The sequence below is a fragment of the Zingiber officinale genome, chromosome 3B (assembly GCF_018446385.1).
Source record: "Zingiber officinale cultivar Zhangliang chromosome 3B, Zo_v1.1, whole genome shotgun sequence".
Taxonomy (NCBI): Eukaryota; Viridiplantae; Streptophyta; class Magnoliopsida; order Zingiberales; family Zingiberaceae; genus Zingiber; species Zingiber officinale.
The window spans coordinates 132324891-132466979 of NC_055991.1; the positions used below are offsets into that span (position 1 = coordinate 132324891).

Sequence of the window (142089 nt, forward strand, 5' to 3'; positions counted from 1 at the left end):
AGGTCGACCCGACGCCTACTGTTCCCTCTACGGGGAACGCGTCCTCACCTACTCCACTCAGGAGATTTACCTGTTGCCAGTCGATCCTCCAGATCGACTGGACTTTTGCTCAGCACTCGATGCTTCCGGACTTTCTGCTGGACATCCGCTTCCCGGCTAGTCCAGACTTTTACCTGGTTCGCGACACTAGGACTTTCCACCTAGGGTTACCACCCCCTAGGACTTTTGCCTGAAGCCATCAACCTGCCAAGACTTTCCGCATAGGGTTACCACCCCCTATGACCTAGGGTTACCACCCCCTAGGGTTTTTCTCTTTGCCTAACCGCAGCTAGGACTTTCCTGAAATACTCATTCAACCATGTTAGATTACAACAACCCTTAACTTTGAATCCTTTGCCATTATCAAAACTCAGATTCGATCGTCGGATGCTTTCCGCACCAACAGTTACCAAGTATAAAATCTTGATCAAGCATTAATTTGGACTTTCTGAACAAAAACAAAGCATTAAAAGTTAATCAACCTCATACTTCTTATACAAATTATCATAAAATTTAAAATATAATTAACTTGGTCAAATTTATAAATAGTCAGGCAAAATTATTTTTAAACTTATAAAATAAATAGTTTTTTCAAATACTTATTTGTTTTTAAAAATACATGTTTGTATGGAAATGCAATATTTATATTAAAATACATTTAAACTTTTCTTAATTAATATTATTCACAGAGATTTTATTATTATCACTGTTTTAATTCAGTAGAATAATAACTAAATAATAAGGCCGGTTTTGGCTAACAAAAGCAATTCCAAATTAGTTGATTACTTGAGGTTCCATTATTCTTAAATATTAATAGTAGATAATGCACCAATAACATTAACTTTAGAAATAAAGATACTGATTAATTAATAATTTAATTAATACATTCAAATTTAATAGTTAATCACTAAGCAACAACATTTATTTTTAACCAGGAACTAGCAAATAAATACTTTAAAATGTTCGAACTATTGGTTTGCTTCCATCTTTCCTAGCAAGTATCAACACTAAAATCTATAGATTTAATATTTTTAATTTTCATTCATTAAAATAATTTGGGTGGCACCAAATGTTGCCTAACTCCTAGGTCTTCCATGTGACACATCCAATTAATTTCAATTTTTTTTTCTTTAAATCAAAATTTTAATTGCAACAATACCACACTCATGTGATGAATGCTCATTCGGGATGAGTATAATCATATTGATGAATGCAACTTTGCCCATGTGACAATGGCGTAGCGGCATTACACTTTCTCAAGAAAATTTCCATAAATTAGCGTAAACTAGATATCTGAGATATGTCAATTAAAATAATAATTAAAAATAGAATGGATGTTAAAGATAAAATTGTTAAAAAATATATATATATGCTACATTAACGATTTCGTTGTACCGATTCCAAATACTATACGGCCACTATTTACGCTACGCCCTTAGGACAACAAATTTGTTTAAACAATTGGTAAGTTATGCTTTACTTAATTATTTGGTAAGTTAACTAATACTAGAAATTAACATATCAATTTCTAAAACTTCAATTTTTTTTTTCAAAAATGATTAGTTGATTTCCTAATCTTGTTATTAAATTACAGATGAATAAAAACAAAAACTAATTAGAATCACAGCGTTAATGGGTCAATTTAATTAATCATACTTAAGCTACTAATCTCCCACAGCCACAGACAAAGAGCACCTTTATTGAGGATACAAATCCGGATCACGGACCCCCACCTCCAAAGTGGACGGTCGAGATTGAGCGTCCATGAAATTCATTATCTTACAAAAACATAAGCCCGCGTTGCAATTGGTAAATCTCCACTGGGCCGCTCTTGATTTTGCAATCGCGTGGCGGGTATAACGGTTGGTGAAATGTTAAATGATGAGGCGATATAGGAAGATCCATCTGGTGTGGGGTCAACTGTCAAGGTAGAGTTCAAAGTCAAGATGGTCAACATCAGGACGTCAAAGAGTCAAACGAAGGACGATTGTAATGGCCAGTCAAGATAGTCAGTGTCCAACCGTCGAGAGACAAATCCGAGCGGACCATCCTTCCAGCTCAGAATAATGGGATAAAATAATCGAACGCTCAATGTGGAGTAACATGACGCCAAAGAGACCGGAAAACTTGTCCGAATGGAGAGGTCATGCTACTACACGGTCAGAAGGGCAGCTGAGGCTGACAAAATAGAGAAGTTATAGTTGAGCAGCTACCTCGCTCGACCAAACAGCGGGACCTAACCATCGACGGAGAGGAGGAGTCCTGGTCGAGTGGCTACCCCGCTCGGCCAAGCAGTGGGACCATTGTCGTATTCTCGATATCTTTTTAGGAGATAGTGCCACTGACACGAGGTATGGTCGATAGACGGATCGTACGACAAAAACTTCTAATGTCTTGTCAGAGATATGCATGTCTTGTTAAGATATGATGTCAAAGGTACTTTCCTAACATGTCTCTTCATAGGACATATTGGAGAACGTGTCCATGCCCGAAGAGTGTGCACGTCACTCATCAGTGCTCTATATAAAAAGGGTCCATCATCAGTGGAGGTACATGTTATTTACTGTTTGTGCTAGAGTTATAGTTGCTCCACTTTCTTCCACTATTCAGGTGATTGACTTGAACATCAGAGGATCAATATCGAAGATCTCTTCCCTAATTCGATACTAACGTTATTTATTTTACAGAACGGAATAAGATCTAAAGTTGATGAGTGAAACCGTCACATCCCAGCTTTAGACTTTTCTACTTTCGAATAGGATCATTAAAAATGAAAATTCATGTTTTTTTTATCACGCTATCGAGAGCCGTCCGATATAACGCAGCATACGGCCGGTGAAATCCCCCCCAAAACAGGCGACGAGGCGCAAGCCACGTGGCGGACTGAAGGAACCGATCGCCGCCGACAGCGTAATCTACGGGTCTCCAAACCCATGGATTAGATATAAAATCGAATTTCCATTAATACCGCTAACTTTTATTAAAATATACGTAATACCATATTAATCACCTCGTATTATAGTGATCTTTAGGGGTACTTTCGTGCCTAGAAAACGACAAGTAGGTCAGCGAGTTTAGTACAGGGAGACATGTGGAGTTAATAAATGATTATATCCAACCGACAATTGTAAATTATGTTTTGAAATTGGTTGATCCATGAGATCCTGGCCGTCCGTTTCTTGGACCCCAGCGCTATGATTAATACACGCAACAGTCGACGGCCTGGATGAGTCAAAATAAAAAAGACCTATTTCAACGCACCCACCACATGGCCTGCCATGTAGGGCAAGTAGGCCCGTTCGTTGACCTAATGGAAGTGCAGGTAAGAAGATGGTAGTAAGTGTTGACGTCAATAACAATTGTAGTATTGAAGTGAAGAGACAAGATGGGAGTTTAATTTTGTTTGATAATGTTTAGTGTACAATTTGATTCCATTAGCACTGTTAATCACTGGAGATTAGTTATTAATTATATATCAGAGTGAGAGAGGACATGGGGAATGAATGGCTGATGGAATCTCTCTCGCTTTGTGCTTACTCTTCTCTCGATCGCTCGATTCTCGCTTCCTTCTCGCAAGGAGCGCCCTTTGTTTTTTTTAACTAGCTCGTTCCTCGAAATCCTTTTCCTAACGAGGGAGGTGGAGGAGATGAGATCTCGATCTTGTCATGTAATGCGCGACTTCATCTGAATCGACTGCATGCTCCGGCGCTGGTGATGGTGATTGGGACATTTTGTTTTTTTTTTTAGGTGGGTCTGTGATTGACAAGCCGGAAAATTATCTGTATACTTGGGGATTTTGAGCTTGGCGTTCTTTCCGTTGATGCTGGGAGGACCCGAGCTCCTGCTCTCCGGGTTTCTCATACTGAAAAAAAATGTCTTTTTGATTTTGGATCTGTAATTGTACCTTATAGGTTTTCAACTTATATGATATAAATGTTAAAAAACGAAAACTTGGTGGAAGTTAGTTTTTGAGGGATTTGGATTTTAGTTTGCGATGAGAGTTTTGATTTTGTTGTATTTATTGTTACTTTCTATTTCCTGGATACAGTTGATTCATGTTTTCGGTGAGAGTGATGGACGCGGCTGAGTTGGAAGGGCGCATGTTCATAGCTGGTGATCCAAAGGTATTGTCGTCAAGAAGAAAGATTTGCTTGAGAAGACGTTTTGATGTTTAGAATGATTGGAATATGAAACTAATTAGTCGTCTTTTTTTGTATGAACAGGTACATGGGGATATGTTTAGAGTGCTCCATGCATTTATTAGTAAGGTAATGGAGATATTTCCCTTTATAGAAGCTGCAAGACCCAGAAGTAAGTCTGGCATACAGGCACTATGCTCTTTGCATGTTGCTCTTGACAAAGCCAAAAGTCTTCTTCAGCATTGCTCTGAGTGTAGTAAGCTTTACTTGGTAATTTTCTTTTCCACAATTTTTCCTTGAATCTATTGAATTCAATCTCACTGAATGTCATCAGCATAAATTGTTTGTAAACTCCTAATTACTAGCAAAAAATTGCTTAGTTTGTCTCGGGAATGAAATATTATTACTTAATTATGTTGTAAAATTAACACTCCTTGAAGATTTTTCAAAGATCTCTGATTCCTTTCATTTACCCATCAATTTAAGCAGCATAAAAATTGGTTCAATTTGCATACCTATAATAGGTTGCATATTTGGAACTCTCATCCTTTCATTCTACTTACCTATTTTATTCTAATCAATTACTTTTACATGATAAATGAATGTTCTTCTGCAATCCTTCGCTTTGTTCATGCTCTTTTTATGGTTGCTCAAAATGAGCTTTTTTTGCCAGCCATAAAATTACTTTCTATAAAATTGAAACAGAATTGCCATCTTGAACATCTCTCTGGAAATGCATTATCTTCATGGAGTTACTACATATTGGATGTGCATTATCAGATTAATCAGCTAGATGCTGCTTTATGACACTGTTTATTGTTTTAGCACATTTGTGTTGATTCCATAGGCAATTACTGGAGAATCAATTATAGTAAAGTTTGAAAAGGCCAAATGTGCACTTGGAGAAAGTCTTAGACGAGTTGAAGAAATTGTGCCAGAGCCTATTAATTGCCAGGTATGCTCCTACCATGTTTGCATGTAAATATTTGAAGTCTGTTAGCATTGCCAAAATATTTAAATCATATATTATTTCTATAGCTACATACATAAGTGCTCTTTCATCATGTTTCCTACAAGGAAGTCGAAGTATCATGAAGACTGCAGAGAAGTGGAGGAGGGGAAAGAAATATTGAGGGAAAGAAGGAAATTGATCCCTCATCTATTTTCCTTAAAGGGATGGAAATTATGATCCATTTCCCTTTATTGTTTTCGTTGGAAAGAAAAAAGGATTCAGACTTTGTGAAATTAATTTTTCTTAAAATCATTTTAAAAAATAAAATAAAATGAAGAAAAAAATAATTTTGAAAATTTCCTTATTAGAAACATTCTACCCAATAGGTCATAGGTGCTTTCAATCTAGGCAGACATTTACAGATGGCCCCTAGTTGTTTCTTTTCCTCCTCCATTACCATGAGAAGCAATGGAGGAAATTTTGATCCCAACCTTACACCCATTATTCTCCCTCTTTCCTTTCCTCATCTTCTTAACACTTAGTAGCCGTATTCTATATGTGAAAATGTCATCTTACTCAGGATATTCCTTGCTTCCTATTGCAAAAAGAAAGCTAATCTGGTCAAGAGAGTTTACATTCAAATTGTAGAGATCCAATTTGAAAACAATCCTGAACTCTGGATTTTAAATATGAAGCCTCTGAAGTTTGACGTCGTTTATGCAACTCTTTACTGAAAATATGCAATTCAGTTTGAGCTAGGGATTCTGAAGAAATTAATTCATCATACACTAGAGATTATTTGTATGCTTAAAATAATTTTCAGTTCAATTTTAAATATTATTCTAAATTAGTTGGAGAATACTTAAGATTGCTTCCATCACCTTTTGAATTCTTATGGGTGCTCTATTCTCTCGCCTTTGTTTCCTCTATGCTCACCTAGTCAAGGGCGGAGCCAAGTTCATGGCTACCCGGGCTGTAGCCCGGGTAGCCAACGATGGCAAGAACGAAAATTACAAGATAAGAAAGGGAAAAAATGAGAAAAATTAGGGATTAGCCTGGGGCGGCGATGTCGGCGTCTGCGGCTAGCCCGGGGCGACGACGTCGCCGTCAGCGGCAAATTTAGAATGACGACGTTGGCGATCTTTGTGTCAACGCTTGTGACCCATATCTTGAGATCAGCCCAGGTAATTGACCCGGGCTGGCTCCGCCATTGCACCTAGTGTTATATGATATGCCCCATTTTCAATTGCTAGCATTTCTCTTGTCTCTTTCTTGTTGTCCCATTTTATTGTCGGTCTTAATGTAATACATACAGATCCATTAATACTAGAACTCACAGCCCATTTCGCCGTGGTACAAAAATATACATGTCCATATCTACAAACACATAAAGTAATATAAAATACTGTCGAAGTGTTGTATTTGATACTTTTGACTGCTATAAATTATTGTAGTTTTTTTACCATTTACCTATCATAGGTTAGGATTGTTGGATCGTGAAGAACGTTAGAGGGGGGCAGGTGAATAGCGATCGGTAAAAATCGAGAATTAAATCGAGTACGTAGCGGAAAGATAACAATGAAAACAATGCTAACAAACCAAGTTTTATTTGGTTCGGAGCCTTCGTCGACTCATACTCCAAGGCCCGCACTCGTCGAGTGCTTTTGTTGGGCAATCCATTAACAATTTGCAAATCTTTACAAGAGGAATACAATAAATGTATAATTTAAATGCAAAAATAAACAAGTATACCAACAACTTCTTAGAGATCTGGAAGGCTGTGCTGTCAATTGTTGGAGTCGCATCACTCTGTTGTTGGAGTTGTGTTGCTCGGTCGTCGGAGCAACGTCACTCGACCGTCGGAGTTGTGTTGTGTGCTCCTGGTGGAAGGTTGCTTATATAGGCAGTTCCAAGCACCTGGACCGTTATGTTGGCCAACCAATCAGCATGCTCCAAGCTAGCGAGCAGATAAGCCTTGGGCATTCCAGGCGCTCGGACCAGTTCTGGCGCTCGGACCTGACTTTTTTAGCAACTCATTTTCCTGCAAGAAAAAGTTAGTCCGAGACAATAAAAATTTTATTACCCTGCAAAACAAAGTTAGCATAATATAACAAATAGAGTAGTAATTAGATTCTGTCTCCTCGAGACCGGAATCTAGTCAAGATCTCAACTTAGATTTCCGAAATGGATCTAAGTTGGATCGACGCCTACTATTCCCTCAAACAGGGAACGCGTCCTCACCAAGTCACTCTCCTCCAGTGACTTACCTTAACTTACCGCTTTGCCAGACATCCGGTCAGCCCGTTGACCTGTCTGGACTTCGTGCCAGCTATCTGGTCGGCCCGTTGACCTAGCTGGACTTCGTGCCAGATATTCAGTCAGTCCGTCGACCTATCTGGACTTCGTACCAGCTATCCGGTCAGTCCGTCGACCTAGCTGGATTTCTTGCTAGATATCCGGTCAACCCGTCGATCTATCTGGACTTCTCCTGCACACTTAGTTACATCGTTAGATCATAACAAACCTAACTTAACTTACTTTGTCATTCATCAAAACCTGAGTTCGACTGTTAGTGCAACCTGCACCAACAAGGATTATTCCGTTGAGCATTAGAAAATTGATATCAGTCCAACACACACAAAATTAGACAACTATTCAATTTATGCATTTTACTTGTCTATGATAATTTTCCCCCAAAGGTTCTATTTTTCCCTTTCTCATGTCAGATCATAGAAATCATTGGTGGGTTGGAAGAAGCTGTGTTTGAGCTTGATCAGTCAGAGAAGCTGGCTGGTGATGAAATCATATCATTGCTTCAGAAAGACAGTAAACTGAAGAGCAATTCAAGCAATAGCAAAGAGCTTGAGGTTTTCCACCAAGCTGCTTTAAGGCTCGGGATTACTTCTTCTCGAGCAGCACTGACTGAAAGGAGATCTCTGAAGAAACTCATGGAGAGAGCTCGTGCTCAGGATGACAAACGGAAGGAATCTATTGTATCTTACTTGTATCACCTCATGAGAAAGTACTCAAATATTTTCAGAAGTGAGTATGCTGATGATACTGACTCTCAGGAATCAACTCCACGCTCCCCTCCCATATTGGGGTTTGAAGAGGTGTCTAGTCCACATCGGATCAGCTACACATTTGATAGGAACAGTCAGATGTTTGATAGACATCTATCTAAGTTACGCTCTTTCAACTTCAAACAAAATGGAAGGTCTGGAAATATGCCAATCCCTCCTGAAGAATTCATATGCCCCATTTCCTTGCAGCTCATGTTTGATCCTGTCATTATTTCATCTGGACAGACCTATGAGCGTATTTGCATTGAGAAATGGTTCAATGATGGCCATAGTACCTGTCCGAAAACGCAGCAGCAGCTATCTCATTTATGTTTAACTCCAAACTACTGTGTTAAAGGTTTGATTGCGAGTTGGTGTGAGCAGAATGGATTTCCCATTCCTAATGCCCCCCCTGAGTCCTTGGATTTCAACTATTGGAGATTGAGTCTCTCTCAATGTGAAGCCATGGATTCAAGTTCCTTTCTTGGCATAAATTCTTGTAAATCGAAAAGTATTAGTGTTTCTGATTGTGATGGCAGTAGCATCCCAGAGGAGACCAAGGAGAATGATTCTGAAATTTTAAACTACTATCAGGACTGTGGAGCAGATGAGCTTGGCAAATGCCGAAGTGCACTAGCTTCACTCGGTGAGGTTAAAAATGCACAGAAGCAATTCAGAGTAGTGGAACAGATAAGGTATTTGCTGAAGGAGGATGAAGAAGCTAGGATCTTCATGGGTGCTAATGGAGCTGCGGAGTTGCTCATTCAGTTTCTCAGAACGTCCATATACAATGGTGATCAAAAGGCTCAAGAAGCTGGTGCCATGGCCCTTTTCAACCTTGCAGTCAACAACAATAGGTACAAAAGTCTAATGCTTTTTTTCCTACTATTCTATTTATTGGCGCTTCCATACGAATATTGCTGATTAGTTTCAAGCACTTACATTGCTCCTCTTCTATTAGGAACAAGGAAATGCTCATAGAAGCTGGCTTGATACCCTTGCTAGTGGAAATGATCTCAAATTCTGGAACGTACGAATGTGTAGCGGCACTCTACCTCAACCTTTCATGTCTTAACGAGGCCAAGCCCCTTATTTGCTCAAGTAAAGCTGTTCCATTCCTCATTCAGCTTTTACAAGATTACGAAAATGCTGGGAGCACCTGCAAGTATGATGCACTCTATGCGCTGTATAATCTTTCCACTCATCCACCCAACATCACCATCCTCATATCATCAGGCATCATCACCAGCCTCCTTCCGCTCCTCGGATTGCCTTCTGCACCTGAAGGCATAATGTGGACCGAGAAGGCTCTTGCAGTCTTGATAAATTTAGCATCGAGCCAGGCAGGAAGGAGAGAAATTATTTCCGATCCAGGAATCTTTTCCAGTCTTGCTGGAGTCTTGGACTTTGGTGAGCCCTTCGAGCAAGAGCAGGTTGTGTCGTGCCTGTTGATCCTGTGCAGTGGTAACGAGAAATGCAGTCAAATGGTCTTGCAAGAAGGGGTGATACCCTCCCTAGTTTCGATATCGGTGAATGGGACAGCAAAAGGTAGAGAGAAGGCTGAGAGGTTATTGAAACTCTTCAGAGACCAGCGGCAGCAAGAGCCACCTACCCTCAAGCAGCAACATCAGCCGACGATAGATGGCAACAGTGGAATTCAAGCGGCCATTGAAACCAAGAAATTCTGTAAATCAAGATCAAAGAAGCTTGGAAGGACACTGAGTTCTATCTGGAAGAAGAAGAAGAGTTTTTCGATATATCAATGCTAGTGTCATTGGTCAGTCCCAATCATGTAAATTTATGTCAGGCATTTTCTTTGTTTTATTTGTTGAAATTTCTAATCTTTTCAATCAAGGGGAGTTGGCATTTTCCCTTTGCCTCCCTGAATGGAAAAGATGTACAGACTCTCTGTTAGTGTGTATCAGCTTTCTCAGCTGTCTTCTGTTAGCAGTTGAAAAAGAAAAAGAAATAATTGTAATTTCAAATGGAAAAAAACAAAGCAGTAGACGCAGATTAAAATATAATTACAGGTGAATTAAAATGCGGCTAAATATGTGTTTTCTATCATGCTATAGTTTGTCCTTCTATATTTATTTTAAAAACAACCCTTAATCTTTTTGACCTCAAGTCAAAATGTAAACAAAAGTAACGATCAAAATAACCTTGAAAAAGAATTTCAAAGAATAAGGAAAATAAATTCTAATTTAAAGGTTGAAAATTTACGTGTGGATCTAAACCCTAATTCTTAACGTCGAAAAAAATGATAATGATCAAAATAATCTATTACTTTTGATATTGTCCGAAAGTTGAGAAAAGGTTAGCTGGTAACATAGTTCTGGTGTTGATTGGAAGAAGACTCCGCACTGTCATACAAAATTAGGAGCGTTAGTGTCGGGCTAGAGAAGAGGTCTCAGGCATTGACCTTCTGACGCTCAAGTCAGTCTTCGGTTCGAGAGGAAAGAATAGTAGTAGTGAACAGTAACAAAGAGCATGTAGAATAACGAAGTATTACATACCTCCGCATGTAGATGAAGACTTCTTTTTATAGTGCTAGCGTCTGTGCACGCATCCTGAAACATATGCACGTTTTCCAAAAACTTCTTAGGAAAAGACAAGTCAAAAAATATCTGTGATACTTTTCTTTAAGCGAGCACTCAAATATCTGATGTGACAGGTTGGAAGTTTATAAAGGACGATTTACCTGCAGGACATTCTCTATTGTCGGTGTCATAAATTTCCAAAAGAATACGATAAGACGTGTATGTCGGTTTCACTGTAGGTCGATCGGGGACCACTCAGCCGGGACATCATCAGCTCGGTTGTGCTGAATGGAGCTATCGACCTATTTTTCACTTGGCCTTACTTTTATTGGAGAGGCGTATTGCGTCCAATTATACCTAAGATCCAATCGACCAGGGTTGTGGACCAGATAACTTAGTATTTGGCTCTTAACCTTAACTACAAGTGTGAAGGACGACCGCTCGGACAGTCTGGTCTGCCCTTCACGTCCGACCGGCTCTTAGGGCTCGTTCGACCAACTTTGCTTGATCCGTATTCTACGGTCTCATAGTCCATCCAACCCTATGATTTTGACTATTTGACTTTGACCTTCACATCAATCAGTCTTCACTGCTTTGACATCCATTAGATGTTAGTGGTTTTGGATTTATGTGGTATATTAAGATGTTTGAACGCTAACCTCGTAGTCACAATAGCCTATAAACTTTTTTCCTAGATTTTATAATATCTTTAATATACGTATTAGCGTAATTTTACTACCCTAATACTTTACTTCTACTTTATTGTATGTCACATTTGATGACGAGAAGGAGATTTTTAGTGATAAATTTTGTTCTATCTTAATTTGATTTTGATTTATCAATTTAAATTTTTGTTTTTTTTTGAGTTTAGTGAGAGTGGTGGAATGAATTTTTAGATAGTTATCTTTTTCAAACTTGTTATTTTTCTGTTGTTTAGGTTAAGTTGATGTATAAGTTTTATGAAAATTTAGGTCAAATGGCCCTTAGATTTTATAAGGATTCTCTTATTTATTACTATTTTTTTTAATCTTGACTTTTGGTCAAAAGAATTAAGTATTATTTTTTAAATATAGAGGGTAAACTGTAATTGGATAGAAAATACAGACGCTTAAAGTTATTTAGCCTTAAAAGGAAGGAAATGCAAGTCTTATTAAATAATCTCTCTTAATTGTTGTAGAATGATATGCCTCATGCTTAAAATGTCAACCATTATATAAAACTCGAGGGGCGTTTATGTAAAATGTCTAAAAATAAAAGGCATTGAGAATAAAACAGAAAAAAAAAAACAAACTGCTTCACGATGTGTCTTCAGTCTTCCGTCCCTTTCTAAAAACATAAAAAAGAAAAGCCGACGCTTAGATAACGGCGGCAGCACTGCAACAGCGGGCGAATTCTTCTGGCGGCTGAGGCGACACCCCTGATCTCTCCTTCTCCTCTACCTCGGTAATCACTCCTCCCTCTTTTTTCTTTCGATAAGGAAACCGCACGCTAGAGCCATCTCGAGCTATTGCTGATCAGTCCAGGAAGGAAGGGCTGACGCTAAAGTTTTTTACTTTCCTGATTCTTGGCGGTTTTGGGGATTTTTTGTGGCTGATCCATCTGTAGTTGATTAAAAGAAGTTTTTTTTTTCGGCCTATCCTGTTTTTTTTTCCCCCTCGATGAGATGCCAATGAATCACAGTAAACTTCTGTGATTCATTGTTATTTGATATGATCAGATTAAAACTCTCTGATGGAGATATCGTCTTGGATTGGGCCTGACCTCCCGACTCACATGCCAAAGGATGAAGCCTCACGTTCTGAAGATCGACAGGATTGGGGGTTTTCGAGGAGTTGCATTTGATGATTGTGTTAGTCATTGAAGAAGCGTAAGTAGTATGAAATGAGGTGTTTAGTTCTCTTGGTTTGTCTTTCTATTGCTTGGATGGGTTTGTTCCCTCTTTGTATGTAGAGTATCTGGAAGAGGTGACCGCAATGTTTATCCAGGTTATCTTCTGCTTCCTGCATGTTACATATCGATCAAGTTATACATGGGAAACGGGGAGTGGGTATGCTCCAATTGAGTGGACTCATGTAGGGATATTAAGTAACATTAACTGAGAGAGTAGTCTTTGGACAAGGCAGCTTCTAAGTTGACAGTGAGACATTCACGAGGTATTAGTTAGGAACGACTAGAGGCTCATCGAGGCTATTTTAGGAGTGAGAGGGATAACTAGCATAACTTGTCTAGAATTAGGAGGGTTGCTTGAGCCAATTTATAAGGTAGAATCAGGTATGTCCAATAGGGTTTCCATGCAAGAGTTACCTTGGACCATGGGCTGAAGGATGAACCCTCATGCTATAGAGACCTGCAATAATTAACACCAAAGGTTGGAGCTCTAAAGGAGGTACATGATCTCACAATATTTTACTCAGTATAATAAGGAGAAGTAAAACCCTCTTTGTACTTGGAGACAATTGGAGGAGGTTACAACCTTTATATAAGTTGTTTGCTGCCTTCCCATCTATTGTGTATCAAGACAATTTCATCTCTATGGACGAACATTCCACTTCTTAATGACTGACGATGCTTGGTAAGTTATCTGCAGGAAACGATGGGAATTGGTTGGTGGCCTCAGTTGGTGAATTTGACTTGGAGCTGCTATGCAGCCATCACCTGGAGTATAATCCTTGGCTGAAGTAGATGCTAGGTGGGTGGTGTGCCATCCTTGGCAGAATCAGTTGATCTTTCAATAGTTGTCAGTGCTCTTCTTAGTTGGGCCTGAGGCTTTGAACGAGATTTATCCAGTTATCAGGCTACAATATGTGGGTATGCTCCTAGGTACACCTTTTTGAGGATGCACACAAATCTACCCAGATTAATATTCCTATTAGGCATCATGAGAGAGTGCCAGTCACTTTTCTAACCTATTCTTTTGCATCCTAGGAGGGCTCACAATATCTGCAACCAATGGTAGGACAGACCCAACTTAAATTCATTTTACAAAGAGAAAACACCAAAATGACATGATACAAACTGATTTCAGTAAACAGGTAACTGAACTCAATTATATAATTATTTAAAAACTGCACTAATCTTTTATGTTATAGAAAACAGTATTTTAGAAAGTTTAAATGTATATAATGTAAAATTATTTTTTAAAATGTCTAATTAGTTATATGTTTTTATACACAATGTCTTGTTGAAGTGAATGACACAACCCATTTATGACGTGATTGTTAGGATACAACATGATTTGAGAAATTGAACTGAGGTAAAAGAGCTATTTTACTTCATAGATACTTCTTTCGTCTATGGATGATTGATAAGATGAATTTTGATTTCTTATGTTACTGATTTGGGTTTTCCTACTTCAAGCTCATAGTCATTTTGTTGTTTATATTGAAATTTATGCATAATTTAACTTATTTTCCATCTTGTTTTTACTCATAAGTCATAACTCTTGTCTCCAGCATCTATCCACTGTGGTCTGGAAGGCATTGATGCTCCATGTCAACTGGGATTTCAGCTAGCTGGATCAACACTACTTTAGATGGTCGAAGAGGACCTGATCATTCACTCTTCAGGTGTGTTATTAATTCAAGAATGACTATTATATTAAATTTCAATACATAGCATCAATGCAGATTGAAGCCTCAAAATTTGGAGCAGGGATCAGCGGACCAGGCCCTGGTCCACTGCACTGATTGGAGGGATTCAATGGTCCCCACCTGCTAAACAGGTGGGGACCATTGAATCCCTCCAATCACTGCCCCTGGCCCAAGGGCAGACCAGGGCAGGCGGGACCAGAGGATCCCGCCTGCAAAATTTGTCATAGGCATCTGTGTGCTCCACCACTTGAGCTGGCAGGCTATAACTTCTGTTATTAATCAATTTATTTGTGTACAAAAATGTAAAACACAATGAAAACATTATCACTGTTAAGATTGGATGTTGCAGTGCAATCACAGTGGGAAATAAATGCAGCGATCAGAAAAATGGTTTCCTTTGCCTAGTTGAGTAACTGTCCTTAAATTCTTGTTCTCTCTCACTTTTGACGGGGTGCCTTGCTTTATCGAGACTGCCTTTTTTTTCTTTTAAAAGCTTTAGAGATGTGCTTGCCTTTCTCTCTGAACAAATGGGTGAGCCATGTTAAAAACTTTGGACTAGGGATAATTTACAGAATTTTCAAAGTGTTGCAGGTCCAACATAGTGCCTCATCAAATTAAAGTGATATCAACTACCCCACAGAATTGAAATAAAATAACACAGCATGAAGTTTTCTTTTTTAAAATAATCATATCTTATTTATTTAATTCTTATATATCTATATATATTTTTATCTCAGATGCAGGAGGGCCTACTTCACATTCATGCAATCTTATTGGTTGCAAACAGCAAATGAGTTATCTGTTTCGAGAGTTCAGGTTGCTGCAAATTACTCAGACTCAGTACCTGATTCATCTAATCATAACAGAAATCATGGATATCACCCGCTTGAAGAACTGAAAGAATGTGAGAAGAACAAAAACAAGAACATGAAGCTTGCAGATGCTGAAATAGCTAGAACAGTAGTTGAGGTACTAGTAGAGTTTAGGTGGAAAATCAGCATTGCGGACATGCTAGGTTTTACCTTTTTCTCTATAACGTGCATTTCTAATAGTGAATATTGATGCAAAAACGTGATAACGCTCATGCCAAACACCCCTCATCGCCGGCCCCACGGTGAGATGAAGGGAGGTAAATCAAGCACTGAGCGGATCCCTAAGTGGGAGGGTTACTTGCCGCAGCCGCGACTCGAAACCCTTGCCCATTGATGCGAGTCTACCACTTGGGTACCAATTCAGCTACGCCCCGGGGGCAATTTCTAATAGTGAATATGTGTGCATGGTAGGTGGAGTGTTCTCTATTACCATAGTATCATATTGTCTGTGCTGATTCTTGTTCTGCTTTTAGCACATTAGCACATTAGCACTTATAGTAAGATGTTTAATACTGGGAAAGTACAATTGTGAAGTTTCTTTTTGTGCCAATGCTTTAGTGTGCTGATCTGTCTATTTATGTTGGAAAATGTTTATGACTTCCAAGTTGTAACAATTTCTCTTCTTTTTAGGCTAATAGCAAGGCTTTGGTAATATTTCCTGGAGGGATACATAATGAACCCCATCGTCATGCTTCATGGGCAGAATTTCACTATGTCATTGATGACTATGGAGGTTGGGTTCTTGATTAACATCCTTCTTTGCTGGCACACCATGTTGATTAACATCTTACTTTTATTTGATTCAGATATATTTTTTGAGTTATTCAATGATGAAAATATTTTGCAAGATCCAAATGCAAGCAGTCCTGTGGTAGGCAATTTTTCTAGCACTAATAGAACATGGTTTCATAATTGTATTTGGAAGGGAAGTGCTACAATTTACCCAGTTGAATTATGTTTGCAGATAGTTCTGATAGGTTATGATTCCCCTATATATGGAGAAAAGAATGCAATTTTTGACACCCTTGAAATGGATGAAGAAGAGGGTATTGGTTTGCCCGAGTTCAAGGAGGTTTGTGCAGTCAAAATAAGCAGCTGCAATATAGCTGACTATACTTTATTACCAACTCTGAAGAACTAAAGCTACTGTAGTCTCATTTCTTTGCATCTATTACAGATTGATGATACAGAAGTAACTGATACTCTTATAAGTTGGGGCATGCCAGATACTCTGCGTTACACTCATCCTCTATATTTTGCGAAATGTCTAACAAAGGTATAAATGGACGAACTAATTCATAATTGGAATTCATTTTTCAGGCATTGCATACCTGGTTTCTGACCATTTGCTCACTTAGACATGTCTTTTTCATGTTGCTTTTTCCCTTTATTTATGGATCATTCGAGAGGCATTGTTCACTAATCTCTGACAGCAGTATTTAATAGACAAACCACATAGGTAATCTTGTGCCATATACCACTTTTTCTCCTCGCCCTTTTGTAATAGAGTAGCTCATATCATAGATTGGCAAAATCTGTAGAAACTAGAATTGGAATGACCTTCAATGGGTTTACCAATTGTTTCATTGAAGAAGTTCCTTGAGCCAATATCTAATTTTATTGGATGAATTATGTACTGATATGCCCTGTGAACAGATGGTAATACTGTGATTACATGTGTAATGTGTTCCAATGGTTCTCTTGGCAAGGTGAAGTAGGTTAGTTGACTTGGTCAAATGTTTAGTTAGCATGATCTTAGAAAACCTTTGTCAACTTGATGCTCTCAATGGGAGTAGATTTATCACGTTGCTTTGGATGAGAAATTTGTTCATGAATATGATCTAGGATAAACTCAATAAATTTTTTTACATGCTTTATGTACAGGTCGTCCAGACAAAATTTCAGAAGGTGGATTTACCATCAAATGGGCTTCAAATTTTTGGTTGTCTAAGACCTGCTTTAATAGATGAAGAATCTTATTTGAGGGGGTTATTTTACCATAATGAAGACAACTATATTTCAGATTGTCGAGGTAATTCATTCAAAGTCTTTCTTTCAACTATCTACTAGCTGTATGAACTGATCAGCTATTATATATGTGTAGATGGGGGGTTGCTGAATTTTAACACCAAACATGTTGGTAGGACAATTAGCTCAACATTTTATAAGCTGGAGATCATGACAATGGATTTAAGTTCTGTATATGGTGACCAGGCAAGTTCTGCTTTCTGTGATAAGTGGGATGAAAAAGTAATGATATTGGTGTTTTTATTAAGAGACATCTATTACATAGCATCTATAGGACTAAACATAATTCTAAAACAAAAGGGAGTAAACCTATTACACAACTCTACACCCCCTTTAGCTGGAGGATAGAAACTATATATGCCCAACTTGTAACAAAAACTAGAATTCCAAAAACATAAACTGACCAAGACATGATCATGATGAAAACATGAAAACAATCTAATTCAAATCAGCATGTTGATAGATCCACACATTGATAGAGAGAGGATGAGGTGAGATCTGAACAAAGCCAACCGCAAAGAATGAAGAGGGGATCAGCAACTGCTCAATAATCAACACAATGGAAGTTGTGCAGCTGAAGATGCAAGCAGGAAACTGCTTAGCTGAAGATGCAAGTAAGAAGAAAACTGTGAGGAGGTTGTTTGCTACACAACTGAAATACATAGAGAAGGACTAGGAGGTTTCATAAAGACTCCTAAGAGACAAAAGACTAAAGAAGCTGCATGGTGCATGGAAAGCTGTGAGCTCTGGATGAATAAATGGAGGGTTTGCATCCTAGCTCAATCAGAATAACTGGCATTGGGAAACTTGGATATCTTGTTGCCTCTTACATAGTATATATAGGACTAGCTTATTACATAGTATATATAGGACTACATAACTTCTAAAAACATTTATTGAGACTAAGCCCACTACACAATTCCTAATAACTCTAATAAGTCAACACTGGTTTAACAACTATGATCACTCAGAAATCTGGTAAATGAATCTTCCTTCCATCTTTTTCTTGATTATCTTTTCAAGTCCAGTATTCTTAAACAACATTGCTCTTCGATTCTTGCAGTCAATAATTAATCTGCAAGATTTTCAAGATGCAGAACCTGATCAGCTTGCAAATTCTGCGTCAGCAATTATGGAGCGGATTAATGAATATGGAGCACAGAGCAGTGTTGCTCTGAAAGCTCTCTGTCGCAGGAGGAAAGGGCTTAATGTTGAGGTGAGAACACACTTTGCAGGTTCTATTCTGGTTCTCCATTTGTTAAATGGTTTGTGTCACAGATCTCCTTTTCTGATTATTGTGAGAGACATCCTTGACTTTGGCAGATTGGAGTTTATAGTTATTGGTTACTTTTCTTAGATTACTTTTATGAGGGGTGCTATAAGTCTGTTGGATTGCTGTCTAACTTGTAAAGCAGCTTCTGAGAGAGAATAGGTCTAAAGTTGCTGAGAGCATACGGTGCTTAACTATAATTCGTTGGAGTTGTCTTTGCGTGCTATCGCTTGAATCCATTTATCAATTATCATGTCATCCTGACACATTATAGAGATGGGTTTTGAATCTTCTTTTATGTTTAAATTTGTGCACTGTTTTGAGTTATTGTTCTGGATGAATTTGAATCTCTCTTGACTCACCTTTTGTTAACTCAGGTAGCAAATCTCATCGGTGTAGATAGTCTTGGCATAGATGTCAGAGTATATTGTGGGATGGAAGCTCGCACTCTTCGTTTTCCATTTAGTGCTAGAGTAAGCATTTTCACTTAGGGAACCTATTTATTTATCTTAACATTGCTGTTTCCATGTATGCTTCTGCAAGTTAAGTTAAATTTACTAATCGCATTAGCCATACGATTTCTTAACTACTTTATACAATATCCTGAATGATCTTCCTTTTGCTTCTGTAATTGAATTTGTGTAAATTTATCAATGTTTTGGTATTTTTACTATGAGCGTTTATTTCATGTCAGAGATAGTTTGCATAGATGCACACAACTATGCATCGTTTTGTAGCATTCTTCCGTGAAGTGACTTAAGCATCTAAATTGATTTTCTTTGACCTGGGATAATGTCATAAATTAATTCATGTACGAAGAGTCTCCATTCAATTCCATGTTAGCAACAGTGTGGAGGAATAATTCCTCTCACAAGGCTAGTCATTATGGAGACTTGGATTTCTTACTCCCACCCCAATTTAGCACAAGATGCTCTCTTAGTTTGCTTTAAATAATCCTGCTTTACTACCTTATGTTTTCAATTTTGTGCCGTTAATCAACACAGGCAATTTCTGAAAGTGCTGCTGAAAGGAAGATCAAGAAAATGCTTTTCCCACAGTATCACAGGAAAAACCTAAGAACTGCCACAGATGAGCTTAGGGAACTGTAAAGTCGAAATGCCTTCTCTTTCATGAGCAGCAGCCTTCATCTTGAACAAGTTAATCTTTTTTTCATGTGAAAGGTCCTGTACAAGGAGCAGACGAGCAGTGCCCATTTGTTGCTTTGAAGTTGAATTTTGAAATGGAAGCATATGACGAAGACATCCATGGGCGCGTAGAACGGATTTACTGAAATAATCAGATCATTACCAACTTGACATTTGTGCGATCTTGTAATAAATAAAGTTAGTAGCACACATGCTGTCAATTGAGGGAGTAAGCACAACTGTTATCACATTGTCTGCAATTAAATTTTTTTATTTTTATGTTAATTATTATTTTTTTCCTTCTGTAATTTGATGAGCTCCAAGAGTTCGTATGAAGTCATGGAATCGATTGTCTTATTTTTGTTCGTGGCCCAATAATGCCTTTTTCTTTTGGTTAGAGATTAATGTCTCTGATTATTAATCCTTTCAAAGATGGACGTTAAAGTAGAGAATTTAATAGACCACATAATTGATTTAGTTCCACTCCCATGTACACTATATCAACCAAATGTATCTGAACAACAAAATAAAATAAAATAAAATCAGAACATTAATCAGGAGATTCCTGTTGCTCCATTATTCTTCATCTCTTGTGTAGGCTAAATCCACACGAGTTGCATCAAGTAAACCATCTGTGTTTGGGGTGACCTACTAAGTATAAAAAATTCAATCTGTTTGTGGTTAATCAATTGAAGTGGTTACCTACTATTTGTCATTGGATTATATATATTCATCACGTTTTTCGCTCATAGATAGTTGGCACATTGCTTCAACTTGATCTTAGTTTTACATCTGTTTTTTAGAATGATTTTGTACAAAAGTATTATTACTATTTTGATGTTACATCGCAACTGAACGCAATTTGGTGGTTCTTCTTCCTTGTCTGCCTACTGCTCTGTGGCAAAAATGACCATATAACCACATCACCTTTATGTCTAATATCTCAGTCGAAGCTTGCTTTCAGGCTAAATTTTAGCTAAAAAAAAGAAAGAAAAAGAAGAAAAGCTCATGCAGGACAATAATAGCCCAAAAGCCATCCTTCTTCAAGAACAAATTGTGAAAGGCAAATCTAACACAGGTATGAAAAATACACCAAACAGAACAAACATTTGTATTAAGTATTCCAAACACCAGTTTGAATTCATCCAAAAGAACATGTATGCTTTTTTTTTTTTTTGCTGATCACCTCCAAATGATCCACTTCAAGGTTGCCTCATATACAAAACTGTCCCTGGCCCGATGTCGTCGGAGTCGTCGATCTGTGGGTTGTCTTCCAAGATAAAGATGTTATTGCACTTCACGCTGATGGTTTGCAGTGTATCGCCTTCCTCGGCCACATAGTACTCATCGCAAGGCTGCTGCTGCTGCTCCTCCCTCGGTCGCCTTCCTTGGCCGTAGACGAAGAAGGCAACTTGCAAGATGAGAAGAAGAGAGACCAACCTCAGTGCTACCGTCTTCATTGCCTCGGTGGTTACGTCTTTCGACCAATGGCGTGAGAGGTTTTATATGCGATGATAAGGTTGGGCAGGTGAGCAGTTGACGACTCGTTCAAATGTCTAGCTCACAAGAGTTGACATGGCTTAGGAAAGTCACCGATAGATTGAGGGGAAAGGTAACTGCAGTCCTTTATATTCTAGAAGGAAAGTCCAAGGCAGCAATGAGTTTTGCTGGTTGATCACGCTTCTAATTGTAATTTTCTCTTCTTTTCTTTGCATTATTGTGGTCGCAATTACCAGAATCAAACCAAACAAGACCAATTAAAATGACTGGTACTAATTGTAAAGTCGATCTTCGTGTTAGATTCGACTGCAGGGGACACATTAATTATGTATTTGTAAACTTCTGTAATTTGCTATAATCATGATTAGGAAGTTGGACGAATCGCATGGAGCAGTTCCAAACGAACACATTGACATGCTCCCTCCAACAACTCACCTTCATTAGAGGATGGACCTTGACATTCATTATCATAGGAACTCCAAAAGTTACAGTTTGATTTCCAAGTCTTCGGCGCTGCTAATCATGGAGTGGATGACTTCCCCCCTATTCACCCACTGGAAAAATTTGAAAGTGTTGTTGGAAAAACTTGAATGGAAATATGATGCGTGAGTTTCAGTCCCACAAAAAAAATGAAGTCTTTCGGTTGATTTAGAACAAAGAGGGTGAGAATCCAGGGTCCGGATGACATCAATCCGAGGGGTCTTTTTGTGAACCCCATTATTTGTAACATTAGTCAGATAACTTATTGGCCAACATACAAAATAAGGAAGGTTACCAGCTTACCTACACGCCATGTGGCAAACTTACCTGTTCGCCACGTGGCAAACTTACAAGCAAGCCACAACACGTGACAAGCTTGCAAGCAAGCCACAGCTTGCATGCAAGCCACAACGTGGCTTGCTGGCATGTTGGCAAGCATGCAAGCCACGTTGTGGCTTGCTAGCAAGTGGCTTGCTAGCAAGCATGCAAGTCACAACATGGCATGCTGGCAAGCATGCAAGCCACAACATGACTTACTTTGCTCGTTGTGCTTGAAAGCAGAACAAAGGCTGAGGTCTATATAAGACCAGTGAGAGGATTGAAGCAGATTAAAAAAGAGAATAACTCAAGTGATCTTTGAGTGAGAAAACTTAAGTGAGCTTTGTGTGAGAAGAGCACAAGTGAGCACGTGCTTCTCTTCCTCCTTGATTCCCCATGTTTCCTTCCCTTATGTTGTGCACTTCTTTTGCTGAACAGAAATAGTGATAGTTTTCGGATCTAGTTCAGATCGTCACGACAACCAGTGCTCGATTGTGCTCGTGATCTTGTCGTTTTATCCTGGGAAACAGACGTCCACCTAATCCTCTGAGCACCGCGGAGGGGCCGAAACTGTTTTAAGGAGACAGGGCTTTGCTGGACTCGGCATCCACTCTAAGTTCGTGTTGCAGCTCTCGACATTTTGTCAGCAACTCTCAGCAGCAACGTGGCGCCGCTCAACAATACACGGTGTCCGCAACTCATTTAATCGGCGCGTGGCTCAGCTCGCTAGAGTCGACAGTTTGAGATTATCTGCTCAAACCTACTTGATTGTAAGTTCTTGTGACTCTGGTACACACTCAGAAGCGTGAAAAAGTGCGTCTGAGACGATCACACAGATTGTAACGGGTTTACTCCAACAAAACTTAAAACAGATTCGTTCTGTTACCATGGCGGCAGAAAATGTTGAGATGCAACAGGCTCAACATGTGCCGGCCTTCTCCACCCCAATTGGGAATGTGTCAATCAATCATGGGGAAAAGCCAGAAAAATTCACAGGAGTGAATTTCAAGCTGTGACAGCAGAAGATGTTCTTCTACTTAACCACGCTAGGTTTGGCACGTATCTTGACCGAGGAAACTCCCAAGGTTGTTAAGGGTGTAGATGAGGTGAACACTCTCCTTCTGATCGACAAATGGAACGATTCTGAGTTCTTCTGTCGAAACTACATCCTTAACAATCTTGCCGACTCACTCTATCTTGTGTATTGTGAGATAAAAACGACAAAGGAACTGTGAGAATCTCTGGACAAGAAATATAAATCGGAGGATGCTGGGGCCAAAAAGTTTATTGTTGATCGTTTCCTGGACTATAAGATGAGTGACTCGAAGTCTGTAATCAGTCAAGTCCAGGAGCTTCAAGTACTCTTACAAGAAATTCACTCAGAAGGAATAACTCTGAGCGAAACCTTCCAAGTGGCAGCTATCATCGAAAAGCTACCAACTGGCTGGAAGGACTTTAAGAATTATCTGAAGCACAAGCGGAAGGAAATGAGCCTGGAGGAACTTGTTGTTCGCCTTCGTATAGAAGAAGACAACAAGAATTCGGAGAGAAAACTGTTCTCTCAGGTTACTGTAAAAGCCAATGTTGTTGAACATGGACAAAGCTCAAAACGGAAGCATCCAAAATCTTCCACGACGCAACCCAAAGGACAAAACATGAAAAAGAAGTTCTTAGGGAAATGCTACAATTGTGATCGTATGGGTCACAAGGCTTCAGACTGTAAAAGGCCAAAGAAGAAAAAGCCTGAGACCAACCTAGCAGGAGAACAGGATATGGATCTTTGCGCCGTGATCTCTGAGGTGAACCTAATAAGTTCCAATCCTCGACAATGGTGGATCGATATTGGAGCCACCAGACATGTGTGCTGCAGCAAGGAGCTACTCCACAACTTCGAAGAAGTCACTAGAGACAAACTGTTCATGGGGAACTCAGCAACCTCGGACATAATGGGCCAAGGAAAGGTGGTGCTGAAGATGACCTCAAGCAAGGATCTCACTCTGAACAATGTGCTGTATGTTCCGGAGATTTGAAAGAATCTCGTATCCGGATCACTATTAAGTAAGCATGGCTTTCACATTGTCTTTGAGTCAGACAAAGTTGTACTGTCCAAGAACGGAGTGTTTATAGGAAGGGGCTATGTATATGATGGGCTGTTTAAACTCAATGTAATGGCCATTAGGCCCAAGATAAATAAAAATGAAAGCTCTTTCACTTATATGCTTGAGTCTTCGTGTTTGTGGCATGGTAGACTAGGACATGTTAATTATGATGTGTTGCGTAGATTAATAAACATGCAAAGCATACCTACATTTCACCTTGACCCAAAACACAAGTGTGAGATTTGTGTTGAAGCAAAAATGACAAGATCATCCTTTTAACATATTGAAAGAAATAATGAACCACTTGACCTAATCCACACTGATGTGTGCAACCTAAAAGGTACACCAACACGTGGTGGTAATAAATACTTCATCACTTTTGTAGATGATAATACAAAATATTATTATGTGTATCTTCTCAAAAGTAAGGATGAAGCTATAGAGAAATTTACTATCTATAAAAATGAGGTTGAAAACCAACTTAATAGGAAAATTAAGGTGGTTCGAAGTGACCGAGGCGGTGAATATGTGTCACCATTCACTGAGTTGTGTGCTGAACATGAGATCAGACATGAAATAACAGCTCCATATACTCCTCAGCAAAACGGAGTTGCTGAGCGAAAGAATCGAACTCTTAAGGAGATGATGAATGCTCTTCTATTAAGCTCTGGATAGCTAGAGTTCATGTAGGGGAAGTTGTGTTAACAACTAATTACCTTTTAAATAAGGTGTCTCGGAAGAAAATAGATAAGAGCCCTTATGAGTTGTGAAATGGAAGACAATCGTTCTACAAATATTTACGAATGTGGGGGTGTCTTGCCAAAGTATTGATACCTAATCCAAAAAGGATTAAGATAGGACCAAAGACTGTTGATTGCATCTTCATTGGCTATGCACAAAACAACACTGTGTATAGATTTTGTGTGTATGAGTCACACATACCGGAGATATACAAGAACTCGATAATCGAATCGAGAAATGTCTCATTCTTCGAGCATGTGTTTCCATATAAGACCCGGGAGGATGCTAGCTCCTCAAAACGGGCAACCGAAACACCAGGTGAAGAAGAAGATGATGATGACGAGGAAATCGTGGAGGTTGAGCCTAGACGGAGTAAAAAAGTTCGGGTAGAAAAATCCTATGGATCGGATTTTATCACATTCATGTTGGAAAGTGAGCCTCGAAGTTACTCAGAAGTTGTAAACTCTTTTGATGGACCTCACTGGAAAGAGGTAATTGCATCTGAGATAGAATCTATCTTGCAAAATCACACTTGGGAACTTGTGGATCTTCCTCTGGGAAGTAAACCATTAGGGTGTAAGTGGATCTTCAAGAAGAAAATGAAATCAGATGGTACAATTGATAAATACAAGGCCAGATTGGTAATCAAAGGATACCGATAACGAGAAGGCCTTGATTACTTCGATACATACTCTCCGGTATCTAGAATAACTTTCATTAGAGTATTGTTGACTATCGCTGCTTTATGGAATCTCGAAATACATCAAATGGATGTAAAGACAACCTTTCTAAACGGGGATTTAGAAGAGGAAATCTATATGGACCAACCTGAGGGGTTTTCTGTGTCAAGGCAGAAAAACAAGGTCTGTAGATTGGTGAAGTCATTATATGGTTTGAAACAAGCACCAAAGCAGTGACATAAGACATTTGATAATGCCATGAAGGAATGTGGCTTCAAGATCAATGAACGTGATAAATGTGTCTACATGAGAACCATAGAGATTGACTATGTCATCTTGTGTCTCTATGTAGATGACATACTTATCATTAGGAGTAATGATAAGATAATCGAGTCCACTAAAGATATGTTGAACTCAAGATTTGACATGAAAGACATGGGTCTAGCTGATGTGATTCTAGGAATCAAAATTCTTAGAACGACAGAAGGACTTGTTCTTAGTCAGTCCCATTACGTGGACAAGATTCTTGAGAAAATCACCAAGGGTGATACTGCGTTGGCACGAACGCCGATAGATACAAGTCAACATTTATAAAAAAATTGAGGTGAAAGTATCTCGCAAATAAAGTACTCTCGAGTGATTGGAAGTCTGATGTACTGGATGAGTTGTACACGACCAGACTTAGCCTACACAGTAAGCAGACTGAGCAGATACGAGTAATCCCAGTATTGAGCACTGAAAAGGGATAACAAGAGTACTGAGGTACTTAAGGTACACTCGTGAATATGGACTGCACTATACAAGATATCCTGCTGTGATCGAAGGATACAGCGATGCAAGTTAGATATATGATATACAAGACTCTAAGTCTACGAGTGGATATGTCTTCACTCTAGCTGGTGCAGCCATTTCCTGTAAATCTTCTAAGCAAATCGTAATAACCAGATCCACGATGGAATCTGAGTTTGTAGCTCTTGATAAATGTGGTGAAGAGACTGAATGACTACGACAATTCTTAGAAGATATTCCACGTTGGCTAAAACCTGTGCCGGCGATTTGCATAAATTGCGATAGTCGATCAGCAATCGGTCGAGCACAGAGTCATCTGTATAATGGTAAGTCTAGACATATACGTCGTAGACATAATACCATTAGACAACTACTCTCAACTGATGTTATCACTATTGACTATGTGAAGTCAAAGGATAACTTAGCGGATCTGCTAACCAAGGAGTTAAATCGAGAGTTAGTTGCAAGCTCATCACAGGGAATGAGCTTGATGCCGTTGTCAGCAATCAGTGCAGAGGACACCCAACCTATACTAACTGGAGATCCCAAGAACTAGGTTCAAAGGGCCAACTAATCTGCACTGACTAGACACACTGTGAGTAGCCCAATGAAACAGTGACCAGACCAGGGTAAGCCGATAGACTTTTAATGATCAAGAAGAGTAAAGTGTAACTCTTGAGGGATCACCTATGTGCGAAAGAAGTGAGGTCGCTTCAAAAAGAATCGAAGACACAATTCTTAGAACTTCTCACAGAATCAGACATGTTCATGGCCAAGAACGAACACACTCATAAGACCTAAGCTATATCAGGGAGAGTCGTGGGTACACCTCTGTCCATACTTACACCAATGGCCGAACAGTTCAAAGACTTCTCGTCTACTAATCAGCCAGTGAGCAAACAGAGTTTACAAGGGAATGTTCAAAGGGTAACACCTACCTATCCTATACTCGGGTCAACTGTCAAAGACTATCACACATCCTTGTTTTCATTCATGTGGGGGATTGTTGGAAAAACTTGAATGGAAATACGACGTGTGGGATTCAGTCCCACAAAGAAAGTGAAGTCTTCCGGCTGATTCGGAACAAAGGGGGTGAGAATTCAGGGCCCGGATGACATCAACCCGAGGGGTCTTTTTATGAGCCCCATTGTTTGTAACATCAGTCAGACAACTTGTTGGCCAACATACAAGATAAGGAAGGTCGCCAGCTTACTTGTACGCCACGTGGCAAGCTTGCAAGCAAGCCACAACGTGGCTTGCTTTGCTCGTTGTGCTTGAAAGCAGAACAAAGGCTGAGGTCTATATAAGACCAGTGAGAGGATTGAAGCAGATTAAAAAAGAGAACAACTCAAGCGATCTTTGAGTGAGAAAACTTAAGTGAGCTTTGTGTGAGAAGAGCACAAGTGAGCACGTGCTTCTCTTCCTCCTTGACTCCCTATGTTTCCTTCCCTTCTGTTGTGCACTTCTTTTGCTCAACAGAAATAATGATAGTTTTCGGATCTAGTTCAGATCGTCATGACAACCAGTGCTCGGTTGTGCTCGTGATCTTGCCATTTTATCCTGGGAAACAGACGTCCACCTAATTCTCTGAGCACCGCGGAGGGGCCGAAACTGTTTTAAGGAGACAACGCTTTGCTGGACTCGGCATCCACTCTGAGTTCGTGTTGCAACTCTCGACATCCTGTCAGCAACTCTCAGCAGCAACGTGGCGCCGCTCAACAATTCACGGTGTCCGCAACTCATCTACTCGGCGCGTGGCTCGGCTCGCTAGAGTCGACATTTTAAGATTATCTGCTCAAACCTACTTGATTGTAAGTTCTTGTGACTTTGGTACACACTCAGAAGCGTAGAAAAGAGTGTTTGAGACGATCACACAGATTGTAACGGGTTTACTCCTAACAAGTGTATGCATACAGTGTCACCTAGAAGCCAATTTGTCCCAGAATTCGATCTTGGCTATCGAATTGTCCACTGTGTTTTTACAGTTGCACCAAACCCAGGTCTCCAAAATTTACATTTGAATTGTTTATATAACCTTAAAAATTCTATTATATCATCTGACATCTCTTAGTTGCATTAAAGGGAAGTCGTCACTGATGAATTATGAGGAGTCTCTAGGTGGGGTCTGATTGTCAATAGATTGGAGTAGGTGACCGTCAAAATTCAAGATAGGTGCAATTTATCCCGTGTACTTTTCCCACACCGATCAGCTAGAGTCGATCGGGCATCCCAGAGGTCTAGCTCCCCACTTGGATATCACAGGAGTTCATTCAACTTCCCACTTAGATACCATCGGGGTCAATTCTCCGCTCCGTTACTTACAAGACTTTGCTCCCCATCATATTCTGATCGGCTAATGCTGACTAGACGCCATAAGGGCCCAACTCCTCACTCAAATACCATCGGAGCCCAACTTCCAACTCCGCTACTTACAGCGCTCTGCTTCTCATCATACTCTGATTGACTAATATCGATCGGACATCTTAAGGGTCTAACTCCCTACTCAGATGTCATTGGGGTCCAACTCCCCGCTCAGCTACTTATGAGGCTCTGCTCTCCACTATACTTCGATCAGCTAATGTCATTCGGAGATCCTATGGGTTTAGCTCTCCACTTAGCTACTTACAAGATTCTACTCCCCTCTACGCTCCCAGTAGCTAATGTTGATAGGACATTCTAGGGGGCTTAGCTCCCCACTCAGTTGTCATCGGGGCTTTGCTCTCCACTACGCCGCGATCAGCTAATGTCGATCAGACATCTCAAGGTCTAGCTCTCCGCTTAGCTACTTACGGACCTAGTCATCCCAACAAGAAATTGAGCTCCTTGTCCTTGACCCATCTCCTTGCTAGCGGGACAGACGACCAATGACCCATTATACTTTCTAGCCCATTAACCCACTTAGTTATTAATATTTTACATGGGTTTGTCAAGAAGACCATATCCTTGCACAAATACAGGATACTTCTCTCATACTTAACGATGAGACTGCTGGATACACTGGAAATATAACGATTAGATATACTGTCTAGCAGTGATGCCTTGTTAAAGCGAGGATTACAGATGTATTATAAAAGGGATCCCTCTTTGTTGGTACATGTACATAAGTCCAATAGCCTTCTCCTGATATTCCATTATTTTCTTCTATCTAGGGTATTGACTTAACCATTGGAGTAGCTGCATTAGGGTCCTCTTGTTGGCTTACTGACGATCTTCTTCCTCCTACTTGTGCACATTCTCAGCTCGAAGTCTTCTTCCAATCAACCTTCAAGCTAGCTCACTGATAGTTCACTTCTCACCGCTTCCAGATGGATTAGTCACCTAACGACCCTTCCAAAATGATTCACTTACTTTGAAAGAGAGTAAATCACATAAATAATTGTACTATTGCAACTGTCGTTTACATAAGGAAAGCTAAATACCTAACAAAATATTTTTTATCAACTAAAACTAAAAATTGATCGTAAGATTTATTACATCAAACACCTTAATATTTTTTTCCCAGTTATTTATATTTTATGTGGTCCAATTGTTCAAATTGACTCAAATTAGATGGAATAATCTGTTTACAAGACAAAACTTATATTAGCTGAATTGTTAAACTAGTATCCTTATTTTTTTTAAAAAAAGTTTTAAAAAAAATCTATCATATTTAAAATATTTTAATTTTAGCATCATTATTGTAATTACGAAGTGACTGTTATAATATATAAAAAATTAATTTAAATTGCTTAAAAATTTTATATATATTTGATAATTAGTCCTTGATTTTTGCCATTATTTATAATAATTTGTAGCATCAAATTAAGCTAAAATGGCATTTAAATTAAGTCGAAATCGAATTAATATTATTGGTTAGGTTTAATTAATTTTTAACACGGGTTTCGTCGTCTCTTCATTTTTTCCATATGTAGCTCTTGTTGACCTCTGGCGAGTCGCTGTGCTCGTTTTATGGCATTGCCCTCCAAACACTTCGCCTTTAACTTCTTCGCTGTTTCCTCTCTCCTCAAGTTGTGCTCGTCCTCCGTCCCACCTCCATGGATGGGCTAGACTGGGCGTTCCTCCTCCTCGTAGTGGCGGCGACGCTTCCCCTGACTACCGGGGAAGACTCACCACAGACGGGAAGGGGGCGGGTCATCGAGGTGGAAGGAGGGCCCAGATCGGTCGTGTGGGTGGTGCAGCTCTCCGATCTCCACCTCAGCGTCCACCACCCGGAAAGGGCCTATGACCTACAGCGCTACGTCGGCCCCGCCCTCGCCATGATTAACCCCTCGCTCGTCCTCATCACCGGCGACCTCACCGGTAATTTTCCCCCTTCAAAGATTTGTCTTGAATGTTGCCGAGGTTTTTCTTCGTGAATGTGTTATGATAAAAGTGGGGGTTTGATGGTGCATCAGGCGGCATTGTTTCTAGAAAACTGTTGCTTGGTTGGTTTTGATTAGGTTGGTGATCTATAACTATGAATTTGAAGGATGACTATACTATCAGAATATAGGTCAATTCTTCAAAATACAGTTCTGATTTATTATATTTATTGCAACGATGCCCATTTGATCTGGGTATCACACTTAAGATTTTCTGATCAGTCTCCACAACTACTTGTTTTAGCCGACCTCACTTAGTGGGGTAAAGGCTTGGTTGTTGTGGTTGTCGTTGCCTCTACAACTACTTGTTTTGACTACTCCATTGTCATTAAGATGCTGATCATTTTCCTATCTTTGGTATTTGGTAAGCTAATGTAACTGAACTACGAATCCAGCAGAGGGCATAAAGTATCTATCATAACTCAAATTGAGTCGACTCTCAAATTTTATGTATCAAACATGTTTTAGCTTTTGTTATGTAACCCACTTTTTTAAAATTTTAGACTGTTATTAGCAAGATACTAGATATAACCCTGATAAAGATGACTGATAAATCAATTGAATTAAAGGTACGAGGGGTGAAAGGAGACTAAAGAGATAATTAAAAAAATACCTGAACTATTTGACTATTACTACCACTATATTGTTCTTCATAGAGCTCAACAACATATAATTTCATGATGCTAAGCCAAAATAGCTGAGACCCACATCCCTATTGTAATTCAAGATTTGGTTTCACCTAGATGACCAATTTTTTTTGTTTAATTTATTTGATACTCCTAGCTACCACATAGGAGAGCTTAAACTAACCTTGTGATGCACTAGCATTATTTGTTGGCTTAACCAATTTTGATCAGGGTCTATGCAAAGTCTGATTATTATTGCAAATGTACGAATTGTTTTTCTTGTTTATGATTACTAGATCTTATAAATGTCTGGCTCATGAGTTGAGTTAAGCTATTTAATGTAGCAATTCATCACTTGATTGTACATAATAGAAGAGGTATAAGATGCCAATCCTAAATATTTATTAGTCCTAACCAAAGAAGATAAACTTTCTTGTTTTTCTATCATTGCCATCATCGTCAAATTTGAGTCTACCCAAACTATTTGAGATTGGTTACAAGAATTTTATTGTTCCATTAAACCGTTTGCAAAGTTATATTACTAGTAGCATTCAAATTAATTCAATTACTTTTTTATAGTACATCTGTATAAGCTAAGACACATACAAGATTGCCCCCACAAGTGTGATGCAGTGGTAAAGCACTTAGGGGAACAAATAAGAGGACTAGAGTTCGAATCCGAGTAGGGAGGTTGGCCTCTAAGTGTGCATAAACTGTGCTCTAGATTTACCTGGTAGGTGAAAGGGGGGAAGGCCGTCTACCTCCAAGATTAGTCAAGCGAAGCTTGGACATCTGAATTATCAAAAAAAATAAGACACATACAAGATTGTGAGTGGTGGGGAAGAGATTTATTTAACCTTCCAATCCACATTCCGAGCCTAGTGTGGGGTAGGTCAAGAAGCATGGTGGGTAGGGATGCAATGAGACCCAATTATTGGGTATCTGCAGTTGTCAGTACCTGCTTGTTGAATGCTGATTTGAATTTGCTTAAATCTGTGGATACCCACACGTATCCACATATGTTACTCATTTAAATCTTGTACTCACGGGTTTGGGGGCCATTTATCATCCAAAGTGGACATTTAAATGGTTTCTGGTACCAAAAATTTAAATGGCTAGGGGTTTAGATAGTGCCCAAAAATGCAGGTACCTACCTTCTTGTAATACCTAGTGTTGAATTTAGGGCAGGGCAATATTAACTATATTTAAATATATAAGATAAATGATTAAAGTATTGATGCTTACCAAACTTTATGTGGGGCAATTTAGGAGAATTGAGTGAAGCATACATGGTGGTTTAGGGAGGGCAATAATATTTAAAAATATCTACATGATTGAAGTATACATGTTCACTAGATTTTGTATTAGGGAAAATTGAGTGGAACATAAACTCCTTGTCCCATATACGTATAAGGTGGGCTGACAACAACTAGGTTGGGTTGTTGTTGTGCACAATGCGCATTCATTTCATTTTTTTTAAACAATTCTACTCTGTAATAAATTGCATTTTTTCAAGTAACTAGATTAGTGATTAAACATTGAAACATGGCTTTTTTTTTTCAGCTAACTAGAAGGTTTTATCTGTTTCTCTGTCTACCAGATGGGAAGAGCAAAGATCTATTGACCATGAAGCTTGATGAGGTAGAGTGGAAAGAGTACCAGAATGTTGTTGATAATATTGTTCAAAGAAGTGGACTTAACAAGGACATCTTCTATGACCTTAGAGGAAACCATGATTGTTTTGGTGTACCAAAAGCTGGTGGTGTTTATGACTACTATCACAAGTGCAGTATAAATGCAAGAACAGGGCGAAATGGAAATGTCCAGAGCGTTACATTACAGGTTAGGTCACCAGCATATGTTATCACCTTTTAAGAAACCTCTGTTCCTATTTATTTTAATGATGCTAATATGTTAACCAATATTGTCATTGATCACCTTAAATTCCTCATTTGCCCTTTTGATTGTGAGCACAATTTTGAACACTCCTGTTATTCTTTCTATACAGCAGTAGACATTATTATAGAAATGACTAATGAGAACACTGAAATCATGTGACTGTTGGAAAAATTCATTATGTTGGAAGATGTAAGATATCTAATTTTTTCAATATATATTGTATTTTTCTTTATATTCATTCAAATGCAGATAGTGTCATAGTCCAGAAAGTGTTTCTTGTCATAGAGTTGTAATGTTGCAAATGTCTCTTGATAGAGTTCAACTTGATTGAATTTTAATTCAAATGTAGAATGGAAGATGGAGGCATCTTTTTGTGGGCTTTGATAGCACGATGGAAACTAGCCTTCGTGGCCCAACAAATGTGTTTGGGCATCCAACTGACCAATTACTTGCAGAGATAGATTTCGAACTTTCACAATGGGATGATGAATCATCAGCAACAAAAGTTTCTTTTGGGCACTTCCCTTTGTCTTTTTCAGCACTAACAGATACAGGAAAGAGTCTAAAAGATGTATTTCTTAAGCATTCTTTATCAGTTTATCTTTGTGGGCATCTTCATACAAAATTTGGCAAAAACTTGAAGCGCCATCATCAATTAGATCATCTGGTAAATTATTTTCAGTTGAACATTCATCAAGGATTTCCAAGTAACAAAGATAATCAAAATTGTTCAAGCAAGAGCATTTCCCCCAACGAATTTTGGGAATGGGAGATGGGCGATTGGCGTTGGAGTAGAACTATGAGAGTATTGGCTATCGATTATGGTCATGTTTCATATGTTGATATAGATTTCAGATTGGGATCAAAGGATACCATTATATTGCCTACTTTTCCTTTGGACTCAAGGTTTATGCAAAGAATCTCATCAATCCATGATTTCAAATGTCAACCTGAGAGAGGCTCATCTTATGAGTTGGTGAGAACTCTAGTGTTTTCAAAACAGAAGATCGTGTTGGTTTCTGTTAAGGTATATGACACTCATTATGGAACTCCTAATATAGTGCTTGATTCCTCAATGGAAAGGATTGAAGGCAATGGAACTAGAGGTGATCTCTATGTGGCTCCATGGAACTGGAAAGCATTTGCAGACCCATCTCCTAGCCGTTATTGGCTGCAAATAGAAGCTTTAGACAATTTTGGTAAAACCAGTTACAGTGAACTGCGACCGTTCTCTATCAATGGTCTCACTGCACAAGTTAGTTGGACCTGGAAAGAATTCTTTGTAATGGGTGTTCAGTGGCCATTGATTTACCAGCCTGCTTTTTGGGCCGTCCTCTCATTCATGTTCTTGTTAGTTGTCGTTCCACAAGTGTTGTTTCTATGCTGTAATAAATTATTCCCATATGAGTATGTTAGACCAACAAACGCAACGAGTATCAAGGAGCATCTAGTTGATGCTGGATTATTGGCTTTGATGGAGTTCCCCAGGATAACCGAAGTATGGTTGGGGCTCCTGTTATATTTGTTCTACTTGTTGTATTTCCCTTGGTTCTTTGGACATGTATTCGGTGAACTTAACACTAAAGCTTCTATGAGTTACCAAGGTTGGTCTATTCCAAATTCTGACAAAAATCCTAATCTCCACTATGTAGGGATACCTGATATCATGGTGGTTGTGCTGCCTCATCTTTGCTTTGTTGTTCTACCAACTATTTTGGTTGTTGGAGCAATGGTTGTAGAAAGAACAACATATCGAAAGTATTTCCTATCACTCTCTGGCAAGAAGGATGATGACTTCTCTAGAGATAAAAACAGGCAAGCAAAGAATGTGACTTCTGGCTATTCACATCGAATATGGCATGGAAGGTGGCCTAGAAAGTTACTACTTCTGGTCACTGCTTTAATTTTGTGGAAGCACTTGAAGGTAAATCTATCTCATTCTTTCATTTTATCCTTCTATCAGTACCTGAAACATGAAACCATATCATCCTATAAACTAAGTTGGTCTCAGCCGGCAAGGCTGCAGTTGGTTAAACCACAGTTTGACTTGGAAACAAGTGTGCTTATTGCTATCCAATTAATATTTTTCTAAATAATTCTCACAGATTGTTCCTCTTAATTCAATTGCAGAATTGCAGAGCTCTGGTGAGGGCTTATGATATGAATCCTTTTATCGATTCTCCTGTCTATTGCTTCGTGATCCCGGTGCTGCTAATATATGCAGTCTACAAGACTTCGCCAGTGTAGACTCCAGGCACAACATTCTTTTCTAGTTCAAAGATACATGGACCGAGCAACTCGAATCAAGGGAACCACAAGTGGCTTGTATATTGTTCCCTTCAATATGCTCTATGACGATGCTTGGTTTTGATTCGGTAGTTCAACAATTACATCCATGGCAAATCCTCAAGGTTTTCTATGTTTTTTTCTTACAGAAAACAATATTCTTTCCCCGTCAAGATCCTGTGCTTAACTCAGTTGGAACTTTGAGAGGGTACAACTGTCTGTTAAACATTTGTTTCCAATAGTCAAGAATGCTAGTGGGCCTTAGGTTTAACTAATCCTGTAGGTGGACGATGGAGCCCCATAGGTCATAACCTCCAAGCGGATTCATGTGCAGCGATCAACTTCTCAGATTTTTTTTTCAACCAACTTCAAAGATTTTTTTCACTGGATGCTTGGGAATTTTTGCCTCTATACCATTGTTGTTGAATCCATTCAAATTGAGTCAAATTAAAAAGTAGATGTATAGGGTCAAAATGTAAAGGACATCCTTGATCATCTGAATCATCAAAACAGTATGTGATTCTGTCCGAGCGTTGAGTCGATGGACACTGGGGACGTGGCGTTCTCCGCTGTCTCCGACTAGTGATGTGAATCTCCGGCGAACTTGCAAAGAAACCGAGCCGGGAGGGGCTTCTCGGCGACGACCCTCCGACGCTCAAGTTAGGCAGAGAAGAAGAAGAGCAAAGTAACGCTACTGTGGCTACAGTGATCAAGATTCACATACCTCCGTCGAAGTCTGGGGGTCCTTATATAGGAAGGACCCCGGGGAGGCGCGAACACGCTTCCCCAAACATACCTCAGTAGGATTGTGTCAGAAAAGCATGTCTGGCGTCATTCCGCAATCGTCCGAGCATATTCCGGATGTGACGGTGGAAGCTTCCACCGTACGATACTCTGTCCGCTCCGGCCGCCGACCATGCTGTTTGTCGGCGGCAGGTGTCTCGAGGATGAAGTTACCCGTTGTCCCTTTTGTCTCTTTGCGCTCTTACCTGTTCCCGGGCCTAGCGGACCAGCCGCTGGGCGCTCATGGCCTCCGGGAATGCGCATACCTCGGCCCGGGCGGGGAAGCCCTGCTCATGTGCTCGGATGGAATTGTGCCTTATTGTCCTGTGGCTCGGCCGAGCGGCCTGTCCGCCCGGCCCATAGACTCTTTCTCCTTGAGCATCGAAAACCTGACCCCTGGTCGGGCTGTCTTTCGTCCGGTCCGGGAGATCCTTGGCCGGATGTCCGGTCGGCCAGGTGCTCGATCGGCCCGCCACTCCGCTCGGCACGACCTCTGTCCGCTCGGCACGACCTTGGGGTTGACCCTCTTGACCATTGATCTCCACGTGTCGTTGACCTCCCGTCAACGAGGGTCCCCCGTCCTTACCACCGGATCACATGCCCCCCCTCAAGTCTAGTCGAAGGAGGCGCTAAGTCCGACTGACTGGACTATCGGTCTGGCGACGTGACGACCGTTCTGTATCTGGTGAGAATGTCGTTCGGCTTAGAACCCACTGACACTTAAGAGTTCGACATGCCAGTGGATGTCTTGCCGACCCAACTTCGGTCAACTCCGATGTCCTCCGAATTTCCTTGGAACTCGTGCAAATCCCAGCCATTAAGGCCGAGCACACGCCTTTGCCTACGTAATGGCAGTCATTAAATGCGCCCAATGGGGTGATGCCACGTGGCCGGGCGGCCATCATCGCCTGCTCGAGCTGTCAGACTCGATGTGGCCCCTGGCGCTTTGAATTCAACGGGCAGATGCATTCCTCGGATCCCGTGCCCTGGATCGGGCTGTCCCTGCAGCCCGAGCCTAACCTTTATAAGGTCGCTTCCTCCTCTTCCGCCGCTTCCGTTCTATCGCGCCCGTGCTTTTGGAGGTTCCCTCTTCGTTCTCCGGCGAACTTATTCTCGACATTCCGGCCCTTCGCTCTCTTCTCCAGTCGTCCTCTTTTCTGTAAGAACTCTTTGCTTACTCCCTTTTTATTTTCTTCGCGCTTTTTCATTGCATTCCGGTGGTGTCTGCGCATCGTGGGTACTGTTCCGTTCATCTCCTCCGTTGCCTTCTGCTTTCCCTTTGTCTTGCATCCCAATGGCAATGGCTAGTTCTTCTGCCCCTTCTCTCGGTCTTTGATATCAAACCATGGAGAGTAGGTTTGATTCGGGAGACGCCTTTAAATTACTTAATACCTACGAAATCCCTGATGACCATAAACTGATTCTGGCCGAGTCGTCCGACTGGCCCCATGACCCGCCGACCGGCACTGTTATCTTCTTCCGCGACCAGTTCGTAGGCGGCCTTAGGTTTCCGATCCACCCCTTTATCTTAGAAGTTTGCAACTATTTTCGTATTCCGCTCGGCCAGCTTGTTCCCAATTCCTTTAGGCTGCTGTGCGGCGTAGTTGTGCTCTTCCGGGTACACAATATTCCCCTTAAACCCCAAATCTTCCATTATTTTTACTACCCCAAGCAGTCTGAGTTGGGCACCTTCCTGTTTCAAGCTCGGATCGGTCTAGTTTTCTTTGATAAAATGCCTACCTCTAATAAGCATTGAAAAGAGCATTTTTTCTTCCTGCGTTTTCCCGAGCCACCATCCTTCCGGACGAAATGGCAAACTTCGTTGCCGACTCCTCCCGAGCTGAAAAGATACCGGACTGAACCCGCTTTTCTGCATGCGGTAAACTTGCTAGCCGAGTTGAAGCTAGACATACACAAGCTGCTGCCCGAAGGGATGATGTACCTATTCGGATTAAGCCCGATCCGAACGCAGCTTCCGAACGGCCCGAGTAAGGAATAACCTTCTCTCCTTTTCTTGGCGTCTAACTGATTTCTTTTCTTTTTCTTGCAGCCGAAACTATGATGAAATCAGTGGTGTTTGGCCTGCTGAAGCGCAAGGCCGACGAGATAGAAGCGGCTGCCGCGCCGGAGGCGGAGAAGCTGGGCCTCGCCCCGATCGGCTCTCACGAAGGCGAGAGTGAAGAGGTACGTACGGGGGGCGAGACGTCGGCCGCGCGAACGACCACCCCCGATGCGGCTGGGGAGAACGCTCCACTGAGCGCGCCACCGGCCACTCGGCCTGAGGAAGCCGGTTTTGATGAAGATGAAGTTACGTTGGTTGGGCGTAAACGCCGCCGAATGGGCACCCCCACCCGCTCAGCAACCTCCGTCATTCACATTTCCGAACAGGCGGACGATCCCCCAGCTCCTGCATCTGTAGAAGCGCTATCGTCCGACCAGACTCAATCTCAAGGAGACTGGCCTGTCGACCTCGTCGCCGCTCAGCCTATCACCTCGCTCCCTCCAACTCGCCAGATAATCAAGCGCTCTCTCATCCGCTCTGAGCCGGTCGAACAAACTTCTGCTCCTTCCGCGTCTGCCCAGTCCACTTCGGGCCGACATAGGACTATCAAGGCTCTTCTCCACCTGCCGACTGAGGAATATTTGCGCAAGGCTGACCAACCATCAAGCCCCGAACACTTGATAACCATTCGGGGCCCCCTCGCAAAAGTTTGGGAGGACGCTCGAGCGCGCGTGGGCTTGATGCCACCTGGGCTGCTCAGCAACAACCATCTGCAACAAGTTATTGGGGTAACTTCCACAAGCTTTTTCTTCTTATACTCCGTTTGGTATTTTACATTTTTAACTGAATCGCAGCACTAGGTCGAGAGTATAGCGGTGTGCCACCGCTTAGCTTTCCTCGAGGAGGAATTCAAAAAACTCAAGGTCTCTGGGAGGACCCCTCTTCAAGTCCCTTCCTACGCCGAGCTGAAGCCCGATCTGGAAAAGGCCAACAAACTGCTAGAGGTCGAACGACATAAATCTTCGGGCTTGCAAACCATGGTAGGCCGGCTCGAGACCCAGGTCAAGACCTACGATAAGAAGATTACTCTGGCCACTAACAGGAAGAATCAGGCCGTCACTGACCTGGAGGCGAAGAATGTTGAAGCCCGGGCCCTTGAGGTCAAAGTCAAAGAGCTGACCGACTTGCTGGCTGCCGAGAAGAATGGTCGTTCGGCGGAGGTTGCCGTCCTTCAGGCTGACCTGAAGACACTCCAAGAGGCGTTGGATGCCTCTCGCGCTGCCTTCAAAGAATATCAGGAAGCCGAGCCGAGTCGAATCATTTTCATGCAACAGAATTACATCCGCTCGGAGAAGTTTATAGAGAAGGCTTGCGCTCGGCTCGTCCATGCTTTCGAACTAGCTATCACAGCCACGGCCGACTATCTGAAAAAAAGGGCTAGCTGCCTGAAGACTTTATCGTCCCCGTTCGCGATCATGCCGACCTCCTGACCACAATTCCAGACGAAATTTTTAACTATTTAGAGTGAAGTCCCGAATGTATGTTGGTCGTCCGGCCTATAACACCGTTTTGTAATCGTCGTTCGGCTAACTTTGTTGAATGAATCTATGCCCGTCTTTTTGTCTGATCATGCTCCTCTCGACTTTCACGTTTCCGTTAAGCAGTCCAATGCCATATCACCTTCGCAAGTTTCCTTGGACTTTTGCAATGCCCAGGCTGGACCCTCTAGTCAGCGTTCGTCAATCCATAAGTCATGTTCTCAATCGTCGCTCTACGAATTCTGGACCGGGGGGCTTTATAGTCGCCAGTTCGACTCTGGGATTTGACGTCGTCATTCGACGGTATGCCGAGCGGGATATTTATGGTCGCCGCTTCGACCCTAGACTTTAACGTCGCCGCTCGACGGTCTTCATGCCGGGGGGTTTATAGTCGCCGGTCCGACTCTAGAGTTTAACGTCGCCGCTCGACGGTATGCCGAGCGGGATATTTATGGTCGCCGCTTCGACCCTAGAGTTTAACGTCGCTGGTCGACGGTCTTCAGGCCAGGGGGTTTATAGTCGCCGGTCCGACTCTAGAGTTTAACGTCGCCGCTCGACGGTCTTCGAGCCGGGGGGTTTATAGTCGCCGGTTCGACTCTAGAGTTTAACGTCGCCGCTCGACGGTTTTCGAGCCGGGGGGGTTTGTAGTTGCCGATTCGACTCTAGAGTTTAACATCGCCGCTCGACGGTCTTCGAGCCGGGGGGTTTATAGTCGCCGGTTCGACTCTAGAGTTTAACGTCGCCGCTCGACGGTCTTCATGTAGCTTGCCGTTCGGCTAATAATGCTCATACCCTTCGCAATTTTTCTTATCTTCACTCCTGCAGCCAAAGGATACAGACGAACGGAACATACATGAAGTGAATTACACTGGCGCACCTTTCATCCAGCACGGTACGGCTGGAGGTGATTTGCGCTCCATGGTCGATCTAGCCGCTATCCGTCCTCATCTTCCAGGTAGTAGGCGCTCGATCGGAAGTTATCAACGACTTTGAAGGGCCCCGCCCAGGGAGCTTCCATCTTGCTTACATCGCCGACCGGCTTCACCTTCTTCCACACAAGATCGCCGACCTGGAAGGCTCTGGGAATTACACGTCTGTTGTAATTCTGCTTCATTCTCTGCCTGTACGCCATCAGCCGGACGACTGCTTTAGCTCATGCTTCATCAACTAGGTCCAACTCCAGCTGCCTCCGCTCGGCGTTGTCCCCATCGTAGCTTTGGATCCGATCAGACTCTACTCCGACCTCGACTGGGACGACCACCTCGCCTCCGTACACCAAGTGGAACGGTGTTACCCCCGTTCCCTCCTTTGGGGTCGTGCGAATGCCCATAGTACGCCCGGCAACTCGTCCACCCAGCTTCCTCCCACGTGGTCGAGCCAAACCCGAAATATCCGCAGTATCTCCCAATTGGCCACTTCGGCTTGACGATTGCTTTGAGGGTACGCTAAGGAGGTGAAGTGTTGTTCGATGCCATACCCCTTGCACCATTCTCCGAGCTGCTGATCCACGAACTGCCGGCCATTATCCGAAATGAGCCGACGAGGGATGCCGAACCGACAAATTATATGCTGCCAGATGAACTTCTTAACCATTTGCGCGGTTATCTTGGCTAGTGGTTCGGCTTCAACCCATTTGGAGAAGTAGTCGACTGCCACCAGCAGAAACCTCCGCTGACCGGTCGCCATGGGGAAAGACCCTACAATATCCATGCCCATTGGTCAAACGGGCAGGATACTGTGGACGCCTTCATTTCCTTCGTAGGCCTATGGGAGAAGTTGTGGTACCTCTGACAAGAAAGACAGGTAGCGACGGTCCGAGCGGCGTCTTCCTGTAGAGTTGGCTAGAAGTATCTGGCCAGCAGGATTTTCCTAGCCAAAGACCGGCCTCCCGGATGACCTCCGCAAGATCCTTGGTGTACCTCTTGGAGAATGTACTCTGCGTCCTCCGAGTTGACGCACTTTAGCAGGGGTCGGGAGAACGCCTTCTTGTAAAGTTGATCCCCGATGAGCGTGAACCGGCCCGCTCTCCTCCTCAATAGCTGGGCTTCCTCCCGATCGGAAGGCGTGGCCTTCGATCGTAAACATTCTATTATGGATGCCCTCCAATCGCTCGGGAATGTGAGGCCTTCCATCCGGTCGATGTGCGCTACCAGGGACACTTGCTCGATTGGTTGCTGGAGGACGACCGACGATATCGAACTGGCGAGTTTGGCTAGCTCGTCCGCAGACTGGTTCTCGGCTCGGGGGATCTTCTGTATGGCAACTTCGACGAAGTTGGTCTTGAGCTTTTCAAAGGCCTCCGCGTAGAGCCTGAGCCTCGCGTTGTTTATCTCGAAGGACCCTGAGAGTTGCTGAGCAGCCAACCGGGAGTCTGAGAATAATGTCACTCGGCTGGCTCTCACGTGCCACGCGGCCTGCAGGCCGGCTATGAGGGTCTCATACTCCGCTTCATTATTGGTTGCTCGGTAGTCCAGCCGGACGGACAAGTGCATCCGCTCTTCTTGAGGGGAAAGTAACAAGATATCAATTCCGCTTCCGAGCCGAGGGACGATCCGTCCACAAATACTTTCCACATAGCTTTGGGCTCGGGATTCTGCACCTTGGTCACAAAATCTGCCAAGGACTGCGCCTTAATCGCCGAGTGAGGTTGATACTGAATGTCGAATTCACTCAACTCTGTTGTCCACTTGATGAGCCGCCCGGACGCTTCTGGATTCAGGAACACCCTTCCCAACGGACTGTTCGTCATCACGATGATTGTATGCGCCAAAAAATAAGGGCGCAATCTCCACGCGGCGAGGATCAAGGCAAAAGCCAATTTCTCGAGACCAGTGTAGCGAGATTCAGCATCCTTTAGAATGTGGCTTAAGAAGTACACGGGCTGCTCTTCGCTGTTCGGCCTCACTAGTGCCGAGCCCACAGCATGCTCGGTCGAAGACAAGTAAATACGGAGCGACTCTCCTACAACCGGTTTGGCCAGCACGGGCAAAGAATTGAGATAAGTCTTCAGCTCCTCGAACGCCCGATCGCATTCCTCGTCCCATTGAAACTTGGTAGCTTTGCGCAGAATCTTGAAGAAAGGGAGGCTTCAGTCGGCCGTTCGGGAGATGAATCGTGATAGGGTCGTTATCCGACCGGTGATGCGCTGTACTTCTCGAAGATTTCTGGGAGGAGGCATATCTTGCAATGCTTTCACCTTGCTGGGATTCGCCTCTATGCCCCGCTCGGTCACAATATAGCCCAAGAAACGCTCGCCTTTTGCTCCGAACATGCACTTCTGGGGGTTCAGCTTGACCCTATATCTCCTCAGTGTCTGGAAAGTTTCTTCCAAATCCGCATAAAGGTCCGCCGCTCGGAATGATTTGATAAGTATATCATTTACATATACTTCCAAGTTGCGCCCGATCTGCTCCCGGAATACTTTGTTCATCAGTCGTTGGTAGGTAGCCCCAGTGTTCTTGAGTCCGAACGGCATTACGTTGTAACAGTAAGTGCCGTCTGCGGTGATGAAACTGACCTTCTCTTGGTCTTCTCGGGCGAGCGGCACTTGATGGTATCCCTGATAAGCATCCAATATGCATATCAGTTCGCACCCGGCTGTGGAGTCTACTAGTTGATCGATCCGGGGCAGAGGGTAGAAATCCTTCGGGCAGGCCTTGTTCAGATCCCGGAAGTCAATGCAGACTCTCCTTTTGTTGCCAGGTTTGGAGATCAGCACCACGTTTGCGAGCCAGCTCGGGAACTGCACCTCCCTTATATGGTCGGCCTCCAAGAGCTTCTCCACCTCCGCTCGGATGATGATATTCTGTTCAGCATTGAAGTCTCTCTTCCTTTGCTTTACCGACCGAGCATCCGGTCGGATTCGTGCTGCGCTATGCTCGGCGAGACTCCTGGCAGCTCGTGGGTCGACCAAGCGAAAACGTCGCGATTTTTCTGAAGGCATGTGATCAGCTTCTCTTTCTGGCTTGCTTCCAGATCGGATGCTATGAAAGTCGTGGCCTCCGGTCGGGGCAGGGTGGATCTGTACCGCCTCCTTTTCTTCATAAACTAGAGAAGGTAGCTTTTCGGTTATATCGTTTACCTCGACTCGTGGCACTTTCCGAGCGGATTTAGCCTCGACCTGGACCATCTCTATGTAGCATCGCCGTGCGACAAGTTGATCTCCTCGGACCTCCCCAACTTGGTCTTCCACCGGGAACTTAATCTTCTGGCAGAAGGTGGAGACGACCGCTCGGAACTCGTTGAGAGCCGGTCGTCCCAGGATAACATTGTACGCGGAGGGAGCGTCGACCACGATGAAGTTGGCAGTCCGCGTTCTTCTGAGCGGCTCCTCTCCCAATGAGATAGCCAGCCGGATTTGCCCGACTGGCAAAACTTCGTTGCCGGTGAACTCGTAGAGGGGGGTTGTCATCGGCAGTAGCTCGGCTCGGTCGATTTGCAATTGGTCGAAGGCCTTCTTGAAAATTATATTGACTGAATTACCTGTATCAATAAAGACGCGGTGAATAGTGTAGTTAGCTATTACCACTCTGATGATGAGAGCGTTATCATGGGGGATCTCGACTCCATCGAGGTCCCTAGGCCTAAAGCTGATCTCGGGCCCGCTCGCTCGCTCCCGACTACAGCCAACCATATGGATCGTTAGCTGCCTTACATGCGCCTTTCTTGCCCTGTTGGAGTCACCTCCGGTCGGCCCTCCGGCTATGATGTTGATTTCACCCCTCGACGTATTGCCTCTATTCTCCTCTTCCCGAGCGGCTAGTCGGGGTCCATCATGCGATGCCCGAGGAATGACCCTGTGCTGCTGGTTATGCTGCCGCTCAGGTGATCTCCTTTCTGTACGTCGGGTGGGACTTTGGTGTTGTTGTCGTCGATTTGGCGAAGGTAATCGACGACGGTAGCTTCTTGGTGTAGGATGAGTGATTAGGGGATGCTCCAACAGTCGCGGGTGTTGTGAGTTGCTGACTGATGGAGTGAACAAAACATGGGAGTCCATACCTTCCCTTTCGGTTTAGGCCGATCGGTCGTTACTTGTTGAACGGCATGCGGTCTTGCCTGCTGATGAGGCCGGGCGGCTTCTGCGCGGGGTCCTCTTGGTGGTTGATAATTGGAAGGCGGCTTCCGCTCGGCATGAGCTAGTGGCTCGAGTGGTGCTTCCTTTTTCCTCGCCATCTGAGCTTCCTCCACGTTGATGTACTCGTTGGCCTTGTTCAACATGTGGTCGTAGCTGCGGGGCGGCTTTCGGATAAGCGATCGGAAGAACTCACCGTCCACAAGCCCCTGTGTGAATGCGTTCATCATAGTTTCCGAGGTGATCGTCGGGATGTCCATGGCCACCTGGTTGAAGCGTTGGATGTAAGCTCGGGCTCGGAGCGACTCCCTCGGTCCTTGCTTGATGGCGAATAGACTGATGCTGGTTTTCTAATAGCGTCTGCTGCTTGCGAAGTGGTGGAGAAAGGCCGTGCGGAACTCTTTGAAGCTTGTTATTGATCCGTCCGACAGCTTCCGGAACCACCGTTGTGCCGACCCCGAAAGGGTGGTGAGGAACACTCGGCACTTCACCCCATCTGTATATTGTTGTAAAGTGGCGGTGTTGTCGAACTTACCCAGATGGTCGTCCGGGTCAGTGGTCCCATTGTATTCCCCGATCGCCGGAGGCGCGTAATGCCTTGGTAGTGGGTCGTGCAGGATGGTCTCAGAGAACTGCCTATTGATCTGCTCGGGGGACGAGTCTGTCCGTGGCGCCTTGCCTTTTCTATTGTCCTGCGCGGGGGCTTCGTCTGACGAAGATCCTTGGTCGAGGTTGGCTTGAGCGACTTCTGACGGCGTTTGGAATAAAGCTCGATGGAATGGTATCGGGGCGGGCAGAGCTTCCACCTGAGTGCCGGTCGAACCTTTGTTCTGGCCCCATATTGAGAGCTGCTCCGGCCGGTCGTCTGGTGCCGCCCGACCGCCTGATGCCGACATTGCCTGTTGCGCTATCCGCTCGGCTTGAGCCTTTTGCTGTTGCTCGACTATCTTGGCCGCCCGCGCTTGGATGAGCGCGTCTAGTTCTTCGGGAGAGAGTGTCACCGTGAGTTGGCGTCCAGCTTCTTCCATCGTCTTTGCTCAGATTCAGGTGCGTTCTCACAGACGGCGCCAATTTGATCCTGTCCGAGCGCTGAGTCGATGGACACTGGGGACGTGGCGCTCTCCGCTGTCTCCGACTGGTGATGTGGATCTCCGGCGAACCTGCAAAGAAGCCGAGCTGGGAGGGGCTTCCCGGCGACGACCCTCCGACGCTCAAGTCAGGCAGAGAAGAAGAAGAGCAAAGTAACGCTACTGTGGCTACAGTGATCAAGATTCACATACCTCCTCGAAGTCTGGGGGTCCTTATATAGGACCCCGGGAAGGCGCGGGCACACTTCCCCAAACATACCTCAGTAGGGTTGTGTAAGAAAAGCATGTCTGACGTCATTCCGCAATCGTCCGAGCATATCCCGGATGTGACGGTGGAAGCTTCCACTGTACGATACTCTGTCCACTCCGACCGCCGACCATGTTGTTTGTCGACGGCAGGTGTCTCGAGGATGAAGTTATCCGCTGTCCTTTTTGTCTCTTTACGCTCTTACCTGTTCTCGAGCCGAGCGGACTAGCCGCTCGGTGCTCATGGCCTCCGGAAATGCGTAGACCTCGGCCCGGGCGGGGAAGCCCTGCTCATGTGCTCGGATGGAATTGCGCCTTATTGTCCTGTGGCTCGGCCGAGCGGCCTGTCCGCCCGGCCCATAGACTCTTTCTCCTTGAGCATTGAAAACCCGACCCCTGGTCGGGTTGTCTTTCGTCCAATCTGGGAGAACCTTGGCCGAATGTCCGGTCGACCAGGTGCTCGGTCGGCCCGCCACTCCTCTCGGCACGATCTTGGGGTTGACCCTTTTGACTATTGACCTACACGTGTCGTTGACCTTCCGTCAATGAGGATCCCTCGTTCTTATCATCGGATCAGTATGTTTTATAAAAACAAAATTAAAAGAAGTTCTATATATATAAGAGAGAGATTTTCATATTAAAGATATTCTTATTCTAGTGCGTAGTAATTATGGAGTAACTATTACAATATAAAAAAGAAAATTAATTTAAGTTGATCAAAAAATCTATATAGTATTTTTATATATTTTTTATTGACTTAATCAGAGCTCAAAATTAATTAAAATCATTTTTACTTAATCAAACTCAATATAAAACTATTATAATATTAATTAATTATTATATCTATTAACTAACTACTACACTATTATAATATTTAATTAGTGTTTTTTTAAAAAAAAAATTGTATTTCAACTTATTAAAGAGATTTTGATTAAATTTAAATAATTTTAATTGAATTGATAAAAAAATTATATAAAAATTCTTTATTTATAATTTTTTTTATAAATTCAATTAATTTATTTTTAGTAACAACTATATACTAGTTAGTGTAATAGTGATAAAATAATAGTGCTGTATCACTATTAAATTAAATTATTAAATTATTGTTACAATTATCTTCGGGCGAGAAATATACTAAAGTGACTCGGGAATAGTGCAACCGTTATGGTTTATTAGCAAAATACTTAATATAACCGTGATAAAGTTGACTGTTAAATCAATTGAGTGAAAGGTACGAGTGAAGCACTATTTGACTATTACTGACAATATATTGTTCTCCATAGAGCTCAACAACATATAAATCTCATGATGTTAAGCCAAAAATAGCTCCCAAATATAATTCAAAATTTGATTTCAACTAGATTACCAATTTTTTATGTTTAGTTTATTTGATATTCCTAGTTACCACATAGGAGAGTTTAAACTAACCTTGTGATGCACTAGCATTATTTGTGGGCTTAACCAATTTTGATCAGGTTCTATGCGAAGTCTGATTATTATTGCAACGTACGAATGGTGTTTCTTATTTCTTGTAATCTGGCTCAGGAATCGAGTTAGGCTCTTTAGCAATTCATCACTTAATTGTACATAACATAAGAGATATAAGATGCTAATTCTAAGCATTTATTAGTTCTAAACAAACAAGAGAAACTTCCTTTGATTTTCCATCATCGTCAAGTTGAGTTTGCCCAACTATTTGAGATTGGTTACAAGAATTTGATTTTTTCATTAAATTCTTTTCAAGATGATTGATCCGGCGGTAAGAGCAGGGGACCCCCGTTCTGGGGAGTCAACGTCACGTGGAAGTCAAAGGGCCAGGTGGTCGATAGGAGAAGGATGGACCGACCGGACGCCCGAGAAAGGGTTGGATCGATAGGCTGGCCGGATAAGGGCGGGCCGATCGCCCGGCCGGCCGACCGGTGTCTAACTGATGGCAAAAGGCGCCTCGGCAGGAGTCGGGGTTTCGGCGCTCATTGAACAAGATCGTAGGGCCGAGCGGATGGCACGTTCGGCCGAAGACATAAGGTAGCATACTGCTAACAATCTCTACAGAGCACCTTACCGAGAATCTCCCAAGTAGACCACTATATATGACCGGCCGGACGTAAAACGCGTGCTGGCCGACCGGACGCCCGGCAGGGAATAAGGAGAAAAGGACAAGGGACATCTTCTGACAGTGGGCATGCTCTATAATCCGGCCATACTCCAAATCTTACGACAAGGGGTTCCGTTGTCCCATCGAAGACATGCTTGGACTGTAGCAGTATGGTGTCAGGTAAGCTTGCTGACAAGCTCTTACTGAGGTATGGGCTGGGGACACGTATTCGCCTCGGTATGTGTGCATGGGCTCCTTCCCAGCTCTATATAAGGAGCCTCACACTTCACCGGAGGTACGCATTCTTTGATACTTGGAGCCACTTCTTCGTTGTTCGCTTACCTGACTTGAGCGTCGGAGGGTCGTCGCCGGGAACCCCTTCCCGGCCCGACTTCCGTGCAGGTTCGCCGGAGGTCCGTGCGGACAGTCAAGAGATCTGCGTCAGCCGCTTGGAGAGCGCCACGTGCCCAGTGTCCGTTGATTCAGCTTTCGGACAGGATCAATTTGGCGCCGTCTGTGGGAACGCTCCTGCATCCGATCGGAAGCAATGGACGAAGCGGACGACCGCATACAGTGACGCTCTCCACGGAGGAACTCGACGCTCTGATTGAGTCGAGGGCCGCTAAGCTTGTGGAACAAAAACAGGAGGCGCAAGCCGAGCGGCTTCAGCAGCAAGTGACATCAGTATCAGGGGGCCGAGCGGAAGCACCTCAGGCCACGGTTCCATTTTACCGAGCCCTATTCCGCACACCTCCAGAAGCAGCAGCAGTTAATCGTGATCGAGGATCCTCATCGGACGAAGTGCTAATACGAGACAATAGAAAAGGCAAAGCCCCCCGAGAGGACGCTTCTCCCGAGCGGATCAACCGTCAGTTTTCGGAGACCATCTTGTGGGACCCTCTGTCGAAGCATTATGTGCCCTCGGCGATCGGTGAATACAATGGAACCACCGACCCGGACGACCATTTGGGTAAGTTCGATAACACGGCTACCCTTCATCAATACACAGATGGAGTGAAGTGTCGAGTTTTTCTTACCACCCTCTCGGGATCGGCTCAACGGTGGTTTCGGAGGCTTCCGGACGGATCCATCACAAGTTTTAAAGACTTTCGAACGACCCCGAAGGAGGGAACGGGCGTCACACCATTTCACTTGGTGTATGGTGGCGAAGCAGTGATCCCGGTTGAAGTTGGGATCGAGTCCGTCCGGGTCCAGAATTATGACGATGATAATGCCGAGCGTAGGAACATGGAGCTTGATTTGGTCAACAAGGAGCGAGCCAAGGCGTCCGTCCGGCTGATGGCATACCGGCAAAGAATGAAGCAGAATTACAACCGACGCGTAATCCCTAGAGCATTCCAAGTTGGCGATCTTATCTGGAAGAAAGTAAAGCCGGTCGGCGACGTCGGCAAACTGGAGGCTCCTTGGGCGGGCCCCTTCAAAGTCATTGAAAAACTCCGCTCGGGTGCTTACTACTTGGAGGATGAAGACGGACGGCGGCTAGATCGACCATGGAGCGCGAATCATCTCCAGCCGTACCGGGCTGGGTGAAAGGTGCGCTGATGTAATTTTATATATGTTTTGGTCGCCTATGTCCTTGTAATGCAGGAAGCAGAAATGATAAAAGGATGGAAAATAGCCTCGCCGAACGACTGTGTTAAAATTAGCCTTAAAGATCGTCGAGCTCCGACGTTAAAAATCGAGAGACGAGCCGGCGTCTATAAACCCTCCGAGTGGAAGACCGTCGAGCTCTGACATTAAAAATCGAGAGACGAGCCGGCGTCTATAAACCCTCCGAGCGGAAGACCGTCGAGCTCCGACGGTAAAAATCGAGAGACGAGCCGGCGTCTATAAACCCTCCGAGCGGAAGACCGTCGAGCTCCGACGTTAAAAATCGAGAGACGAGTCGGCGTCTATAAACCCTCCGAGCAGAAGATCGTCGAGCTCCGACGTTAAAAATTGAGAGACGAGCCGGCGTCTATAAACCCTCCGAGCGGAAGACCGTCGAGCTCCGACGTTAAAAATTGAGAGACGAGCTGGCGTCTATAAACCCTCCGAGAGGAATAAGGCGATCAAGAAGACTCGTACTCGCTGTCAACATCGCTTGACCACCTATGCGTTCCGCTCGGCCCAGTACCCAAAGGTACTTCATCAATATTCAGTGAATAACCTCTTATGTTGAAGCAGGACATATTCGTCCGAGCGGAAATGTATCGCAAAATACTTCGTAAAAATACCTGTCAAGCATGGGAGGTGTGATAGGAGGCGAGCGGACAACACACACATTGACCAGCAAAAGGACAAAGCAAACGAAAGGAAAGCGTTGCATTAAAAATAAAACTTTAGGCCGAGCGGCCTAATTACAAAAAGGATCATTTTTTGGCCGAGCGGCCGAATTACATATAAAATGTCTACTCAATATAATCGTAAAGGTCCTTGGGGATGTTGTCCGGGAGCGCCACTTGATCTCCGGCCGGGATAGTAGTGGAATCCGAAAGAAGACCCTTAGACTTCAAATACGCTGTGGTGGCGGTCAGAGCAAGGTCGAAGGCCGTGTACATACGTTCGCAAACTTTCTCCGAAAATTCGGGCGAGCGGATGTAATTCTGTCTCAGGGCGGCGACCCGGCTTGGCTCGGCCTCTTGGTATTCTTTGAAGGCCAATTGGGACGCGGCGAGGGACTCCTGCAGAGTTTTCAGCTCGTCTACATGCTTGAGCGCGTCAGCCAAGCGGCCCGTTTTCTCACCATCGAGCTAGTCCATCAGCTCCTTTACTTTCTGCTCTAGGCCCCGAGCCTCCACATTCTTTTTCTCCAGGTCGGAGATAGCCGTGTTCTTCCGCTCGGTCGCCAAGCTTATCTTGTGATCCAGAGATTTTTTCACTCGCTCGAGCTCGGCCAGATGGTGAGTCTGGTCGGCTGTCTTCTTCTGCTTGGCCGCCAGTAAATCCTGAGCCTTCTTAATCTCCTTTTGCAGCTCAGAGTATGATGGGCCTCGAGAGCCGGACGGACCGACTGCCGCCTTCAGTTTGGCTAGTTCTTCATCCACCATGACCAGGCGGTTGGAGACAGCAATCTCCTCCACCTATCTCTGACAAAAGAAATTAAAAGTTGTAAGTGGCCGATCGGAAGGAAGGCATTCAAAACTTCGGAGAAAATAAACTTACCCCCGTGGCCTCCTGCATATGGCTATTGGCCAAATTTCGGAGGGGGATCAGCGCGACGCGCGCCCGAGCGTCGGCCCACATCTCAGCTAGGGGCCCCTTCAAGGTGATGGTATGCTCGGGCGCGGTTGGTCGGTCGGCCTCTGGCAGCAGCTCTTCAGTCGGGAGATGCAGAGTGACCCGTACAGTGCGGCCATGACCGGGGTCGTCTGACCGGTGGTCGGAAGAGGATCAGAGGCCGGCGCCGAAAACTGAGATCGAATGGTTGAACGCTGGACTGGTTGAGTAGCAGGCGGAAGGGTGCTGACCGGAATAGCCTCAATAGGGGCTGCCGGCTCGTCCCATTCAGAGGGAGTCCGGTCGGACGAAATAGCTTCGACCTTTAGAGCCTTGCCGCGAGCACTTGTAGTGGCCCGAGCGGACGGTTGAACCGCAGACGTAGCTGATCGGAGGGGAGTCTCCACTCGGCGCCTTTTTTGTTGGAGAGGCCGCTCTTCTTCCGGAGTGGAGCCTTCATCCCGAGCGGAAGGCTCTTGGCTGATAGTTGCTCCAGCCGCTGGCTCTTGGAGAGAACCCTGAGCGGCCGACTCCCCAGCATGTGTCCCGCTCTCTTCTTCGTTTGAGCCGACTGGTTGGATGCCGAGCGTCTCCATTTCTTTGGCTGCCGCGGCTTCGAGCGCCGCCGCCTTTCTCTTCAGAATACCAGCCATCACCGACTCCATGATAATATTCGCTGCAAAGGAAAAAAGGACAAAATTCAATTAGCAAGCAAGGCAAAGGTACAAAGTGAAAATCTTACCGAAGCCGCTCGGGAGAGGTGTTCTGATCGGACTCAGCCCGAATATATACATAACACCTTCTAGAAGAAATTTGTTGATATCAAACCGCAGCCCGACGAGCATGCTGGCGGCGTGGAGATAATCCGGCCGGGTCTTGAACCTTTTGAGCTCTGGAGAGAGAGGAAGACCGACCTGCCACTGGGTTCGGAAGGTAGGCCGTTCGGGAAGGCGAATGTAGAAGTAGAATTCCTTCCAATGCTTATTGGAGGAAGACAGTTTATTGAAGAAGACCAAGCCGGGCCGAGCTTGGAACATATAGGTGCCCGGCTCAGATTGTTTAGGGTAATAGAAGTAGTAGAAGACCTCCGGCCGGAGGGGAATGTTATGGATTTTGAAAAGAACGACTACACCGCATAAAAGGCGGAAAGTATTGGGGACTAGGCTTCTGAGCGGAATGCCGAAAAAGTCGCAAACTTCTACAAAGAAGGGATGAATGGGGAGTCGCAGACCGGCTGTGAACTGGTCGCGAAAAACACAAAACGCTCCGCGCGACGGTTTGTGTGGCCGAGCGGAGTCTGTCGATATGATGATTTCAAGGTTGGAAGGGATCCCAAAAGTATTAATTAGAAGGTCGGCGTCACGCCGATCGAATCATGACTCCATGGTAGTGTACCATGGGCCGAGGGTTTGATCTTGGGATTGAGAAGATTGTGCCATTGTCCGAGCGGATGAAAACAAAAGAGACGATAAAAAAAGGACGACAACGAAACAGTACCCCGAGGACTAGAACTTGGGAAAGAAATGCAAAGAAAACACCGGAAACAAGGAAAGAAATAGAACCTTACAACGACGAGGAGGATCGAAAAAGGAGCACCGGGGATTGCCGAAACCAGAGGAGCGAGATCGCCGGAAAGCTGGAACGCGAGAAGCTGGAAGGCACGCAAGAGTAAGGGTGCGGCGAAGGAAGAAAACGGAGATTTTATAGGGTGGAGGCCGAGCAGCCTCCACCGTTGGATCCAGGTCACGGGAATCAAAGCGCGTATCGCGCCGTCCATTTCGAACCGCCTCGATCCCATCAGAGCACCACGCCGCCGCCGTACGATTACGACAGCTCCGCCACGTGGCAGCCAGCCGCTGGAACGCATTTAATGGGCGCATGCTCGACCTTAATGATAGAGATTGGCGAAAACTTCGAAGAGGCGCCGAGTAAGGCGACCGTTGACTGGCGTTTTAGCTGCCCCTTGTGTTTTCGATCGGACTGTGGTTGCAGTAGGCCGCTCGGTTAAACTAATGGTCTAGTCAGTCGGACTAATCGCCTCCTACGACTAGACTTGAATGAGAGGCAAGTGATCCGGCGGTAAGAGCAGGGGACCCCCATTCTGGGGAGTCAGCGCCACGTGGAAGTCAAAGGGTCAGGTGGTTGATAGGAGAAGGATGGACCGACCGGATGCCCGAGAAAGGGTTGGATCGATAGGCTGACCGGATAAGGGCGGGCCGACCGCCCGGCCGGCCGACCGGTGTCTAACTGATGGCAAAAGGCGCCCCGGCAGGAGTCGGGGTTCCGGCGCTCATTGAACAAGTTCGTAGGGCCGAGTGGATGGCACGTTCGGCCGAAGACATAAGGTAGCATACTGCTAACAATCTCTACAGAGCACCTTACTGAGAATCTCCCAAGTAGACCACTATATATGACCGGCCGGACGTAAGGCGCGTGCTGCCCGACCGGACGCCCGGCAGGGAATAAGGAGAAAAGGACAAGGGACATCTTCTGACAGTGGGCATGCTCTATAATCCGGTCATACTCCAAATCTTACAACAAGGGGTTCCGCTGTCCCATCGAAGACGTGCTTGGACCGTAGCAGTATGATGTCAAGTAAGCTTGCTGACAAGCCCTTACTGAGGTATGGGCTGGGGACACGTATTCGCCTCGGTATGTGTGCATGGGCTCCTTCCCAGCTCTATATAAGGAGCCTCGCACTTCACCGGAGGTACGCATTCTTTGATACTTGGAGCCACTTTTTCGTTGTTCGCTTACCTGACTTTAGTGTCGGAGGGTCGTCGCCGGGAACCCCTTCCCGACTCGACTTCTGTGCAGGTTCGCCGGAGATCCGTGCGGACAGTCAAGAGATCTGCGTCAGCCGCTTGGAGAGCGCCACGTGCCCAGTGTCCGTTGATTCAGCTTTCAGACAGAATCAATGATATTATTTTGATAGATGAGACACGTGAAGAAGTAAATGTTAAATTAAAATCTTGACAGAAATATTAAAAGTGAAAGATTTTATACTTAATAAAGCAAAGATAAAATATATAAAATTTAAGTGTAACATGATAATTATAAAAATAAGAGACGATGAGTTGTCTGGAGAGATTTAAGTAATTAAGATCATTTTTACATAATTATAGAGGAATTAAGAAAGATGTTTTACATAGAACATAAGTAGAATAATTAAAATGGAGGAGAGTCGGGAGGGAGAAGAGAACAAGGGCATGGCGGTCCGGCCAATCTTGACGAAGACGACGTGAATTTGCATCTCTGTAACAGGGCGATCTCCGGGTAGTGCAGGCGACGGGAGGGACGGCTAGGAGACCTCTATGGAAGAAAAGTATATAATGACCATTTAGTCCCTGTAAGGCTATGATATAATGAACATTATAACAATATAACACCGTTACAATTGCCGTTTTAATCGCAGTGGCAAGCCATTGCGATTTGTAATTTGCAAGAAACATGCGGACTCAAACCTCCGCCGCCCTCTGTTCTCTCGTCGTCCTTTTGCTCGCCGGCAACGCTCTCGGCACCGGAGAACGCCTAGGCGCCAAGGAATGCGAGGACTTAGGCTTCACTGGCCTTGCCCTTTGCTCCGATTGCAACACCCTTGCCGAGTACGTCAAGGACGAAGGTTGAACCCTAGGCGTCTGATTCTTTTGGATCTATCCATTACGCTTTTTTCCCCCCTCTTTCGCTTGGAGGACAGATCGAGTCGAGCCCAGTTGCATGTTTCTGTTACTCTGATCCTTCTGATCCCGCTCTAATCTCTATTCTGGGAAATTGTTGGATCGGAGTCCTCCTTAAGTTGTTTTCAGTTTCCATTCGTTCTCACCTGGCTTAAGTCTCCAGCTTTCATTCCATGCTTCACATATTTGGTTCGATTAATACATATTTTAGTATTGCTTGAAGGATTTGCTTTAACTGGGAAGGTTTACTTGCTGTAAGTTCTTGATTTACTGTCCTTGGATAAACACAAACAGCCGAGATATTAAGTGTGTTTTTAGAAAGCTAGGCTAAACGACTTAAGACTAAATGACTCGTATGAAGTCAGAATGCTTTGAGATGGTATGCTAAGTGAATTGCATCTTACTGCAGAATTGGTGTCTGACTGCCGTAAATGTTGCTCAGAGGATTCTGATGATTCCATCAGTAAGGTATGAAGTAATGTTTTTTGTAAATCTTAGGCTACTACTATAGCTTATGTATTTTTCATAAAATTTGTGCCACTAAAGTATGATTTCTTGTTTACGTTTTTTGCCGACTTCCCTCTTGACAATTTACCATATCTTTTTCGTTTCACTTTACCTTAACATGTATCGTCTATATGATTGAAAGTGGATTCAAGATTTATGTGGAGGCTTGAAGCTCTTGGGAGTTGTAATTCTTGATGTCTCGCACTAGATAGGCTTGTACAGAGTTCCTAATGTCTCCTTGACCAGTAATTTTTTCAGTGCCATTAGATACATGTTAATAGATCCACTACTACAATGAGAAATCTTTCTGTCCTGTAAGAAATTACTTTGGGAATTTTTAGATTTGTGGATCTTGCAATATGCTACTATGCACGTTGAAGAAGGATTGTTTGGTTAGTGATTAGTAAAAAGTGGGCCTGGCTGGTGCTCTCTTTTCCCTTTTTTCAGAAAAAAAAAGATGGAGGTTGACTCATAATTTGATTTTTAGTAAGGATAAGTGATTGAATAGTTGGTGGATGCAGAAGCTGTAGTATGCTATGACAAAGAGAATTTTGGTCTTTTCATCCATGTGAATTCATTCCTGTCTAAAGCATTCAAGTATTTACTCTGGAATTTCTATACATTGTTTTAAATAATTCATCAAATAAAAGAGGAGCTTTCAATAGAATATAGTGAGTTCTTCTTTTATATGGTGCATGTCATGTTTTAGTATCATACTTGTAATTGTATGGCATGGGCAGGGTTTTCTTCTTGAGTCATAGTTAATTAACATTCTCCGTAAACTCAAGTTTTTGGTAAAAAATCGGAGTGCAGGTTACATTCTCTGGTGCAATTTTGGAGGTGTGCATGAGGAAGCTGGTTTTTTATCCTGAAGTTGTATCATTCATAGAAGAAGAAAAGGATAAATTCCCATATGTCAAAGTGCAGTATGCTTATGCATCCCCACCAAAACTTATCATGCTGGACAGTGATGGTAATCACAAGGAAACAATAAGGTCAGTCTGATAAATCTATCCATGAGAAGTTTTACTCTTCTATGAGAAACATACCCCGTCCACTAGTAAAACAATGGATCTATCATATTGCACAATGCTGTCATATGAGATATCTACAATCTTTCATTATTTTTCTGAAAATCTTTTGTTTTTAACAGAAAAGAAAGTGTTTCAGGCAAGCCTTTGATATACTTTCTTAGTAAACATCTTATCTCTAATGCCCATGCACTGTCATATTTGGTTCAGTTTTATCTGTGGCCTGCCATATATCGGTGGGGATTTGACACTCATTGCCCCTGGTATAATGATGTTGCTTGATACCCACCGGTCACTCAGACACAACACTCTTACTTACCTAGTACTATTATTTGTATTCAATATTAGGTTCTTCACACAGGATATTTACTTGTCATGCTTATATAAAATTTCAGTGAGCAATTCTAATGCATTCGGTTCTAAGAATGCACCTGCAACTGTCCTGTCAAACTTATCCAGTTATGAAGTATTTGGGCCAACTCAGTCATCAAGTCGCACAAACCTTTTCGATATTTACATAAATAGATCACCTTAAATATGGCAAAATTTAGCCAGTTTATACAGCCGCATGTCTCGCAGGAGGGTGTTTTAGATAGCATGGGCAATCACATCTTTTAATGCTTACTGTTAATAATTCTAAAGAGGCTGTTTTTGCCTTTAGCACTAAGTCTTGTTTTTGGGAGAGGACGATCGGCATGCATCATCTCTTTTCTATTCCTGCCATTTTGATATAAAGCCAATTAATCAAGGAACTGACTACTGAAATTTGGAATCATACGAGTCTGCCTATTTCATGTCTTTGTAAAGTAGAAATTCGTTATTATTTTCTTAAAGAAACATCGATCTGTTCAGTTTAGCACTTGTGCATTTTTCTCTCTGTGGCGATTTATAACTCATTTGCTTATTTCTTCCATCAATAAACAGAATCGACAATTGGAAGCGTGAACACATTCAACAGTTCTTGAGGGAGAAGGTGAAGCCTGGTGGTGCATCTGCAATATGAAAGTTCCATGTACCAGATCTTTTTGGCTTCCATATGGTATCGAACCGGAAGTTACATTTTGCTAGAAATTATAGTAAAGTGGATTTTCTATTCATGTTGCACCAATCATATGAGTTTCACTGATTTGTTGCTTCTATTATCGTGCTCAACTCCACAATTGCTATAGTAAGGGTCTTGTGGGTATGGAATTTAGTGTTAAACTTTTGAGATCTTTCTTTAGTTCAGGCTTCATAAAATAAGCCCTGGATCTGGCAATATTTTCCTATGTATTATGGTCGTTTGAGAAGCAACTTGCACGCCAAGTATTTGGTTGCAAAATTATAATCATCTACCACACATGTTTATTGATTTTATTTATGAACTATAAATTTAGATTTTATCCATCAATAATTTTAATAATTTAAAAACTGATAAATCATGTGAAATATATGTCTTCTATTACGTACAAATACCTAGGAAACATACTATAAATAAACAGATTAGAAAATTTAAGATTCTAGTAATATGGAATGATATATGATATGTAAATTAAAATAATCAACTTATAATTTAATTGAAGGAATTTAAATTTTCATACGATAGACAAAAATATTAAGATATTAGAAAAAAATATATTTCTATACCAAATATAATTATTTAAAATTATAAATATTGGGTTATGAAAAGATGTATAAATAAACGTTAACGAATTGATTCCTGAAAACAAATTTAACCAAACAATGTTTATAAAATTGTACGATGTAAATAAATTTTTAACAGAAAATTAAAAATGGCATCTTAATTATTTATATAGATGTTCTTTTTTAAAAAATATTAAAACAACACTTTATTTTATTTGTAATTTAATATATCCAATACTCTCATGTCCTATTTTGGAGTAGCTACCATCTGTAAATAGGTTTGACCATAGGTGTCACTTATTCCTCTCCTACCTACGTCGAAAGCGAGATAAGCCAAATCTCTAGTCTTTTTTAATTGGTATTACATATCTAACAAGTCCATCGAGCCCTGGGTCCTCTGGATCAATTTTCTGGAACAATTCTTATAAATAAATAAATAAATAAATTAATTAATTGATGAGAAATAATGATCTTTATATGTTAAATAGATGGAGTCATTATCTTTTATCAATATAAATATTGGATTGCACTAGATAGTCTTCTCGGATGAATCTAGTGATTAGCGTATGAGGTGTTATCATCATGAAGTCTGGGGTTCAAATCTCGATAAAGTCGAGGTAAATATCTCCCTTATGTATTAGTCACTATTCCAAAGGCTAGTAGTTGTCCGTGATTTATCTCCTCCGTATTAACTGTGAGATAGATTGACGGGGGCGCTGAAGACGAACATATTTATCTTTTGTCACCATTGGACTGGACTAGTGGATCCCTTCCCGTCCACTAATGCATTAAAAAACTCATCTATTAATTAGCTGAAATTGATATTCGAGAAACTAATTAAGAAAGATTGCCCTGGGCTAAGTTTAGATTATTTTTAATCTTATGGGTGCCGTGTTTAGATATTAATTAGAGTATAGCAGGGCTACCAAAATTGAGTCAAATTTTAATTAAATCAGGATACGTAGTAATTCGTAAACTTTTCTTTTATTATTTTTTAATAAACATAATTCATAATCCATGAGCTAACTTACTTTAAAAATTTGACTTAATCAAACTGAACTTCCAACCTTATTTTAATAATTATACTTTAGGCTAATTGTTTGTAGTAGAGTATGTTGTAGAAAGACACAACATGTTTTAATTTAGCTAGAATTATAAATGCATAGAAAACTCATTCACTATAAAATTTCCACAGAGGGAATATATATATATAAATCAAACCTTCATTATAATGAGTCAACAGCTCGTTTGAACTACATTAGATGGGATGAATATCCACATAAAAAAATAATAAAATAAAATAAAATAAAAACTCCTCTACATCTCCTCTTTATTTCCCATGTATATAATTTTTTTTTTATTATTTTTTACAAAACCTTCGTGTCTGTCTCCACCGTCCATGTCCGGAGCCTAGTGTCCAGGGCCCTTGGGGCTCGGCCCCGACGGCAACCTCGCCATCCACGTCGCCACCCTCTCCCTCGCCTTGTCATACATGCTCGGGTACGTCGCCAGAAGTCCCTCGCCGTCGAACTCGGAAGAACAGTCCGGCGCCGGCCTCGCCGCCTCCGCACACCAAGTGCTCGACGAAATGACGATTAGAAAAACCGCCAGGACAAACAGAATCACGCAAGTCCTTCGAGCCTCCATCTCCTGCTGTTTTCTGGAGCTGAGTTGTAGTTGTTTAGAGCGGGAGGAGCATATGCATATATATACACACACACGTACAATTGGAGCAAAAGGTGGGAACCGCCCACCCCAGCGGCCCCCTGCGCCCGGCCCCACAGGTGTGCAGGAGGAGGTAAATCAGGGTGAATGCTGGGTTGGAGGTTGACGGGGGTTCGAGGCATTTAGACCAGCAGACGGGGATATTATCCCTCATTGCAACTGGTGACACTCGAACCTTCGACCAATTGGAGCAACGTCCCGCCAACCTACCAACTGATCCAGCCCCTGGGGGCATACACACACACGTACAAGACTGCAGGAGAGGCGGTGGGTGGTCGTGAAGCAAAAGTCTTCGACGAACTAAATCAAAGATTTGATTTGAAAAGGTAAATGGTTGGCATGTTGACCAAATGTGAGCTGCGGAGCCGAAAGCTTGAAATGGTCAGATCTCCGGCATGAGGGAACGAGGGCATTTCTTCGAACACATGGATTGGAATTGGAGGCAGCTGCATGTTTTGACCACGCGGTGCGGACGTGCAGTTTCAAAGCCCCCAGCAGCAGCCGACGTTGCGGAGCGCCGTGTTTTACAAACAACGCCTTCCGATAATTTTCCAATGACACAGGGGTGGTTTCGATAAATCCCCCTAGATTTTGGATAAGTTGACGAAGTGGATTAGATAAAGCTTCGACGAATCCACTCGTCTCTCCCATTGCCCGCGGACCACTAATTTGTCTTCGAGTAAAAAAGGAAAGAAATAAATATTATTGACTAAACAGAGACGGCAGGGAAAAAAATTTTACACGCAAAAGAAACTGAAATTTGGGGGTTGGTTTTGAAATTCTCGCACGACACCCGCATGAAAAGTGAGTTTGGTCCAAGTAATATCAATTCGGATGTGTTCGAGTCGATTCGAATAAGAATATTATAAAAAAAAAGTCCACTCTGAATTGGATTCGAACTCTTAACTTAATCCTAAAATTTTAATTATGAATGACTAATAATCATTAGTACATATAAGAAAAAATATGTTCAAATATATTAAATTTTAATTTTAAAATTTTATATCTTAACCACGTATCTCTAGGGGAGACAATTCTATCATCTATTACAGCAATAAGAACCGATTGGCAATTTGCAATTCGCAGGGGGGCAAAAACTTCCGGCGTGCCCGATGATCGTGTCATGCGAGCGCACGCATGATTGTGTTATGATACAAAAGTGTTATGCGATTACACGCATGGCAAAACATTTTCCTCGAACGAATTAATTGAGGTGCGACTGGACACGTCATTTGTTGAAATTTTGTGAAGTCAGAGATGAAATTATGCGTATCAGCGTGGCTCTTTCGTACTTTTAAGTTGAAAAAGAAGTAGGTGACAGCGTGTGCACGTTGTCAATGGTCTGTGATGTCTCTTCATGGGAATTTGAGTTCCCATTGGGTTTAAATATAATATTGTCAATTTAATAATTAACTTTATAAAATATTTAAAGAAATATTTTTTTTTTTTTCAAAATACTCCTCTATCTCTTATACGGTTTATACCAAACCGTTTTCTTTTTTTACTTCAACCGAATTAAACTATAGTAAAAGGCCAAAATATTATTTATTTCATCAAATATTTTAATCCGAAAATGTTTGATTGGGTTAAATATATTGATTTCGTATAAAATAGATATTATTGTGCTAAAGAATTTGAATTTGTATCAAATTGACATTATTATGCTCACAATAATCTCTCAAGTTTGTTTATATCCCCTTCCAATTTTTTAGTCTTTCGGGCTTAATAAATATTTTTGATAATTCTAAAAACTTTAAATGGATTATGATATACTCTTAGTTTTTCTTGATGTATATAGGTTTTAAATTCTTTAATTTTATTCAATACGTAGTCAAAAATATTTAATGGATCTAAAGATTAATGAATATCAGAAGTTGATTTTTAGAATATTCATGCTATTTAAAATGAGTGAATTGGAAAACAATCTCCAAACACAACTTCAACTTTACACGCAGCCCTTATATCTAAAAATTATATTTCCATTCCTTAAATGTAAAGTTTTACTTGCTTCAACTCACTTATGTAAATATCGTTATATAATTGTCCCTCATATTTTTCAGGTACAAAAAATTTAAAAATGAATATAATTCCTCCTAAATTCAATACTTTAAACTATAATTGGATATATTTTTTATCAAATGGAGCATGATTTTTTTTTCGCTTAATATAATTCTTCCTAAATTCAACACAATTTTGTTGGTGCGGTTAACACTAACGGTCTAACACTACAAAAAAACAGTCTATTAGGGACGACGGTTTGCAACGAATTTAAAATTTGTTCCAAACTTTCCAACAAAATTTGCAACAAAATAATAAATTGTTCCGAATTAGCAACAAATTTACCAACAAAATAAATTCGTTGCAAATGAGCAACAAAAGATAATTTGTCGCTAATTTTGTTGCAAGTTAACAACAAAAAATAAAATTTGTTGTAAATTTTCCAACGAATATTTAGTTCGTTGCAAATTTTGCAACGAATATTTTGTTCGTTGCAAATTTTTGCAACGAATATTTTATTCGTTGCAAATTTTTGCAACGAATAGTATATCCGTCGCAAATATAGCAACGAAACTATTATTTGTTGGAAATTCCCGACAAATATATAATTCATCGCAAGTTTATAGCAAAAATTTAAGGATAGAGTTTCCAACAAATCTTAAATTCGTTGGAAATGTTTCCAACAAAAAGACAGATTCGTTGGAAATGTTTCCAACAAATATGCTAATTCATTGGAGATTTCCAACAAATTCGGGATTCGTTGGAAACAATTCCAACGAATCTGCCAATTTGTTGGAAATTTCCAACGAATCACAGATTCGTTGGAAAGTATGCTATGATTTAAAAACACGTTTGACCGACCTAGAGACCTCGGAATCGGATGAAACAAGTTCCTATATGCTCCTCTTGATCTCCTGATTCTATAGATGTCCTTGAATATTTTTTTTGAATTAATATAAATTTTTTACATCAAGGTCAATTGGATGAATTTGAATTTGATCATAAATGTGTTAGTGTTTTAAATCAAAATGGAGTTTAGTTGAACTTGGTGGATTTAAAAAATGATTTTCGAGTGCTCAGAACGAGGAGAAATCAGTTTGTTGGAGAGCGTAAGGTTCTCGTGATTATATCCATGAATTAAAAATAATTACGGAGCTAATTTATTTTGATTTGTGAATTTTTAAACTTAAATTTAATTTTTCCAACACATTGGGGGTTGAAAAAATAAAAGAAAAAAATATATAAAGTAAAAAAAATATTTGAGGGCACATATGAAGTCAGGATAAATAGAGGAGCACACAGGAACCGGTTTCATCCAATTCGGAGGTCTCTAGGTCGGTCAACCGTGATTTTAAGAATAGGAAGGGTTTCCAACGAATCTGAAATTCGTTGGAGATTTCCAACAAAATGGCAGATTCGTTGGAAACATTTCCAACGAATCTGCCAATTCGTTGGAAATTTCCAACGAATCTCAGATTCGTTGGAAAGTATGCTATGATTTAAAAACCCATTTGACCGACCTAGAAACCTTGGAATCGGATGAAACAAGTTTCTATGTGCTCCTCTTGGTCTCCTGATTCTATAGATGACCTCAAATATTTTTTTTGAATTAAGATAAATTTTTACATCAAGGTCAATTGGATGAATTCGAATTTGATCATGAATGTGTTAGTGTTTTAAATCAAAATGGAGTTTAGTTGAACTTGGTGGATTTAAAAAATGATGTTCGAGTGCTCAGAACGAGAGGAAATCAGTTTGTTAGGGAGCGTAAGGTTCTCGTGATTATATCCATGAATTAAAAATAATTACGTAGCTAATTTATTTTGATTTGTAAATTTTTAAACTTAAATTTAATTTTTCAAACACATTGGGGTTGAAAAAATAAAAGAAAAAATATATAAAGTAAAAAAAATATTTGAGGGCACATATGAAGTCAGGATAAATAGAGGAGCACACAGGAACCAGTTTCATCCAATTCGGAGGTCTCTAGGTCGGTCAACCGTGATTTTAAGAATAGGAAGGGTTTCCAACGAATATGAAATTCGTTGGAGATTTCCAACAAAATGGTAGATTCGTTGGAAACGTTTCCAACGAATATGCCAATTCGTTGGAAAGTATGCTATGATTTAAAAACCCATTTGACCGACCTAGAGACCTCGGAATCGGATGAAACAAGTTTCTATGTGCTCCTCTTGGTCTCCTGATTCTATAGATGACCTCAAATATTTTTTTTGAATTAAGATAAATTTTTACATCAAGGTCAATTGGATGAATTCGAATTTGATCATGAATGTGTTAGTGTTTTAAATCAAAATGGAGTTTAGTTGAACTTGCTGGATTTAAAAAATGATGTTCGAGTGCTCAGAATGAGAGGAAATCAGTTTGTTAGGGAGCGTAAGGTTCTCGTGATTATATCCATGAATTAAAAATAATTACGGAGCTAATTTATTTTGATTTGTGAATTTTTAAACTTAAATTTAATTTTTCAAACACATTGGGGGTTGAAAAAATAAAAGAAAAAATATATAAAGTAAAAAAAAATATTTGAGGGCACATATGAAGTCAGGATAAATAGAGGAGAACACAGGAACCGGTTTCATCCAATTCGGAGGTCTCTAGGTCGGTCAACCGTGATTTTAAGAATAGGAAGGGTTTCCAACGAATCTGAAATTCGTTGGAGATTTCCAACAAAATGGCAGATTCGTTGGAAATTTCCAACGAATCGCCAATTGTTGAAATTTCCAACGAATCACAGAATCGTTGGAAAGTATGCTATGATTTAAAAACTCATTTGACTGACCTAGAGACCTCGGAATCGGATGAAACAAGTTCCTATGTGCTCCTCTTGGTCTCATGATTCTATAGATGACCTCAAATATTTTTTTTGAATTAAGATAAATTTTTTACATCAAGGTCAATTGGATGAATTCGAATTTGATCATGAATGTGTTAGTGTTTTAAATCAAAATGAAGTTTAGTTGAACTTGGTGGATTTAAAAAATGATGTTCGAGTGCTCAGAACGAGTGGAAATCAGTTTGTTGGGGAGCGTAAAATTCTCGTGATTATATCCATGAATTAAAAATAATTACGGAGCTAATTTATTTTGATTTGTGAATTTTTAAACTTAAATTTAATTTTTCAAACACATTGGGGGTTGACAAAATAAAAGAAAAAATATATAAAGTAAAAAAAATATTTGAGGGCACATATGAAGTCAGGATAAATAGAGGAGCACACAGGAACCGGTTTCATCCAATTCGGAGGTCTCTAGGTCGGTCAACCGTGATTTTAAGAATAGGAAGGGTTTCCAACGAATCTGAAATTCGTTGGAGATTTCCAACAAAATGGCAGATTCGTTGGAAACATTTCCAACGAATCTGCCAATTCGTTGGAAATTTCCAACGAATCCCAGATTCGTTGGAAAGTATGCTATGATTTAAAAATCCATTTGACCGACCTAGAGACCTCAGAATCGGATGAAACAAGTTTCTATGTGCTCCTCTTGGTCTCCTGATCTATAGATGACCTCAAATATTTTTTTTGAATTAAGATAAATTTTTACATCAAGGTCAATTGGATGAATTCGAATTTGATCATGAATGTGTTAGTGTTTTAAATCAAAATGGAGTTTAGTTGAACTTGGTGGATTTAATAAATGATGTTCGAGTGCTCAGAACGAGAGGAAATCAGTTTGTTGGGGAGCGTAAGGTTCTCGTGATTATATCCATGAATTAAAAATAATTACCGAGCTAATTTATTTTGATTTGTGAATTTTTAAACTTAAATTTAATTTTTCAAACACATTGGGGGTTGAAAAAATAAAAGAAAAAATATATAAAGTAAAAAAAAATATTTGAGGGCACATATGAAGTCAGGATAAATAGAGGAGAACACAGGAACCGGTTTCATCCAATTCGGAGGTCTCTAGGTTGGTCAACCGTGATTTTAAGAATAGGAAGGGTTTCCAACGAATCTAAAATTCGTTGGAGATTTCCAACAAAATGGCAGATTCGTTGGAAACATTTCCAACGAATCTGCTAATTCGTTGGAAAGTATGCTATGATTTTAAAACCCATTTGACCGACCTAGAGACCTCGGAATCGGATGAAACAAGTTCCTTTGTGCTCCTCTTGGTCTCCTGATTCTATAGATGACCTCAAATATTTTTTTTGAATTAAGATAAATTTTTTACATCAAGGTCAATTGGATGAATTCGAATTTGATCATGAATGTGTTAGTGTTTTAAATCAAAATGGAGTTTAATTAGTTGAACTTGGTGGATTTAAAAAATGATGTTCGAGTGCTCAGAACGAGTGGAAATCAGTTTGTTGGGGAGCGTAAGGTTCTCGTGATTATATCCATGAATTAAAAATAATTACGGAGCTAATTTATTTTGATTTGTGAATTTTTAAACTTAAATTTAATTTTTCCAACACATTGGGGGTTGAAAAAATAAAATAAAAAATATATAAAGTAAAAAAAATATTTGAGGGCACATATGAAGTCAGGATAAATAGAGGAGCACACAGGAACCGGTTTCATCCAATTCGGAGGTCTCTAGGTCGGTCAACCGTGATTTTAAGAATAGGAAGGGTTTCCAACGAATCTGAAATTCGTTGGAGATTTCCAACAAAATGGCAGATTCGTTGGAAACGTTTCCAACGAATCTCAAATTCGTTGGAAAGTATGCTATGATTTCAAAACCCATTTGACCGACCTAGAGACCTCGGAATCGGATGAAACAAGTTTCTATGTGCTCCTCTTGGTCTCCTGATTCTATAGATGACCTCAAATATTTTTTTTGAATTAAGATAAATTTATACATCAAGGTCAATTGGATGAATTCGAATTTGATCATGAATGTGTTAGTGTTTTAAATCAAAATGGAGTTTAGTTGAACTTGGTGGATTTAAAAAATGTTGTTCGAGTGCTCAGAACGAGAGGAAATCAGTTTGTTAGGGAGCGTAAGGTTCTCGTGATTATATCCATGAATTAAAAATAATTACGGAGCTAATTTATTTTGATTTGTAAATTTTTAAACTTAAATTTAATTTTTCAAACACATTGAGGTTGAAAAAATAAAAGAAAAAATATATAAAGTAAAAAAAATATTTGAGGGCACATATGAAGTCAGGATAAATAGAGGAGCACACAGGAACCGGTTTCATCCAATTCGGAGGTCTCTAGGTCGGTCAACCGTGATTTTAAGAATAGGAAGGGTTTCCAACGAATATGAAATTCGTTGGAGATTTTCAACAAAATGGCAGATTCGTTGGAAACGTTTCCAACGAATCTGCCAATTCGTTGGAAATTTCCAACGAATCTCAGATTCGTTGGAAAGTATGCTATGATTTAAAAACCCATTTGACCGACCTAGAGACCTCGGAATCGGATGAAACAAGTTTCTATGTGCTCCTCTTGGTCTCCTGATTCTATAGATGACCTCAAATATTTTTTTTGAATTAAGATAAATTTTTACATCAAGGTCAATTGGATGAATTCGAATTTGATCATGAATGTGTTAGTGTTTTAAATCAAAATGGAGTTTAGTTGAACTTGGTGGATTTAAAAAATGATGTTCGAGTGCTCAGAACGAGAGGAAATCAGTTTGTTAGGGAGCGTAAGGTTCTCGTGATTATATCCATGAATTAAAAATAATTACGTAGCTAATTTATTTTGATTTGTAAATTTTTAAACTTAAATTTAATTTTTCAAACACATTGGGGTTGAAAAAATAAAAGAAAAAATATATAAAGTAAAAAAAATATTTGAGGGCACATATGAAATCAGGATAAATAGAGGAGCACACAGGAACCGGTTTCATCCAATTCGGAGGTCTCTAGGTCGGTCAACCGTGATTTTAAGAATAGGAAGGGTTTCCAACGAATATGAAATTCGTTGGAGATTTCCAACAAAATGGTAGATTCGTTGGAAACTTTTCCAACGAATCTGCCAATTCGTTGGAAATTTCCAACGAATCTGCCAATTCGTTGGAAATTTCCAACGAATCTCAGATTCGTTGGAAAGTATGCTATGATTTAAAAACTCATTTGACCGACCTAGAGACCTCGGAATCAGATGAAACAAGTTTCTATGTGCTCCTCTTGGTCTCCTGATTCTATAGATGACCTCAAAAATTTTTTTTGAATTAAGATAAATTTTTACATCAAGGTCAATTGGATGAATTCGAATTTGATCATGAATGTGTTAGTGTTTTAAATCAAAATGGAGTTTAGTTGAACTTGCTGGATTTAAAAAATGATGTTCGAGTGCTCAGAACGAGAGGAAATCAGTTTGTTAGGGAGCGTAAGGTTCTCGTGATTATATCCATGAATTAAAAATAATTACGGAGCTAATTTATTTTGATTTGTGAATTTTTAAACTTAAATTTAATTTTTCAAACACATTGGGGGTTGAAAAAATAAAAGAAAAAAATATATAAAGTAAAAAAAATATTTGAGGGCACATATGAAGTCAGGATAAATAGAGGAGCACACAGGAACCGGTTTCATCCAATTCGGAGGTCTCTAGGTCGGTCAACCGTGATTTTAAGAATAGGAAGGGTTTCCAACGAATCACAGATTCGTTGGAAAGTATGCTATGATTTAAAAACCCATTTGACCGACCTAGAGACCTCGGAATCGGATGAAACAAATTCCTATGTGCTCCTCTTGGTCTCCTGATTCTATAGATGACCTCAAATATTTTTTTTGAATTAAGATAAATTTTTTACATCAAGGTCAATTGGATGAATTCGAATTTGATCATGAATGTGTTAGTGTTTTAAATCAAAATGGAGTTTAGTTGAACTTGGTAGATTTAAAAAATGATGTTCGAGTGCTCAGAATGAGAGGAAATCAGTTTGTTGGGGAGCGTAAGGTTCTCGTGATTATATCCATGAATTAAAAATAATTACGGAGCTAATTTATTTTGATTTGTGAATTTTTAAACTTAAATTTAATTTTTCCAACACATTGGGGGTTGAAAAAATGAAATAAAAAATATATAAAGTAAAAAAAATATTTGAGGGTACATATGAAGTCAGGATAAATAGAGGAGCACACAGGAACCGGTTTCATCCAATTCGGAGGTCTCTAGGTCGGTCAACCGTGATTTTAAGAATAGGAAGGGTTTCCAACGAATCTGAAATTCGTTGGAGATTTCCAACAAAATGGCAGATTCGTTGGAAACGTTTCCAACGAATCTGCCAATTCGTTGGAAATTTCCAACGAATCTCAAATTTGTTGGAAAGTATGCTATGATTTAAAAACCCATTTGACCGACCTAGAGACCTCGGAATCGGATGAAACAAGTTTCTATGTGCTCCTCTTGGTCTCCTGATTCTATAGATGACCTCAAATATTTTTTTTGAATGAAGATAAATTTTTACATCAAGGTCAATTGGATGAATTCGAATTTGATCATGAATGTGTTAGTGTTTTAAATCAAAATGGAGTTTAGTTGAACTTGGTGGATTTAAAAAATGATGTTCGAGTGCTCAGAACGAGAGGAAATCAGTTTGTTAGGGAGCGTAAGGTTCTCGTGATTATATCCATGAATTAAAAATAATTACGTAGCTAATTTATTTTGATTTGTAAATTTTTAAACTTAAATTTAATTTTTCAAACACATTGGGGTTGAAAAAATAAAAGAAAAAATATATAAAGTAAAAAAAATATTTGAGGGCACATATGAAGTCAGGATAAATAGAGGAGCACACAGGAACCGGTTTCATCCAATTCGGAGGTCTCTAGGTCGGTCAACCGTGATTTTAAGAATAGGAAGGGTTTCCAACGAATATGAAATTCGTTGGAGATTTCCAACAAAATGGCAGATTCGTTGGAAACGTTTCCAACGAATCTGCCAATTCGTTGGAAATTTCCAACGAATCTCAAATTCGTTGGAAAGTATGCTATGATTTAAAAACTCATTTGACCGACCTAGAGACCTCGGAATCGGATGAAACAAGTTTCTATGTGCTCCTCTTGGTCTCCTGATTCTATAGATGACCTCAAATATTTTTTTTGAATTAAGATAAATTTTTACATCAAGGTCAATTGGATGAATTCGAATTTGATCATGAATGTGTTAGTGTTTTAAATCAAAATGGAGTTTAGTTGAACTTGCTGGATTTAAAAAATGATGTTCGAGTGCTCAGAACGAGAGGAAATCATTATGTTAGGGAGCGTAAGGTTCTCGTGATTATATCCATGAATTAAAAATAATTACGGAGCTAATTTATTTTGATTTGTGAAGTTTTAAACTTAAATTTAATTTTTCAAACACATTGGGGGTCGAAAAAATAAAAGAAAAAATATATAAAGTAAAAAAAATATTTGAGGGAACATATGAAGTCAGGATAAATAGAGGAGCACACAGGAACCGGTTTCATCCAATTCGGAGGTCTCTAGGTCGGTCAACCGTGATTTTAAGAATAGGAAGGGTTTCCAACGAATCTGAAATTCGTTGGAGATTTCCAACAAAAGGGCAGATTCGTTGGAAACATTTCCAACGAATCTTCCAATTCGTTGGAAATTTCCAACGAATCACAGATTCGTTGGAAAGTATGCTATGATTTAAAAACTCATTTGACCGACCTAGCGACCTCGGAATCGGTTGAAACAAGTTCCTATGTGCTCCTCTTGGTCTCATGATTCTATAGATGACCTCAAATATTTTTTTTGAATTAAGATAAATTTTTTACATCAAGGTCAATTGGATGAATTCGAATTTGATCATGAATGTGTTAGTGTTTTAAATCAAAATGGAGTTTAGTTGAACTTGGTGGATTTAAAAAATGATGTTCGAGTGCTCAGAACGAGTGGAAATCAGTTTGTTGGGGAGCGTAAGATTCTCGTGATTATATCCATGAATTAAAAATAATTACGGAGCTAATTTATTTTGATTTGTGAATTTTTAAACTTAAATTTAATTTTTCAAACACATTGTGGGTTGAAAAAATAAAAGAAAAAATATATAAATTAAAAAAAAATATTTGAGGGCACATATGAAGTCAGGATAAATAGAGGAGCACACAGGAACCGGTTTCATCCAATTCGGAGGTCTCTAGGTCGGTCAACCGTGATTTTAAGAATAGGAAGGGTTTCCAACGAATCTGAAATTCGTTGGAGATTTCCAACAAAATGGCAGATTCGTTGGAAACATTTCCAACGAATCTGCCAATTCGTTGGAAATTTCCAACGAATCCCAGGTTCGTTGGAAAGTATGCTATGATTTAAAAATCCATTTGACCGACCTAGAGACCTCGGAATCGGATGAAACAAGTTCCTATGTGCTCCTCTTGGTCTCCTGATTCTATAGATGACCTCAAATATTTTTTTTGAATTAAGATAAATTTTTTACATCAAGGTCAATTGGATGAATTCGAATTTGATCATGAATGTGTTAGTGTTTTAAATCAAAATGGAGTTTAGTTGAACTTGGTGGATTTAAAAAATGATGTTCGAGTGCTCAGAACGAGAGGAAATCAGTTTGTTGGGGAGCGTAAGGTTCTCGTGATTATATCCATGAATTAAAAATAATTACGGAGCTAATTTATTTTGATTTGTGAATTTTTAAACTTAAATTTAATTTTTCCAACACATTGGGGTTGAAAAATAAAAGAAAAAATATATAAAGTAAAAAAATATTTGAGGGTACATATGAAGTCAGGATAAATAGAGGGCACACAGAACCGGTTTCATCCAATTCGGAGGTCTCTAGGTCGGTCAACCGTGATTTTAAGAATAGGAAGGGTTTCCAACGAATCTGAAATTCGTTGGAGATTTCCAACAAAATGGCAGATTCGTTGGAAGCGTTTCCAACGAATCTGCCAATTGTTGAAATTTCCAACGAATCTCAAATTCGTTGGAAAGTATGCTATGATTTAAAAACCCATTTGACCGACCTAGGGACCTCGGAATCGGATGAAACAAGTTCCTATGTGCTCCTCTTGGTCTCCTGATTCTATAGATGTCCTCAAATATTTTTTTTGAATTAAGATAAATTTTTACATCAAGGTCAATTGGATGAATTCGAATTTGATCATGAATGTGTTAGTGTTTTAAATCAAAATGGAGTTTAGTTGAACTTGGTGGATTTAAAAAATGATGTTCGAGTGCTCAGAACGAGAGGAAATCAGTTTGTTGGGGAGCGTAAGGTTCTCGTGATTATATCCATGAATTAAAAATAATTACGGAGCTAATTTATTTTGATTTGTGAATTTTTAAACTTAAATTTAACTTTTCCAACACATTGGGGGTTGAAAAAATAAAAGAAAAAATATATAAAGTAAAAAAAATATTTGAGGGTACATATGAAGTCAAGATAAATAGAGGAGCACACAGGAACCGGTTTCATCCAATTCGGAGGTCTCTAGGTCGGTCAACCGTGATTTTAAGAATAGGAAGGGTTTTCAACGAATCTGAAATTCGTTGGAGATTTCCAACAAAATGGCAGATTCGTTGGAAACGTTTCCAACGAATCTGCCAATTCGTTGGAAATTTCCAACGAATCTCAAATTCGTTGGAAAGTATGCTATGATTTAAAAACCCATTTGACCGACCTAGAGACCTCGGAATCGGATGAAACAAGTTTCTATGTGCTCCTCTAGGTCTCTTGATTCTATAGATGACCTCAAATATTTTTTTTGAATTAAGATAAATTTTTTACATCAAGGTCAATTGGATGAATTCGAATTTGATCATGAATGTGTTAGTGTTTTAAATCAAAATGGAGTTTAGTTGAACTTGGTGGATTTAAAAAATGATGTTCGAGTGCTCAGAACGAGAGGAAATTAGTTTGTTGGGGAGCGTAAGGTTCTCGTGATTATATCCATGAATTAAAAATAATTACGGAGCTAATTTATTTTGATTTGTGAATTTTTAAACTTAAATTTAATTTTTCCAACACATTGGGGGTTGAAAAAATAAAAGAAAAAATATATAAAGTAAAAAAAATATTTGAGGGTACATATGAAGTCAGGATAAATAGAGGAGCACACAGGAACCGGTTTCATCCAATTCGGAGGTCTCTAGGTCCGTCAACCGTGATTTTAAGAATAGGAAGGGTTTCCAATGAATCTGAAATTCGTTGGAGATTTCCAACAAAATGGCAGATTCGTTGGAAAAATCTGCCAATTTGTTGGAAATCTCCAACGAATTGTGGATTCGTTGCGAATATCCAACAAATAATATTTTTGATGGAAATTTGTTGGAAGATCCCTAATTACATATCCTTACCCGGCCCGATTTTTTCTCCTCTCATCTTCTCTTGACCTAATTTTCCTTACGGCGGCTGCGGCAATTTTTTCACCTTCTCTGGACTGGTAAGCCACTCTCGTTCTAGCCCTTCTTTTTTTCCCGTTCTCCCGACGTCTCCTTTTTTTCCCGATCTCACGGCGTCGCCTGGCGGCTCGCGGCGTCGCGTGGCCGGTCGCAGTCGCGCCTTGCCAATCGCGCCATCATCTGGCCGCGAGCGGCCGCGCCTGGACGCGAGCGGCCGCGCCTGGACGCGAGCGGCCGCTACTGGCCGCGAGCGGTGCCTGGTCGTGTGTGGCCGTGAGTGGCTGCGAACAGCGGCGAATGGCAGCTCACGGCGGTCCCTGGTAGCTCAAGGTGCCGTCTAGCCCCTCGCGCTGGCGCCTGGCCTTAGCGCCGCTGCCTGGCCGCTCTCGCAGCTTCCTGGTTGCTCTCAACGGCGCTGAGGTTGGCCACTAGCAGCATCCCTGTCCACTGTCGGCATAGGATGGCTGATGGTGGCCTCACTTAGCTGTTGTTTGGCGTTGGTGATCCCGCTGGCGGCGTAGGCTGGCCACTGGCGACTGATGCTGTCCGCCAGCTGCTGATAGCATTGGGTGACCTCTGTTTGTAAACCGACAGATCATTGTTTGATGTCAACTAGTTGTTCTCAATCTTGATTGGTCGTGGGCTGTCTGTGCGTTACAGTGGCACAGCTGTCCGGGGGTCAATGCCTTGCCGTTGGGGCCAAGAATATATTTGATAATTTCTAGACTTTTTTATTTTATTGTAAATTTAATATTATTGTTTTTGCAGGTTTGGATTTGACGTGGCTGGGAGAGACTTTCGGTTTTATTTACCTTTGTTAGGTATATTTTTTTACACCTGATATTTTAATAATGATTGCATGCTTTTATTTTCCTATATTATATTTTATTTGCAGTTGTATGTGAACTAAGTAATATTGACCATTAGTATTTATGTTCTAGGAGTTTTTATTACTAAAATTTATTTGAAATAGGCAACATGCAGAATGAAAGAAGTTGGATGTATAATAAAAATTTACCTTACCGTGGGGATTTAACTGATGAGTTTATCACTGGGTTGACACAGTTTTTAAATTTTGCATCTAGTAATGTTGAGTTTATGGATGGTAATCAGATACGATGTCCATGCAGAAAGTGTCATAATGGAAAATTTTTACCATCTAATAAAGTTTCAGAGCATCTTTGTAGATTTGGTTTTACTCCGAATTACTATAATTGGACATGTCATGGTGAACCATTCATATCTGATGAGGATTGTTATGGACACAACATACAAGTCTCTAGGGATCAAAGTTATTATAATCAATTAAATCCATATCAAAGAATGATATTTGATGCAGTGGTCCAATTTAATTCTGAACCACATGGTGCCAGTTCTAGCTGCCCTCCAACAGTTGAGCAAATGTTTACAACATATGCATCACCATTAGAAGAGGTACAAGTGCGGTGTTGATGAAATTGTGAATAATGAAACATATCTTAAATTTCAGGAAGTGTTAAGTGCTGCAGATGAACCTTTATGGACTGGTTGTGACAAGCATACTAAATTATCATTCACTGCAAGACTGTTGAATATCAAGGCAGAGTCTAATTTGTCGGAAGATAATTTCAATAAGGTTGTTCAAGCTATTGAAGAGGCATTGCCCCAAGATAATATACTGCCTAATGATTTTTACAGTATGAAAAAACTTACGAAAGAATTAGGTCTTCCGGTGGAAAGAATTGACGTTTGCAGAGACGGTTGCATGCTATATTGGGGAGATGATGCAGATGCAAATGTTTGTAGATTCTGTAATCAAGATAGGTACAAGATCTCTAGAAGGAGTCAACAACGACGTAAATCATACAGTCAGTTATTTTATTTGCCATTAACTCCTAGGTTACAAAGACTTTATGCATCAAAGACCACTGCTCAACACATGACTTGGCATGCAAATCATCGAACAGAGGAGGGATTAATGTGTCATCCATCAGATGCAGAGGCATGGAAAAATTTTGATAGAACATATCCTGAATTTGCGAAGGAGACTCGAAACATTCGGTTAGGTCTTTGTGCTGATGGTTTTGCTCCATTTAGTAAATCAGGAAGACAGTATTCTTGTTGGCCAGTTATATTAACTCCATATAATCTTCCACCTGGGATGTGCATGAAAACACCGTATATGTTTTTAACATTAGTTGTGCCTGGCCCGCAAAATCCAAAGAAGTTAATAGATGTTTATATGCAACCACTGATTGCAGAGCTAAAACAACTATGGGATGAAGGGTTTCCTACATATGACGTCCATACTAATCAGATGTTTGTTATGAAGGCTGCTCTTCTTTGGACCATTAATGACTTTCCAGCTTATGGAATGCTATCTGGTTGGAGTACTGCGGGAATCTTAGGTTGCCCAATATGTATGGAGAGATCAAAGTCGATCAGATTGAAATATGGAAGAAAGCCGAGTTATTTTGATTGTCATAGGCAATTTTTACCATTAAATCATAATTTCAGAAGGAATAAAGATGAGTTCACTAGGAATAGAATTGAAAGAACACCTCCGCCATTAAGATTGACAGGTCAAGATATTTGGTATAGAGTGTGTCACTTTCCATCTGTTATTGAAGAACCACATGGTACAACATATGAATATGGAAGCACTCATAAATGGACTAAGCGGAGTATATTTTGGGATTTACCTTATTGGTATAGTAATTTAATTCATCATAATCTGGATGTAATGCATATTGAGAAAAATGTTTTTGATAATCTCATAAATACAGTGATGGATATTACCGGAAAAACAAAAGATAATTTGAATGCAAGAAAAGATATGGGACTAATTTGTAAACGACCCACTCTTGATGTGGATGAAAGTAGTAGGGGACCAAAGCCAAAGGCAATTTATACATTGAATAAAGAACAAAGACGTGTTGTTTGTGAATGGTTGAAATCATTGAGATTTCCTGATGGGTATGTCTCTAATCTTGGGAGATGCGTCGATATGAAGGAATTCAAATTGATTGGTTTGAAAAGTCACGATTGTCATATATTTATGGAAAGACTTATTCCAATTGCTTTTAAGGAACTCTTACCAAATTTTGTATGGGGTACAATTACGGAGTTAAGCATTTTCCTTCATGATATTTCCTCAACAGTTTTGAGATATTCACAGATGGAGAAGTTAGAAAGAGACATTCCAATTATTTTGTGTAATTTAGAAAGAATCTTTCCACCTTCATTTTTTGATTCAATGGAACATCTTTTGGTTCACTTGCCATACGAGGCCAAAGTTGGAGGACCAGTCCATTTTCGATGGATGTATCCATTTGAAAGGTATATTTTGTTTTATCTTATATACTTCATTATTAATGCATTGTAAATTTATAACTTTTTTATATATATTCCTCTAATACAAATTGTTAAATTTCAATCAGATTTTTATATCATTTGAAGAAAAAAGTAAAAAATAAGGCACATGTTGAAGCCTCTATTGTTAATGCATACATTGTGGAGGAAGTAACAACTTTTGCATCGTATTATTTTGAGCCTCACATTCAGACCAAAAGACGAAGACCTGGAAGAAATGATGAAGGTCCTATTGATCCCAATACGAACATATTCTCAATTTTTAATTATCTTGGTCGACCGAGTGGACAATGTAAGCAAAGATATTTAACTGATCAAGAATGGCGAGCAGCCCAGACATATGTTTTACTTAATTGTCCAGAAGTATCACCATATTTCGAGTTAGTATATCTTTCCTATTTTTTTTATCGTAACTTTTTGTTATTATAATTCAATTTTTTATGATAGGATTTTTCAAAACTTGTATTCTGATATGCCAACACTAGAGTTTGATCGTTTCTGCGATCAAGAATTTGCACCTTGGTTCAAATCATATGTAAGTAATTTTTACCTTGTATTCTAATTTACCGTATTGGTATAGTATATTTTAACTGAATAACATATTCATTTGAGTTTAGGTTTATGATAATCAAGCTCATCTCGAACATCAAATGTTATTTCATCTATCTTGGGGTCCAAAAGCAATGGTACGCACTTGGCCAGCATATTTTATAAATGGATATAATTTTCATACTCAAGAATATGGAAAAGGGAAGACTACAATGAATAGTGGGGTATGTGTTCAGTCATCAAATGATGGAGGTGTAAGCACTGATTTTTATGGTCTACTGGATGAAATTATAGAGATAGAATACCCTGGTCCAGAAATGCGAGTTATCTTATTTATGTGTCGCTGGTTTGATCCTATCAGAGGGATGAAGGTGCATCCATGTTATAATTTGGTTGAAATAAATCATAAAAGATTATATAAGAGATATGAACCTTTTGTTTTGGCACAACAAGCGATTCAAGTGTTTTATGCTTCATACCCTAGCTTGAAACGTGATAAAATGGATTGGTGGGCTGTTTGTAAAACTAAAGCACGGAAAAAAATAGACGAACATTGGGAAGACATTGCATATCAACAAGAGGAGGTTGTAAATACATTTCAGACCGAGGAATATATTATTCCAACATTACGAGATCCTAGCGGAGTAGTGATAAATGTGGATGCCAGTGAATTTCATGAGGTTGATGATAATGATGAAGATGATGATGATGATGATGAGGAGGAGGAGGAGGAGGAGGAGGAAGAGGACGAGGACGAGGACGAGGAGGACGACGACAACTTTGATTTTTAACATGTACGATAAGTTTTTTTATATTTAATTTTAATTTGTAAATTTATAAAATTCATAGTTTAATTAATTGTCTACATAATATCTCATTGTTAAATTTATATATGTTATATTTGTGCTGTTTTTTGTTCTATAGGTCATTAGAGGTGAGACATTATCACTGCAGATTCTCGCTCTCTGACTTTTATATTATGGATATTGTAAGTTTTTCATATTTCTTCAGCAAGCATTAAGTTTTTTATTTCTTTTATTCTAATTTTGATTTTTGGTTGACAGTTTCGACGGGCACGCCATAGACGACACCATTCAAGCATTGGCCAGATTGATTCACCATATGATAGGATGGTACCTACGCCCTCCCCTCAGGCAGGACCTTCTCGTGGGCAGTCACCAGCAGAACCTTCTCATGGCCAGTCGCCGGCAGGACCCTCACGTGGACCGTCCCCGGTAGGACCTTCATGTGGCCAGTCACCGGCAGGACCTTCATGTGGCCAGTCACCGGCAGGACCTTCATGTGGCCAGTCACCGGCAGGACCTTCACATGGCCAGTCACCGGCAGGACCTTCATGTGGCCAGTCACCGGCAGGACCTTCACATGGCCAGTCACCGGCAGGACCTTCATGTGGCCAGTCACCGGCAGGACCTTCACATGGCCATTCACCTTCCCCACTTGAGTCGCCGATACCTGCCAGACACTCAGCCGTTGATATTGCCGACGCTCGACTGCATATAGTCCCTCTTGGAGACTCGTAAGTATTAAAATTATTATATTTTAACTATCTTAATTATTTAACGTTGTTTATTGTAATTTTATGATAGATTTGAAAATTCAGTAACTGTTGTTCGTGAGATTAATCAAATTGTGAATAACTTTTGGAAAGGAGACTCAATGTCATACTCAAGCACTCCAGCACCCACAAAAGAACTCTGGTGGTGCGAGTTTAAGCTATAGTTAATTTATTTTATATATAAAACAATTACGTTCATGTATAATCTATTGTTTTTTTCATTTCAGCGATTATTTAGTTGGGACCCTTATTTTGAGATGGAAGTTAAAAGAATTTTCAAAAAGAAATGTGGTGATCACATTCGGCATGTATTAAACCATGCCAAAAGTACTGGAAAAAAGCCTCCCTTTATCACGACGGACAATTGGGTTAGGATCTGCAATTTTTGGCAAACTGATGAGTGCAAAGAAAGGAGTTTGCGGAATAAAATAAATCAAACTTATAATTCTGGAGACTCACGTGCAATATATGCAGGAGGATCTATAAATATCGAGGAGCATTCACGTAGATTGGTAAATTTTCAACTCTACAATTAGATTTTTAATATATTTGTTGTTATTATATTATTTCTAATCGTATTATTTTTAGTCTAGGGATTTGGGAAAAGAGCCCGATTTTATAGACACTTTCGTCCGCACTTTTCAAAAAAAAAGACAAGACTTGGAGTGGAGATAGAGCTAGAATAATTAAGGTTTGATTTAATCTTTAATCATAATTTTAACTTAGATTTTATTACTTATCTATTTGCTCTAATTAAGGTTTTAATTTTTCATAGGAGAGATATGATGAACTATCATTATCTCAAAGAAGTTCAGGTGATGGTGATAATATTGAGGGATCTGAGCCGTCTGTTACTAATAATTTAGATTTATGGTTAGAGGCCAGTGGGGGAGTCAAAGGGGGAAGGATAATAGGTATGGGTTCTATGAGTAGAATCCATAATGTTCCTCGAAGATCTTTATGTTCTTCTACCCGACCCGTAGTAACAGCACAGATTCATAGCTTAACTGAAGAGGTTGACAATTTGAAAGACATAATATCTCAAAGGGATCAGCAAATTTTAGAAATTCAAAAACAAAATTCACAAAGAGATCTAGATATGGTTGAAATGCGTAAACAGCAAGCCTTTCTTTTACAACAATTTCAACAATTTAGATCGGGTTCAAGCTATATTCCGCCTGGTATTGATGATGATGCTAATGACGATGATGATGTCGATGATGATGCCGCCGATGATGTTGATGATGATGCATGAGTGTTTGTAATTAGAATCTTTGACTTCTTTTATTTTATCGCTTTTATAAATTCTTAATTTTTGTATTTTGATTAGTATTCTTATTTTTGTTTCAAACAGGGTTGGTAGGTGAAGATGATTGTGGTATTGATGTAAAAATATGTAAGTCTTTACCTATTTACTTTTGTGTTGGTTTATAAGATTTTCTTTTTCTTTGTTTATCTTTTGATGTAGGTAGAAGAAGGATTTGGACTGAGAAGGATCTCCATAAGATTATCTTCAACTCTATCTTTTTCATGTTCTTGTATGATATTGGAATTTGGATACTATGACATGTTTGTTATAACTTTATTGTAGTGTTTGGTTTAGGGTGTTAGTTGTAGTTGTATATTGTTGTAGTTTGTATTGTTGGATGATGATGTGTTGTATTGTTAGTTTTATGCTCTTAGTTTAGGTTGTATATGGAACAACATGTTTTAATGGTGCATGTGTTTGGGTTTATATTATTGATGTTTGAATTTATTTTGTTGTACACTAATATGTTTGTTGATTTATGATTTATATTTGTGTTATTGTGTTTAGTGGTGAATATGTTGAATCTGTTAATGTGTTTATAGTGTTGGATATGTTGAATCTGTTTAGTGTGTTATATATGTTGAATCTGTTTGAAAAAAATTGTAATAGGAAAAAATATTGAAATTAAATAGGGCTGGATATTTTTTTTTTATTTTTGGGACAAATTTTGCAACGAATTTAGATTCGTTGGAAATATCGTATTTTATCAGAATACTGCAACGAAAAATATAAATTCGTTGGAAGTTTCCAACGAATTCTAAATTCGTTGGAAATTTTCAACGACTATGATTTTTGTTGTAAATTTCCAACGAAAATATGGATTCGTTGGAAGTTTCCAACGAATTTATTATTCGTTGGAAACTTCCAACGACAATATGGATTCGTTGGAAATTTCCAACGAATTTATATTTTGTTGGTGATTTCCAACGAATATGAATTTCGTTGGAAATTTCCAACGAATATGAATTTCGTTGGAAATTTCCAACGAATATAATTTCCAACGAATATAAATTTCGTTGGATATTTCCAACGAAAATATGGATTCGTTGGAAACTTCCAACGAAAATATGGATTCGTTGGAAATTTCCAACGAAATTGTATTATCGTTGGCAATTGCCAACGAATGTACATTTTCGTTGGTAATATTACATTTTTAAACTTTTCCAACAAATAATTATTCGTCGCAAATCTGTTTGCAACGAATACGTTTTTTAGTTGCTAATTTGCAACAAATTTAGGGTTCGTTGGAGATTTTTTCTGCTGACATTTCCAACGAATATTTATTTTCGTTGCAGTTTTCCAACGAATTTTGCAACGAATTTTAATTTTGTCGCAAAGTTTCTAACGAATTTTGCAACGAATATGATTTTCGTTGCAAAATTTCCAACGAAATCTTAATTTTTCGTCGCAAAGTTTTGGGACGGCAGATTTCCAACGAATTTTTTTTGTTGCATTTTTCGTCCCAAATCCAATTTCCAACGAATTTTTTTCTAAAATTTGTTGCAAATTTTGTCCCTAAGTGACAGTTTTTTTGTAGTGTAACCCAGATTTTAATGAATGACAAAGTAGGTTAAGTTAGTTTCATTGTGATCTAACACTTTAACTAAGTGTGTAGGAGAAACCTAGACTGGTCGACGGGCTAACCGGATGTCTGGCATGAAGTCCAGCTAGGTCAACAGGTCGACCTGATAGCTAGCACGAAGCCCAGACTGGTTGATGGACTGACCGGATGTCTGGCACGAAGTTCAACTAGGTCGACAGATTGACCTTATAGTTGGCACGAAGTCCAGACGGGTCGATAGGTTGACCGGACGTCTTGCAGGTAAGTTAAGGTAAGTCACTAGAGGGGAGTGACTTGGTGAGGATGCATTCCCGGTTAGGGAACATAGATGCTGATCCAACTTAGAACTATTTCGGAACTCTAATATGAGATCTTAACTAGATTCCGGTCTCGGTGAGACAGAATCTAATTACTACTCTTCTTCTATTGTGCTAAGTTCTGTTTTTCATTGTGATCTAACACTTTAACTAAGCATACAGGAGAAACCTAGACTGGTCGACGGGTTGATCGGATGTCTGACACGAAGTCCAGCTAGGTCAACGGGTCGACCTGATAGCTGGCACGAAGCCCATACTGGTCGACGGACTGACCGGATGTCTGACACGAAGTCCAGTTAAGTCGACGAGTTGACCTGATAGCTGGCACGAAGTTCAGACAGGTCGATGGACTGACCGGACGTCTGACAGGTAAGTTAAGGTAAGTCACTGGAGGGGAGTGATTTGGCGATGACGCATTCCCGGTTAGGGAACATAGACGCCGATCCAACTTAGAACCATTTCAGAACTCTAAGTTGAGATCTTGACTAGATTCCGGTCTCGATGAGACAGAATCTAATTACTATTCTTATTCTATTGTGCTAACTTCTGTTTTACAGGGTAGTTTAAACTATTATTTTACCTCAGACTGACTCTTTCTTGTAGAAGAAGGACTTTCTGGAGAAAGGTGGTCCGGGCGTTCGGAGGCAAAAATTCTATCCTATCGTCACGGGGAGCGCGCTGATTGGCCGGACCTACGTCACGGTTCGGACACCCGGAGCATCCTATATAAGGAGGTCTCACCCTGAAGCAAAATACAACAATGACATCTGCTCTATTGCGTTGTGTCCTTGCGATGCTGCAAAGCTTCTCCAACAACGTGCTCTTTTTTCTTTTCTCTATTGTTGTCGGTATTTCTTATTTAAAGTTCTTGTACTAAAATTTGTAAATCTTTTACGAACTATTAGTGGTTGCCCAACGAAAGCACTCGACGAGTGAGGGCCTTGGAGTAGGAGTCGACCAAAGTTCCGAACCAAGTAAATTGGTTATTGTTAGCGTTGTTCTTTTACTTTTCCGTTGTGCACTCCGCTACGAACGTTTTCGATCGATATTCACCCCTCCCCCTCTATCGATTTTCATGATCCAACAAGTATCTGCTCTGAATTGGTGCAACCACCAATTAGGCAAAGGGGGTCTTTTTTAAAGAAAAATTAGATATCATTTTTTCTTAAAAAATATTCTTACGCCTTTCATTTTTTCCCTTCAAAAGTATTTTTGAAAAATTCATTTTCATTTTTTTCACCGTTAGCTAGTGTTGACAAAATATCACAGTTAACAAAATTTGTAATAATATTTTATTTAAAAAAATTATTTTTTTTTCACGCATATTTCTTTATCTCCTACATTACTTACCCCAAGACAAAGTCTTGGAAATTGTTTCTTGTCTATTATTTGCAAATATACCAATGTCTATTCAAGAAGGACGGAGCATCCACGAACCACCACCATATGATCAAGAAGATTTAGGCGAGGAATGAAATGGTTTTTAGGAAGCCTAAATTTCGATAATGTGCTTATATTGAGAAAATCTTCTCGGGACTCAGAATTGAACGAAAATATAAGTAAACTTATTTGTAATATTTTACCTAATAATGTTTTATGCAGACTAGAAAAGTACAAGAATGCACATGAGCTTTGGACCCAGTTGATCAAGCTACACGAGGAGTCGTTAGAGCTAGAGGATCAAGTCAAATCTGGACTCGAGTCAAATCCAATCGAAAAGCCTACTGAATTAGGGGTTGCGCTCAAGGTTAGTAATATTTATCAAAATACCCCTCCTAGTAGTAGTTTAAAAAATATACATATTAATTTGGATATTTCTAAAACTATACGTGAAAATAGTGTATTTGATAATACATGCAAAAATACCCCTAGGATATTATCTATAAAATAAATCTAATTAATTTAGAAAATTTAGAAAATATGAAAATAATTAATAAACCTAAACATTCAAATGATAATCAAATCAATTTGAATGACTCTACCTCTAAGAAAAATTCAACTAATAATATTAAAAATATTACTTTACACAAAAATTTAAATAAATTAACAAATTCAGAAAAGTTAAATATTAAAAATTTAAATTTAAACTTAAATAAATATGAAAATTCAAATGATAATGATCACAAAGTCAATATTGATCTAGATAAAATTAATAAATTATTTAATAATCTAGACAATATCAATCCAGAAAATCCTATCCAAACCCAAGATAATTTAATTAATAAAAAATTAAATTTTAAAGATAACTAATCTAATAAATTCAACTAATCATATCAACTTAAAATGCAAAGAAAATATAAGGATAAAATCAAATATTTTTGATAAAATCAAAACTAAATTTAACAAACTTAAAATTAAATGTTAAAGATAAGCTTTATCCATTAAATCAGGTGTCAAGAGATAATTTATTTGTTCACAGAGCTTCCGTCAATCCAAAAAAAAAATAAATTATAAATAATTACTAACCATTAATATAAATAATCTGATAACACTTTATATTTTAACAGATAATCTGATACCCCTTTATATTTTAACCGTCGCATCTGTCAGGGAGACAATCCTATCATCTATTTCAGCAATAAGTACCGATTGGCAATTTACAATTCGCAGGGGGCAACAATTCCGACATGCCTGATGATCGTGTTATGCGAGTACACGCATGATCGTGTTATGCGATCACACGCATGACAAAACATTTTCCTCGAACGAATTAATTGAGGTGCCACTGGGCACGTCATTTGTTGAATTCGATGAAATTATGCGTATCAGCGTGGCTCTTTCGTAGTTTTAAGTTTAAAGATAGGTGACAGCGTTTGCACGTTGTCAATGGTCTGTGATGTCTCTTCATGGGAATTTGAGTTCCCATTGGGTTTAAATATAATATTGTCAATTTAATAATTAACTTTATAAAAAATGTTTAAATAACATGTACTATTTTGATTTATATCACGGTGCATATTTATTTTTCAAAATACTCCTCTATCTTTTATTTCAAACCGCTTTCTTTTTTTACTCGAACCGAATTAAACTATAGTACAAGGCCAAAATATTATTTATTTCATCAAATATTTTAATCCGAAAATGTTTGATTGGGTTAAATATATTGATTTCGTATAAAATAGATATTATTGTGCTAAAGGATTTGAATTTGTATCAAATTGACATTATTATGCTCCCAATAATCTCTCAAGTTTGTTTATATCCCCTTCCAATTTTTTAGTCTTTGAGGGCTTAATAAAGATTTTCGATAATTCTAAAAACTTTAAATGGATTATGGTATACTCTTAGTTTTTTTTGATATATATAGGTTTTAAATTCTTTAATTTTATTCAATACTTAGTTAAAAATATTTAATGGATCTAAAGATTAATGAATATCAGAAGTCGATTTTTAGAATATTCACCCTATATGAAATTCGAATCATGATTTGCTCCTCATTTGGAATTCGACTTTCGAGATATCATTGCACTTTACTAGTTATTTATGTCCTTTTTATCAACTCGAGTTTTTTTAAATCATTAAACACTTTTGAAAAAAGGTATTTCATAACTTTAAAAATCTTAAATTTTTACTAAATAAAAATAATTAAACTCTTAGTATTTAACAAAAGGAGAAATGATATTCTTAAGGAAAACTCTTAGATCATCTCCAATCTACATCATCAAATTTAGTGTAATTTTCACATTAAAATGGTACAATTTCAACACCAAACACTATTTCAACTCCAACCCATTATTACCATATCACACCAAAAAGGAATATTCTTTAGAATATTCTATTATTCTTATTAATTTTTTTATATGATAATTATTATATTTAAAATTAATACTTCTTAATATTTGATATTTTAAATTTTTTAAAATTCAGTATTCAACTAATTTATATATATATAATTTTTATTTTTAATTTATCCTATCTTTATTTTGTATGTCAATATAATGGATAATGTATTGTATATTTATGCATATAAATTTTTTAATATTTTATTGTATTATGTTTATGAAATTAGTGATAATTTATAAATGTAATTATAATTAAAATATATTAAATAAAATTAAAATAATAATTTTAATAAATTAAATATTTACAAATATACATAATAAAATTTAAATATGCTATTAAATACACTTAATTTAAATTTATAATAAATAATAATTACATTTAATTATACTATAAATAAAGATAAAGAAAATAATAATTATTAATTAATTACATTTGATTTTATAATAATATAATAAAATCAAAAAAAAAAAATTTCTCTCCATCACCAAATATGGTGATGTGAATAGTGCATTATTCACATCACCATTTTTGGGGTGAGTTTTGGTGTATGGGTTGGAGAAATTTGATGTTAAATTGACACTAAATTTGATGTTTTGGCGATAAGTTTGAAATGCTTTTAAAGATAGACATATAAATGATGGAATCCACAAAAAATGAAATGGTGGATTCCATCATTTATGTGTCTATCCTTAATAAGGGTGTATTTGGTTCAAGTTATCATGGATAATCTTGATTATATGATTACCAGGTAATCACATAACCAAGGTTATGGAGAATAAAAAATAACCAAGGTTATGGGGAATAAAACATAACCAAATGTTGTTTGATTCAATCTAGGTAATGCAACAAAAACTTGTTTGTTTGAAGGTTTTAATGAATACCTTAGTTTAATATTTTACCGTATTACCCTCAATTACAAAATCAACTATACATAATAATATTATTATTATTATTATTATTATTTATTTATTTTTTATGTTTTTTTTACTTTTCTTTTTCTGGTATATTTTTTTACTTTTTTATATGTTTTTTTATTTTTTTTAATGTTTTATATTTTTTATATTATTTATATTTATATTTTTTTACATTTTTTAAATTTTATTTTTTATTTATATATTTTATTTTTTAATTTTTAAAATTTTATAAATTTTTTATTTTTAAAATTTTAAAAAATTTTTAAATTTTTAAAATTTTTTTTTTAAAATTTAAAATTTTCCTTTTTTATTTTTAAAATTTATATTTTAAATTTTTTTAAAAAAATTTTAAAATTTTTTAATATTTTTTTTACATTTTTCCTTTTTTTTTCCATGTTTTTTCTTATCGGAGGATATTTTTGGTAAAAAAAATTTGTTAACCCCGGAATTAAGACAAACCTTAGGGTGCGTTTGGTTCGGGGTTATTCTTGATAACCTTGGTTATCCATCCAAGGTTATCAACAAAAATCTTATTTGGTTTAGGTATTCGATGATTCCCGAGTAATGTTCCATGCCCGATACGTCAGCAAAAGGGTCATGTAGCCCGGAATCGGAAAACCTCAGAAAGCTAAGGTTTTTCTTGATTCCGGGGTTAACGAATTTTTTTTACCAAAAATACCCTCCGATAAGAAAAAATATGAAAAAAAGAGAAAAAATGTAAAAAAAATATTAAAAACTATATATAAAAAAAATGTTTAAAAAATTTTAAAATTTAATTTTTTTTAAAAATAAATAATTAAAAAAAAAAAAATTTAAAATATAAATTTTAAAAATAAAAAATTTAAAAATTGAAAAATTTTAAAAATTTGATTTTTTTTTTAAAAATAAAAAAAAAAAAAATTTTTAAATAAAAAAAAAATAAATAAATAAAAATTAAAATTTAAAAAATGTAAAAAAATAAAAATAAAAAAATAAAAAAATATAAAAACATTAAAAAATAAAAAACACATAAAAAAATAAAAATATATACAGGAAAAAAAAGTAAAAAAACATAAAAAAATAAATAATAATAATAATAATAATATTATTATTTTTTTTTAATGTTTTTTTAATTATTATTATTATGTATAGTTGGTTTTGTAACTAAGGGTAATACGGTAAAATATTAAACTAGGGTATTCATTAAAACCTTCAAACAAACAAGTTTTTGTTTCATTACTTAGGTTGAACCAAACAACATTTGGTGATGTTTTATTCCCCATAACCTTGGTTATGTGATTACCTGATAATCACATAACCAAGGTTATACATGATAACTTGAACCAAACACACCCTTAGTTTTATGAGATTTTCCGATTCCGGGCTGCATGACCCTTTTGCTAACGTGTCGGGCATGGAACATTACTCGAGAATTATCGAATACCTAAACCAAACAAGATTTTTATTTATAACCTTGGATAGATAACCAAGATTATCAAAAATAACCCCGAACCAAACGCACCCTAAAAATTTTCCTTAAGAATATTATTTGATTCTTCCTTTTGATATTCTAAATACTTCGTTAACTAAAAGTATTTAATAATCTAATCCTAGTATACAAATTCCTAGGATTTTGTTATTTTTTTAAACTTACAACAGGTTTGGAAAATCTAAAAGAATTCCCATAATTTTCACTTTATTATATGCTGGACTTTTGGGCCGTTGATACGTTGATACGAGCGCTTTCTAATTAGTTGATATTGTCCTACCGCAGGTTAGTACTTTCAGCACCCTAAATCCTAAACATCAAATTATTTAAGAAATACAATTTTTCTAATTTTATATAATTTTGTGTTGATGCGAATGATAAAATCCACTTCCCACATGATAAACACTAATAAAGCAAATTCTCATAATCTCATCCCTAACAACATTCTGTGCCACAAAGACGTTAACAGTAGGAAGAAGAAGAAAGTTTAATACCAAAGCCTTGAATTTACTTTGCACTGAAAATGGGTTCAACTTCTGCACTTGGCTGTGTTCTTCTTGTGTACTTGATCAGCAAGCCTTCTGAAGAAAGACCTGGCACCCTCAAATCCCTGTAAGATCAGACAGATCAATTTCTTCATGAAATTAAGATCTCAATAAAGGAAAACTTATGGAACATAATAGCAACAAATTTAAGTTAATGGAACCTGATGTATGGCTCCAAATCTTTCCATTCCCATTTTGGCCTCTCCTTAAAGAGAGATGCAAAGCGTTCAGCAGGGGATGATGGAAGAGCTGAGACTCTGAAAGCACGGATCCAAGTTTCAATGCCGAGCTTTTCGAATAACACTTCACCCTCGAGCATCTTCAAGTCGGTGCACATCGCGGGAGGAATACCATGCTTCCATTTGTGTAAGAAACTTTCCAACTTCATCATTCCTTCTTTTAAAGTTTTCAAGGCAAAACACACACAGACCCTTTTCTCATCTAAGCTCCATAGTTTGCTACCTGAGCTGCTTTCTGTCATAGATCCAAATGTGTCAAGGCAATGCCGGGTAATTCTGCTAGGATATCCATCGGCTTCCATGACCGAGATTACCTCATCTTCCTTGAGTGCATTTAGCTGCCACTCATGCAAGATCGAGTTGTTTAAGAGCATGTATAGCATTTCTTCCATGGTCTTCTCATCAATGATCCTCCAGAATCCATCTATCTCTACAGCTGAGAGGGACTTCAATCCATCCCTCAGCTCTTGTTCGCTAGCCTGAATCTGCTCAAGGAGGTCTTGCCATTTATATAGGCCATGGTTAGACAGGGATTCGACTTCCAAATCCTCGTTAAGTGTGTAATGCTTCTCATTAAGGAGGGCTTTCAGTTTGTCTAGTCGTGGGGCAACTAGAACCAACTCCATGATGTTTGGTGCCACTTTTAACACCGATGACACAGCTTCTTGTATTGCTGAAGTATTAGGTTCACTGTCACTGAATGTATCTTTATGATTAGGCTTCCCTGGGGGTATTAAATACACAGAATTGGATGTGCCTACGAATTTCATGATGTAAGTTGCTGAAGGAGTGCAAAGCACAGCATCCTCATCCTTGTCTCCTCGGATAGAAACTCTAATCACACAAAACAAAGATGCAAAAGGCATACCCCAAAGCCAAATAGGAAGGGAAAAACTTGAAAGAAGCATAAATGAAAGAAAATATAGAATGAGGAAAAAAATGAACTAATCTTGAAAGTGGCAGAATAAAATATATACAATTTTATTAGGTGAAATCACATGAGAGTTTACACAAAAGCTTCATACTGAAATTACATGAGATCCTACAAGAACTAGTGATTCTTGTGTTACTTAGGATACAAGCAAAAAATATTCACTATATGTATCTGCTTAAGATCTTAAACTAAGTTGGGAGTTCCTAAATTAAAGGTAGGCCATCTGCTCTAGCTACAAGTTTTATGGCCATCTATTTCCATTAAAGCTTACTACGTAAACAAAATATCAAAAATATATGTAGCATGAAAACATGAAAAGCCTAAACTCATATAGTCATGCACATAAGAACCATGAAATAGAAGGCTTCCAAGAGCATAACTCTACAAAGCAGCGGAAATAAAAGATACTTCCAGCCATGGTTGTCAAAGAACAAGTTGTGAAGACACTAAGTCGAGAAGTCACTCAAACTCAATTGGTGGAGTCTTCTAGCGGATGTCTAAAGGAAATTTATGCCATGAACTTAATGGAGAGCCATACCCTTTATATATATTAGACTAGGGAGCCTCCCTATGCTACAAACTTTAATGCTTTTTACCATCAAGATGGCATATCTTGGAACCCCAAAAGGATTAGACATTTAGAAGACCGTATGTCTATTTTTTTCATATTCTATGACTTGCCATATTCCAAGACTTTATAGCTTTATTCATGACTAATGTTATCATCTCTTCAAATTACAAACATTGAATGTATGGCACCACTTTAATAGATGAATAATGTTAATTATTCTAACACACTAGGCATTGAGCTTAAGAAATTATGCCAACACACATACGAGGGAATTGGTGTTGGTGCCCTTTTTACCCTATCAGCCTAAGTCTAGTGCATGAACTATTAGTTACCATAGTTAGCCATTTACACTTTCCAGACATAATTGATCTTAGGAACACACATGAAAAAATTAATTTACATCATCATTACTTCCCAATGTTTATGTCAGTGCGCGCTTAAACTTTGTATTACAATGACTGGAATGCAAACAATTTGGAGTTAACTTTAACATCTTGTCATTATGTAGGCTTACTTATGATCAGGTTATAATTAAACCTTGTTTTGGGAGATTATCAGCCCTTATTAAGTGCATACTAGCTAAACTGTTAAACTGTTTGCATGAATAAATTTGAATAATATATAATCGCATCAACTATTATGCTTGGAAAACTGGATAAGTTGTTAAACCTATACTAAGAATATAAATATACACATCCATTTCTTCTCTAGCAGGTCAAGTTTTTTGGATGAGTGATTAGAGAATAAACTTTAACAACATGCAGAGCTCATGTTTTCAAATCTCCCAGTGTCAAAAATATACCAACCAACAGGTGGATGGGGTTTGTGATACCAACATTAGGTTACTAGGAAATGTGGTTAGACTTGTACCACATGCCATTTGTTGGAATGGTGGACCTTATGACAGTTAATGGGATATGAAACAAACTATGGATACAATGGATCAGGCCTTTCAGTGATTAGATTGGATTCTTTTTAATTCTCGTTCTCAAATAGAGCAGATATAAAGCAAACTATAGAAGTCCTGCTGGATTTTTAGATACAATGGATCGGGTCTCTCAGCAATTAAAGTGGATTCTTGTTAATTCCCTTTTTCAAACCGAACCTAGATTGCAACTAGCTTATTTCTAAACAATAGTTGCCTAGAAGGAATTGCTATGGTTTTTGCTATTTGCTCTCAGAAAGTTTCTCTAACAGTCCATAAATCAATAATCTTTTAAGAGAAAAATGAAACATAACTTCTTAGTTCAGCGCTCAAGGTGAAATCGAAAGCACACCAGTTCAACAAATTGGAAAACACCGTACTTTAAGGGTAAACTAGGGTTTAATCTTGGAATGACAGAAAATCACAGACTTAAAAAAAAAAAAATGTCAATAAGAACAAACAGTATGGTGTTTGAAAACAGCAACTACACATGGAAGCTCATGTCGGGCGAGAAAAGAAAAATTACCTGTTGTTGAGGATATCAGGGAGGAGGGCTTCATCGGCCTCGAGGAGAAGGAGATCGTCATGGACTCCGAAAAGGGGATGGTAACGGATGGAGATGGAGGAGCCTGGTCCGAGACTAAGCACAGATTCAGCGCCGCCGCCGTCGCCGCCCCCCCATTCCTGCTGTCCTTCCATTCTCTCTGTCTTTCCCGCGCCTTTTAGCTGTGTTGTTATGTCAAGCAGGGCAATTGGCGCCTTTGTATTTCTAGGAAAACCTTTTGTCTCAAGTTAATAAATAAATAAATAAATATTTTAAATTCGGATATTTGATTATATTTTTATTTTATTTTTATAATATTGAATTAGTTAGAACAAAGTGTAGACTTATAATTGTTGGCTTTCCAACCAAACGAAGTGATGTCAACCGTAATTAACCCATTTTAATTAGGAGCACTAAGCGTTCGAATATTCTTTAATCCATCTTTAATTTAAGCCATAAAGCCCACCAAAATAGGCAATTTAAAGTTTGAACTCCCATAATGCGCCTCCGATAATTTTCCTTCGTTCCCAAAATGTCCTTCGACGGCGAGGCGGCTCTTCCGCCGTCAAACCGCGACTGGTTCTTCCCCTCCACCGCCCCCACTCTCCTAACTGCACCGTCCTCCTCCTCCTCGTCCTCCTCGAAAGCCCTCAATTCTAGGCGTCCCCCGCTCTTTCCCTCCACGCGCAGGAACCCTAAGCCCTACCTCGGTCAATCTCGGCCTCCGATCGCCACGAAAAGCTTCCCCTCATCCTCCTCCGCCCCTTCGTCGCGGTCTCCGTCGCCGCCTCCAACCTTTGTCGCGCGAGGGGACCCCAGGTACGCTGGGATACGACGGAAGGTGAGCTTTGATTCTGCGCAGACCAGCGAGAATGCAAGATCAGTGGGGAGAGAAGCTACCCCTGGTTTGAGGCCATCTGCAGATAGTTCCAGCAGAACAGTTTCCTCCAGATCTCGGATCAGGAATCGGTGGTCTTTGGTGGTTTTCGTCGTGGTTAGTTGACTGATATGGGAATTATCATCCTTCCATTTTTGTTGTTACCTGAATTGTTTACTTGAAAGTTTGGAATTCCGAAGTTACTTTTGACTATTTTAATCCAACATATAACTGGGATATTTGGATGGAATATGTATCACTTCACCTGACGCATCATCTCCTTGACCCATTAGGAAAACTTAATGGCTGAACAACCTGTAGAACGTGTTGGTGTTCCAATTCAACACAAAAGAAAAACGCTTCTTTTCATTACATGCCAGAGAACTTGTTTTTTTTTTTTCACCCCATTTTATTTTCAGCATCAAAGTTCCAACTATTGGGATTGTGTACACGCATTATACTCAACACTCTGTTAATCAGCCAGAAATAAAGTCAGCTTTAATCATGGTTTGAAATAAAACTGCTAATTGTTGTCATTGAATTTCCTCCTCTGTACCATGTTCCTATGCAATCTCAGCTCTTACTATTCTTTCATTCTTGAGTTGGGAGCAGTTGGAGCTTGGGAGGTGCAGGATTTTGGTTCTCAAGGATCCTGCTAATCATCTACCTTAAAGATATCTGCCCTTATCTGTATGAATCTTCATAGTTGATTTGGTTATGTCAAACGGAATCCTCATATTAAACCATTATTTCAACTTCCCAAAAGCAAGTTAGCTGTAGTTACACTGCCTTTTAAATAGCATAAAAGTAATGAGTGCAACAACTTATTTAATCTGGTATTTTTAATCATCTTCTTAATATTCAACATCACATTGGCATTGTAGGTAGCTCTGACATGCCTAAGTTCACTTCTTCACAAGAACTTTATGTTACAGAATGAGATTTTGCATTTACAGGTTAGTAAAGTAGATATGTTGACGTTGTTATTTAGTTCTTAATTATTATAGTTATAATTAACCTAATTTCTGTTTCAGGAGGAGCTATCGATTCTTCATTCTAAAATTCAATCGTGTGGTGTGTATTCTCTGCTGGCTTTAAGAAATAATATCCCAGTACAGAGTGATGAGAAACCAAACAAAACACTCAAAACTTCAGCAATTTTTGCTTCACTTGCTATCATCTCTGTATCTCTCATTGCTTTTAAATACATAGATTATCTTTCACGGTTAAGGGGAACAATGAATTCTGAAGCAGTTTCTCTCAAGAAGCAGTTAGCATATCGAGTTGATGTATTTCTATCAGTCCACCCCTTTGCCAAGCCATTGGTTCTACTGCTTGCAACTTTTCTGTTGATAGGCCTTGGTGGTCTGGCTCTATATGGAGTGACAGAAGATACTTTGGCAGATTGCCTGTGGTTATCTTGGACTTATATAGCTGATTCAGGCAATCATGCTAATTCTATTGGCTTTGGCCCCAAGTTAGTTTCACTTTCTATAAGTTTTGGTGGAATGCTTATATTCGCTATGATGCTTGGGCTTGTCTCTGATGCTATCTCAGAGAAATTTGATTCTTTGAGGAAAGGCAGGAGTGAAGTGATTGAGGACAGTCACACCCTTATACTTGGTTGGAGTGACAAGTTGGTAAACCACATCTTGTTATATTTTTTGCATTTTAGATACAATTTATTTACTTGATAATCAGCATGGTTGTTTTTAATTGTCAATATTCTGTCATGTGAATTTCAAAGTTGTTTTGTTTAGTTTGAAGACAGCTAACAAATTTTCTCAGCACATAGTCTTTTAACACAAACACATATAGGTCTTTTCCCATCACTTAACAATATTTATCTGTCTTTATCTTCATCTTCTAACTCAGTTGTAATACACAAAAAAAGTTGTGTTATTTTGGACATCTTGAAACTATGTAGACTTTGCTATGATTATCTACAAGTAAGATCTTATTCAGGAAAATTCTCAACCATCATAGAAGTATATGCATGAATGATCTTGGCTAGTATAGAATTGAAGGTGAGAATGCTAACATGGGCAATGGTTACCAAGATTTAAAATCTCCTTCCAAGCAAAAGTTTCAATGGTTGACCAAAACAATATAGATTAATACTGTGCTGTAGTGCATGAATCAATGGTGAATTGGTGATGGAGGGAGGAAGATTTGAGGCCTTATGATTGATTTGAAGGAATCACCTTCCTTTTGTACCCTGTGATTGATTTGAGGCCCTCCATGCTTAATGATTCAAAAGGACGTTCACCTAATAACTTTTTCATCTTGGACTGGATTAGGCTTTCTTGTTATTTCATGTGATATAAGATCTAGCTCCTCACCTAAGTGATATTGAGATTAAGGAGGCTGAGAAAATAATGAAAGATAACCTCCTCATTTGGTACCATGTGGTTAAGTGAGGCCCTCTTGGATATGCTTAAGCATCAATGGAAACTACCTATCTTCCTTGAAATTTTGGGTTGGATTACCTATCTTCCTTGAAATTTTGGGTTGGATTGGACTTCCTTGGGTTTTCACACAGTGAAAATAACATCATACCATGTTTGAGTTTTTGTTTTCGTATTATTGTTTTTTATTCTTTCCTCTTGAGAAGTAGTTTTGGATGGCCCTTATATAAAACTCTTATTCTATCAAAATATCTTATGGGCAACTTCATAACTTGGTTAAACTGTTTTACGTATTCTGGATGATTGTTATAGCAAATTGAAAATTACCCTCTAAGAATCATTTTCCATTGTCTATACCTAAATAGGGAGTTTTAAAATTTAAGAAGCAGTGGTTGTTGCACCATCTTTTTTTTGTTGCATTGAGCAGGAAATTCAAGCACTGTGAACTTGCCATATTATTTTAGCATATTCACATTTTATTCTTCTCTTCGTAGTCGAATGATTTTTGATCGATGCAGGGTTCCCTACTTAATCAACTGGCTATAGCCAATGAAAGTTTGGGTGGTGGCTCTGTAGTTGTTATGGCAGAACGGGACAAGGAGGAAATGGAATTGGATATTGCAAAAATGGAATTTGATTTTAAGGGGACATCCGTCATTTGCAGAAGTGGAAGCCCTCTTATTCTTGCTGACTTGAAGAAGGTCAGCTTAAGTTCGCAGATTACGTCTCTCTTTTACTATACAAATTTCCCTACTCTAGATTCTTGATATACAAATATCTTTATAATGCTTTGTCATATACACAAGCCATGGTATTGATTCTTTCCATCATTCCTATGTAAACTTCCTTGCTCTGTCGTTTCCCTTCCTATTAACAGGTTTCTGTCTCTAAGGCTCGTGCCATTGTTGTCCTGGCAGAAGATGGAAATGCTGACCAGGTAATCCTTTAACCAATTTTGAGGTTATCAAACCCAGACAAGTGAATGACCTAGATAATCCTACAGAGTGATGCACGAGCATTAAGGACAGTATTGAGTTTAACTGGAGTCAAAGAAGGTTTGCAAGGACATATAGTGGTCGAACTCAGTGACCTAGATAATGAAGTTCTTGTAAAACTTGTTGGTGGAGAACTTGTTGAAACTGTTGTTGCCCATGATGTAATTGGCCGCTTAATGATACAATGTGCTCGACAACCTGGCCTTGCTCAGGTTGGTGGTGCATCATGCTGTTCTACCTGTTTTCTTTGTGAAGTTTTCTACATTATCCAGATTATTTGCTTTTAGATCAATTTTCATGTGTATCTTTAGCTACAACCCCACTGAAGTAAATACCTCTTTTTATAGTTTAAGAAATTAACAAGTTAATCATTTTGAAAATATTTTTTCCATAATGATTTTCAATTCCCAAAATACAATATTCCAATTTTTTAATCTGGATTTATTCCTGCTGTTTCATTAGAACTGTGAACGTGGATTTAATTTTGAAACTTGTCTTACATTATGAAACTGGGATATATATAGTCACATAATCCAAATAAAGGCCTAATCAAGTTATCAATGCAAAGACATTGGATATATGTAGTCACATAATTATCTATAGCAAAGTTTATTTTCTGATTCATGCATCTCAGATGCAACAGAAGCTACTGCGCTTTAGTTTCTAAACCTACTGTGGATGCTTCACTGTTATTGGTTTGTGCATGTTCTCTGGGCATCTGAAGCAATGCATGATCAGGTAGCAATGGCTGACAAACATTATTTCATTGGAGGAAAAAAAAAGAAAATCACCCCCCCTCCCCCCTTCACCCTTTCTTTAATACTGTGACACTTCTGTAAGTATAGAAATTTGCTATACCATTTTGGCACCTTTTGGAGACCATTTAACCTTGATAGATACGCTACATTTTATATAAATTAACAAAATAGTTGGCTGTGCATAATGTGCCACTAAAGTGGGAACTAGGGACCTTTTTGTTGTCGATTTGTTAAGTGAATTTCAAGTTGTAATTTATAGAGAACTTCTATTTTTGATGAGACAGCTATAATGTTTTAGTAATTTGATTAATTTCTGATTTGGGTTTACTGGATTTTTTTAGATCTGGGAAGACATTCTTGGCTTTGAAAATTGTGAATTTTACATCAAAAGATGGCCCCAGTTGGATGGAATGCACTTTGAGGATGTACTTATCAGCTTTCCAGAGGCCATTCCGTGTGGAATAAAAATGGCATCCTGTGGTGGGAAGATCATATTGAACCCTGATGATTCATATATTCTACAGCAGGGGGATGAAGTCCTTGTAATTGCAGAGGATGATGACACCTATTCCCCATCAAAATTGCCTATGGTGAATTCCCTCTCTCATGAATATTCAGAAACTAAGTTGATACAATGCAATAGGTTTTTTTTCCTAATGCAGCAATAATTTCTTTAATTTGTGTTAAAAAAATTTGGATGTGAGATCATGTAACACTCTGGAACGTGTTTCTACTTTGAGGAAATTTATCTTATTCTTACTCATTTATCTTATACTTTTTTTAATCTTCATGCTTCATTGTTTTTTTAAGGTGATGCTCTTCAAACTATTGAGTTTGATTTAGTTCTTTTGCTGTTTGGTGTTAGTTAGAATTTTTTTCCAATTCGTAATTTGATAGTTTATCTTATTATTTATGCGATACAAGCTGAAAATCTTGGTAAACACAGATTTCAATGAACCAATGAGTTAAAATAGGAAAAGGGAAGCTTCATAAGTGTTTATGTCATATTCATTTTAGTCATTTGCTTTTTCTATCATAGCGTCTCATGCTTTTACTTGGATTCAAGTATTATGGTAGAATGAGAACATGATATTCCTTTTGAGGGGCTTGGCTCTTGTAAAATAGCGCATCAGGTCTTAAATGAGTGTTTTTGAGGATCTATGTAGTTTTTCCAAGATATTTTTAATGTCATTATCAAAAAAAAAGGATGTGTCCTTGGTGTTTTTCAAAGATTCTACCCTCCGTAAAAAAAAAAAAATACAAATCAATAATTGGTAAGCTGTTCTAAGAGGTGGTATTTTAAATTTATGCATGTTGATTGCTGAGTACTAGATTGTGAAAGGATGCACCTGTAAATGTAAAGCTTTCTTAGAATGTGTAAAAACGGATATTGACACCTACCTTGGGTGGAGCTTTGAAAACTAACCAAAATCTGTAGATCTTGAAATTTCCACAGGTATACAAGAAAATAAAGTGCTTTAAGAAGTGGTCACAAGTTTGATATTGCATGAATAATAAATCATGCTTAAAATATGAAGTTTCTTGGAAGTTTTCATGCAATTGTAATCCTTATTCACCAATTCAGTTAGCTGCTGAGATCCCAATTTGTTTCGTATGATCTGATCATTTATTAGAATTCATATTTGCTTAATTTATGCACTTCCTTTAGGAAGTTTTAACTCTTGTTGGAAGATCTTCATTAGTGAAAATTGTTTCATGTCTCTACAATCACAACACTTCGACACATAGTTCAATTGCAAAAACTTACCTTCTTATTGAATGTTCATTAGCCTTCTATTTTGAATCTCTTCAAGTACTACTATTCTTGCTTGTTGAAGTTTTAGTCTGAAGAGCATTTTTGGATTAATTAGTCTAAAATGGACAAGGATATGCAATTAATACAAATAATTTTTTTCTACTTTCTTCCAGTTATCTAACATTGTTGAGGTCCACTAGTCTGAAATTCTAGTATGATGTATGAATGATTCATCTCAGATAAGTTGTTGCTTAAACATTCATATAAGGTGTACCTCCTACAATCTCACTAAGTCACTTAGCTCTGATGCATTTTTCTTCATTAGAACCATCTAGCTTTAGAATTTAAATAACTACAGCATAGAAATCTTAGTACTAAGGGAAGTCTTACAAGAAGCTACAGAAGGGGATATATGCTTAAATTAACTCAGCAATGATTGAATATATCTTACCTTGTTAAGGGTGAGCCTGCATTGCATGTCTCAGTTTAGTCCAGCAGAACATGTAACTGCCTTGAAGGCACCTACTTTAAACTCTCATAAGAGTAATTAATTTTATATTCAGGTCAAAGAGGCAGTGTACATAGACATTGCCCGGCCTACCAGAAAGCCACAGAAGATTCTACTATGTGGATGGCGACGGGATATAGATGATATGATAGTGGTAAGTTCATTCTTCGAAGCCCCTAATTTTCTCTTTTCTATCACCTATGCAGGTTGGAAGAGGATATCTACCCAAAGACTTTACTGTTCCAAAATCTCCAGAAAGAATACTATTTTGTGGTTGGCGGCGTGATATGGAAGATATGATTATGGTAAATTACAAGGAATCAGAATTGATATTCCCACCATTATGTGGATAAGAATGTGTTAGTATGTACTAAAGGTGGTTTATTTGAGAATATGTATTTTCAAATGGAAGATTAAAAGCTACTTTAATTTTGAGGAAATTAGAGTCTGCTTTTATTATCTATACAAGTACATTTTTCCACTGTTCTGTCTCCAACACAGATGTACTCAGATAAGTTGAACATTTAATCTAAAGTGTAGATATTATGATTGTTTGAAAACAGTCTGAATATGGTTGAGACAAAATTGCAACCATTTGGTTGATTCCCTCTAGTTGTATGTCTTGGGATTTCCTTCCATATTATCATGGTACTCAAATCTGTGAAGTCTGAACTGTGACATCTATTTATTAAGCTGAAGTGAACTTATTAGCTTTCTTGGTAGGTATCTATGTGACTTTCTAACATTTTGGAATTTATTCAGTTTCAAAATTGCTTATTCTGATAAAGTTTTGGTAGAGTTGGTGCTGCCTGTCTTTGGTCTTTCCTTGTACAAGTCTTAATTTAGTCTCGCTGAAAATTCCTTCAGGTGTTGGATGCTTTTCTAGCTCCAGGATCTGAATTATGGATGTTCAATGACGTTCCTGAGAATGAGAGAGAGAGAAAACTTACAGATGGTGGTTTGGATTTCAGCCGGTTGGAGAACATATCTTTGGTCAACCGTGAAGGAAATGCTGTCATCCGCCGTCACTTAGAGAGCCTTCCACTAGAATCATTTGATTCTGTGAGTTGAAAATTCTATCTTAAATAAATGTTTTTTCTCTAATGCTTGTTAAAGGGACCATTCATAACATTCTTCACAGATCTTGATATTGGCAGATGAATCTGTCGAAGACTCAGCAATTCAAGCTGATTCAAGATCGCTTGCTACATTGCTGCTAATCAGGGATATTCAGGTTGTGGATTGATATTCCATCTTGATCTTGATAATGATTATTCAAAAAGTAGTAACCTCTCTTTTATTCTATTTGCAATGTAGGCAAAAAGGCTTCCCTATAGTGAAGACCTAGTTTCATACGTTTCAGGAGGAAGCTTTTCCCATGGTACATGGATTGGAGATATGCAGCAGGCCTCAAATAAATCTGTCATAATTAGTGAGATTCTTGATCCCAGGACCAAAAATTTGTTGTCCATGTCCAAGATAAGTGATTATGTTTTGTCAAATGAACTGGTGAGCATGGCATTAGCAATGGTTGCTGAAGACCGGCAAATAAACGATGTGCTAGAAGAACTTTTTGCTGAAGAGGTAAGTTAATAGATCTCTTGGAATTTATAATCTCATGTTCTGTTCAAGTCTATTATGGCAGTAGTGTTTTTTTTTAAATTTTTTTTAAAAATTTGCTTAATATTCCATCATCATCACTGTTCATCATAAATTCATATTTGTCTCAACTATTTGGATTGGCTACATGACTTTAAATTAACTTAATATACCCTTGATTCTCATCTAATTGCAATTCTTGAACTGAATTGTTTTCAGCTATGATTAGTTCTATTATCTATTTTATATGGCAGGGAAATGAAATGCAAATACGTTCAGCTGATCTTTATGTTTGTGAAGATGAAGAAATGAATTTCTATGAAATTATTCTTCGAGCTCGACAGAGGAAAGAGATTGTAATCGGTTACCGCCTCGCGGATGCCGAGAGAGCGATCATCAATCCACCAGATAAAGACATGCGGCGGACATGGTCAGATAAAGATGTCTTTGTTGTCATAGCTGAGAAAGAATGAAATCATTTTGCTTTCAGTGCATCAAATTGTTCTCAAAGGGAGAAAAATAACAAGTCAGTTAGAACCATGATACTCAAAGCAGGATCGAGACTGGAGGCACTTGAAACAAAGGTGTGCCATCCACAGTGAAATTCAAGCCAAGTGAAGAAGTGAAGTAGTTCGAGGCATATCTGGTTGAACGACAAATTAGTGCTTAAACTATTTTCGATCGAAGATATTTGTTTTCCCAGCCAAAGTTGGTGGTCATGATGAGTGCTTAAATTTTGTGAACTGATCCTGTATTTGTGAACCTATTCATTTTTGTATATTTGACTAAAAAGGGTTCTATTATGTATATATATATGTATATTGAGATCAAAGAAAATTATTGTTATTTGTTTTTATTTGAGGCTTTTTTATCTTAGATTCCCTGAACTCATCAGATTCCAGCAACTTGAGTGGGCTAGGAATAATATCCTCCTGGGCCTTTACTATGAAGAAATCAAATCCTATAAAGTAACAAAAAGTTTAAAAAAAAAAAAAAAAAAAAAAAAAGTTTTAGGAAAGTAAAGTTGGATCAACTTTAGTGCATGACATATATGCCAAGGGCCATTTTAAAAGTTTTTATCCCATTATTTAAGTAATCAGTAGAGTTTAATGATTTCATTCTTTATATGATGAAATGTTTTAGTTACTTGGATCTTAAATATTATTGGAGACATTTATTGGACGTATTATTTGCTTTTATAAATGTCCTCAAAACTTCCATTATTGCTTAGCTCGTGGCTTGTGATAGCCACTTCCCACCATCCAAAACACCCCAAGACGTTAACCACCACAGTTAATGATTCAAACCTGGCAGAGCAGTAGGTGACGTTTGGCTTCCTTCGATTAATTTTACATGTATCTATTAGATAAATCTATATATATTTAAACATTAACTTCTTGGACTTTTTTCCCAAATAAACGAATTCGGTTGTTAAAGTGTGAGTTTCAATGATGCACATGGAAGAGTGGGGCGTTACGACACGACGATGACTCATTTGGCACACATATATATAGTGATAAGGCGACAAAGGCTTCATGATATTTGGAAGTTTCCTTTGTATTTCTTTTGTCATATATATAATATTACATGATATTATATATTTTTGTAATTAATTATATTTAGGGAAAAGAATTAATATAGGCTGCAAATGTCATTTTTAAAAAAATATTTAGTTTAATTAATTAATATTAGTTTAGAGAAACGTTGAAGAAAAGTACAACCGCAAGCCTAAAATATTGGATTTCCGTAGATAGTATTGTACATGCTACATGGAGTCTCCGCCCTTTTTAATTAGAGAATTTACTTTCTATATTTATTTATTTATTTATTTTAATAATTTAGATGTAGTAAATTGATGGGTAGCAAAAATTGCTGCAGCTCTCTCTCTCCGCTGGGTCTTTCCTAATTTCTACTGCTCTTTTAACGACACACATGGCACAGCAACCGGATCGCTGCTCTTGTCTGCTGCCCTCCAATGGACGACGACACGCATTGCACTTGCGACCGCCCATAAGCGACCCACGCACTTGCTTTCTTCCTCTCACCTTTCGCTGCTCGTCCCTCCACCGCCGGCGATGCCAATTCCAGTCGCATCCAGCAGCCGGAGGGCGCTCCACGTCCCTTTCTTTCCCTTCTCTCCGGCTGAGTCCCCTTCCGGCTCGCCGGCCAACTCAATTCCCACCACCCCTTTCTTCCCCTCCTACTCCTCCCCTCCGCCGCCTCCTCCTCCTCCACTGGAAGTGGGTTGGTCGTCGCAGCCGACATTCCCCGCCAACATCTCCTCCCTCACCTTCCCTAGCTCACGCTCCGCGCCTCGTTCTCGACATAGCTCCGGCGCCGTTGCAATCGCCGTAGTTCTCCCACTCCTCGCTCTCGGCGTGCTCGCCGCTGTTGCTGTTGCGTTCTTCGTACGCCGGCACAGGCGGCGGTTCCCTGGAGGCGGATACTCGGATAAGGACGAGACTCGCTCCGTCTCGGATCGTTTGTTCCCCGCGGATTTCGCCGCTTCCGATGACGGCGCTCCAAAGTCATCCGCCGCGGCGTCCTCCGATTTGTTGTACCTTGGCACCTTTGTCGACACCGTTCCTGTCGGTTCGGTCCGAGATGGCGGCCGCCCGACGGCAGATCCGGTGGGCGGATCACCCAACGGGAATCCAGCGTCGCCGGAGCTTCGGCCACTCCCTCCTCTGCTGCGCCAGTTTCGCCATATGTATGAGAACGGGACGGTTGGGAGCTCGTCCGAGGAGGAGTTCTATTCGCCGAAGATGTCTTCGGCAGGGAAGGAGAGCTCCGGGAGGGCGGTCGGTGGGCAGATGTCGAGCTCCCGGCAGACCTTTCCTTCGATGGTGGAGAAATCTGAGTCACAGGGACTGACGATGAGCACTCCATCTTATCCTTCGTCGAACTTGCCCTCGTCTCCTCAGTCGTCACCTGCAGCTTCAGTGTCGCGAGTTGGATCAAGCCCTGGTCATCAAAATGGTGGATCCTCGAAATCCAGATCTGAAAGGAGTGTGGACGAAAGTATCGAATTCGAAGCTCCACCACCGCCTCCACCGCCGCCTCTTTTAGGACCTCTAACACCATCTCCTCCAAAACGGAACCCGCCTTCGCCTTCACCACCTTCTTCCCCAGTGGAGAAACAATATGAAACGAAGGTGGAAATTCGTGATATGCCAGCACCAAATGTACTGTCTCCGACGAGAAATCAAGCCCTCTCTCATAATCCATTTATTGTAATTACTCCCCCTGGACCGCGACAGAGACAAGCGCCGCCGCCACCTCCACCACCACCGCCGGTTGGGTACTGGGACAGTCAGGTCCGGAAGCCACAAGAAACACATCATCCGGTCCTTGCGAAGTCGAAGCCAGCTGAGGTAATGATCTCCTCAGCCATGGCTTACCCCACAGATCCAAGAGGGGAGTCGGAGGCCATGGAGAAGAACCAGGAAACCTCTCGCCCAAAGTTGAAACCTTTGCACTGGGATAAGGTGCAGGCGAGCTCGAATCGAGCAATGGTGTGGGATCAGTTGAAATCCAGCTCCTTCCAGTGAGACCCATTAACATGATAGACACGAATTGGATTTTTTTTTTCGCCCATTTCCGTTGAGTACTATTATTTCTTTACTTGATTATTTGGCAGGGTAAACGAGGAAATGATCGAGACTTTGTTTGTTTCTAAAGCAACAGATCCTGCACCAAGAGAGACCAACTGGCGGCAGGTTCTTCCTCCTCCAAATCAAGAGAACAAGTTGCTCGATCCAAGGAAATCTCAGAACATTGCAATTCTACTGAGGGCATTGAATGTGACGACGGAGGAAGTTTGTGATGCCCTTCTCGAAGGTGAGATTCTGAGACTCAAACTCCTTGTATTTATCTGGAGCTGAACAAAATAACTCAGTATATGGTGTTCTGATTCATTTCCCATCATTATCTGCAATGTTATCCCAGAATTGCTCAATAAAAAATGATGATTTAGAAGTCAAAATGCTCAGCCACTTGCCTCCCTCGACTGTTTTGTATTGTTTAGCTAAAACATCACTTCTTTACCCAACTACGTCCTCTTCAAGGCTAAGGGTAATTTAAAACTGTGTTTTTTTTTTCCAGATGCAGTACTTGTTCATTTGACACTCTCATGGCCTAAAATAGTAACTAAATATCTATCCATCATAGATGAAAGAAGCTAAGGTGTTTAAGAGGATGAAGTCATTAGAATTATGAGCTACCAAATTTCAAACAGAAAGAAGGCTTGAACAAATTTCACATGCAGCGACTTGTTATCTTCTCCAATATTTTTTAATCATTATTGCTGAAAGCAGGTAATGCTGATAGCTTAGGAGTTGAACTGCTGGAGACCTTGCTAAAGATGGCTCCTAGCAAAGACGAAGAGCATAAATTGAAAGAACACAAAGATGATACCCCAACCAAACTTGGTTCACCAGAGAAGTTCCTTAAAGCTGTGCTTGATATACCATTCGCATTTAAAAGAATTGATGCGATGTTCTATATAGCTAACTTTGATTCAGAGGTTAATTTTCTAAAGAAGTCCTTTGAGACTCTCGAGGTAAATTACTATATTTCCTAGTCATTTTCTTATTGCCCGATATACAATTAAAGCTGAACCTAGTTAACAGTTTCTTCATTTTTGTTTGTTTGTTTGTTTAATTAATCAATCTTTTTGTTCTCTATAAAATAGGTTGTCAGTCCTGTTTACTTGGTCTCTGTAACTTTCTAAATGTGGGCACTGATGGGCAGAATATGAAATGTTAATTCATATCAAAGTGAAGCATATAGATTGTTGAAATTTGGAAAGCCTTTGTGAATACTGTAATTGACCATTTTGTGCAAATCTAAGTAGTTTGTTTTTTATGAGAATAACTGACAACCTGAAATCTGAATTGCCAAGTGTAATAACCTGCTTACTACACACTGATAATCCACTGCCGATTCATGTATTCTCCAAATGATACTTAGCAGTTGGTTTTTTAAAGTTCTCATTTTAGAACACAATTTTATTTGCTTAGACATGCTCATATGTCTACTTCACCCTCCCTGGGCAATATCCTTGAGGGAATGTCAACAATTCATTTACCGATATTCAAGTCATATGAACTGCTATATTTTAATTTATACGAAACTAGCTGAACTTACTTTGATAAAAGAATGTACAACTTCACCCAATACTAGTCATTCTTAGCCTTTTTAGCTTGGTCCACAATTCACAGGCTGCCTGTGATGAACTGAGGAACAGTAGATTGTTTCTGAAGCTCCTGGATGCTGTACTAAAGACTGGGAACCGAATGAACGTTGGCACAAATCGTGGTGATGCACATGCCTTCAAGCTTGACACACTGCTCAAGCTAGTCGACGTCAAGGGCACAGATGGCAAGACCACACTTCTACACTTTGTTGTCCGAGAGATCATCAGATCAGAAGGAACTAGGCTTTCTATCGCCAACAACGGGCCTGCCAAAGCACAGCCAAACACTCTCCGAGATGACCTGGAGTGCAGAAAGCTTGGACTAAAGGCTGTTTCTGCTTTAGGGGGTGAACTCAGCAATGTAAAGAAGGCAGCTGCCATGGACTCAGATATACTCAGCAGCTATGTTTCAAAACTAGCAGGAGGAATTGGGAAGATCAATGAGGTATCAAAATTGAATGGAGACAACCAGAGATTTCACGAGGCTATGAATCGGTTTCTGAAGAAAGCAGACGATGATATCATAAGGGTGCAAGCTCAGGAGAGTGTGGCATTGTCTCTAGTGAAGGAAATAACAGAGTACTTCCATGGAAACTCAACCCGAGAAGAGGCTCATCCTTTTAGGATCTTCATGGTTGTCAGGGATTTTGTAGCCATCCTTGAAAGGGTATGCAAGGAGGTTGGGATGACCAACGAACGCACAATTGTCAGCTCAGCACGCCAGTTTCCGGTGCCGGTGAACCCAACTCTTCCACCTCTATTCCCCCGGTTTCATGCATTGAGACCTGAAGGCTCAGACGAGGAGAGTTCATTGTCATCATAATGAAGTATGTTCAGATGGTGTTCTTTTAAATATTATTTTGTAAAATTCTGATTCAATATGGATTCTTTTAGATTTTATTTTGCTCTTTGTAACAAATACAGAAATGAGAGCAAAAGGAAAATAAGTGATTTTAACATAGTTTACATCTAAATGTTCATTGATTCTTCTCCAGGATATTAAATCCTGTGCATATTTTCTTTTCGAGTTTATATGGTTGTTAGAACTTGGTTTTAGAATTCATGATTGAGAAAATCTCCATCAAAATCAACTTAACAATTAATAAAATTTTAGATAAATAGTGTCTTGCCTTATTTGTTTCTAGCATCCAGTGGCAACCACAGATGCAGATAGAAGAAAGATTTAATTGGGCTAAAAAGTGATGGAAGGCAAATTTATTTTAAAAATGTGCGAGTAAATGTAGCCGGAATAATATCAATAAATTAAATATCATCATCAGTTGAAGTGTTATCACCGTTAGAACTTGTGTTTTCTCTTAACCGCATAAATTCTAAAAATGAAATAAGAAATCAAATTAAGAAAACATAATATAGAATCTAGTTTAATTAAAAAGACGGCATAATATATAAGTATAAATAAAAATGAGAAAGAGTAATGATTGAAGAGTTATTCTCCTATCTTTTAACGTCGTTTGGAAGATTTTGAGGAAGAAGAAGAAGCAAAAGTAAACGGGGAAAATCTTCTAAGGGACTTAAGGATGACGGTACCAAAAAATTTCATATCAATGGGGAATAAGAAATTAGATCAAGATATGATACCCTAAACGTTTGGGGACCTCCCCTTATATAGACAACTAATCTGTTATCAATTCATAGATAATAATAGATCGGGTTAAAGGGTTCTACACATTCAACCGACATTTGATAATCCGAAATCCAATAAGCTTAAGTTAGATAACTTTAATGGATTTGACTTGTACTCATATGCATAACTTATAATTAAGCCCACTAATTAGAGTTAATAACCAACAATCTCCCACTTGAGCTATTTGTGAATTGTTTATGAAATACAAACAAAACTTTAGTTGATATCAAATTTTATGGGTACATAATATCCCTGTAAATAATCTTGTTCATTAACTTCATTGGTATCTATGACTAAAGAGGTCATAGATATTATATATATACTTGTAACAAGCCCCAACAGTAATCACAATACTAATGTCATTAATGACATACATCAAAATGTGGATGTGTAGAGTGAAAATTACATGAAATATAATCAGTATATGTCAATTTTCAATTGGTCCTAAAATGACCTAAAAAAAGGTCAGATTATATTTACAAATACGTTATGCTAAACTGTAAGAGTAAATCATGATCCAAGTTTATGTTTTCAAAAGGAATTTATATATCATATTTACAAACATCAAATGTTAAATAACAACAGTAAATCATGACATATTTTATTCAGAGTGTTAAACAAACAAAATATCCATGAATGTTTTAAAACATACAATATTCAAAATAAATATTTGTCTTTATTAATCAACATAGAGCAATAAAATAAATACATACTCCTACTAGATGAGTTCTTCTTCCATAAGAAGGACTACTATATCCACAACATGTTGGTACCCCGAGATAGTTTTGATGTGGTCAACCGAGTTAAGTTAGGTCATATTATATTTTGATGTCTCGTATCTAAGTGTGTAGGAATTTAGGAGTACAAGAGGTTGAGTGAAAGATGCAGCTAGCGAGAAGGATGACACGAGAGAGAGTCGACAGGCTTGGTGCATTTGAGGGACGAGGTGCAGCGGAAGAGTAGGCTGACGGATGAGAAGAAAGTGCGCAGTGTTTCAGAGGGACAAGAAGCCGGAGCGGAAGGTTGCTCGAGAAGACCGGAAAAAGGGTTCGGGTGAGCCCTTTTTCAAATGGCCAAAATCACCCAAGCAAGCAGAGTCAGAGCTGAAGACTTGGACGAAAAGTCAACATGGAGTTGATTGGAGTCCGGGCATCCGAACCGGTCTGGTTTAGGTGAGGCGCCTACGTAGGCGGTCCGGGCACCCGGAACCCTTCCAGACGCCTGGACTGAAAATTTTATCAAAACCTGTTGCGATGTGATCTATTGTGTCGCGGATAAAACTTTATCCACACCCAGGCGTTCGAAACCCTTCCAAGCGCCCGGAGCAGGGCTATAGATACAACCATAATCCCAGTAGTTCAAAACAACTTGTACATGAGCTTCTTTACTGTTCTACTACTTTGATTGTGTGCTTTCAATGCTTGTAAGAGGCTTCTCTGCCTACGACGAAAGGAGAATTTGATTAGTGCTGCAAAGTCTTGGATTAACAATCTTCCCGGTTATAACCAAGTAAAATCAGTAGCCTCGTTCTTTTATTTAATTTGTCAATTCTTTTTATACAAAGTGCTTTAATATTCCAAAAGATCGAGAAAGGTTTCATTTTCCTTTTGAAGGACAATTCACCCCCTCTTGCCGGCTGCATGGGACCTAACACAACATGCACAAGAAACACCTTAGACACCAAGCCTTTAGTGAGTGGATTGGCCAACATGAAATCTGTGCTCATGTGCTCTATCATGACCTGACAACTCTGAACTTTTTCATTAACTGCTAGAAATTTGATGTATGCTTAGACTTTGACAAACTATGGTTGTTCTTGGCATAAAGTTTTGCGGCTTTATTATCACAGTAGATTCTCAGTGGTCTGTTAATGCCATTAATGATCTACAATGTTGTGATGAGTTCCGTAGCCAAATCTCGTGATTTGATCTTTCATAGCATGCTACCAACTCTGCCTCCATAGTAGAAGTGGCTACTAGTGTCTGCTTGATGCTCTTCCAAGATAAAGCTCCTTCAGCAAGCATGAAAATATAGCCCGAAGTGGACCTCATGCTATCCAAGCATCCAGTAAAATTAGAATCTGAATATCCAATCACCTCCAAGTGTTCTGATTTCTAATACGTGATCATATGCCTTTTAGTTCTTTGCAAATACCGCATCTCTTAACCACTTTTCAGTGTGATGGTCTTAGGTTACTAATATATCTGCTTAACATCCTCACTATAAATGTTATATCTAGTCAAGTATAAACTTGTGCATACATTAGACTTCCCACTACTGACGCATATGAGAATTGTTCCATCTCCTTTATTTCAAGTTCAAGCCGTGTATACTGTTGCAAGCTAAACTTGTCACCTCTTGACACAGGTGTGTCATCAGGTGTACAGTTCTACATACCATACTTGATGCAAACTCAACTCATGTTGAAGCCCAATATGAGTCTTCAAACTTCAAATGGGCATAACTTTTGACTCGAGACTTGGAATTAGGCCCTGTCTATCATCACGCGTATAGAATTCAAAAATTTACATTTTTTATGGGTGAAACCGTAACCGTCAAATTTTTAGCCCCAAATTTCGATGTTTAAAGCCTTTTTACTAGTTTTGATAATTTTTATTTTTGGATATTTAGGGTAATTTTCATATTTCTGGTAATTTTTAGAGAGGATTTATCTTAATTCGCGTCTTGATTTGAGTTAAGATCGTTAAGTTAATTACTTTCCTTTTCAGGTAAAAATCTATTTCCTTTCTTTATAAGATTAGAATTAAGATATGTTAATTGTAATTATTATAATTTCTTTCCTTATTTGAGTCTTAGGTTGTGGTCTATATAAGAGTCATATTTAGATCTTGAGGGATTAACTCCTCAAGTTTTAATAAAAAGTTTTCTTCTTGGAGGTCCCTCTTCTTATTTTCTTCTCAATTTTCCTTTTCGCATCAATCCGTAGGATAATCGCTATCCTGCTCGGTGTTAGTTGGTATCAAAGCGCGTGAAGGTCATCAACAAATCCAATGGTGGGTCGTCGTGGTTATAGTCGCAGTTGCAACAACAAGCAGGCTTCGACGGAGGAATCTGAGCACAGTGGTCGTAGCGCCTAGGACATAATGACAATTGAGGATTTACGGAAGCAAGTTACAGATTTAAACCTGTTGGTTGTTACTCGAAATACCGTCCTAGTTCCCCTGTACAAAAATTTATACAAGTATAGAACTATCATAGCTACCCATGTGCTCTACTAAAGTTAAATTTGGATTGCAAACGATACTTAACATTATTAATCCAAATTGTCCTTCAGAAGTTAAACTTGGATTGGAAACGATACTTAACATTTTTACTCCAAGTTTAACCGATGTGATCTTCCTAAGTTAAACCATATTACAGAAGTTAATTAAATATCTATTTCAAAGATCGGCTTCCAGGTTAAACATGACGAGACATTAGGCCTTCTTGGGTATGGGATCATCCACCACTTCCTAGACAAAGCCTTTCAAAGAAATCGGATATTTAACTTCTTACAGTAAACTAGGCTTAACTACAGAGACCTCAATAGGAATACATTATTGAAACATGAAATTGAAAAATAAAATCGATAACAAAAATGATAACTTAAAATTGATAGCCTCTTGTCCTTGGTTATTCAAGATCTATACAAAGAACATGATCTAGTTATGATGCGGAAACAAATAACTAGTTATACCTTTCTTTGTAGCTTAAAGGCCTCTTGATCTTCTGTTGTATTCCTCTCCTCCTCTTGGACGTCGTGTGGGCGACGATCTACCAAGATGGAATCCACTCGAACCACTTCTTCTCCTCCAAAACTCTCGAGCCACCAAGGGATGCCAAAATAGGAAATTTTCTTCCTCTTCTTCTCCACCAAGCAACCGACCACCTATGTGCTCCTTCTCCTTTTCTTCTTGTTCTCCAAGTTCCGACCACTATGAGTAGATGAGGTGCCCACCCTAGAGAGAAGAAAGGGAGGATGAAGAAAGGGTGCCGCCGGCCACAAGAGAAAGAAACCAAGGAGGAAGATGAGAAGCAAGGGCCGACCACACCAAGGAAAAGAGAGGAGCTAAGAGAGATCAATTCTATCTCCATAAGGCATCCTCTACCTCTCTTTTATAATCCTCGGTCACGACAAAAAAGGAAAGTTTTAAACATAATTAAAACTTCCTTATTTGTGGTCTCCCATTTAAAAAAAGAAATTTTAACAACAATTAAAATCTCTCTTTTCTAAATTTCCTATTGTACATGACAATAAAGGAAAGTTTTAAAATTAATCTCTCTCATGTAGACAACTAAAAAAAAGGAAAGATTAATTAAAACTTCTCCTTTTAAAATCATGGTCAAAAAGAGAAAGTTTTATAAAAAATTAAAATATCTCTTTTAAACATTATAGATAATTACAAATAAGGAAAGATTTTAACAAAATTAAAATCTCTCTTTAATCTTTTGTAGATAGCTATAAAAAGAAAGATCTTAAAATTTTAAAACTCTCTTTTAAAACCATGAGGGTGGCTATAAAAGGAAATTAAAATCTTTCTTTTAACCACAAAATGAAAGATTTTAACAAAATAAAATCTCTCTTTTAACCATTGTAGATAACTACAAATAAGGAAAGATCTTAAAATTTTAAAACTCTCTTTTAAAACCATGAGGGTGGCTATAAAAGGAAATTAAAATATTTTCTTTTAACCATAAAAGGAAATATTTTAACAAAATAAAATCTCTCTTTTAACCATTGTAGATAACTACTAATAAAGAAAGATTTTAACAAAATTTTATTTTAAACAAAACTTCTTTTTTCCTTTACCTATGGCCGACCCCATGCTTGGTCACCAAGCATGGCTTGGCCGACCACTACATGAGCTCCAAAATAATGCTTGGCCGACCCCCTTGCTCCAATCAAGGATGTGTCTGGCCCATTACTTGGGTAAGGAAGTGGACTTTGTGGATACAAGGTTTTATAGAGGCTACAACAGGGATCGAGAGGAGAAATTGGTTTTGGTCTCCCGATGAGCTTGAGCTTCCTGTGTTCGCCCCGAACACCCAACTCAAGTTCATCAATAATAACTCATACCACTAAAGAGTTATTATTGAACTACCACACCAATTCCAAATTACATTATGGACTCCTTATTATGAGTGCATTAATCTCCTTGTGTTTAAGATATTGAATGCCCACTAATTAAATGAGTTATTGACAAATCACTTAATTAATATTTAGCTCCAAGAGTAGTACCACTCAACTTTATTGTCATGTCGGACTAAGCCCACCTGCAGGGTTTACATGACAATCTTTATAAGCTCCTCAAGGGGACATCATCAACTTAGATTACTAAGACGCAGTTTCATTCTATAATCAACAACACACCATATAAATAATATTATTTCCCAACTTATCGAGCCTATTGATTTAACGAACTAAATCACGCCCTTTGATAAATTAAAGAAATAAATATTAAGTGTACGTGTTTATTATTATATCATGATTAAAAGTACACACTTCCATAATAAAAGAGGTTTTGCTCTTTTATGTAATCAGTATAAAAAAACTACCTCAAATGATCCTGCTCAATACACTCATAGTGTACTAGTGTAATTTTATAGTCAAGATAAACTAATACCAAATTACACTATAACCACTCCAATGGTTTATCCCATTCCATCTTGGTTGTGAGCTACTATTTATAATTTATAAGGAACTGATAACATGATCTTCTATGTGTCACCTCACACCATGTTATCTACAATATAAATTAAATGGACAACTACACTTAGCATAAATATAGATATTTGACCAATGTGATTCTTATAAATGTTTATACAAAAGCTAGACTTTTAGTATATATCCTAACAAAACCAACATATGGCAACATGAGATCTCGAAGATCATGAGATTTCAAATCATGGATCTAAGTCTTCTTTCGAGAACCCATATCACAAGCAGGACTCACCTCAGGATCGTCGTGGAAGAGAGGAGCCTGTTGGAGACTTCAGATTTCGGGATCTGTCCGAATTTTCTAGTTCATTGCGAGTAGCGGGCTTCATTGACTGGATCAACAAAGTAGAGTGGATCTTCGACTACAAGCAAGTTCCAAATGGGATGAAAGTGAAGTTAATTTTCATCAGATTCAAAGGGTGAGCATCAGCATGGTGAAAATAGATGCGGTGCTCTCGGGACAAACAAGGTAAACTCTAAATAACTATTTGGGAAGATATGAAGGAAAATATGAAGGAGCACTTCCTTCTCTTCACCTATACCTAAACTCTGTTCTAGCGACTTCACTCATTAAGATAGGGCGTGAGATTGGTCGACGAATATACAGAAGTGTTTTTTTAGCTGGTGGCCTGAAATGACCTATCCGAGATGTTGGAGTAGCAGGTGGCACATTACTAGAGGGTTTGCGCTTGGCCTTACAAGATGCCCTCAATCTTCATTCACTCTCGACGGTGTCAGAGGCCTTTCAGTGTGCACTAGCGGCTAAAAATTAACAAAATAGGAAACTAGTGGGGAGAGACGACTTGAAAAATCGGCCAGCTCACCCTCAAAATTCGCATCTCTCACAACAGTAGCCACCGCGTTAGCCATTACAGTGACCACCATAGCGATCACCATAGGTTTAGTCTAAAGCCTCTATCAAATGTTATCAATGTGGTGAGCAAGGACATATGGTGCACCAATGCAGGAAGCCCTCTTCTACTGATCTGAAGGGCAAAAACTTGTTGATCGAGGAAGAGGAGATAAAAGATACAATAACAATTGGTGATCCGATGTATAAAGCATCTAATGAAGTGATTTATGGTGATGGTTATGAGACTTTGGTCGTTCGTAAGAGTTTGCTAACTCCCAAGGGTGATTCAGGGGATGATTGGTTGAGAACCAATATTTTTCATACTACCTGCACCATCGTGGATAAAGTTTGCAAGATGATTATCGACAGCGGCAGTTGTGAGAATGTAATATCCGCAGAGGTTATCCAAAAATTACAACTGAAGACAGACCATCATTCTAACCCTACAAGTTATCTTGGATGAATAAAAAAAGTGAGGTAATAGTAGACTGGCGATGACTCGTTTCCTTTTCAGTTGGTAAATATTTTGATAGTGCTTGGTGTGATGTGGTGGTCATGGATGCATATCATGTATTGTTGGGGCGACCTTGGCAGTATGATCATAGTGCTGTTCATGATGGGTGGAAGAATACCTACACCCTTAATGTCAAAGGGAAAAAAATTATGTTGGCGCCGCAGTAGGAAGGAACTACTCCAATTCCGATAGTTAAAAATACTAATCTGCTTTCTATATTTAAGTTTTTAGATGAAGTAGAGCAAGGAGTTGTATATGCTTTGCTACTATGCTAAAGCATTACTCCGACCATGGATGTAGAGTTACCAGTCGAAGTACAGCAACTGCTAGCGAATTTTGTTGAGCTGATGCCGGAGGATCTTCCTTCTGGGTTACCGTCGATGCATGATATCCAACATCAGATTGACCTTGTTTCAGGGTCAAGTTTGCCTAATCGGCCAGCTTATCGTCTCAGCCCTAAAGAAGTAAAAGAATTGCAACATCAAGTGGTGGAGTTGTTGGAAAAGAGACACATCCGAGAGAGCATGAGCCCTTGTGCAGTTCCTGCCCTACTAGTATCGAAGAAAGATTCGTGAGCAAATCAAGGTTTTCGTAAGTTTTTCACAACAAGCCAATGTTCTTCAACTTCTTCTCCACTCTTGGTTTGGCAACATATTGAGGAGAGGTGTTAAAGATGCATATGATTTTCTAAAGCAAAGAAGCACCAAAAAGCACTGGGCTCTAGTGGTCAAGAAGACATATATCTTACCAAAGCATCAGTTTTTCACTTGGCAACTTCCAAACAACAAAGTCAGAATAAAGGACAAGATACCCTATGTAGAATGCAAGATGTGGCCATTGTGCCTACAAGCGGAGGAAATAGAGGCTCACCTGTTTTTTTTTATTGTCAAGTGATTAAATGCGGACATGACTATGTATAAATAGCACATTTGCATTGGTACAGTGATGGAGTTGATGAACACCTTGGAATGACAACATCATAGAAATAACTGACTCAACAAAGCTCGATATCTTGGTATCACTTCTATGCTTAGCAAACTAGGAATAGAAAACAATATGAAGGAGAGATGCCCAATATTGAGAAATTGTTTAAGAAAGTACAAACACATGTATTTAGATTTCTAAGTGTAGGGTCAATGGTGCGTGAGAGAGGAGGGGTGAATCATGTGTATTTAAATAACTTTATCCTTTTCAAAATTTAAAAGAAAGTAAGTGTGTAGTGGAAAAATAAACTAAGTGCAAAAATAAAAGAACAGAAACAAAACATGACAATTTACTTGGTCTGGAGTTTTCGGTGACTCCTACTTTAAGATCTAGGTCCCTTGAACTTATCAATAGCTAGGCAATTCACTAAATTCTCTATCGATAAACTTCTAGTAGAGTAATCAAATATAAAGAGAATATAAGGTGAGTGTAATAGCCTACACTTCCTTTAAGAAATAAAGTAAATGACTTAAATTAAGTTACCCAACACGATGATGTAGAAGTTAAAGCGCTCATGTGTTGGTGTTGATCTATCGGCAAGGGTTGAATGTAGTAGAGTAGTCGCGCGGTAGAAGCACAACAATATTCATGTAGTTGAAGCAGTTGAATGATGAAAGAATCATGTAGAAGTGTTGTTCTAAGGTTGTTGGTCGAAGTATCTTTTATAGTCATTTTCAGATGCTTGGACCATGCCCGGGTGGTTGGACTGAGGCCTATCCGATCCTGCTTCGTTGCTGAATTATCACCTCCAGGCACCTGGACCGCTGACATGGCTACACCTCGGTGAAGCTCTTGGACCACCCCTGGGCGCCTGGATGCTGATGTGTGCTGGCCAATCAGAGTGTGTCAAATCATTTGTGCGAGTGGCTGGGTTCGGGCCAATCCAAGCACCTGGACCCGGTCTGGGCGCTCAGATCTCCATGCATCTAGACCCTTTCCGAGCGCCTGGAGACCTTTTTTTCAGCCAACTTTCAACTTTAATTTCTTGCACCATAGAGTTAGCAAAATAGATAATAATATGAAAAATAAGTATTAAATATTTTCACAATCTCGAGACTGTCCAATCCTGACTATGAATTTTTTTAAAACTCTAAGTCAGACTGACGCCTACCGTTACCTCAACCGAGAACGCGTCCTCATTGGATCTCTTCTCCAGTTGTTTACCTTTACTTACCATTTGTGGACTTATTTAACCTTGATATCTTGACCCACTAGGTCTTCCTACCAGATATCTCATTTGGACTTTAGCCAATCATCTGGTCCTCCCTAATTTGACTGGACTTCCTGCCAACTATCTAGTCTTCTCTGACTCAGCTGGACTTCCTACCAATCGTTTGGTCCTCCCTCACCTGACTAGACTTTAGTCTAGTGTCTAGTCCCTATCAATTCTATCACTCTTGCACACTTGATAAAAAGATTAGACAATACAACATCTAACTTTAAACCATTTGTCATTCATCAAAATCTGAGTTTGACCATTGGTGCTTAACTCCATCAACACTAAGTACCTCTCATGTAAATCTCTAAAGAAATCAATATATTTTACCTTCATAAAAAAAAATAAAAAAAATAAGCATTATCTATTGATATAATTTGTACTAATGATCTAACTTAGATTTTGATCAATGACAAGTGGATTAAAGTTAGAGTATTTTGTGGGATAATTACTTTATCAAGTGTGCAGGAGTTGACGAATCTGAAGGACTAGACACTAGGCTGAAATCCAGCTAGGTCCATGGGACTCGATAGCTGGTGCGAAGCCCAGATAGGTCCACAAGACCAGATATCCAGTGGGAAGTTTGGTTGGGTCCGTGGGACCTGACAACTAGCTAAAATCCAGTTGGGTCTGGGACCTGATAACTGGCGGGAAGACCTAGTGAGTCAAAAACAAGTTAAGCGACTGTAATTGGTAAGTAAGAGGTAAGAAACTAGAGGAGAGATCCGGTGAAGACGCGCTCCCAGTTGAGGGAACTGTAGGCGTCAGTACTACTTAGGTCCATTTGAAAAATCTAAGTTGAGACCTTGACTAGATCCTGATCTCGAGGAGACAGAATCTAATTCCTTTTATTTGCTGTATTGTGCTAATTTTATTTTGCAGAATAAAACATATATTTTTTTATTTCCTAGACTAATCCTATTTTTAGGGAAGAGTGCTGAAAAAAGGGAGTTCAGGCGTCTGGAAAGGATCTGGGCGCTAGGACTCTAGGGCCCAAAGCTAGTTCGGGTGCCCCTACCAGCCTCGCCCAACCGGGCTCCAGGCACCCGGGCGATCTGGGCGCCCGAGCTGGTATAGGAGGTCAGAGCTGGTATAGGTTCTCGGACCAGAAATTTCATCCCGAAGCTGAGTTGGAGCGCGTCGGCTGGCTGAGCCCATGTCAACGGTCCAGGCGCTCGAAGGAGGTTCGGGCACCTGGAGGAGGATAAAACTTTGAAAATGAAGTTTCGATGAGAGCTCGCCATGCTAGCATGGTCCAGGTGCCCGGAGGGGTTCTAGGCGCTCGAAATGGGCCTATATAAGGGCCTTCGACCAGCAGCTTCAGGACATCATCTGCTACGACTTTCCTTCCTACGCGCTGTTTCAAAAAAGCTCCTATGATGCTGTAATGCTCCACCGACAACCAGACATAAAACTTTACTTAGTTTTCTCTGTTGTCGGTAACTTTTCATATATAGTTCTTGCACTTCATTATTGTATCTTTTCGAACTATTAGTGAATTGTCCAACGAAAATGATCTACAATCGCGAGTCTCGGAGTAGGAGTCGTCACAGGCTCTGAATCAAGTAAAACTTGACATTGTTAGCGTTGTGTTGTTTGTTTCCCTTTTTCGCCGCACAACTCGTTTTAATTTGCGATTTTTGACGAATGCTATTCACCCTCTAGTGACTTTACAATCCAACATTATCTTCTTCGCTTCTCTTACATTCAACTAAACAGTCACGCAGTCACCTGAGGCTCAGTGCTATACTAAGAGGTTGAATGATCTCCCATGCAATAAGGATTCGAATCTCATGCATCACGCCTCGTACGACACCAGAGTTCAAATTACTCATGATGCTAGGCCATCCGTCAGGACCCATCTACGCTTTCTGAATTTATCCTGATAGCTGATGAAAAATTTTCATAGGACCGAACTAAATTAGTAAATCTTCAACTTAATCTAATCAAGGTTGATTGTGGGTTAGGCGGGCAGCTCATAAAAAAAATATAAATTTGATTGATCTATTTCTATTTTGATTTTTCATTATTTTTCCGTCTCAATCCGCGGTCTAATTTGTGTCCGCCTTTGTCTGCCTGTACTTACAATTTGTATGGATTGACTTATTTAGGTCTGTTTTTAAATATGTTTATAAAATTTTAATCCAATTAATTAAATTGTTAATGAACCATGTAGCCAAAGTTTAAGAATACCCAAATCATTACCCCTAGGGCATAGCCGAATAGGTTATTATATTAGATATTTGTAAAATGGAGAAAGAGTCGATTGTTAGCGAATCCGACGCAAATACTTTCACTATGATGACTTCCTTCTATTTCTTAATTTACTCCCTTTCAATGGTACAGGACAGTCGTGGAGGACCCATCAAGTCGGCGTATTTTATCTTTTTTTAGAATGGAATACCTAAATTACTTTGATAATTTTTAAAATTACCAAATTATATATCGAATATTCATTTTATCCCACTTATTATTCCTAATCATTCGACAAATTTATCAATTGATTAAGTTGAGTTCTGTAAGTCCATCAATTTCGTCCAACCAATTAGTAGAATATTACATGGTCATATAATTATTCCGAATCTAACAGATTTATTAATTAATTGCTATGCTAAATAGATGGGTAAATATGCTAATCGCTTGTGAAAAAAAGGGGATAAAATAATACAGGAATGTGATTGGATAATTTTAAAATTGTCAATGTGATTTGGATATTAAAAAAATTAATTATGTTCAAAAATTCACTGTAAATCATTTAACGGATCAGACGAATCTAAATGGTAATACTATAGGTGAAGAGGCAATCGGTACTTCTTAATTTTAAACCGGAGTCACGAGGGCATGCTCCATATTGAATATGACGAAAAAAGTAATCACAAAATAAATATAAAATTAAAAAAAATCAATATTAAGAATTTTAATAAATCTACTAAATAATATAGAAATATGTTTATGAATGAAGATCCTACCTGAAAGTCGGGGAGACAGTTGCTAGGGACATGACACTCCTGTTGATCTCCGAGGGATTTCGCTTTTGCTTATAACACAAGCAGCGTCAGTGCCGAGCCAGGAAAGGGATCCTCGGCGATAGTTCTCAGACGCTCAAGTCAGTCTCCGGCGAGATAAGAAGATGCAAGCGAAAATTGATTATGATGACATGTGGCGACCATTATACAATACAAATGAAAAGACATTGCAATCATCTGTTGCTAGAACCATGGTGCCAATCAACATAAAGTCTTGGCCTATTGTTCCAGAAAATATAAAACAAAAATTGTGGGAAGAGATCTCGGTAAGATTTATATATACATACAATCCAAAATCAAGTTAGCTTTCCAACTCTCTGCTGTCATTGTTTTATTTAATCTATTCGTATCATATTAGTTGTATAATTATCCAGCTTGTATGTTTATTAGTTTCTTATTCCTATTCAACTTCTCTATTAATAGTACTAACTAATTTTTTGTGTTGCAGAATGTGTTCGAATTAGCACCACAAAATGAGACTGCTGTGATGAATTCAGCATCTCAAAAGTGGCGAGATTTCAAAAACAAACTCACTAGCAGATTTGTTTGGCCAAATAAAGGTAATCCTGAAAAATTGAGTTCTCCACCAAGTCAATATCAGATCCCAAAAGTAATTTGGAAAGCATTTGTAGATGAGAGACTTCATCCATCATAGAAGGTACGTATTCATATGGTGTTAGCTGGAAATTTTGCTTATATAACTTATTGTCTTTGAAAGAATGGTGTTGTTTGTAATTTTACATTTGTAAGTTCATGTATTTATTGTGGTGTTATTTGTTTGTTTGCATTTGTAATTTTTTGAAATATCATTCAAGTGCTTACACGTTTTTTCCAATTTGTTCATTCAAGTGCTCATGTTCATTTTTTTCAAGTGCTTACACGGTTTTTTTTTCAATTTGTTCATTCCAATTTACAATTCTTTGTTCATTATATTCATTCAAGTGCTGGATGTTTGGAAAGACCATGATGCTTCATGTTCATTTTTTTTTAATTCGCAATTCATGTTCGTTTTTTTCAAGTCCACCATGGTTTTTTTTTTTCAAGTGCTTCAAGTGCAAGACGTTTTTTTCAAGCGCTTCAAGTGCAGGACGTTGTTTGCTTACCCCTACAAAATACCAAATAATTCATTAATGTTTGCTTACACCTGCAATATTAGTGTATGATACAACTAATGTTGTGTTATACATTATGTGTACATTATTATACACAGATGTATGTGTGTGTATATATATATATAGTTTACATATTGGAATATACGTTTTATAGTTTAATTGTTTGTTTACACGTCTCATATTGTCTGCTATATATATAATGTATATAGGTGTTTATGAATGTATTTTCTATATAGGTTATTCATGAAAAGCAAAAAGAACGAACGATGCATTATAAATATCATCACAGATTGTCTCGCAAAGGTTACATTGACTTAGAGGCTGAATTGGTAAGCTACCATACATTATACTTGCCATTTTCAAGTAAGTATTTAATATTATGTAATTGATCATTTTTGGAATTATAGAGGGAGAAAAAATTAATTGCTGAAAATGAGGAAGTTGATAGATTGTTGCTTTGGCGTAAAGCTCGCGAGGACAAATCTGGCAACATCAAATATGGAGATAGCAGAAGTCGCTGAAAAATTGTAAATATTTTTTTTATCTAATTTTCATATTGTCTAACTAAATAATATTGAAAATTTTGGATTAATTTGTTACATCCCTAATTGTAGGATGACTTATTGGAAAAGAAAGTGAAAGGAGAGTTCAGGGATGAACGATGTATTAACTGTAAGACCGTTAGATTCGATAGAGGGGGGGGTGAATATCGATTCGAAAATATCGAGTATAAGCGCAGCGGAAAAGTAAAGTAGACACAGTTGTTTTTACTTCGTTCGGAGCCTGTGACGACTCCTACTCGAAGGCCCGTGGTCCTTGACCACTTTCGTTGGGCAATCACTAGCAATTCGAATATAATTACAAAATGAATACAGGAAATGCTAATGAAACAAAGTAATACCGACAAGGAAATTAAGAAAAACGAAGAAGCACTTTGTCGGAGCTTTGTTAGCGTCGCAGGAACGTAGAGCAGCAGGACCAGCAGTCGAAAAGTTCTCAGTTGATGATTGATTCTGAAGCTCCTGCCTGGGGCTTCTTTTATATGCTGTCCCGGGCGCCTGGATCCCTTCCGGGCGCCTGGAATGTGACGTAGCTGCACAAACCATGATGCTCCACGTGGCGACGACTCGGCTGGATGAAATTTGCCTTCCGGGCGCCCGGATCCCTTCCGGGCGCCTGGACCTCCGGGCGCCTGGAGGGGATCCGGGCGCCCGGACCCCTCTTCTCCAGAAAGTCCTTCTCCTGCAAGAAAAGGTTAGTCCGAGGCAAATGTACCCTGCAGCAAAGAGTGTTAGCACAGTTTTATAGATGAGCAAAGTATGACTTAGATTCCGTCTTTCCGAGACCGGAATCTAGTCACGATCTCGACTTAGATATCCGAAATGGATCTAAGCCGGATCGACGCCTAATGTTCCCTACCCGGGAACGCGTCCTTGCAGTCACTCCCCTCCAGTGACTTACCTCACTTACCTGCCAGACGTCCGGTCAGCCCGTCGACCCGTCTGGACTTCTCGCCAAGCGTCCGGTCAGCCCGTCGACCCGCTTGGACTTCTCGCCAGCTATCCGGTCAGCCCGTCGACCTAGCTGGACTTCTCGCCAAGCGTCCGGTCAGCCCGTCGACCCGCTTGGACTTCTCGCCAGCTATCCGGTCAGCCCGTCGACCTAGCTGGACTTTTCCTGCACACTTGATAAAAGTGTCAGACAACAACAAACCTAACTTAACCTGATTTGTCATTCATCAAAACCTGAGTTAGACCGTTAGTGCTAACCGCACCAACAATCTCCCCCTTTTGATGGAATGACAACCTGGTTAAGTTAGTGATAAAAAGTATGCAAAAATCAAGCATGATTTTTGAGGTTTTTAAGGTTTAAGTTAGTTTTTTTAAGTTTGCATTTAGTTGCCCTAACTTAACCAACCTAACCCTCCCCCTTTGGCATTCATCAAAAAACAAGGGTAAACAATCATAGCGAGAAATACTGAAAACAGTAATACCTTGAACAATAACTGAGTTTTTAAATCCAAGAGAAGATCAAATTGTCTTGGGGGGGTATAAAGTTTTGAAAATTTGTTTAAAGCATTAGTTTTTAGCTTTTAGAAGAAATGCTAAGTTTAGATAGGTTAATTTTCAAACATAAGTGTATAAAAAAAATTTTCCAAAACAAGTTTCAACTTTAAAATGCTACTTAAACATAAGTTTTCAAAACCAAAATTCCAAAACTAAGTTTGAAAAGTCTATTTTTCAAAACTAATTGAATTTTATTTTTCAACACTAAGTGTACAAGATTCAATTTTCAAAACAAGGAAAATAACTTTGAGAAGCTTAGTTTGTAAACTAAATTTTGTAAGATTTATCCTTCAAATTAAATTGTCAAAATTAAGTAAAGTCAAATTTTTAAGAAGTAGACTCAGGACAATTTTCAAAGTAAAATTAAGTTTAAATCTTTATTTTTAGTTTTCAAAGGAGTTTTGATAAACGTAAGAAAAAAATTTTTGGAATGTTTTTGTAAAGTTTGCTTTTCAAAATCAAATTTTTCAAAGTTTAAAAGTATTAGATTCAAAACCATGGTTTAAGATACTTGAAAAGTTCAGTTTTCAAAGAATAGGTAAAAAGGATAAAAAATTTCACAATTTTAAACAAATTATTTTTAAACTTTGATTTTTAAAATTAAGTTTAAAATTCAATTTGGAAAACTAAAGTAGTTTTATTTCTCCCCCTGAATTTGATATTTAACTTCAACCAGCTGTCTAACCAATTAGGTACTAACTAACTATTAGAAAATAGTAGCTTTCACTTGGTTAGTCAGATTAAGTTAATTATAATCAGTCAGTGTTTGACTCGACTGATGAACTTTAATCTGATTAATATTTGAATTATATTTAACGTCCAGACTTATACTGATGCACTGAAATAAGCATCTTAAGTCCAGACAGATGGCCTATGAATCTCACCCCTTTCTATGTTTATCAACCACAAGCAAGGTAAACCTAAGGTGTTGGTGAGATGCTCAAGAACTAAACCTATGGGTACATGCTTTCTAAGGATGTAAGACTAGTCTAAGGCCAAAACTGTTTTTGAAAGTTTAAAAATGAAAATTTTGAAAACAAACAAGTTTAGCCTATAAGTTGATAAAATCAGTTTTGAAAGTATTTATGAAGGATCCTAGTCTATTGAGCACATCCCTAATTGTCGTCGTAAGTTGCTAAATTCACTTTCAGGGAGTGGTTTTGTAAAAATGTCAGCTAAATTTGATTTAGACTCAATGTACTTGAGTTCAATATCACCTTTAGTAACATGATCCCTGATGAAGTGATGCCTAACTTCAATATGTTTGGTTCTTGAATGATGCACAGGATTCTTGGTTAAGTTAATCGAACTTATATTATCAATTAATACTTTTACATTTGTGATATTTAAGTTGAAATCTTTTAGAGTATGCATCATCCATAATATTTGTGCAACACACTCGCCTATAGCTATGTATTCTGACTCAGTTGTAGATAGTGCAACACAGTGTTGCTTTCTACTAAACCAGCTGACAAGGGATGGACCAAGTAGTTGACATCAACCACTTGTGCTGTTTCGGTCTAATTTGCATCCGCCATCATCTGCATCAGAATATCCTCTTAATTCAAAGTTGTTGGTCCTAGGATACCAAATACCTACATTTGTGGTTCCCTTGAGGTATCTAAAGATTCTTTTGACTTGAGTCAAATGAGATTCTTTAGGTTTGGTATCGAGCACACATACTAACAGCAAATAAAATGTCAGGTCTGCTTGCAGTTAAGTAAAGTAGACTACCTATCGCGCTCCGATAATGTTTTAAGTCTACTGATTTTCCATTAGGATCATCATCTAGGATTGTGTTTACGGCCATAGGTGTTTTTATTTCTTTAGTATTTTCCATTCCAAATTTTCTAAGTAACTCTTTAGTATATTTTTGTTGATAAATATAATTTCCTTCATTTGTTTGTTTGACTTGTAACCCTAGAAAATAAGTTAATTTTCCTACCAGACTCATTTCGAATTCGTGTTCCATTAGGTTTGTAAATTCGTTTAAAAATTCTGAGTTGGTTGAACCAAAGATGATATCATCTACATAAATTTGAGCTATAAAAATATCTTCTTTTATTGATTTCACAAATAGTGTTGGGTCAATTTGACCTTGATCGAACCCTTTAGAGGTTAAGTAAGAGGTTAGTCTTTCATACCATGCCCTAGGTGCCTGTTTAAGTCCATATAATGCCTTTTTTAATTTGTAGACATAATCAGGGTGTTCTAGGCTTTCAAAACCTGGCGGCTGACCTACATACACTTCTTCTTTTATCAATCCATTAAGAAAGGCAGACTTGACATCCATTTGGTATAGTTTGAATCCTTTATGGGCTGCATAGCTTAGTAACATTCTAATGGACTCTAGTCTAGCTACCGGGGCATAAGTTTCATCGTAGTCAAGTCCTTCAACTTGACTGAACCCTTTGGCAACTAACCTGGCCTTGTTCCTAGTAATTTCTCCAGTTTCACTTAATTTGTTTCGAAATACCCATTTGGTTTCTATTATTTTCTTATTGGTAGGTTGAGGTACTAGGTCCCAAACTTCATTGCGCTCAAATTGAGCTAATTCTTCTTGCATAGCTATGACCCAGTCTGGGTCAAGTAGAGATTCAGCTACAGTTTTGGGTTTAATATTTGAGATTAACGAGATTTGACTTAGGTTTCTGAAAGATGACCTAGTTTGAACCCTCAGGTCTGGGTCACCAATTATTTGATTAGTAGGATGGTTTGGGTTGACTCTTATGGTTCTAGGAGGTTGACTTTCTTGTAGTTGTTCTTCTTCTTCATTATTTTGGGTTTGGTTTGTTCCCTCAGAATTGATATGTTCGTGAACAGAGTCAACTGGTTGAGGTTGGGCTTGTTCTAGGTTTTGATTGGATTCTTTGAATTTTACATTGGTGGTTTCTTCAATTCTTAAAGTGACTTTATTATAAATTCTGTAGCCTCTGCTATTCAGAGAGTAACCTAGAAAAATTCCATTTTCTATTTTGGAAGTGAATTTGCCTAAGTGTTCTCTAGTATTTAGGATAAAGGCTGGGCAACCAAATACCTTAAAGTATTTTATATTAGGTTGCTTGTTGTAAAATATTTCAAAAAATGTTTTATTGTGGTTTTTGTTTAGTGTTGTTCGGTTTTGTACATAGCAGGCTGTACTAACAGCTTCTGCCCAAAAATATTTAGGTAAGTTGTATTCATTTAGCATAGTTCTAGATGCTTCAAGTAAGGTTCTATTTTTCCTTTCTACAATTCCATTTTGTTGGGGAGTTTTAGGGCAAGAAAATTCATGATGGTAGCCATTTTCAAGGCAAAATTTATCAAAATTATGATTTTTAAATTCTCCTCCATTATCACTTCTGATTCTTTTAATTTTTATGCCTTTTTCATTTTCAATTTGTTTGCAGAAATTCGTAAAAATTTCAAAAGTTTCATCTTTATGTTTTAAGAATTTGACCCAAGTGAACCTAGAATAGTCGTCTATTATAACTAAACAGTACAGACTTCCATTTATTGATTTGACCCCGTGGGAGTCAAATAAATCTAAGTGTAAAAGTTCTAGGACTGAGTTGGTTTGGGATTCATTAATTGGTTTGTGGGTAGATTTTGTTTGTTTGCCTTGTTGACAAGCATTACATATTGTTGAATCTAAGTTAGGTAATTTTGGTAAACCTCTAACTAGACCGTTTAATTTACTTATGTTTCTGAAATGGGTGTGTGACATTCTTCTGTGCCATAACCAGGTTTCTTCTTTTTGCGTTAAATAACACTTGACTGAAGAAGTGGTTAAGTTGATGGCATAGATATTGTCTTTTCTAAAGCCTTTTAAGCTTATAGTTGGATTATCTAGATGTTTGATCAAACATTCTGTGGATAGAAATTTTACCTTATACCTAGTGTCACACAATTGACTTATGCTCAGAAGATTGTATTTAAAATTTTCAACAAGTAGAACATTTGAAATTATGAAATTTATTTTTAATTCAATATTACTTATACCAATTACCTTGAGTTTACCGTTGTTTCCAAAGGCAACTGTTCCTAGGCTTTTGTAGGTTAATTGAGTGAACTTGGTGTGATCTCCAGTCATATGTTTGGAGCAACCACTATCCAAAATCCACTTGGTTTCCTACAACAAGTAGGATTTTTATGTTAGTCTTAGTTTATCAATTTTTTAATCAATCATTATTTAAGTAAATTTTTATTTTTATTTTTTTTATTATTATTATTTTTTTAATTGAGATTAAAACTAATTTAGGTTTTAGAATTTTAAGTTTTAAGATTAAAATTTTGAAATTGATTTAAGTTTTAAAATTTTGAAATTAATTTAAGTTTTTGAAATTAAAATCTTGAAATTAATTTTTAAGTTTAAAATTAAATTTTTGAAATTAATTTTTAAGTTTGAAATTAAAATTTTTGAAATTAATTTTTAAGTTTAAAATTAAAATTTTTGAAATTAATTTTTAAGTCTAAAATTAAAATTTTGAAATTAATTTTTATGTTTAAAATTTTGAAAATAATTTTTTAAGTTTAAAATTAAAATTTTTGAAATTAATTTTTAAGTTTAAAATTAAAATTAAAATTTTGAAATTAATTTTTATGTTTAAAATTTTAAAATTAAAATTTTTGAAATTAATTTTTAAGTTTAAAATTAAAATTTTTGAAATTAATTTTTAAGTTTAAAACTAAAATTTTTGAAATTAATTTTTAAGTTTAAAATTAAAATTTTGAAATTAATTTTTAAGTTTAAAATGAAAATTTTGAAATTAATTTTTATGTTTAAAATTTTGAAAATAATTTTTAAGTTTAAAATTAAAATTTTTGAAATTAATTTTTAAAATTTTGAAAATAATTTTTAAGTTTAAAATGAAAATTTTGAAATTAATTTTTAAGTTTAAAATTTTGAAAATAATTTTTAAGTTTAAAATTAAAATTTTTGAAATTAATTTTTAAAATTTTGAAAATAATTTTTAAGTTTAAAATTTTGAAAATAATTTTTAAGTTTAAAATGAAAATTTTGAAATTAATTTTTATGTTTAAAATTAAATTTTGAAATTAATTTTAAAATTAAATTAAGCCTTATTCATCTCACCCGATCTATATTATCAATCAGGGAATCCTATGATTTTGTGAGATGAAATTGGTTTGATTACAGACTTTTGGTTTAACTTGTGTTAGATTCAGATTTAGTTTTGGTTTCCACAAATAGGCATTTTTCGGATAAACTTCTAAGCTTGGTGAGTCACAGGGACATCATTAGAAGTAACCAACCTTTCGAAGTTTTCCGAATAGTCCTATCCACGGAACTTAGTACTAAATCTTGGTCTAACTGGTTAGGATTCGTTTAAGGGTAGCTTCGGTCAGTTCCACTTGGCCAAATGCACCAGATCGAAGCCATATCTTTCTAGACATGCGATGCCCAAGCTTCCCTAACGTACTATCATCCAAAAACTTCACCAGTACCATGAGTCAAGTTAAACTCGGTCTCTTTTTAACTAATCCTAATTCCCCTGCCGGGTTAGTTTGTTTTGGGTTACCCTGTCGGGTATGTTAGTTTTGGAGGTGCCAGCTATTCTGGAGCCTCCCCCTGAATTATTGGCCATTAATTTAGATTTTGGGTTTGTGTCGATTCTTTTTATAGTTATAATCAACTTGGTGATAGTCTAAATTTTGTAGAGTTTTGAATTTTGATTTTAAGTTAAATTTATTTTTTAGTTTTTGATCTGATTTATTCAAGTTTATATAATGTATTTTATCTTTAGGTATATAGAATTGATTAAGTCCTACTTGCGTGGTTAAGCACGCTTTCGGGACCCAGGCTTGTTTAGTTGCTTTGTGTTGGGTTAATAATGATTTAAAGGTTTTGTTTGATTTTGACTTATATCCAAGTCCGGTTTTATTATAGCATGCCTTTTGGTTATTTAGAATTAAATCTAAATTTTTAGATCTTGTTGTGAATTTTTCCAACAATTCTTTTAAATTATTAATTTCACTTTTTAATGATAAATTCTCCTCCTCAAGTGTTCGGTCTTGAGTTGGATTCGAATTTTTTAATTGTTCCTTCAGGTTTTGATTTTCCTCAAGAAGCGATTTATTTTCATTTTCCAATTTAACTAATTTTTTATTTAAACACGAGATAATTCTAAAGAATTTATGATTTAAGTTTAGGTATACCTCTTCGGAACCTTCGGAAACGAGTGCGGACTCGTGGCTCGATTCGGGTTCGGACCCGTCTTCCGATTCCTCTGATTCGTCTTCCGTTTCAGCTTCGCGAGCCATCATGAGGTGACTTTGGTGCTTTGCCTTTCTCCCTCCGATTCGTCCGAGGAGGAATCGTCCCATGTTGCTTTGAGGGCTTTCTTCTTTGTTGACTTTGGTTTGTCAAGTTTCAATCTTGGGCATTCGTTCTTGTAGTGCCCTTTTTTACATCCGAAACATGTGACATTTCTTGAGTCGGTGGCGAACTGATCTTCGAAGATCCTGTTTGATTTTCTCTTTTCTGGTGAACATTTTCCTTACCAGTTCAGGTGTTCTTCGTCTTGAGTCTTGATCGGAATCTTCTTGATTCGGGTTTGTTCTTCTTTTCTTTAGAGGAACTGCGAATAGAGCTACACCTTTCTCGACCGGCGTTAGTTTGCTCATGAAGTTCTAATTCACGAAGAGTTCATCCAATTTTAATTTAGATAAATTTTTGAAATTTTGTAGGCATCTACAATTGATGCCCACAAATTATTTCACGGAAAAGCATTTAACGCGTACTTTATTAAGTCTCGGTTCTCCATTTGGTGTCCTATCGCGTGGAGACCGTTGAGGATATCTTTGACCCTCGCGTGGAGCTGACTTGCCGTTTCTCCTTCCTGCATTTTTATATTAAAAATTTTATTTAACAGCAAATCTCTTTTTGTTACCTTCGCGTCGCTTGTTCCTTCGTGCAGCTCGATCAGTTTATCCCAGAGCTCCTTAGCGTTTTCATGCGGTCCGACCCGGTTCAGTTCTTCTCGTGTTAGTCCGCAGTGTAGAGTGTTGATGGCTTTGTTTTCAATTGACGCCTTTTTCTTTAAATCATTTGTCCATTCTTCAGGGTCTATTATTTTCCCGGAGTTGTCTACTGGAATTTTATAAGCCTTTGTGACGCTCATCCATTGGTCGTAGTCTGTCTTCATGTAGACCTCCATTCTTCTCTTCCAGTACGAAAAGTCATCCCCGTTGAATAGGGGAGGACGAACTGTGCTGAAGCCTTCTTGTTGAGACATCTTATCCTGCACACACTAAATTAACTGGAAAAAATCCCAAGACTTCGTCTTGGATTAGCAGTGCGGGAAAAAATAGAAACTCTAAGTGTAACGGGAAAAAAATCTTCCAAAAAGATAATAATATCAGTTTGGAATTAAAAAATATTTCACCCCCTGTCTGATTGGTGGTTGCACCAAATCAGAGCGGTACCTGCTCTGATACCACTTGTAAGACCGTTAGATTCGATAGAGGGGGGGTGAATATCGATTCGAAAATATCGAGTATAAGCGCAGCGGAAAAGTAAAGTAGACACAGTTGTTTTTACTTCGTTCGGAGCCTGTGACGACTCCTACTCGAAGGCCCGTGGTCCTTGACCACTTTCGTTGGGCAATCACTAGCAATTCGAATATAATTACAAAATGAATACAGGAAATGCTAATGAAACAAAGTAATACCGACAAGGAAATTAAGAAAAACGAAGAAGCACTTTGTCGGAGCTTTGTTAGCGTCGCAGGAACGTAGAGCAGCAGGACCAGCAGTTGAAAAGTTCTCGGTTGATGATTGATTCGAAGCTCCTGCACAGGGCTTCTTTTATATCTTGTCGGGCGCTGGATCCCTTCAAGGCGCACGGAATGTGACGTAGCTGCACAAACCATGATGCTCCACGTGGCGGCGACTCTGGATGAAATTTGCCTTGGGCGCCCGGATCCCTTCCAGGCGCTCGGATCCCTTCCGGGCGCCCGGAGGACAGCTTCTCCTGCAAGAAAAGGTTAGTCCGAGGCAAATGTACCTGCAAAAAAAGTGTTAGCACGTTTATAGATGAGCAAAGTATGACTTAGATTCCGTCTTTCCGAGACCAGAATCTAGTCACGATCTCGACTTAGATATCCGAAATGGATCTAAGCCGGATCGACGCCTAATGTTCCCTACCTGGGAACGCGTCCTTGCAGTCACTCCCCTCCAGTGACTTACCTCACTTACCTGCCAGACGTCCGGTCAGCCCGTCGACCCGTCTGGACTTCTCGCCAAGCGTCTGGTCAGCCCGTCGACCCGCTTGGACTTCTCGCCAGCTATCCGGTCAGCCCGTCGACCTAGCTGGACTTCTCGCCAAGCGTCCGGTCAGCCCGTCGACCCGCTTGGACTTCTCGCCAGCTATCCGGTCAGTCCGTCGACCTAGCTGGACTTTTCCTGCACACTTGATAAAAGTGTCAGACAACAACAAACCTAACTTAACCTGATTTGTCATTCATCAAAACCTGAGTTAGACCGTTAGTGCTAACCGCACCAACATTAACCACTGCCTTAGGAAATCGGGAACACTATGGACGAGTTAGAGGTGTGGGAGGATGCGTAAAACCCCAACTCTACTTTAAAACTGAAAGAAAGAATAGGGAATCATCCCAAAGGATTCGATCGATAACTTCAAAGAACAATCGGAGGAGAATAAGAGCTTAAAGGTTGAAGTAGAGAGATTGAAGGCTCAACTTGCTCAGGTCATTAATAATCATACTTGTGAGGTTGTGATATCGAATAAGTCCTCAAACATGAACGACCTGAAATGGAGAGATGATGTGGAGGTTTATGAATGTGACACTTCAAACTTGGAGGTTCTATATTTCTCAATTTTATGTCAAATTAATTTTTGTTTTCAAATTCACATATTTATATACAATTTCTGATTGTTCTTACATGGAAAAAATATAACTTGGCTGTGAAACAACGTGAAAATATGGTGACGTATGACACAATACTATCAGAAGGAGGCCCAAATATATTGATTCATCATGTTCCACTTGGGGAAGGGAATTTCAAGGTATCTATTGATGTTGTCTTAGATGAAGAAGCAGAGCTTCCAATCCCAATTCGGTCTGGACCAACAATCGTCAATGATGCTGTTGGAATAATTGTTGCTTGGCCTAAAGAGTTGGTAATTTTACCAACGAAGAAGGTACTTTCAATTTTCTTGGAAAGTTGGTTTTTGAAAAAACCTTAATCATTTTAATACTCATATGAATATTTTAACATATTGTAAAAGAATATGCAACATCAATCATTTGCTCCTTCGGATGTTCATGGTGATTAAGACAAGTACAAGGAAATTAAAAAAACTTTGCCGATGGCATGCAAGTATATCTATTCGTATGTTATCAGATTGATGCCTAAAGATGAGAGCATACACATAGAATTTGATGAAGCTATGTTTGAACGTCCTAAAAGTGTATGGTTGCTAAGAGAAGATATCTTACGCTTTATGGAGATGAAAGAGATATGTGCTAGACAAATTTTGGTTTACATGGGGTATGTTATGTGTTAAATGCAATATTTGTTCACATGCTTTGCTTTGCTCACAAAATTTATTCACATGCTTTTGCTTTGGTTTACATGGGGGTTATTTATACTTTTCATTACTTTGCCATTACCTTGCAATTACCTTGCAGTTGCCTTTACAAATACATGAAGAAAGAAAATAGAGTTCAGTATGTGTCATTTGTGGATCCTGATCACATACCTACATGCGGTGTGAGTGAAGAAGGTAGTAAATTATCACAACATATTGTGCTCAGTTGGGAGCATCGAACAGAGATAACATATGCTTCATCCCATATAACACTGGGTAAGATTTTAATTATTTATCATTTCCTACTACATGTTAGTTAATGTTATATTTTTTATTTGTGTAGGTACCATTGGATCTTGACTATAATTAATGAAGATAAGAATATGATATATTTATTGGACTCTTTGAGTAATAGGAACCGAGATCATGCTTGGCAAACTATTGTGACCAAGTAAGTAGTAACTTATGTTGATTTTGAATACATTCAATTCATTATAGGTTGAAAAAATAATTTTCTATTTTTTACAATGTAGTGGGGTCAAGATATACAATGCATCCAGGGGTATTTTAAAAGGACCAGGTTTTAAACAATTGCCAGTATGTATTGTGACTATGTATTTAGATATCAATTAATAACTCTTATTATTTGGATTGTGACTTCTTGCATGACATTTTCAATTTCATTAGGATAATCTTAAACAAAATGGTGGCGTTGAATGTGGATATTGTGTGATGCGGTACATGAAAGAGATAGTGTTGGATGAATATCCACAATTGGAGAGGAAGGTGAATATTTTTTTTATGAAATATTTTCTTTATAAAATATTAAGTCATTTTTCATTGATCCTCAAACTTTTGTTAATGATTCAGTTTGCAGTATAAAAAAACAAACAGTATTACAATCAATCTCAGTATGATGAAGTCAGAAGTGAATGGAGCGAATTCGTCTATTTCTATGTGGGTGCCTAAGTGTAGGCTATGTTACAAATTTTAGATTGTATTTAGAGATTTTTGGATACAAAAGTTTTTGGGTTATGGTTAAATATTTCTTTTATGAATACACTTTTGAATTGTATTTGATAGATATTTGTGATATATTTGTTCAATTTTAGTGATGAAAATTATTATGTTATAACAAAAATATTATGATATACATTTTTGTCAATTAAATTTGTATTGTAGTAAAATATAGTCAACTACTTCGATACTATAAATAAAAATGATGAAGTAATACAACACATAAGACTTCAATAAATTTAAATATTAAAGAAACTATTTACTTTGCCACGTGTTTAAAATTGTTGAAGTCGTTCGTATGTATTGCTGTGCTAACTTAAATTGTTGAAGTGTAGTAAAATATGTTTTCCTACTTCCATACTACGACGAAGTAATACAATAACAATTACTTCGATCTAGCTAAAATATGCAGAAGTAATATTAAATATTTACTACGCCATAATATAAAACATTGTGAAGTCGTATCTCCTTTAAACTTCGTCAGACAATGTAACCTATGTAGTAATATATCATCAACTACTTCAGTTTTTTTACAGGCCTTGATGAAGTAATAACACTTTTTTACTTCGAAAACAGTTCGATTTTGAACCGGTTTTGGACCGATGATAGACTTCGGTAATCGTGTGCCGAAGTAAAAAATTTACCCTTTACTTCACGTGCGTCTACTTCGGTAAATATCTACCTATTACTTCGGATAATATCCGAAGTCTATTGCCGATTTTCACATAGTGCGAGCATATCTCTAAAGTGACAGTGAAAGCTTCCGTCGTACGATCTTTTGACTGACCATGCCGTCTGTCGGCGACACTAACTCTCAAAAGGATGTTGAAGGATATCCCTTGATGTCTATTGCTCAGCCGAACGGGATGGACGCTCGGCTAACAGTTCCCTATCCCAGTGTCGTTCGTTGTGGGGCCGAACGGGATGACCGCTCGGCTGGAGTCTTCGTTGTCTGGCTGATGAGTCTACTACTTGGTCGAGCGGGATAGCCGCTCGGTCGATACTTCCACTATCTTGTTGCTACACGTGTCTAGACCGAACGGGATAACTGCTCGGCTGTAGTAGCGTTGTTCGCGTGTGGTTCGCTCGACCATGACTATACTCTGCTGATCTGGTCATTAATGTAAGGTCGAGCGGGGTATCCGCTCGACCTGTTTCTATAGACACTTGACGTTTATTTCTGTCTTGAGTATTTTAGCTCAGTTGGTGATCCAACTAGTGTTGATGTCGGATCGGGCCTTTCATATCTTAGTCAGATGAACCACTTGTCGGCTCGACTTATGATTGGGATCGTGTTGATTTTGACATCTATTGTGATGAAGACTTTTCTCAAGATGGACCATTCTTATCACCACATCAAATGGAATCTAGATGATAACAATCTCCTAGCTAATTGCTGAAAGTATTTTATCTAGAATTGAGAATTCTAATTTATTTTAACTCTCTTCATTGCGACGTTTGTGAATAGAAATCGACTACGATCCGTTTGGATTTTGACAAAAAGTCCTCTGCATTTATTTTACTACTCACTGGAAAATATCTAGTTGTCGTCTTGATGTGGAGCTCCTCACTCTACGTGTCAAAATTGCCTTCGACTTTCAATAAAAAAAGACAGATTTCCTTCTTTCGAGAGGCAACTTTCAGACTCTGTTCTGGTTGACTTATCAAACTTCACACCAAGTGAAATCTGCTCGATAAATCGGCCTCCTTCATCCTTCTTCCTCGTTGGGTCGGTGTTCGTCACTGCTACGTACGGATCAGTCATGGCGGCGGTGGATTCCAAGTGCTGCCACGTACTTCTACTTCCCTACCCGAGCCAGGGCCACGTTAACCCCATGCTCCAGTTCGCCAAGCGCTTTGCCGCCCACGGCCTCACCGCTACCCTCGTCGCCACTCGCTTCATCCTCGCCAACGCCAGCCCCACCCCTGGCTCCGTCCGCCTCGCCGCCATCTCCGACGGTTGTGACCGCGCAGGCTTCGCCGAGGCCGATTCTATTCCTTCCTACCTGAACTCGTTCGAGCGCTTCGGCTCCGCCACTCTCGACGACCTGCTCCGCTCCGAGGCGGAGGCCGGGCGCCCCGTCGGGCTCCTCGTGTTCGACGCCTTTCTGCCGTGGGCCGGTGAGGTCGGGAGGCGGAATAACGTCCCCACCGCCGCCTTCTTCACCCAGAGCTCCGCTGTGGACCTCATTTACTACCACGTCAAGGCAGGGCTGGTGCAGCAGCCGGTGCGGGAGGCGTTGGAGCTGCCGGGGCTGCCCCGGCTGCAGCCGAAGGACCTTCCGTCGTTCCTGCCGGACCAGTTCGGTGTCTACCCGGCGTACACAGAGATGGTGTTCAACCAGTTCAAGGACCTGGAGAAGGTTGACGAAGTCCTCATCAATACCTTCTATGAACTGGAACCTCAGGTGACTAAGTAATCTCCAGTGCCCCTAGTTTATTTTGGATTGTCATCAGTGTTTTGACCAAAAAAAAAAAAAAAAAAAAAAAAAGAAAAACAATCGAAACCAACGTCGACTATAGACTTGTCTCCTTCGTGATTAGGTGAGAACGCCAATCAGGCCAACTCCGTCGACTGATGAAACAGGACACCGCTGACTATTTGCTCCAGTTGACTTTAGAAAACGACTTGATTTTGTTAATTTTGAGCAGGAAACAGACTACTTGAGTGAAGTGTGTGGAGCCAAAGCCATTGGTCCAACGATACCCTCCGTCTACCTTGACAACCGGCTCCCTTTCGATTCGCATTACGGCTTCCACCTCTTCGATCTGGAAGAGGCGACGTGCATGCATTGGCTCGACGCCAGACCACCAGCCTCGACCATATACGTCTCCTTTGGCAGCATGGTGGCGTTCGGACCCCAGCAGATGTCCGAGCTCGCCTATGGCCTCGCGGACACCGGCAAACATTTCCTGTGGGTCGTCAGGACGCCGGAACTCGAAAAGCTTCCTCGAGGGTTCGCGGAGGAGTACTGCCCGGGCAGGGGCCTGATAGTGACGTGGAGCCCCCAGTTGGAGGTGCTGGCTCACAAGGCCGTCGGCTGTTTCTTGACTCACTGCGGCTGGAACTCGACGGTGGAAGGGCTGAGCCTTGGAGTGCCGATGGTGGCGATGCCGCAGTGGACGGACCAGCCGACGGATGCCAAATACGTGGAGGATGTATGGGGAGTCGGGGTCAGGGTGAAGGAGGATGACGAGGGGATGGTGAGGAGGGAGGAGATCGTGAGGTGTGTGAGGGAAGTGACGGAGGGCGGCCGGAGCAGTGAGATAAGGAGGAACGCGGCGAGGTGGCTGGAGCTGGCTAAGGCTGCTGCAGGGGAGAACGGCAGCTCCGATAAGAATATTATGGAACTTATTGCTAAGTATTGCTCTTAAATATTTGTATCTAGTTCCTAAATTTATTCGCTTACATATATATCATGAATAATAATATGTTGTCCCCTCGGGGCGGTGCGATGGTTAAGACATGGGGTGTTGCCACATGAGGTCTTGGGGTCGAAATTCGGCGTGACCGAGCATAACCTCCCTCATGTCTTGGCCATTTGCACTAATGGCTAGTAGTCACTCGTGATTTACCTCCTCCGTGTTGACCTAGGGACGGGTTGGCGGGGGCGCTGGGGGCGAGCGATTTCGCCTTTTGCCACATGAATAATAATATGTTGTGCCACAATGAATAATAATAGCCGGGGAATTTTTATAAAATTGAGTTGGTCATCTCAGGATAAAAATTGACGACTAAAAAAAAATCCTATTGGTTCTTTACGTAAGAGAGAGGAGACGTTAATTGTCCTTAAATTTAGATTCAAATTTTAATTAATTAACATAAAGAAAGAGACATAATTTGCAATCAGGAGGTTGTCAATATAATAAAAGCTTCACTCAATAGATTTTTTTTTTGACGAAGACAGACTAACCTCTTATAATGTTGTGTTGGGTTCCTTTGAAGTTATAGCTCATCGTGCTAGTTCGCTTGTTTTATATATGATGATGTGCAACAGAATAAATTCGAAACCAAGCTCTCCAATGTTAATACAAGGATTTACTTGGTATCCACCTCAAGAAGTGACTAATCCAAAGATCCACGCCAAGCACACACACTCCACTATAAAACACTTCTTTTCGGTCACAGCCGGAGGTGGAGAAACCTTGTACAAATTCTCTCAATACAATTAGAAGAAATGAAAAGCTAGATAAAGAAAGTCTTATAAGATTTACAACATGAAACCCTAGCTTGCTTCTTCTTCTTGTGTGGAATGCCTCTTGACTTTGGAAGAGGCATTCCAAAGAACCTTTAAGAAGTATAGCAACACTTTGCTCTAAGAACCTTTAAGAACTGGTGAGATCACCTGAGAAAAACGTGATTAGAGGAAGAGAATGTTGGTGCAATTGAATGTTTGACAGGACTAGATGACTAGCAAAGGTAAGTCTAGTCATATGACCTCTAGGGTTTCGATGTTTGACAATATGACCAAGGGTTGACCCAAACAGGACTTGATATTTGGGAGAGAGAAGTCTAGTCAGGACTAGATGACTAGCAAAGGTAAGTCTTACCTAAAGGTTAGGCAAAGTGGAAGTCCCGGTGAGTGAAGCCGGGCCCTAGTGAGTGAAGCTAGGTGGTGGAAGTCCCGGTGAGTGAAGTCGGGCCCTAGTGAGTAAAGCTAGGTGGAGGAAGTCCTGGTGAGTGAAGCTAGGCAATGGAAGTCCTAGTGAGTGAAGCTAGGCAACCCTAGGAGGTAACCCTAGGTTATACTTGAATTCTATTAATACTATGCTAACTAGTGTTGCAGGGAAGCTCAGTTACGTCGACGAGCTGACCAGGTAGCTGACACGAAGTCCAGACGGGTCGAAGGGCTGACCAGACGTCTGACAGGTAAGTGAAAATAAGTCACTGGAGGAGAGTGACTGTGAGAACGCGTTCTTGAGAAGGGAACATTAGGCGTCGATCCGACTTAGACCCATTTCAGATCTCTAAGTCAAGATCGTGACTGGATTCCAGTCTCGAGGAGACGGAATCTAGCTAATACTCTGCTTGTTAATGTTGAATTATGCTAACACTTTGTTTTGCAGGATTATATTATTTGCATTTTGCCTCGGGCTAACTCTTTTGTGCAGGAGAAGGGATTTTTGAAAAGAGTGGTCTGGGCGCCCGAAAGGGATCCGGGTGCTCGGGAGGGACCCGGGCGCCCGAAATGCAAAATATACCCGCAAAGTCATTTTGCCACGTGGAGCGTCCTGGTTGACTCGACTACGTCATATTCAGGGCGCCTTGGAGGTTCCAAGCGCCCCGAACCTCCTATATACGGAAGGTGAAGGCTGGATTCAACATAACAACGAAAAGATCTTCCACTTCTTGCTCTGTCATGCTACGCTCCTGCGATGCTCCTTCGACAACGCATTTTTCTTGTCATTCCTTAGTTTTTTTGGGTATTATTTTCCTTTAAAAGCAATTGTAACTTCATCTGTATTATTACAAATTGCTAGTGGATTGCCCATCGAAAGCACCCTTACGTGTGAGCTTTGGAGTAGAAGTCGACAAAGGCTCCGAACCAAGTAAAAAATTACTTGTGTCACTCTTTCTTTTCGTTTATTCTTTTTCCGCTGTGCGTTTACTCTACGAAATTTTTAATCGCTATTCACCCCCCCTCTAGCGAACTTATCGATCCAACAGAGAAGAGGTGCCAAAGACAATCCACGTAAATGCCTTTTATCAGGCTGATAACGGCTAGTTTTTCGAGCTTAATCGATTATCCTAATCAATTATGAAGCCTTCTGTTCGCACTAAAATAGGTCATAAGCGATTAAGCTTTCTTGCTTAATCGCTTACCACATGCTCTGTGCATTCATGAAATCCAGGCTTAATCGATTATCGTAATCGATTAAGCATTTGTAATCGATTGACCTAATTGATTACAAACCTCTCTGTGAACTTCACGAAAACTACTTAATTGACTAGTGTGATTGATTAAGCTGCGGTAATCGACTAACCTAGTCAATTATCAAACCCTAACTTTCCGAACCGAAGTCTAGGGTTCTTTATCCAACATCCAGTCAATTTTGACCTGTTGGGACTCCTCATTGCTTGGCTTTTGGTTAACCTTGACTTGCTAGGACTTTTTCACCAAGTGTCCCGTCAATCCTTTGACCCACTTAAACTTTTCTCCTTATGCTAAGTATCCGGTCAACCCTTTAACCTACTTGGACTTCCAATCACCAGGTGTCCGGTCAACCTTGACCCACCTGGATTTCCACTGCCTAGCTTCACTCACCAGGACTTCCTTACTGCCTAGCTTCACTCACTAAGCCTTTTCACCTGACTTCACTCACCAGGATTTTCACATTGCCTAGCTTCACTCACTAGGACTTTCACCTGTCTAGCTCTACTCACCAGGACTTTCAACTGCCTGGCTTCACTCACCAGGACTTTCACTAGCTTCACTCACTATGATTTTCCTTCTTCATAGCTTTACTCACTAGGATTTTCCTTCTACCTATCTTCACTTACTAGGTCTTTCAACTGTCTGGCTTCACTCACTAGGACTTTTCACACCAAGTATCTGGTCAATAGTGACCTACTTAGATTTTCTTCTTCTGCCAACATTCTTGTTGGACTTGCCCTTGCCTAACATCCAATTAGAACTTTCCAGTCAAGTATCCGATCAACCTTGACCTACTTAACTTTTCTTCACACCAACTCAAGCTTAGTCAAATTGGTCAACCTTGACCCAGGAGGAGATATTGCATCAATAATCTCCCCCTTTTTGATGTTTGACAATATATTTAAGTTAGGCTAATCCCATAGCCTCAATTTCTTCTTCATGCCAAAGCATGAATGAGAGTTTCCTTCATTCTCTCCCTTTCCTAAAGGACAAACTCCCCCTTTAGGTAATAAAGGTCTAACTTAAACCCTACATTCTCCCCCTTTGGCATATCAAAAACTCTCCCCTTGAAGAGTTATTCATTTATTGTTCACAACCTCACATGTTGTTCACAACACCACAATGAAGGTCTCATACTCTTCATTATCTCCAATATTCACTCTTGAGCATTCACAATTGTGAAGGTTTTACAACCTTCCTTTGTTTCAAAATTATTTTCATGTCTTTAAGAAGTAGCTCCCCTCAAAACATGCCCAAACTTCTGTCATTGCACTAACAATGACTTGAAGTTTCTAAACCCTTAGAAAACCCAAAATATAAAGTTATGAGGTTTAAATATCAATATTTAATATAAACTTTATTCTAAACTTCAACTTAGTCTTTTTTAATCATTCCAATCTTGTTTTCATCAAGAAAACTACCTTCAAATGATCATAAATGATTTTTTTGGGTTTAGAATGGTTAACACGACTAAATATATCTTATTCAACTCAAATAACCTTATTTAAGATGAAAATAGGCTCTTAAGTGCTTAAAGAAGGCTCTTAATCACTTAAGACCAGCCGTAATCGACTGAAGTTGGGATTCAATTGATTCCCAGTGGTTAATCGATTGCTGTAATCGATTAAAACCTTTAATCAATTGCTGTAATCATTTCCGTGAGCTATTGTGCTCACGGGTATTCGCTTAATCGATCAACCTGATCGATTAGGATGTGGTAATCGACTAGCCCAGTCGATTACCATTTTTGATTTCTGAAATCTATTTCAGCTGAATTTCAGAAATACCCTAAAAATTCTATAAATTTCTAAAAATCATGAAAATTCTTATAAAAATTATTTAAGGCATATACTATCGTGGAAAAAATAATTTTATAGAAAATATATCTATTTTCAAAGATTGACACAAACTTAAAATTTTTTAAAAACTTCAATGTTTTGCTCTAGTTTGTATCTAACTATCCAATGGTGATTACTATCAAAAGATAACCTTCACCAAGGTTTTCTAAAATTATTTTGAAATGATTTTCAAAACCAATTTCTAATTATGTTCTTTGAGCTAAATGCACATGCATACATTAGCTTTTTCAATGATTGGATAACACATAACTATGTGTTTTAACGAAATTAAAACTTAAAAAGATGCACTAAATCAATATCTTGAACTTTGTTCATCATCTTAACATCTCACTTGTATCTAACTTGCACTAAAATACATACAAGTCAATTTATAGTCTTTGTGAGATGCAGATTTTGATTTTGCCCTAAACTAGGGATCATGCATATCTATCTAGGTATACTAAATTGATCATCCACCTAGGATGCCACTTATTGATAAATTTATTTGCCACCTCTTGTTAGTAAATGTCATTGTCCTTAATTACAAGGAATTTAAAATAATGCATGATGATTTATGGCATACATCAAAATGAATATTTTTTAAAAGAAAAACACTTTTATCTACATGGTGTATGAATGACATGACATGGTATTTTTATGCATTTTTATAATAAAAATGAA

At 39.0% G+C, this 142089-nt stretch overlaps 10 protein-coding genes and 2 long non-coding RNA genes across 19 annotated transcripts; 11 read left to right on the forward strand and 1 right to left on the reverse strand.

The window, feature by feature from the left end:
- Window positions 1-3512: 3512 nt before the first annotated feature.
- Window positions 3513-10219, forward strand: LOC121967828 (U-box domain-containing protein 45-like). Of its 4 annotated transcripts, none has more exons than XM_042518304.1 (6): window positions 3513-3786; window positions 4088-4163; window positions 4263-4448; window positions 5026-5133; window positions 7857-9049; window positions 9154-10219. In XM_042518304.1, the coding sequence occupies exons 2-6, from the start codon at window positions 4095-4097 to the stop codon at window positions 9959-9961; spliced, it is 2364 nt and encodes a 787-aa protein (XP_042374238.1). In that variant the 5' UTR covers window positions 3513-3786; window positions 4088-4094; the 3' UTR covers window positions 9962-10219. The 4 variants fall into 4 exon arrangements, with proteins under 4 accessions (XP_042374238.1, XP_042374239.1, XP_042374240.1 ...); XM_042518305.1 differs by having other exon boundaries at window positions 3513-3783; window positions 4086-4163; XM_042518306.1 differs by having other exon boundaries at window positions 3513-3756.
- A 2054-nt stretch (window positions 10220-12273) lies between these two features.
- LOC121967829 (uncharacterized protein At3g49140-like) lies at window positions 12274-19922 on the forward strand. The gene is made up of 13 exons (XM_042518308.1): window positions 12274-12599; window positions 14185-14298; window positions 15060-15291; window positions 15825-15927; window positions 16001-16065; window positions 16159-16266; window positions 16372-16470; window positions 17079-17226; window positions 17299-17408; window positions 18286-18438; window positions 18870-18965; window positions 19497-19597; window positions 19674-19922. The coding sequence occupies exons 2-13, from the start codon at window positions 14222-14224 to the stop codon at window positions 19729-19731; spliced, it is 1350 nt and encodes a 449-aa protein (XP_042374242.1). The 5' UTR covers window positions 12274-12599; window positions 14185-14221; the 3' UTR covers window positions 19732-19922.
- A 10239-nt stretch (window positions 19923-30161) lies between these two features.
- On the forward strand, window positions 30162-35757 carry LOC121967831 (putative metallophosphoesterase At3g03305). The gene is made up of 4 exons (XM_042518309.1): window positions 30162-30543; window positions 32832-33073; window positions 33480-35054; window positions 35261-35757. The coding sequence occupies exons 1-4, from the start codon at window positions 30279-30281 to the stop codon at window positions 35375-35377; spliced, it is 2199 nt and encodes a 732-aa protein (XP_042374243.1). The 5' UTR covers window positions 30162-30278; the 3' UTR covers window positions 35378-35757.
- A 19106-nt stretch (window positions 35758-54863) lies between these two features.
- LOC121967832 (selenoprotein F-like) lies at window positions 54864-57915 on the forward strand. The gene is made up of 4 exons (XM_042518310.1): window positions 54864-55080; window positions 55545-55603; window positions 56456-56637; window positions 57598-57915. Exons 1-4 carry the CDS (start codon window positions 54909-54911, stop codon window positions 57674-57676), a joined length of 492 nt encoding a protein of 163 aa, XP_042374244.1. The 5' UTR covers window positions 54864-54908; the 3' UTR covers window positions 57677-57915.
- A 2501-nt stretch (window positions 57916-60416) lies between these two features.
- On the forward strand, window positions 60417-80380 carry LOC122055253. The gene is made up of 5 exons (XM_042616621.1): window positions 60417-60586; window positions 73239-73346; window positions 74074-74126; window positions 80136-80177; window positions 80250-80380. The coding sequence occupies exons 1-5, from the start codon at window positions 60417-60419 to the stop codon at window positions 80345-80347; spliced, it is 471 nt and encodes a 156-aa protein (XP_042472555.1). The 3' UTR covers window positions 80348-80380.
- Window positions 76224-77438, forward strand: LOC121967833. Its single transcript, XM_042518311.1, has 3 exons — window positions 76224-76623; window positions 76725-77036; window positions 77104-77438. Exons 1-3 carry the CDS (start codon window positions 76292-76294, stop codon window positions 77216-77218), a joined length of 759 nt encoding a protein of 252 aa, XP_042374245.1. The 5' UTR covers window positions 76224-76291; the 3' UTR covers window positions 77219-77438.
- LOC121967834 lies at window positions 77925-78326 on the forward strand. Its single transcript, XR_006107867.1, has 3 exons — window positions 77925-77999; window positions 78130-78193; window positions 78270-78326. It is a non-coding gene; the product is annotated as an uncharacterized LOC121967834 (long non-coding RNA).
- An 8119-nt stretch (window positions 80381-88499) lies between the features above and the next one.
- Window positions 88500-92114, reverse strand: LOC121968641 (sister chromatid cohesion protein DCC1-like). Its single transcript, XM_042518951.1, has 3 exons — window positions 91874-92114; window positions 88840-89751; window positions 88500-88743 (listed from the first exon to the last, which is right to left on the reverse strand). The coding sequence occupies exons 1-3, from the start codon at window positions 92044-92046 to the stop codon at window positions 88641-88643; spliced, it is 1188 nt and encodes a 395-aa protein (XP_042374885.1). The 5' UTR covers window positions 92047-92114; the 3' UTR covers window positions 88500-88640.
- A 252-nt stretch (window positions 92115-92366) lies between these two features.
- Window positions 92367-101651, forward strand: LOC121967835 (probable ion channel CASTOR). 5 transcript variants are annotated; one of them, XM_042518313.1, is made up of 12 exons: window positions 92367-92885; window positions 93653-93724; window positions 93803-94408; window positions 95695-95877; window positions 96054-96113; window positions 96180-96383; window positions 97271-97519; window positions 99249-99347; window positions 100061-100255; window positions 100335-100427; window positions 100511-100777; window positions 101047-101651. In XM_042518313.1, the coding sequence occupies exons 1-12, from the start codon at window positions 92424-92426 to the stop codon at window positions 101263-101265; spliced, it is 2709 nt and encodes a 902-aa protein (XP_042374247.1). In that variant the 5' UTR covers window positions 92367-92423; the 3' UTR covers window positions 101266-101651. The 5 variants fall into 5 exon arrangements, with proteins under 5 accessions (XP_042374247.1, XP_042374246.1, XP_042374249.1 ...); XM_042518312.1 differs by lacking the exon at window positions 99249-99347 and adding an exon at window positions 99400-99498; XM_042518315.1 differs by lacking the exons at window positions 99249-99347; window positions 101047-101651 and adding an exon at window positions 99400-99498 and having other exon boundaries at window positions 100351-100427; window positions 100511-100652.
- Window positions 101652-102661: 1010 nt separating this feature from the next.
- On the forward strand, window positions 102662-106963 carry LOC121967836 (formin-like protein 1). Its single transcript, XM_042518317.1, has 4 exons — window positions 102662-104339; window positions 104433-104632; window positions 105109-105353; window positions 106015-106963. The coding sequence occupies exons 1-4, from the start codon at window positions 102868-102870 to the stop codon at window positions 106810-106812; spliced, it is 2715 nt and encodes a 904-aa protein (XP_042374251.1). The 5' UTR covers window positions 102662-102867; the 3' UTR covers window positions 106813-106963.
- A 25959-nt stretch (window positions 106964-132922) lies between these two features.
- LOC121968642 lies at window positions 132923-133292 on the forward strand. The gene is made up of 3 exons (XR_006108251.1): window positions 132923-132953; window positions 133021-133128; window positions 133211-133292. It is a non-coding gene; the product is annotated as an uncharacterized LOC121968642 (long non-coding RNA).
- A 2029-nt stretch (window positions 133293-135321) lies between these two features.
- Window positions 135322-137109, forward strand: LOC121967837 (UDP-glycosyltransferase 74F2-like). The gene is made up of 2 exons (XM_042518318.1): window positions 135322-136102; window positions 136347-137109. The coding sequence occupies exons 1-2, from the start codon at window positions 135458-135460 to the stop codon at window positions 137067-137069; spliced, it is 1368 nt and encodes a 455-aa protein (XP_042374252.1). The 5' UTR covers window positions 135322-135457; the 3' UTR covers window positions 137070-137109.
- Window positions 137110-142089: the final 4980 nt, after the last annotated feature.

Excerpts from the sequence above, each read along its gene's own strand:
- LOC122055253 (XM_042616621.1), top strand. The coding sequence starts at position 60,417 with ATGAGGGAACGAGGGCATTTCTTCGAACACATGGATTGGAATTGGAGG. Across the intron at positions 60,587-73,238 it reads AATTTTCCAATGACACAGGG|ATCCCTAATTACATATCCTT; the intron begins GTGGTTTCGATA and ends ATTTGTTGGAAG. Across the intron at positions 73,347-74,073 it reads TTTTCACCTTCTCTGGACTG|GTTTGGATTTGACGTGGCTG; the intron begins GTAAGCCACTCT and ends TTGTTTTTGCAG.
- LOC121967832 (XM_042518310.1), top strand. The coding sequence starts at position 54,909 with ATGCGGACTCAAACCTCCGCCGCCCTCTGTTCTCTCGTCGTCCTTTTG. Across the intron at positions 55,081-55,544 it reads CGAGTACGTCAAGGACGAAG|AATTGGTGTCTGACTGCCGT; the intron begins GTTGAACCCTAG and ends ATCTTACTGCAG. Across the intron at positions 55,604-56,455 it reads CTGATGATTCCATCAGTAAG|GTTACATTCTCTGGTGCAAT; the intron begins GTATGAAGTAAT and ends ATCGGAGTGCAG.
- LOC121967836 (XM_042518317.1), top strand. The coding sequence starts at position 102,868 with ATGCCAATTCCAGTCGCATCCAGCAGCCGGAGGGCGCTCCACGTCCCT. Across the intron at positions 104,340-104,432 it reads TTGAAATCCAGCTCCTTCCA|GGTAAACGAGGAAATGATCG; the intron begins GTGAGACCCATT and ends ATTATTTGGCAG. Across the intron at positions 105,354-106,014 it reads AGTCCTTTGAGACTCTCGAG|GCTGCCTGTGATGAACTGAG; the intron begins GTAAATTACTAT and ends CACAATTCACAG.
- LOC121967837 (XM_042518318.1), top strand. The coding sequence starts at position 135,458 with ATGGCGGCGGTGGATTCCAAGTGCTGCCACGTACTTCTACTTCCCTAC. Across the intron at positions 136,103-136,346 it reads TCTATGAACTGGAACCTCAG|GAAACAGACTACTTGAGTGA; the intron begins GTGACTAAGTAA and ends AATTTTGAGCAG.
- LOC121967833 (XM_042518311.1), top strand. The coding sequence starts at position 76,292 with ATGAAGGAATTCAAATTGATTGGTTTGAAAAGTCACGATTGTCATATA. Across the intron at positions 76,624-76,724 it reads TGGATGTATCCATTTGAAAG|ATTTTTATATCATTTGAAGA; the intron begins GTATATTTTGTT and ends AATTTCAATCAG. Across the intron at positions 77,037-77,103 it reads GAAGTATCACCATATTTCGA|GATTTTTCAAAACTTGTATT; the intron begins GTTAGTATATCT and ends TTTTTATGATAG.
- LOC121967835 (XM_042518313.1), top strand. The coding sequence starts at position 92,424 with ATGTCCTTCGACGGCGAGGCGGCTCTTCCGCCGTCAAACCGCGACTGG. Across the intron at positions 95,878-96,053 it reads TTCTTGCTGACTTGAAGAAG|GTTTCTGTCTCTAAGGCTCG; the intron begins GTCAGCTTAAGT and ends TCCTATTAACAG. Across the intron at positions 96,384-97,270 it reads GACAACCTGGCCTTGCTCAG|ATCTGGGAAGACATTCTTGG; the intron begins GTTGGTGGTGCA and ends GGATTTTTTTAG.
- LOC121968641 (XM_042518951.1), bottom strand. The coding sequence starts at position 92,046 with ATGGAAGGACAGCAGGAATGGGGGGGCGGCGACGGCGGCGGCGCTGAA. Across the intron at positions 89,752-91,873 it reads CCTGATATCCTCAACAACAG|AGTTTCTATCCGAGGAGACA; the intron begins GTAATTTTTCTT and ends TTGTGTGATTAG. Across the intron at positions 88,744-88,839 it reads GATTTGGAGCCATACATCAG|GGATTTGAGGGTGCCAGGTC; the intron begins GTTCCATTAACT and ends CTGATCTTACAG.
- LOC121967831 (XM_042518309.1), top strand. The coding sequence starts at position 30,279 with ATGGATGGGCTAGACTGGGCGTTCCTCCTCCTCGTAGTGGCGGCGACG. Across the intron at positions 30,544-32,831 it reads CATCACCGGCGACCTCACCG|ATGGGAAGAGCAAAGATCTA; the intron begins GTAATTTTCCCC and ends TCTGTCTACCAG. Across the intron at positions 35,055-35,260 it reads TTTTGTGGAAGCACTTGAAG|AATTGCAGAGCTCTGGTGAG; the intron begins GTAAATCTATCT and ends ATTCAATTGCAG.
- LOC121967828 (XM_042518304.1), top strand. The coding sequence starts at position 4,095 with ATGTTTTCGGTGAGAGTGATGGACGCGGCTGAGTTGGAAGGGCGCATG. Across the intron at positions 5,134-7,856 it reads CAGAGCCTATTAATTGCCAG|ATCATAGAAATCATTGGTGG; the intron begins GTATGCTCCTAC and ends TTCTCATGTCAG. Across the intron at positions 9,050-9,153 it reads CTTGCAGTCAACAACAATAG|GAACAAGGAAATGCTCATAG; the intron begins GTACAAAAGTCT and ends CTCTTCTATTAG.
- LOC121967829 (XM_042518308.1), top strand. The coding sequence starts at position 14,222 with ATGTCAACTGGGATTTCAGCTAGCTGGATCAACACTACTTTAGATGGT. Across the intron at positions 14,299-15,059 it reads CCTGATCATTCACTCTTCAG|ATGCAGGAGGGCCTACTTCA; the intron begins GTGTGTTATTAA and ends TTTTTATCTCAG. Across the intron at positions 19,598-19,673 it reads ACAGATGAGCTTAGGGAACT|GTCCTGTACAAGGAGCAGAC; the intron begins GTAAAGTCGAAA and ends TTCATGTGAAAG.